This window comes from Cornus florida, unplaced genomic scaffold (assembly GCF_030987335.1).
Source record: "Cornus florida cultivar Cherokee Brave unplaced genomic scaffold, ASM3098733v1 CherokeeBrave_3.0.0_Hap2_Chr04, whole genome shotgun sequence".
NCBI classification, from domain to species: Eukaryota; Viridiplantae; Streptophyta; class Magnoliopsida; order Cornales; family Cornaceae; genus Cornus; species Cornus florida.
The window spans coordinates 69,914,732-70,058,910 of record NW_026775574.1 but is presented as its reverse complement, the minus strand read 5'-3'; the positions used below and the strand labels follow the sequence as shown (position 1 = coordinate 70,058,910).

The 144,179-nt window shown below is 35.3% G+C and overlaps 6 protein-coding genes and 1 pseudogene across 11 annotated transcripts; 2 read left to right on the top strand and 5 right to left on the bottom strand.

Moving 5' to 3' along the window:
• Positions 1-7,138: 7,138 nt before the first annotated feature.
• Positions 7,139-16,416, bottom strand: LOC132305082 (cell division cycle 20.2, cofactor of APC complex-like; annotated as a pseudogene).
• LOC132305081 (cell division cycle 20.2, cofactor of APC complex-like) lies at positions 15,279-18,377 on the bottom strand (the record flags this gene model as incomplete). The annotated part of the gene is made up of 3 exons (XM_059802765.1): positions 15,279-16,655; positions 16,761-17,342; positions 18,261-18,377. Coding segments are annotated over 3 exons (837 nt in total), but the record flags the coding sequence as incomplete, so codon positions are not given.
• An 11,916-nt stretch (positions 18,378-30,293) lies between these two features.
• LOC132303466 (cell division cycle 20.2, cofactor of APC complex-like) lies at positions 30,294-40,245 on the bottom strand. Its single transcript, XM_059800729.1, has 9 exons — positions 39,874-40,245; positions 38,333-38,444; positions 36,816-37,407; positions 36,700-36,710; positions 35,634-36,154; positions 33,483-33,805; positions 32,032-32,583; positions 31,661-31,926; positions 30,294-31,560 (listed from the first exon to the last, which is right to left on the bottom strand). Coding segments are annotated over exons 2-5 (732 nt in total). The 5' UTR covers positions 38,335-38,444; positions 39,874-40,245; the 3' UTR covers positions 30,294-31,560; positions 31,661-31,926; positions 32,032-32,583; positions 33,483-33,805; positions 35,634-36,027.
• Positions 40,246-67,727: 27,482 nt separating this feature from the next.
• LOC132303464 (nuclear intron maturase 2, mitochondrial) lies at positions 67,728-76,571 on the top strand. Of its 4 annotated transcripts, XR_009481230.1 has the most exons (4): positions 67,728-70,332; positions 71,800-71,874; positions 72,101-72,279; positions 74,864-76,571. XR_009481230.1 is itself a non-coding variant. In XM_059800728.1 (2 exons), exon 1 carries the CDS (start codon positions 68,124-68,126, stop codon positions 70,329-70,331), a length of 2,208 nt encoding a protein of 735 aa, XP_059656711.1. In that variant the 5' UTR covers positions 67,728-68,123; the 3' UTR covers position 70,332; positions 71,458-71,753. The 4 variants fall into 4 exon arrangements, 2 of the variants coding, with proteins under 2 accessions (XP_059656711.1, XP_059656710.1); XR_009481231.1 differs by lacking the exons at positions 71,800-71,874; positions 72,101-72,279 and having other exon boundaries at positions 67,729-70,332; positions 74,864-74,973; positions 76,091-76,571; XM_059800728.1 differs by lacking the exons at positions 71,800-71,874; positions 72,101-72,279; positions 74,864-76,571 and adding an exon at positions 71,458-71,753.
• Positions 76,572-78,469: 1,898 nt separating this feature from the next.
• LOC132303463 (vesicle transport protein GOT1-like) lies at positions 78,470-87,224 on the top strand. 3 transcript variants are annotated; one of them, XM_059800726.1, is made up of 8 exons: positions 78,470-78,625; positions 78,994-79,078; positions 84,127-84,218; positions 84,347-84,427; positions 84,509-84,606; positions 84,691-84,772; positions 86,953-87,037; positions 87,155-87,224. In XM_059800726.1, exons 2-7 carry the CDS (start codon positions 79,048-79,050, stop codon positions 86,989-86,991), a joined length of 423 nt encoding a protein of 140 aa, XP_059656709.1. In that variant the 5' UTR covers positions 78,470-78,625; positions 78,994-79,047; the 3' UTR covers positions 86,992-87,037; positions 87,155-87,224. The 3 variants fall into 3 exon arrangements, with proteins under 3 accessions (XP_059656709.1, XP_059656707.1, XP_059656708.1); XM_059800724.1 differs by having other exon boundaries at positions 86,953-87,224; XM_059800725.1 differs by lacking the exon at positions 78,470-78,625 and adding an exon at positions 78,669-78,852 and having other exon boundaries at positions 86,953-87,224.
• Positions 87,225-88,090: 866 nt separating this feature from the next.
• On the bottom strand, positions 88,091-89,057 carry LOC132303462 (putative invertase inhibitor). Its single transcript, XM_059800723.1, has one exon. It carries the CDS (start codon positions 89,013-89,015, stop codon positions 88,425-88,427), a length of 591 nt encoding a protein of 196 aa, XP_059656706.1. The 5' UTR covers positions 89,016-89,057; the 3' UTR covers positions 88,091-88,424.
• A 36,388-nt stretch (positions 89,058-125,445) lies between these two features.
• LOC132303461 (receptor-like protein kinase ANXUR2) lies at positions 125,446-128,773 on the bottom strand. The gene is made up of 2 exons (XM_059800722.1): positions 126,241-128,773; positions 125,446-125,781 (listed from the first exon to the last, which is right to left on the bottom strand). The coding sequence occupies exons 1-2, from the start codon at positions 127,447-127,449 to the stop codon at positions 125,632-125,634; spliced, it is 1,359 nt and encodes a 452-aa protein (XP_059656705.1). The 5' UTR covers positions 127,450-128,773; the 3' UTR covers positions 125,446-125,631.
• Between the last annotated feature and the right edge of the window lie 15,406 nt (positions 128,774-144,179).

Here is a 144,179-nt window from a genome sequence, read left to right as displayed (position 1 = left end):
TGAGGTGGGTTGGTGCTGAAGTGTTGGTTAGGTTTGAAATGGTGTTGGAGAGTGGAGGTGCCGAGGGAGTGAAGGGATGGGAAGGTGAGTGGGGTTGCATGGATGGCTCGGGTTGAAGGGATTTCGAGTGCTCGATTTGAAGACAGAGAGTTCGGTATGTTGGGTTGCAGTGGGATAGCAGCTACGAGCACTCGAAGCTTGGCCTTCGAGTGCTCAAATTGGAGACAGTGGTTGCGGGATGTTGGGCTGAAAATTTAGAGCACTCTAAATGGAAGCTAGAGTGCTCTAAATGAAGGCAGTGATGCATGCAAAATTGGTGGAGAAGTTTGGAGCAATCCAAATGGAAGCTAGAGCGCTCCAAACTTGGGCAGTGAGCATGCAAAATTGGTGTGGTAAGTTGGAGCAATCCAAATGGAAGCTAGAGTGCTCCAAAAATGGGCAGTAGCTCATGGAATTTTGATTAGATCATTCGAGCACTAGAATCTTGGCCCAGTGAGCATTTTGAATGGATGCAATTGCTGAAACAAATGTGTCAAACTTTGCAACATCTTGCTAATGCATGAATCAAATTGGAGAAATTTTCAAAATGCAACACATTTCCAATGCATGGATGAATGTAGGAAAAATTTTAAACCTTCGCAACATCACACAATGCATGAATTAAATTTCAGAAATTTTTTTAAAACTTTGCAAATTCATTCCAATGTAATGCATGGATGGAAAATTTTGAAAACTTTTCAACTTCTTTCTAATGCATGTATAATGTTCAAACTTTTGAACTTCAATCCATTCTAATGCAAGGAGGGAAAATTGTCAAACTCTGCACTTCATTGCAATGCATAGAAAATTTAGAAAATTTTTCAAATTGTGCAAAACAATTTTTTCAATGAGTGCATGGATGATTTCAAGAAGATTTCTCAACTTTTGCAACCTCACACAATGCATGGATGATTTTGAGAAAATTTTTAAACCTTGGAACATCTCTTCAATGCATGGATGGGATTTGGTCTCTTCAAATGCATGGATGAATGTAGGAATTTTTTTTAAACCTTGCACTTCATCTCCAATGTATGGAAAATTTTGGGGAACCATGATCCAACAATGCATTGAAAATGAGAGGTTGTGCACATGAGTTGCATGCCAAAGATCCTATGAAATTGCTAGAAAGCGATGGAAATTTTCGGGAATGAAAATTAGAGCTGAGAAGGTCTAAGAGGCCGGTCTAAAATTGCGGAACACAATTAAAGACCATTTCAGAAAAATCAAATTTTTAGCTTTTCTAAACCATTTCCCAGAAAATTTCAAGGCACGAGCAATTTGAGAAAGTAGGGAAGCTTGGAACATCGAAAGAATTTATTCCCTTGCTTTGCTAAATTTAATGTCGATAGCTAGACGAATCAGGATCGGGATCCATTGGAGAGATGGATCCTTAACGCTCCGTATGCAACTTGCTTCCTTCATATGGTCTCAAACTTGGATCAATGAATGGTGAGGGATATTGATCCTTCCGAAGAGAAACAAGTTTGGCCTTAGAGGATTTGAGCATCGCTTTTAATCTCACTTCTTTTATTTTCAGATTTAAGCAAAGGTGTTGCTTGTTCGAGATTATGGAGGCTCGTTGAATGTCATTGTCTTGACTAACAATGGGAGGATCATGACCTTTCATATTTGCAATCTCCAAGTCATATACCTCATTGTACTCAAATGGTTTGTTCACAGGTTGAGTATCATGGACAATGATTCTAGATTGGACCGGAATGATTGAAAGAATTTCCAGCAACTTGTCAACATTCTCCTTACCTTTGTCCGGTGGTTCACCCTCAAAATGTTGAGGTAACTCCGGTGAAGAAATGGAAGGAGATGGACATTCCCAAGATAGAGATGGGTTTGGTGCTACCCATAAAGGAGAGGAAAATGGTGATGGAATATCAAGTAAGGAGTTGACTTTCCGAATGGATTTTTCCTCATCAAAATCCTCAAAATCAGAGTGGACCAAGCAAGCTTGTAGGGGATCCTCCGTAGAAGGAGGTGGAATTGGATTTTCAATGAGTTCATCAGCAATAGTGATTGCAAAACACTCACTCTTATCCAGAGAAAGATGCACAGCATTGAAAATATCAATCCGGTTCTATAGTTAATAGAAGCATTAGCTGTAGCTAAAAAAGGACGTCCGAGAATTATGGGAATGTGTTTTCTTGGGTCTTGGACTGGTTCCGTATCAAGAACCATGAAGTCTACCGGGAAGTAGAACCTATCCACCTTTATGATAACATCTTCAATGATTCCCCGTGGTTGCTTAATAGATCTATCAGCAAGTTGCAATACTATCGGAGTTGGTTTAAGATCTCCCAAACCAAGTTGTAGGTAAACCGAACATGGAATCAAATTCACACTAGCTCCTAAGTCAAGGAGGGCCCTATCGATTTTGTTGTCACCAATGACACAAGAGATTGTGGGGGCACCCGGATCCTTATACTTCGGAGGAGTGCTGTGCTGAATGATCGCACTAACATTTTTGGTTAACCTCACTTTCTTTGGTAAATGACTTCTGGAAGTGCGCTTTTGAGTGCACAAATCCTTAAGGAATTTTGCATAAGGAGGAAATTGCTTGATAGCATCCAAGAGAGGAAGATTGATCTTTACTTGCCTAAAGACCTCCAACATGTCTTGAATTTTGCAATTCTTATTCCCAAAATGTGTCGACTCTTGAAGACGTTGAGGGAACGGAGCTTTTGGCTCATAAGTAGTTTCCACATTTGGGGTGACATGCGTGGGATTTCCGTGAATGGTATTTGGACAAGAAGAACTTGGATTTGGATTGGAAGAGCTTGAATTTGGATTTTTCAAAGGAGGATTTTGTTCACTTTTGTCTCCATCGACCTTGTTGTCAACCACTTTACCACTCCGAAGGGTGGTGATAGCTTGAACATGCTTAAGACTCGGCCCACTCGGAAGAGGGGTTTCATCAATTGCATGTATCCCTCTAGGATTTTCAAATGGTTGAGCGGGAAGCTTACCCTTGTCTTTTTGAAGAAGTTGGTTCACTTGGTTAGCTATTTGTCCCATTTGATTTTCAAGCCTAGCTATGGATTGAGTATGGGAGTGAACCATTTGGAGAGTAGGTTGCAAGGATGTCAAGAGATGCTTGTTGGAATCCATGATTTGCTTGTTTAATGATTCCATCATTTGCACATTTAATAATTCCATCATTTGCTTGTTTGCAGCCACTATCTCATCAATTGGATTCACAGGAGGTTGAGTAGAGACATTTGGATTGTATGGAGGTTGGTAGCTTGAAGAGGCTTGGAAAGGCCTACCTTGATATTGAGAAGAGGGCTGATTTTGAGGCCCTTGATTTTGAAGTTGGGAATTTTGTGGGGCTTGTTGCCTCCACGAAAAATTCAGATGGTCCCTCCAACCTGGATTATATGTATTGGAATACGGGTTATACCCGGGCCTTGAGAACATGGCATTAGCTTGCTCTTGGTTGGGATTGGGAAATTGCTCCGGTGTGGGGCAATCTTCCGAGAGATGGAATGGACTAGTACATGAAACACAAACCGAACTTGCCGAATTTTGAGACAATGAAGGGGGAAGATGTGGTGCCATCAATTGGTAGAATTTATGAGCAATGGCATCCACTTGAGATGATTCCTCCCTTATTGATTTTTGTTGACAAGGATTGGTGTTCTTTGGAGTGGTTGAGGTCAGAGCCCTACGAGAATTGTGTTGAAGTGAATTTTCACTCAAATTCTCAAGTAAGGTCCAAGCCTCATCCGCATTCTTGGACATGAACATCCCACCACAAGAAGAGTCAACCATGAATCTATGGGTGTTGGTCAAGTCGGCATAGAAAGCTGCACTAATTGCCATTTTGGGATCAAATGATGAGGACACTTCCGAAGAAGATCTTGTAACCTTTCCCAAGTCTTGTGGAGTTGTTCTCCATCAACTTGGGAAAAGCTTAGAATGGAACGCCTCATTTGGTTGGTTTTACTCACCGGATAATACTTCTTAAGAAATTTTTGTTGCAATTGAGCCCAAGAAGTAATAGAGTTGGGAGCGAGGGAGTTCAACCAATATTTTGCCCTATCCTTTAGGGAGAATGGGAAAAGATGTAAGTGGAGTGCATTTTCAGGAAATCCTCTCAACCGGATGGTCGAACAGATTTCAAGGAACTCATCGAGATGCTTATATGGATCTTCATTATCTAAACCATGAAAAGATGGAAGCATTTGGATGGTACTAGATTTGATCTCATATTGAGCTGCATCGATGTTTGGCATCACTATGCAAGATGGAGAAGCATAGGTGGTAGGGATGAAATGATCTCTAAGAGTCATTGGCTCGATATTAGGAATTTCAGCCCTTTCATTCCCCGGATTTCCTATATTATCCCCCATTGTATTAAATTCAGTTTCAAGATCCCGTGTAAGAGTAGGTTCCCTAGGGTTCCGTCTAAGAGTTCTTTCAAGAGAGTTAATATCAATGGGAGAATCGATTGTGGGTAAGGAAAGTGACCTACGACCGAACATCAACAACAAAGCATATACTCAACAAAGCAATTCATCAACCACAACTCCACATACGATGTTCCATTTCTCCTCAATTATCAAGACAGAAAATAAATGGCCACGACAAGGACCGATGCTTGAACACGAAATTAAAACAATAATATAGCCTCAACAATGGCTTGCAAATAAATTAACTACTTCTAAGCTTAACACATGCACTATATATAACAATGCGAAACTAAAAGGTCAAGAAGCTTACCTAGAGTCCTCTAGACTTACACTTTGCTAGCGTTCCCACGGCGAGAGTCGAGTCCCTAGAATCTTACAACATGAAAATGGTTAAACAACACGAAAAATATGCACAAAACACAATATGCACAATCAAACTAAATTTAACCCTAAACTTTGGTTGCTAAACCGTTTGCAATCCCCGGCAACGGCGCCAAAAATTGATCGGTTGGTCAATTAACATCAACCTTCGCAATAGCACGAATCATTGTAAAATAGGGCTATTGGTCGGGTAAGTCGAACCACTGGGACTGCGCTAGTCTATGGCAACCTAAGAGTCTAGAATTGTTCTTAGAATGATAAAGGGTAATAAGGGTTTGTTTGATAGTCACTAAACTAGGAATTCAAAGTGCATAAAACAATAGTGTGCTAGGAAGTAAAGAGATAGAACAATAGAGAAGAGACTAGGGAATTGACTTCACCACAAGCCATATAAACATGCCTAATTGCAATTAACTTGGGGAACAAAGTATACATGCAACCGTGATATGTAGAAATGTAAGACAACTACAATATCTTCAAGAAGTTCACACATTCAAGAATTAAGTATAATCCATCCAAGGTTGGCATAAGTCATCTATCTAAATTAGGGTATAGAATGAAGTATCCTTCCTAAGCTATGAACTATCAAAGTCCTCAATTTGCGTGGTAAGTGCACATGAAGTCAAGAACTAAGCCATAATCCATCAAAGGTTTCCTTAAGCCATGGAATATCAAATTTCTTAAACAACATGCCATTAAAACCATTGTATAATCTCATCTTCATTCTCACTATAAAGATGTAAGTAGCATAATCATGAAGAAACAATTTCTAAGACAAGATAAGAGTCTCTACAAGATTAAATATAGAATGAAACACAAATACATCAAAGTATATCTCTAGATTGGACAACTTGTTACATAAATGCAAAGTTCCCCAAACATAAACACAATTAATACATATTTACTTGACAAGGGTTACATCAACTCCCTAAGAAGAGGTTTAGTTACCCATGGTAGCTCTAGATGAAGGAGGAAGCAAGGCCTCCAACTCTATTTTCGTGCTCCCTTGTGTTGGCTTGAAGAACTCCTCTTTCTTGCTCTCTTCTCTCTCCTCTATCTTCTCAAAATGAAGCTTATCCCATTCTGTGGCTTTGCTTCCCTCTTATCTAGATCAAGACCCCAACCAAGGCTCTCTCTCCTCCCTCCCAAAAACATTTCCAACCACTCCATAAAGAAGGTAAGTAGAAATGAGAAACCCAATGCACAAGTGGCTGAAATGAGCCATTTCCGAAGTGCAATCTGCCTGAATTTCGAGTACTCGAAATAGGGCCTCGAGCACTCGAAAATGGAGCAGATTGCTCCATGCTTGCTTTGCTTCACCCGGACCTACTTTGGTAAAACAGCCATAACTTTGTGCTCCAAACTCCGAATGATGAACCGTTTGAAGATTTGGAAATCTAATTCAGAGCTCTAAAAACTTTATGTTTTGGTAAAGATCTAATTCTCAAGTCTGGTTGGTCGAAATTGAAGATCAAGGCAGAAACTCATTGCTGCCAGGCAGTTCTGAGTACCTCTAATAAGAAGATCATAACTCTCTGCTCCGAACTCCGAATGACGAACCGCTTGAAGATTTGGAAAGCTGATTCAGACCTCTAAATCTTTCATGTTATGATGGAAGTCCAGTTCTTGAGTTTGCTAGGTCAAAAATGGCGACAAAAGTCAGGTTCCACTGTTGCCAAGCTTCAGCATTGAGCACTTTGCATTCAAAATTTCAACAAAAACATCATTCTTGCTTGTTTTAAGCCAATGAACCTGAAAATAAACAAAAATGCACAAATGAAGATAATCTGCATAATAAAATCAAATAATGGACTTAACTAATGCAATTTAGGGCGCTTGAATATGCAATATTCGCCGCTTATCACAAGCACGAAATACAAGAGAATAAATAAAAATAAATAATAAATACGCTAAAAGAAAAACTAATTAACAAATGATAAATACTCTACTGATAAATCCTCCAAATAAATCCAAAATATAAATAAACCTTCAAATGTTTACAACTTGGGAATTCGTAAATCAAGGACCCCTAAACAATCCCATAAACTGAAATAATGAATCACTAAGACTAAATAATAAAGACAATACTTGGGTCCTACCTTAAGATGATGAAGTTCATCCTTCAGCCACATGTGTCCCCATACAATTTAGACACGTGTCTAAGTTTTTAAATTTCTTAATAATGTTCCGTATCCAATTTTTTACGGGTTAAACTGAAAACCAATATTTTTTTTTTCTTTCCCAATTTAAATTTTTTTTAGAATCCCTCTTTTAGGGTCTCTCTTCTCTCTCCCTCATTGCAAATCTCCATATCCAACATCCATCTGAATACAAACCAACCGAAACTCATAAGTGACACAAAATTGTACCAATCAGAATTTGAAGTATTTACAAAATTCTAATCGTTCTTTTCATATTTTCCACCCATGAGAGAGAGGAAAAAAAAAAATTACCGAGGATGGAAAACATGGATCTAACATTGACAAAAAATACAAATTTTCATATAATTTTTTAATATCCTATTCGTTCCAGTAATATGTTAATCTATATGAATATGAGATTTTCTTACATATATGAATAGGTGTTTTTTTATTAGGTACATTTCTAAATGAATTTAGTAATTTTCCAATTTCATATGGAGGTTGGGTATAGAAACAATGGTGATTGTTTTGGAAAGAAATATATATATGTATATGTATATATATATATATTGGGTTTAATTTAATCCGTAAAAAATGGGTAATGACTATTTTTAAAAAATTTAAAATTTTAGACATGTGTTCAAATGGTATTGAATCACGAGTTGGGAGGATGAACTTCATCCTCCTAGGGAGGACCCAAGTATTATTCATCTTCTAATATCTTTTTTAGTTTAACCTTTATTGTGCATAGAATTAAAAATAATGGAATTGAAAATCAAAACAATTTGAAGTACTGCCATGATCAGAATCTTACAATTATTGCATACCATAAAAGAGAGAAAAATGGCAAATAAAATTGTGATAATTGATCATTGAAGACCGTATTAAAATGGTGATGGGTGATCTTCACTCAATTTCTATATGAAATCTTTCGTTTTACTAACTCAATTAAAACGAGACATCTCATATTAAAATTGGGGGTTTCAAACTTTATAATCAAATCAATGTGCTAGGAATTCTTACCTTTATTTTCACCTTCTTTAGTTGTTGTTATTTTCTATATCACAATTTTTGACCAATTTAGTTTTTGTTGTTTCTCCTAGGGTAATCTATTATAGCCTAGTGGTATTTTATCTCCCTTCTGTTTGGTTTAAGTCCTTCAAAAGAAATATAAAAACTGCAGTAGAAAATATATTTAACAAAAAAAAAAAAAATCAGTTTTAACTACCGGATTAAATGGAGTTTGATTTAGAAGTGAGGACTGAAAATATTAAATGAAGGTGGGTCAAAATTTCATAAGCATATGGCTATAAAAATTCACAGTAATGAGAATCAAATGTCATAAACAGAGACATTTTGATCATCAGTTGTACTTTGAAGAGAACTGAATTGACATCCCTGAATCATACAAATACATGGGAATGAGTTTCTTTTCTTGCACAAGTATGATCACTGTTTGGATCCCATGAGATTGTTTTCATTTCCTATATAGTGGCATATATATATATATATATATACATTAAAATTGCATGTAAACAAAATTGAACTATTTCACATATGAACGACTTTGTCTTCTAAAGAAGACTCTATATAGTGCTTTACAAATCACTCGTACAAAACACCCACAATTTTGAAGGACTTCTTCACACAGCTTGTAGAGGGGGCTTCAGATGAGAGTATAATCAAGATGAAACGCTTCTAAACTTTCGGCACAATCACTTGCTTCAACAGAATTTGTAATAGAATGGACGAAGTGAGACTCTCTTGCTGTTTGAGAGCTTGATCGTGAATCTCTCTGTTCAATTCAATCTTTTCCCAGAATTGGAGGTGGAATTTTCAGTTCTATATCTTTAATAAATCAACGCATTAAGCCCTCTGAGATTTCTGCAAAAAGATATGTTTCAAATTGCAGACAAGATATATATATATATATATATATATATATATATATATATATATATATGAATGCACTGCCAGCGATAACATTACAAAATGGTCGTTAGAGACAACTGACAAGGGATAGGAATTGAGAAATGCAGTGCCCTAAGAGGGAAAGAATTTCAACTGCTAGAAAGACTTGGTAAGACCAGAATGCCTCTTTGGCTGAAAATAATTTTCTCAAAAAGATTTGAAATGATGGATTACTAAATATACTCTTCAACAGAAAATGGTACGGACTCGATTCAAAGATAATTTTTACATCAAGTTTGAGATATGGGATCAAACCATTTTTGCCAATAAAAGAACAACTCAGAAAAATGAGGCCTAACGAAGGCACCCGTGAGGAGAGGTAGATTGATTTGCATAGATGGCAAGAGAAAGAGAGGTCGACCAAAACAAACATCGAATGAAGTGATAAGAAATGATTTTGAAAAATTAGGTTTAGTAGGAGACATAGCTTGTGATAGAAAAGAGTGGAAAAAGAGAATCCGTGTGGTTGATCCCGTGTGTAGGATAAAGGCAAGGATGATGATGATAACGACAACTACTTAACAATGAAGGCTTGTAGCTATGGGCATAATATACTGGTTGCTTTTAAATAGGAACCTTAACTTCAAAACAAAAGCAAAAAAAAATAAAGATGGATCCATTTTTTTTTTATTAAAAACTGGTCATCAGTTTGCATAAAACAAAAACATAATAACATTAGTCGTACCTTAAATAAAGCTAATTTTTAGCTAACTTCCTCACAAACCCAATGGAGCATGTACCAAGAAAAATGCCTTTTAATCGCCCATTCCAGGTACAAACTCTTCATCTGAAGCTGGCAAGAATAGGAAATGATTTGGAAGCATGCTTGGCCAATTTAGGAGTTCCAAGCACGTTCCAAAATCTTAGTGTCGCATCTGCTGCTGCGGATGCAACTGTATACCCATCTGGACTCTGAAATGCATCCATCAAGAAAGGGGAATCAAAAAATAGAAATAACTATTATTCACAAAACAAGAACATGACTAAAGAATATTGATTTATTGATGACCAATATTACCTGAGCCATATGAAGAACTCTTGATGTATGACCATAAAGCTCTGTAATCTTGTCCATAGAAGGATAATTCCATAGGGTGAGTTGGTTATCATCGAAGCCATGAGAGCTCAGAAGCTCAGATTCATGTCTGCTCCAAAGCAAGCAACAGACCTGTGAACCTGTATTTACTGAGTTCAGGCATGATCCAGTGTTGGTGTTCCAAAACTTTATGGAATGATCTCCTACACCACCACCGGAGGCAAGCAGATTACTCTGGAAAGGACACCAGGAAAGAGCTTTAACAGCGGCTCTGTGGTCTTCTAGTCAGTGAATCCCTCGGTTGGCAGAATTTGTAGAGGTCATAGAGATATTCCATACGTAGAGGAGATTGTCATTCCCCCCGCTTGCTAGTTGCTGGCCTGATGCAGACCATTTCAGTCCACAAACCTCTCGATAGTGACCCCTATATGTTCCAACATTGTGGGATCTTATTCTTATATCATTGTTTATGATCAAACTGTTCATTCCCCCCGTTGTCAGTATGTGATTGTTCCAATCAAGAGAACCAACCCTTGAACTATGCCCGTCTTGCAAAGTCCTCAGCTGTTCAGAAAAACCAAGCAAATTAGAGTACAGGATGGAGAGGTGGCACCAGAAAAATCAAAGCTAATGCCTAGATCATGAGAAATGTGACAATTTGCAATAAATACATTTCATTTCACTCCAAATAAAGAATATAAAACTCTTAGTTCTAATATTTGTTTTCTAAAATATAGGCCAACTATACAAGCCATAATCCTTCAAACATGTTCACTTTATGCATTATATCACTATAATAAAATCTTCAATGATACATGCCTCATTCAACCTTGCACTTCACCACTAAACTGGACTTTGTTCTCTTCCAAACTAAAAAAAGGTAAAAGAAACTACCAACTTTATCAGAACTTAAATGGGATATAAAAATGCATCTTGTGTTGCATTTAAAGATACTTTTTTCTTTAAGTTTTTCTTTTTCCACACAAAATGCAGTTAGAGAAACTGACAGAAGCCCAATTTCTTCTTAGCACCTACATATCATGGAAAACATGAGTTCATGAAATATCAAAGACCAGAGTTCCTGGAAAGTAAGAGGTTGAAAGTTTTGTTCCTCCAACCACTCGGGGTGTGAGTGCCTCTATTCTTTATTTTTAGGCTTTTTCCTCTCTGATTTAAATTTTCTTTCAGCGCGAATGTGTTTTGAATCTTATTGTTTATCATCTCCTTTTTTGTAATAAAATTTTTCTTTATTGACCAGGGTTTCTTACAACTAGTCAAAAATGCTTGTCATCTTTTTTTAACAGAACAACATTAAAAAAGAATGCCAACTTTTCACCATGCCTCATCTAATTACTTACAATAATATGTTCAAAGAAACAAAAGCATAAATGATCAATAAAATAGAAAAAACGAAAGCATAATTAAAAGAAACTCTTACCATCCGACAAGATGAAGGGTCCAACAGCTGGATGTGGGAATTACTTAAACCAACAGCAAGATGTACTCCATCCGGCGCCCATCTGACACTTGTCACATGCCCAATTTCCTCATCAATCACAACAAGTGCAGAAGTAGCGCCATTAGCAGCATTCCACAAATATACTGAATTCCCAAGAGCGATAGCGACAATGTTACTGCTACTCCAATCCAGTAAATTCAAATAAAACTCATCTAGGAGCTCAGAAGCAACAAGAATCCTTTCCGGAGACTGTTAAATTACCAAACAAACACATGTCAACAAGAAAGCAATCAATCCAAAACACAAATCAGAATGAGAGCTTAGCAACAAGAAGAAGAAAAAGGAAAGAAAGAAAACCCACTTGGGGAATATATGTCCTAGACTTGTTCTTAAAAGCAAGGATCCTCTTCCTGTAAGCTTCTTTGGCTGGAGAGCATGGTGTTGGGCTTTCCTTTCTTACCATCCCACTGTTGAGCATGTAATGTGCAAAATCAAAATCCATTGCAGATCGGTTGGGAATAAACCTATCCAGCTGCCATCCCAAAAGAACAAGATTAGTGTGAATTTGCAAAAAGAGAAGCCTATTGCGATGACAAAAGAAGGCAGGCAAATATAAAAAAAAAAAAAAAAGTATATATATTTTGAAATCTAATATTTTCTTTATGTGGAACACAAAAACAAAACCTGAAACTGTCGTTACTGTCTTCTACAACTATTTTGGTTCCTTTCGAGTAAAAATTCTTTGTAATCCAAGACAATAAGACATATGATAATATTACATTATTATCTCTTTTCCTCACTTAGAAACCTAACAACTGGAGAAATGAAAATGCTTACCGGTTCACCTTATAGCCTGTTGGCTTATGGTTTGAATTATAAACCCACTGGTCAAGGTTCGAGACTGGTATATATAGAAAGGAAGCTATATGAGAAGTCACAGATGTTAGATTGTGAATCTTTTGGTCATTCTACCCAATCTTGCTCTTCTAAGCCCACTAGTAAGCATACACAAAAATGGAGAATGAAGGAGGACGGCTAGACCTAATTCGAATTAGTGGGAGGAAGTTATAAGGGAAAAAGGGAGAAGTGTTGTGGATCCCCCCAATGAGGAATTGTGAAAGGAAAGCCCTAAAATGGCTATACCTATTGCTTCATTATCAAATATATTTGAATTCCCTTCTTCTTTTGAGGTGTCTCTGATCACAATCTCATTGCACCTCTCTCAAGAGATTATGGGACCTATTGATTATTTGAACTTTATTGGGTTTGTTTCTCTGAATAAAGAAAGAACTACGTAAATCCAAATTTATACAAATAGAAACAAAAACATATTGAGTGTGTTTTCCCTGAATCTTCATGTTGAATCCCATGGAAATCCAAACCAAGAAACCTACAGGACCATGACTTAAAAAATTATCTAATGATGTAAAAAATTCTAGTCGTGCAGAATCTATACAAGTTGAACAAATAAACCCTAAATTTCTGAAAACTCATAATCATAGACAATAAATCATCAAATATGCTAAAGAAACCCTCACGTGAAACAAAATCAAAATCCAAGAAATTAATGGGAACATCAACCACAAAAATCTAAAGATATTGCAAACAATACTAGATATCGTCTACAAAAAAAAAAAAAACAAAGAAACATTCAAACATTAGAGGAAGAAACCGTAGTTCACAGTAAATCCAAAAGTCCAAGAAATTCACGAAGACAAACAAAAGAAAGAAAATCAAAAGGAATTCGATACAAAAGCTAAAAGAATTTATACTTTTCTCGTTTTCTTGAATTCATTGCAACGAAACAGAAAGCCGAAAATTTCAATTGGTTGGCGAACATACATAAACACACATAAGCAGATGGAAACACATACTTTTTCGCACAAATTTTACCTTCGAAGTTTCTGATCGGAGAGAGGGAATCGCGACGTTTTTGTGTCCAATTCCTGAATCCAAAATTGATGTTTTAGGAACAGAATATATATATATATATATATATATATATATATATATATATATATATATGGATCGAAATTGTATAAAAATAAAGTAGAAATCCCAGCAAAACGATGAACAAGACCAGAAAGAGAGAGAGAGAGAGAGCAGGAGAGCGCTGATGAATGAGTTGGGTTTAAGAGAAAATTAGCAAATTGTGAGTAGGGTTTTTTTGCGCGAAAATATTTGATTTCAGCAAATATTGCAACGGCCGAAAGCTACTCATAAAGGCGGTTGAACCGCCTTCAATTTATATTATTATTATTACTATTAGAGTAGTGAAAAAAAAATTCTCAACTATGGTTGAATTTATAAATAACCCACTCGAGAAATAAATTAAAGTAAATAATTTAATTAATATTTAGATATGATCATTGAAGAAAAAAATTTATTTAAATAAGAGAAAAGATAATAAAAATTATTTATAAAAAATGACAAGTTTAATGCAAGGGTAAAACAGTCTTTTGAAATGGATTTATCTTTAATGGTAACAAATCATTGAGGGCAATTCTTACTTCAATGGAGTTATTTGCAAAAGGATAATAGTTTGAGAGAGTTATTTGTTATTGTTATTATTTGGATAATGCTACAAAGAGATAAATTATTACATTTTGATAAATAAATAAGAAAAAACATCACACAAACACCGTAGTGGATATTGAAATGATCTTATTGTAAAAAATTTATTCCATGATGTTGCTTTAGTAGGAAAAGATTTAACCTTGTGCCTCATAAACTATCAACTTAGAGGAGGGTGTATTGAGTACCAACCAAAAAAAATTTACCAAAATTGTCAAATGTGATAGTTTAATTTGATCAAATAAATTAAGAGAAAAAATTTGAAAGTTTGATAATCTATCATAAATGATTTTGGTACGAAATTTGGACTGACAATTCTTTTTCACTATATGTTTCAAATTTCTTACATTCTTTGGAATAATAGGAGATGTTAATACGTTATAGCATGATTTTATGTTTTTTCAAGGTAAGAAAACTTTCGTTAGAACAGATTAAAGGTAATTACAATCTCTAATTGCCATCTCAAGTAGGAAAAATATCGAAATAACAAATCGTGACTCTATGCCAAAAAAAAAAAATTCAATTCCTGGTTATATGATGGAAGTTAAATAAACCTTTTTTCTTTTCTTTTCTTTTCTTTTTTTTTTTTTTTTTTTTTTTGGTATTTTAGAAATTTACTTAGCTAAAAATTAATGATATTGTTTTCTGTTTTTTTGCATCATATGATTAAGATTAACCTATCTTCCAATAGCTTTTTTAGTTTAACTTTTATTGTGCGTAGAATTAGAAATAATAGAATTGAAAATCAAAACAATTTGAAGTCCGCCATGATCAGAATCTCACAATTATTGCATACCATAAAAGAGAGAAAAATGGCAAATAAAATTGTGATAGTCGATGGGTGATCTTCACTCAATCAAATCAACGTGTTAGGAATTCTAACTGTGTATAAATTATTATCTATAAGCAGAACCTTGAGATGTTTTTCACTTCTTGCATGTTGCTTGGGATGAATTTCTTTAAATTAACATTGTTTGTTGCTTGGGACATAAGCTATAAGTAAGACGCAAAAAACCGAGCCGAGCTTGAGTGTTTTTGGGCTCAACTCGAGATCGTGACAAACTTGAAAAGTCAAATTTAAACTCTGCTTGTTGAATAACAGAAGTCGTATTATTTCGATTTGAGTCTGTATTCAAGATCATTTTGGCTCGTTCAAAAACTTATAAACATGTTCACAAGATATATTCATAAAATATACAAGTTGAGTTGAACCTAATATTGCTAAAGATTAACTCATTTATTAAACGAGTCTAGATATCAAACTTGGCTTGTTTACTTAAGAAAACAAGCAATAAAAGAATTACACAACTCTTTTCTTCACACAGTCACAGTGTTCTATCTCACAGAGTACAAACTCACACTGTTTTTCCACTAAAACTAAAGGTCAATCGTGCTTTACAAAAACAAAAAAAAAAAAAAAGGATAAAGATCTGCAGCAGATGTGAAATCGCAGAGAAGAGGATTTGAAGTACTTCACAGCTTGTGATGAGAGTATAATAAAGATGAAACGCTTCTAAAATTTCGGCACAATCACTTGCTTCAGCAGACTTTGGAATAGACTGGATATAAGTGAGATTCTCTTGCTGTTAAAGATCAATATCACCCAAAAATAGAGCTTTGAAACTTGAACGAGGGTTTTTCTGTTCAATTCGATCTTTACAGAATTTGAGGGAATGTAATTTTCAGTTCTAGATCTTTTATAAATCAACACATTAAGCTCTTTGACATTTCTGCAAAAACATCTGTTTTAAATTGCAGCTGATATATATATATATACATATATATGTATATGTATGTATGAATGCACAGCCAATGATAACATTTCAAAATCGCTGTTAGAGATAACTGACACGGGATAGGAATAGAGAAATGCAATGCCCTGAGGGGGAAAGAATTTCAACTGCAAGAAAGACTTAAAAAGACCAGAATGCCTCTTTGGCAGAAAATAATTATCCTCTATAACAGAAAATGGACTCTTTCAAAGGTAATTTTTAATTCAAGTTTGAGATATGGGATCAAAAGAACAAATCAGAAAATTGAGGGGCAATCAAAACTAACATGGAATGAAGTGATAAGAAATGATTTTAAAAAATTAAGTTTAGTAGGAGATGTACCTTATGATAGAAAATAGTGGAAAAGGAATCCATGTGGTCGATCCCAATTGTAGGATAAAGGCATGGATGGTGACGATGGCTTAAAAATGAAGGCTTGTAGATATGGGGCTAATGTATTGGTTGGCAGTTGCTCTTAAATGGGAACCTTAACTTCATATCAAAAGCAAAGAATAAAGTATGATCCATATTTTCTTATTAAAAACTGGGCTGATTTTGTGTAAATTAAGAACTGAATAAACTTTCAACATACCTTAAATATGCAAACTTCTTTATTCATTTTTTATCCCCTTGAATAATTTTTAGCCAATTTCGTCACAAATCCAATGGAGCATGTACCAAGAAAAATGCTTTTAATCACCCATTCCAGGTACAGCCTCTTCATCTGACGCGGGCGAGATTAACAAATGGTTCTGGCTTTGTTTTGGCAGCATTCACGGCCAATTTAGGAGTTCCAAGCACGTTCCACAATAGCGTCTCATTCGCTGCTGCAGATGCAACTGTACACCCATCTGGACTCTGAAATGCATCCATCAAGAAAGGGGAGTGAAAAAAATAGAAAACCTATTATTCATAAAACAAGAACAGGACTAAAGCATATGATTTATTGATGACCCAACTCACTTGAGCCATATGAAGAACTCTTGATGTATGACCATAAAGTTCTATAATCTTGACCATAGAAGGATACTTCCATAGGGTAAGTTGGTTATCATTGAAGCCATGAGAGCTCATAAGCTCACGTTCATGTTTGCTCCAAAGCAAGCAACAGACCTGTGAACCTGTATTTACTGAGTTCAGGCGTGATCCAGTGTTGGTGTTCCAAAATTTTATGCACTGGTCTCCTACACCACCACCGGAGGCAAGCAGATTACTCTGGAAAGGACACCAGGAAAGAGCTTTCACAGTGTCTCTGTGGTCTTTTAGGCAGTGAATCCACTGATTGGCAGAATTTGTAGAGGTCATAGAGATATGCCATATGTAGAGGAGACTGTCCTTCCCCCCACTTGCTAGTTGCTGGCCTGATGCAGACCATTTCAGTCCGCAAACCTCTTGACAATGTCCCCTATATGTTCCAACATTGCTGGATCTTATTCTTACATCATTGTTTATGATCAAACTGTCCATTCCCCCAGTTGTAAGGATGTGATTGTTCCAATCGAGTGAACCAACCCTTGAACTATGCCCGTCATGCAAATTCCTCAGCTGTTCAGAAAAACCAAAGCATGTTAGAGTATAGGATGGAGAGGTGGCACCAGAAAAATTACAAAGCTATAATGCCTAGATCATGAGAAATTAATTTGCAATAAATACATTTCATTTCACTCCAAAATAAAAAATATAAAACTCATAATTCTAAGAATACTGTTTTCTAAAATATATAACAACTTTACAAGCCATAATCCTTCAAACATGTCCACTCTATCCATTATACCAATATAATAAAATCTTCAATGATACATTATTCAACCTTGCAGTTCACCACTATACCTGACTTAGTTCCCTTCCAAACTAAATAGAAGGAAAAAGAAATTACCAACTTTATCAAAAGTTAAATTGGATATAAACGACGCATCATGTTGCATGTAAATATACTTTTTTCTTTTAGTTTTTCTTTTTCCACAAAAAATGCAGGTTTTTTTTTTTTAGAGAAACGTTCAAAAGCCCAATCTTTCCTTAGCACCTAAATATCATTGATAACATGAGTTCATGAAATAACAAAGACCTCTTTTCCTGGAATTGAATATTTCGTTCCACTAACCTCTCAAGGTGTGAGTATGCATTTTCTTTATTGTTAGCCTTTTTCCTCTGGTTTAAATTTTCTTTCACTGAGATCGCGTTTTGAATCTTATTATATACGATCTCATTATTAGTAAAATAATGTTACTTGCCAAAAAAAGGGGACACAAAAAAAAAAAAAAACAATAACAACAAAGACCGGAGTTTCTTACATCTATTCAAAAAAATTTGTCATCCTTTTTTTTTTTTCTTTCACAGAACAACATTCAAATAGAATGCCAACTTTTCACCATGCATCATCTAATTACTTACAATAATAAAACAAAGCATAAATGATCGATAAAATGCAAAAAAAAGAAAACACTTTTTAAAGAAAACTCTTACCATCCGACCAGATGAAGAGTCCCACAGCTGGATGTGGGAATTATTTAAACCAACAGCAAGATGTACTCCATCCGGTGCCCATCTGACACTTGTTACAGGTCCAATTTCTTCATCTGTCACAAGAAGTTCAGAAGCAGACGAATTAGCAGCATTCCACAAATATACTGAATTCCCAACAGCGATAGCGACAATGTTACTGCTACTCCAATCCAGTAAATTCAAATTAAAGTCATCTAAGAGCTTAGGAGCATCAAGAGTCCTTTCTGAAGACTGTTAAATTACCAAACAAACACAAGTCAACAAGAAAGCAATCAATCTAAAAGAAGCTATCACTACACAGCAACCAAAAAAAAAGCAGAGAGGAAGATATAAACACCACAAATCAGAATAAGATTTTAGCAACAAGAAGAAGAAAAAAGGAAAGAAAGAAAACCCACTTGGGGAATATATCTCCTAGACTTGGTGGGTTTGGATTGGTGAACAGATGAGAATGACTCTTGATAACTATCTACTAGAGGAGGCGGTTTGTTCTAAAAGCAAGGATCCTTGTTCTGTGAATCTTTTAGATTAGGGTGGAGGAGGAACCAGGAAACCCCAAAGATGTTAAGATTGTGAATCTTTTGGTCATTCTACCGAATCTTGCTCTTCAAAGCCCACTACTAAGCATAAACAAAAATGGAGAATGAAGGAGAATTTGTCTCCTAGACCTAATTTGAATGAGTGCGAGGGAGTTATAAAGGAAAAAGGGAGAAGTGTTGTGGATCCTCCCAATGAGGAATTGATTAAGGAGAGCTCTAAAATGGCTATACCTATTGCTTCATTGTCAAACATATTTGAATCCCCCTATTCTTTCAAGGTATCTTCAATTGCAACCCCTGAAGAGTTAAGAGCTGTGGTTGCACATGTCTCAAGAGATTATGGGGCCTATTGATTATGAGGTCCAAGGGCCATCTCCCGAAAAAGAAGAGCCCAAAGCAGGGTATTATGATATCAATTCTTTAGCCGAGAGTGTGTCCTGTACCTTATTGAGTGTGTTTCTCTGAATAAGGAAAGAACTACTACAATAGATCGTTATAGATCCAAATTTTAACGAATAAAAATATATATATATATATATATATTGTGTGTTTCTCTGAATCTTCATGTTAAATCCCACTATACAGGAAAATCCAAACCAATAAACCCACAGGACTATGAATTAAAAAATCATATAATCAATACAAGTTGAAGAAATAAACAGTAAATTTCTGAGAATTCATAATCATAGAAAATAGATCAGAATCCTAGAAATTAATGGTAACGTCAACCTCAAAATTCTAAAAAGATTGCAAACAACACTCAACCGTCTACACAAATAGAAAATTTCATAAGAAGAAGAAACCCTAGTTCACAATAAATCCAAAAATCCAAGAAATTCACGAACACATATACCAAATAAATGAAATCAAAAGGAATTCCATACAAAATCTTGAAGAATTTAGACTAAAAACACAAAGCTAAATGTTCATGCAAGCAGATGGAAATACATACGTTTTCACGCGACTTTTTCCTTCGAAGTTTTCGATCGGAGAGAGGAAATCGCAACATTTTCGTACCAATTCCTGTATCCGAAAAAAAAAGTTTCAGAAACAGAATATATACAGATAATATATATATATATATATATATATATATATATATATGATATATCAAATTTGTATAGGAAGAGTAGAAATCCAGCAAAACATGAACAAGACTAAAAGTTAGAGAGAGAGAGAGAAGAAGAGCGTTAATGAAGGAGTTGTGCGTTCGAGAGATTTTTCAGAGAAAAATAGCGAATTGTGACTAGGGTTTTTTGGCTAATAGTGAGTAGGGTGTTTAAGGAAATCTGGCAACGGCTATATAAAATTTGTGACGAAGCGGTTGAACAGCAATGAACCGGTTTTTATTTTAGGTCAACAAAAACCCTTTACATTTAAATTATTATTATTATTATAATAAACTGTTGATTTTATTTTTATTATTATTATTATTAAGTAATGCCTACTAATTATTAAATTATTTTTTATTATATTTTCTCTTAATTAAATTTTTATTATATCATTTATCTTAATTTTATAATTAGTATCAAATGATTATAAAAATGTAAAAAAAATAAATAAATAAATTTGTAACTATCATTTCCTAAAATGATTAACTTATTATCCTCACTTTAAAAAAAAAAAAAAAAAAAAAAAAAATTCGTATAAAAAAATTTCTTCTTTTACAAACAATATTCATCAAAAATTAATAAATTATTGAAATAAAAAATATCTTCTTTTTAATGCAATATATTCATGAAAATTAAGAAATTACTTAAATTGTTTCAAATTTTTCTATTTAAGATTTTTATTTAAATAATTAATTTAAAAAATTAAAAGTAAACTTATGCAAATTTAATGGAGAATATTTCATTAAATTAGTATTAATTTTTTTCATAATTTATTTTAACAAGAAAAATATATTCAGTGTAATTCAATAAAAAAGGGTATTATAGTCATTTAATGAAAGTTTAGGATGTTTTATGCCCAAAACATAATTCACGGATTATTTGTAAATTTAGACATAGTTGAGGAAAGTTTTTTACACTTTACCCTTATTATTATTATTATTATTAAGTAATGCTACTGAGGCGTTGATTTTATGACCGTGGTCATCAACTCTGTTGCACATTTTGAAGGAAATTTTTTTTTATTAATTTACAAAGTATAGTCAGGTTGCCAATTTTGAAGTGATTTCATTGCAAAAACAGCTTAAAATATTATAAAATAAAATTGTTTGAGATGGTCAAATGTGATAATTTAATATGTTCAAATAAAATCAAAAGAAGAAATTTAAAATTTTAGTGGTGTTATTTAGTGCAAATGATTTTTTGTACGAATTTTTTTATAACAATTCCTATACAATTTTTTTTGAAATGGTTAAATATGCGTCTTAATATTTGAATATGATTATGACAAAAAAACAGAAAACTCGTAACAATTGTCATGAGCTCAACATTATAATATCATTACCATCTTCTTCTTCTTCTTTTTCCTTTTTTTCTTTTTAAGGATAAATAAATAAAGAGAGTTTATACCAATAAACCCTTTTTTTTTTTTTTCTTTTTTTTTTTTATCTTTTTGTTGAGATTTCCTTATCCGTGTGATTAAGACCTAGTTTGGTGAGGTGGAATGGAATGTAAAGAAAGTGGAATAGAATAGTTTTTATTCCATTCTTGTGTTTGGTGTCCAATTTTAAACTTGGAATCGTCATTTTCCACCATTCTTGGAGAATGGTCATTCCATCAAAATCATTCCACATTTTCACAAAAAGAATGACCATTCCATTCCAACTTTAGAAAAATACAAACTAAAAAAATATTAAAAAATAAAACCTAACAAATTACAAACCCACGCATCACCATCTTCTCCATCAAACAAACCGTCGGCATCATCACATCCTCTGTCAAACCCACTGCCGGCATCATCACCTCTATCAAACCCACAGTCGGCATCATCACATCCTCTATCAAACCCACCGTCGGCATCATCACCTCTATCAAACTCACTGCCGGTATCATCATCTCCTCTATAAAACCCATCGCCGGCATCATCACCTCCTCCATCAAACCGTCGGCGTCATCATCTCCTCCATTAAACCCACCACCTGATCTTAAACTTCAAAGTGATGGACCAAGACACAATAAAAAATCAAAAGTAGATCTGAAGCTTTTTTGTTTTTTGGTAAGTTAATAAAAATAAATAAATAAAATAAAAAAAGAAGATCCGAAGCTTTTTCGTGATACTTTCCAAATCTGTTTACATAAGCTTTTTCATTATTTTGTGAAAGAATTGCTGAAACCATTCTAGATCCGTCTTCACCCGATCGCACCGAAGTTTGTAAATCGGATCACCATTCTTTCCAAATCGGATCACCATTCTTTCTATCGCCTTTTCTCGCCCCAATCTCTAACACCTCACTTGCCCAGTTTCTACTTTCTCTCTTTATCTATTGTAATACCCCTAATTTTAAAAAGGATATTCCTGGTATTTAATGGTATTTAATTTATTATTTAAGTGCATTTTATTTGATTATGTGTCATTATTTTTTTTATTAGGTGCTTAATTGTTTTCTTTTGTGGTGATTTAATTTATTTCTTTTGTGCTGATTTAATTTATTTAAATGATATTTATTTTTAGTTATTTGATTGAAATTACTTGTTAGTGTTTTAATTATTTAAGTGGCATTAATGGTTTAAGTGTAATTGGTTTAGTTATTTGATTGGAATTACTTGTTAGTGTTTTAATTATTTAATTGGTATTAATGGTTTAAGTGTAATTGGTTTAATTATTCTATGTGTGTCTTATTTTATGTGTGTCTTATTTGGTTTAATTGGGTTTACTAATTATTATTTTGTTCAATTAGATTATTTGTTAAGTATTTAATGGTGAATAGGGTAAATAGGTAAATACATCTAACTAGGGTTTTAATTACAGTATAAATTAGGGTTTTATATTATAACCGTCGTAGGTTTCTACGTTAATTGGATGGGCCGGTTAGGATTGTGAATTGGACTTAAATGAACCTAGGGTTTAGGAAAACTCTATAAGTATAAGGTAGACGTCTGTGTAGGGTTTTTTTTTTAAACAAAGCACACGTTTTGTGGAAGTGGAGAAGGAAAAACACAGTTTTTCACATTTTGCCAAGGTTTGATCAAAGCTCCGATCCTGCTTTGTCCGTGGTCCGATCGAGCTGAATTTTGGAGGAGAGGTTCATGACTCAGTGACGCACAATCTGAACGGTGAAGATCAGAGTTTGACCTCGGGAACAGTGATTCGTACTCGTGAACAGTAACCGGGTCGCACATGTTTTTCCATTCTGCCCAGATTTCATCAAACAACCGATTCTGCTTCGTCCGTGGTCCGATCGAGCTGAAATTTGAAGGAGAGGTTCAGGACTCAATGATGCACAATCTGAACGGTGGAGATCAGAGTTTAACCTTGGGAACAGTGATTCGTACTCATGAACAGTAACCGGGTCGCACAGGTTTTTTTCCATTCTGCCCAGATTTCATCAAACATCCGATCCCGCTTCGTCCGTGGTCCGATCGATCTGAAATTTGGAGGATAGGTTCATGACTCAGTGTCGCACAATCTGAACGGTGGAGATCAGATTTTGAGTTCAGGAATAGTGTTTCATACCCATGAACAGTAACCGGGTTTTGGAACTCGCCGGGATTTTTTTAAGAAGACGACGTTGAAACTTTGAACAAAAGTTTCTGAGGCAAGATTCTATCCTTACTCTTTCCCTTAGGCTTCATACTCTTTGCACTCTTATATGATTTCAGGATTAATGAAGATTAAACCAAACTAAAATGATATCTGTTTTGCTATGAAACTGGTAGTTACAGTAGTGTTGTATGCTTGTTCAACCTAGACTAAGCACGTTTGTGGATGCATTGTGGTTCTGTGGTTCACGTTTTTCCTTACCATTGCTAGTATAAATTATTGGAAGGATGGGTCTAGATGATAGCTATCTTAACTTCTGTAATAGCAACTGTTGGAACTTAAATCCTAGGAGGATTTGAGTTTAACACTAGATCGGTCTTGTGGAACACTATAATTTGAGCATGTCTACATACATACTGTGAATATTGTTTTGATGCTTACATTATCACAGTTAGTATCAACTGTGGAGGTTAGGATTTTGTGATACATACCCTACATATCTGTATGTCATTTGTAAGGTGTTAAATGGAAGTTTTAATTAATTCTGTCTTTATATCAGACTAAAGGGAACAACTTAAATTGGGCATGTATATGTTGTTGTTGTGACCCTGTTTATCAATGCTTATTTTATCACTGCTAACATTGAATGTTGGATGTTGGAATTTAGTTGATATATACTTGATTTATTGGTATTATTGACTACTGGAGGATTGGAAAGTAGGCACCGGTATGGGACGGTGGCATACTAAGGATGGGTTTGGTTTTTAAAACAATACCATTACCCACCTACTTGGGATAAGGATGGGATTAACTAAAAGTTAAGTCCCGTGGATTTGTATTGTCATGGCAACTACTTGTTGAGCGGCAATACCAGGGATTTTGAATGGATTTTATATATGTACTGTTATGGTGCCTCGGTATGAGCTTGAGCCTCAGGACCGATGGCTAGGGAGCGTATATGCATCGGGATGTGTAGCTGGCTACGATGGTTGGAGGTGTACCCTATTTAGGTATAGGTACATATGCCCACTTCGTGTGCGTTTTAGCATGTTACCTCTATTCAGGTTGAGACCGGCCTGTAGTCCAGTGAGAGTCCTTTAGTGTGACTATATATATATATTTACGGACTATTAGCTATTGTTGAATTGTTTAGGATGTACATGCGTATCGGGCCTCTGTTTGGATTGTAGTAGTATAGAACTTGCGCGTGGGCCTGACCCACTTCTATTTTTCAAGTACACGACAGTTCCAGGCTTAGACGTGTTCGTGCTGAGCAGATGTCTCTATTCATTCTTCCGACGATGTAGGGCTCTCTCTATAGTTTTATTTCTGGACGTTTATTACAGTTGTTCTATCTTCCGTTTGGATGTTTAATAAGGGTCCACTAGAGATAGATTCCCAAGTTGTAAACTGATGGAGTTTTGGAGTTTGGGTTTGATGGATTTTAATAATTATAATATTTTGCGGATTCTATTTTTAGTTCCTTCCAGCTTTAATTTCATTTCTTAATTTATTTTGTATTCCGTGTTCATTGTAAAATATTAATTGTTTGATATTCACTCGGGTTTGGGCCTGGGCCTGATCAACCCATGTCTCGGATCCGAGGGGTATCTCATCTATTGCCCCAATTTCATTCTTATATACCTATTTCTATCCACTGGATTGGAAAAAATTTGATGTTAATTTTTTAGTTAATTTTTTTTTTATTTTTTATTAATGATAAAGATAATTTGGAGAAAACAATATAAATGATGAAAAAGGTAAAACATTATAAATTTAATCCATTTTTATTTTTAGTCCAACCAAACAAATAAATGGAAATTGTTATTTTACTTTTATAAATTCCATTCTATGTTTGCAATCAAACAAGAGAATGGGAATCATAATTCCCACTCTATTCCATTCCCACCTCTATTCCCATTCCATTCCAATTCCACCACATCAAACTAGCCATAAGGTTAACCTATGTTCCAATAGCTTTTCTAATTTAACCATATTGTTATTCTTTGTGTAGATTTTAATAATAGAATTGAAAATTAAAACAATTTTGAGTAGACACCATAATTCAAAAGAGAAAGAATGCCAATTTTGTGCTCAGCGAGAAAAGTTTTCTCTCCTATCTGCTTCGTGAGGAGAAAAGATTCAGTGCAGCGAGAGCATTTGGACTGTCCGTGTACATGTATTTGTTGGGAAACGTGCAATATTTAAAAACTTTTCGAGGAATTTTAATTCATAGATCTTGATTCATCACATGGAGACAAGTTTTATGTAAAAATAAAACATGATGTATCATTCAATTAAAAGATTGAATACTTACATCAAGGTTTGAGTAAACCTTAGATCTCTCCTCTAAAGTGAATGTTCTCACTTATTGTAGATCCCTTTTACTAGACACCTTTCCCATGGATCTCCATCTTCTTGGTAATGGTCTTGCCTTTAGGAATCACTCATAAGCCTCCATGAATGACCTTGGAAAACTAGGCTTGTGGGAGCCTCCATTAAATGAGAACACTAACCCTAATTTTCTAGAGAGAGAAAATTTATTCCTTTTTCATTCTTTCCAAAAATCACCCCCAAAATATACATAGACCATGTATATTTATAGGCAACATAAAAATAAAGAAAATGAAACAACAAATCATTCTCAATCTCTAATTCATATGTCTCAAATCTAATATGATTCCAATATCAAGTTGGGTTATGAGTGAGAATCAATTGGGCCTATTATTTTATTAGCTACAATGAATTAATAATTGGCCCGGTTCATGAACCCAATTCAATTAATTCATAAATTAATTTCTACTCCACTAAAAGAAATTAATTGAACTCCAATTAAATAATAAATAACCTCTAAGTCAATATTGCACTTTGACCCCTCTATTCTTAATTAGTTATCGGATAAATAAAGCCATCAATCCGACTACTTAATTAATATATTTATTTTGGTACCATTGATTATTTCTGGCTCGATCACAATAAAACATTTGTTTGACAAAAATAATAATTTAAATAAATAAATATATAATAAATCATTTTGTCTAAAAACACACGAAGGCCTTCGAATTTACTTTGTGATCAACCATAATCAATACAAAATAAATACAAGTAGCAATGATGCAAATATTGAAAATATAACCCTCTAACTATTAATTACATAACTACCCAAAGTGTCGGTCTAAGGATCCCGAAGAATCCGCCGAACAAATCAAAGTAATTATTAATTAATAAAAGAGTTTATATTTTTCTCATACTTAAGAGTCAAATGCCATGACGGTGATAGGAAGCAATTGCATACGACGGCTCTCGCAATATATCTTAACCTAACGCGGATCCAGTTCAACTCTTAATTAATTATGAGTCCATCCATAATTACTGACTATGAACAATTTATGATTACTATTTATATATCATGCATTGATTGCCATCACATATATATATATATATATATATATATATATATATATATATATATATATATCTCTTGTAATCAAATGAATACTATCAATTCTATAATGAATCGAAATATAATACATTGAATTCACCAATTGTATAAAACATAAATATTTCAGAAACGTCAGGAACATATGTCACTTTAATCCAAACAGGAATTTGCTATGCCAGGGCATATAAATCCCAATAGTATTACACACGCGGTAATGAACGATTGAATGTACCCGTTGCACCGTGCAACATGCGTAATGAAAATTTTCTCCTTGGTGAGGCTATTCTTCTTGTATTTTATGCAATTAGGTTCATTTGGAAAGGGTCTTAAGAGAATCCTTCATATGTCTAAGCACCTTGAGGGGTTGACATGTACTCTCATGCCCTTTCCATTGTGCTTGGAAGGGCTGCATTTCTTCTGAGTTCCACCTTTTGAAACCCTACTTATAGAGTTTGTTGTTTTGCTAATTGAATCATTAATTTAATTGATGTTGCTATCTTCATCTTTAGGTATAGGATCAATCTTTAGGGCGCTGAAACATAGTTTGTACAGCTAGTGAAGTTGATGCAGTAGGACTGTTAAGGGATGGAGGAGGGTGATGGATGTTTCGAGAGTGATGGAGAGAGGTCAACTGTTTAGTTTGTGATTTTCTAAGTTGACAATGGTACGGAAGGATGGGCGAATGGAGAAAGTATATAATACGTGGTATCTCGTCCAATGCACAATCATGTCTTCCTCTTCTTCTTCTTTTCAAAAACTACACATGTTTCGTATATTAAGACAAATTGAGACTTATTGGGGGTATTGGGTTTACATTACCTCGAGTATTGTATACTTTATTTGGTTATTGCATTAAGGTATCACATGTAAATGCACTGTTGCTACATGAGCACTCAGTTGAAATTAAAGTTTTAATGAAAAATCTTTGTAATGGAAATTTCCAAATATTTTATAAAACATTAAGAGCAATGCATCAAAATTTATTCATTCACAATGAATTAGTTTAATATATAATGAATAATTTATTACTGAATAACTATGAATAACATATAAATATCACTTTGCAAAAAGAATGCTACCTCAATATGAACAAGAGCAAAACACTAATATAATCTCAACCACACAATGTTAACATAATAATAAAATTAAGAAATGAAAACAATAATAGTAAAGTAAGAAAGAAAGAGCTACTTGATAGAGTAAGTTGATAGTCCTCTTCTTCTTCGTGTGGGTGTTGCCAGCACTAGTCAATTTCAAGATTCAACTCAATCAACTTGCAATAATATCTCCTCACCACAAAAAGGCCAGGCCAAGTCTATATATGTCTCATTGCACAAAAACTCATATAATACTTAAATACAGATGTATGTAAGAATGAGTAAAGGAGAGTAGAGTGGGATGAAAATTTTCTTAATCATAATCGGATACATCATATGTAACCATTTTATAATGTAAAAGTTTATAATGATATGACAACATTAAATATAGAATTAATATAGTATTAAAATCATTATATTAAATATAATTCTATATCTTCATCTTATTAATATGTATATCTCCTACTCTTCAATTTTATTATCTTGATATCTATCGATTTGTTCTGCTTCCTATGATATTGTTGCGGCAAGACATATTTGATCAAAACACTAATATAGACACAAGTTAGGGCTATACATCCTAATTATCGATCTTATTTTCGAAGTATTGTAAGTTTAATACCCCATCTGGAATCAGCACATAGCTCTATAAGAAGCTCTTTCAAATTTTCTAAGATTCACCCCTTGCTAGTATTTGTTTCATACTCCAAAAATGCAGTAATTTAAAAGAGACAAGACTTATCTGTTTATCGGGTTGATGTGGTCTTATTTATAATAAAATTCAATTACTCTCACTAATTTCTTTATTTATTAATTTTCTGATTTTGTAATTACATACTATGTACATTTGTGATTGGACTACGTCAACGGTCAATAAGGATGACCTACCCACCGCTGAATGGTCAAGTCTTTTCCCTTTAAATATATATATATATATATATATATAATAATAATAATAAAATTATATATATATTAATAATAATAATAAAATTAGTTTTGTCCTCCATTTATATCGGAGCTTCTCGAGGACTTAGGAATTAGTCCCACTTCGGTTTGGAGGGTTCCTTTTTACAGCCATGGATGTTCTAGATGGAGTTCAAACTTCAGCTCCGGACGGACATACAAAAAATAAAAAATAATAATAATAATTAACTCATGGAGAGGCTGTTAAAATTTACATGCAAATTGAATGGCCTTCGAAGATCAAAGAGCACTTAGAGATTTATTAGTTCCTATGCAAAAAGTTGGTAATTTTGTGTCTTGGCCAAAAACCAACATTTCTTACTTGAGTTAAAATTGGAGAAAATATAATTTAAAATTTAAACTAATTTTTTTTTTTTTTCAATTCCAAAAGCTTTAATTTCACGGAAACGAATATAGTGTTAGATTAATTATTATTTTTCTTACGCTGAAATGTTTATCACACTTGAGAGAAGATTGTGACACCAGTGGTTCCTTTTGATACTGACAACATATAATTAAATTAATCTACTTCTTAACTCTCGAGAGTAATTTTTTTTTAATAAAATATCAAATTAATAAGCAATGTTCTGCTACAACTAATTAGCAATCTACAAACGTCTTTGAAATTGGGCAGACACCCTTGTGCATTTTTCACAATTTCTGGTTTTTTTTCTTGAAATCTATTATTTGTTATTTCATCTCTCAAAATCTCTCAATCTTTTCATCAATCAGGTTTTTGGACCAAACTAGACTCCAACGCCATCACCAGTTTGGAGGGCTGGGCCACAATGGCCTGAGAACTAGCTTGGGATGATAAAAAGCTTGATGGCCCGATAACTACACGCCGAAATTGATTATTTAGGTGTTTCATGAAAAAAAAAAATCAGTTCTTTTATTTTAAAGACTGGATTTTAAATTTTATTTGAATATATAACTTGTTGGTTTGAAGTTTCAATTACCATTTTTTTATTAATTTAAAAACAATACCTTTATGAAAATTAAAAAACAAAATTTATTTAAATAATTGTGATATTAGAGAAAACTAATCTGAAGAATTTTTTTTTCAAATGAATTTTATTATGAAATCAGTGCACCTATCATCATCATTATTGCATTTTGATTCTGATGTATCATCATGTCTAAGGTTACTCTAAATACTTGGATTATTTTTTACAATATGTTGAAAAGATAAATTTAACAAAGTTTACGCTTGTCTTCAACAACAATTTATACATTTTTTAAAAAAGGAAAAGATAATAAATATTTTTTCTTACACAAACAAAAATAAAATTCCAGCCAAGCATAACAAAAAACGAATATATGATAAGCAAAAATTCTTTTAATGATTCACATCAATGCAACTTGTTCCAAATGATAAATATTTTTTTTATTAATTACAATGAAAGCCAATATAATATTCAAAGTCTTAAACTAATCTAAATCAATATCCTATCGAGTGATTCTGGAACTTTCTATGTAATGAAGATGCTTTATGAGCTTCAACATGAGTGGTGCTGTTCATGAAAAGGGAATTAGATAGTTACCAATCAATCTGATATATACAATACACAAGTATATATCTCAATAAATTCTTTAACATTGAGCTCCTCTTGTTTGGATGTAAAATATTTTTCAAAAAATATATATTTTTTATTTTCTAGTGTTTGGTTGTCGTAAAATATTTACGAAGAAAAAAAATATTAAAATTTAACAAAAATAGTTTATCAATCAATTTTCAACAAATTATTTTACATACTCAGCCCAATGAACTCAACCTTAATCTCGACGTAAACTTTTACCAAACACTGAAAAAGTATATGAAAAAGGAAAATATTCTCTAAAAAAAAAATTTATGTCGAAACAAAGGATGGAGAACAAAAATATAATTTCAGTATCAACATAAGTAAGAGTCGTTTAATAAAAAAAATTGAATGCTTATTCTTAGGAACTCATTGGCCTAGCAGCCATACTTAATAAAATCACATGCATTTTCATAATCCCTATGGAAGACTTCATGGCCATCACTTGTCCTCTTCTAGATATCAAACAAAATAAATTTTCATTTAGGCTCCGTTTTATTGGATGTAAAATATATATACTTCATGACCATTTGGTTGTCATCAAATATTTACAAACAAAAAAATATTAAAACCTAACAAAAATAATTGATGGGGCCAATATACTGTTAGAAAGACTTAAAAAGACCAGAATGCCTCTTTGGCTGAAAATAATTATCCTCTATAACAGAAAATGGACTCTTTCAAAGGTAATTTTTACTTCAAGTTTGATATATGGGATCAAACCATTTTTGCCAATAAAAGAACAAATCAGAAAAACAAGGGGCAACCAAAACTAACATGGAATGAAGTGATAAGAAATGATTTTTAAAAATTAAGTTTAGTAGGAGATGTACCTTATGATAGAAAAGAGTGGAAAAGGAATCCATGTGGTCGATCCCGATTGTAGGATAAAGGCATGGATGATGACGATGACGATGACGATGACTTAAAAATGAAGGCTTGTAGATATGGGGCTAATATATTGGTTGGCAGTTGCTCTTAAATGGGAACCTTCATATCAAAAGCAAAGAATAAAGTATGATCCATATTTTTTTATTAAAAACTGGGCTGATTTTGTGTACATTAAGAACTGAATAAACTTTCATCATACCTTAAATATGCAAACTTCTTTATTCGTTTTTTTTCCCCTTGAATAATTTTTAGCCAATTTCGTCACAAATCCAACGGAGCATGTACCAAGAAAAATGCTTTTAATCACCCATTCCAGGTACAGACTCTTCACCTGACGCGTGCGAGATTAACAAATGGTTCTGGCTTCGTTTTGGGAGCATTCACAGCCAATTTAGGAGTTCCAAGCACGTTCCACAATAGTGTCTCATTCGCTGCTGCAGATGCAATTGTACCCCCATCTGGACTCTGAAATGCATCCATCAAGAAAGGGGAGTGAACAAAATAGAAAACCTATTATTCATAAAACAAGAACAGGACTAAAGCATATGATTTATTGATGACCCAACTCACCTGAGCCATATGAAGAACTCTTGATGTATGACCATAAAGATCTATAATCTTGACCATAGAAGGATACTTCCATAGAGTAAGTTGGTTATCATTGAAGCCATGAGAGCTCATTAGCTCACGTTCATGTTTGTTCCAAAGCAAGCAACAGACCTGTGAACCTGTATTTACTGAGTTCAGGCGTGATCCAGTGTTGGTGTTCCAAAACTTTATGCACTGGTCTCCTACACCACCACCAGAGGCAAGCAGAAAATAGTGGAAAAGGAATCCATGTGGTCGCTTCCGATTGTAGGATAAAGACATGGATGATGACAATGACGATGACTCAAAAATGAAGGCTTGGAGATATGGGGCTAATATACTAGTTGACGACAGCCACAATGTTGGAACATATAGGGGACACTGTCAAGAGGTTTCACAGTGTCCCCTATATGTTCCAACATTGTGGGATCGTATTCTTACATAGTTGTTTATGATCAAACCGTTCATTCCCCCGGTTGTCAGGATGTGATTCTTCCAATCAAGTGAACTATGCCCGTCTCACAAAGTCCTCAGCTGTTCAGAAAAACCAAGCAAATTCGAGTATAAGATGGAGAGGGGGGGGACCAGAAAAATCACAAAGCTAATGCCTAGATCACGAGAAATGTGACAATTTGCAATAAATACATTTCATTTCACTCCAAAATAAAGAATATAAAACTCATAGTTCTACAAATACTGTTTTCTAAAATATAGGCCAACTTTACAAGCCGCATAATCCACCAAACAAGTCCACTTTATGCATTATATCAATATAATAAAGTATTCAATGATACATGCCTTATTCAACCGTGCAATTCACCACTATACCTGACTTAGTTCTCTTCCAAACTAAATAGAAGGTAAAAGAAATTACCAACTTTATCAAAAGTTAAATCGGATATAAACGACGCATTGCGTTGCATGTAAATATACTTTTTTCTTTTAGTTTTTCTTTTTCCACAAAAAATGCAGTTTTTTTTTAAGAGAAACGTTCAAAAGCCCAATCTTTCCTTAGCACCTAAATATCATGGATAACATGAGTTCATGAAATAACAAAGACCTCTTTTCCACTAACCTCTCAGGGTGTGAGTATGCATTTTCTTTATTGTTAGCCTTTTTCCTCTGGTTTAAATTTTCTTTCACTTAGATCGTGTTTTGAATCTTATTATATATGATCTCATTATTAGTAATATAATGTTACTTGCCAAAAAAGGGGACACATAAAAAAAAAAACAATAACAACAAACACCGAAGTTTCTTACATCTAGTTAAAAAAATGTGTCATCCTTTTCTTTCTTTTTTTCACAGAACAACATTCAAATAGAATGCCAACTTTTCACCATGCATCATCTAATTACTTACAATAATAAAACAAAGCATAAATGATCGATAAAATGTAAAAAAAGAAAACACTTTTTAAAGAAAACTCTTACCATTCAACGAGATGAAGAGTCCCGCAGCTGGATGTGGGAATTATTTAAACCAACAGCAAGATGTACTCCATCCGGTGCCCATCTGACACTTGTCACAGGTCCAATTTCTTCATCTGTCACAAGAAGTTATATTTGTGGAATGCTGCTAATGGGTCTACTTTTGAACTTTTTTTTAAAGTTTAGAAGTAGACCCATTGACAGCATTCCACAAATATACTGAATTCCCAACAGCGAGTAGCGACAATGTTACTGCTACTCCAATCCAGTAAATTCAAATTAAAGTCATCTAAGAGCTTAGGAGCATCAAGAGTCCTTTCCAAAGGCTGTTAAATTACCAAACACACGCATGTCAACAACAAAGCAATCGATCTAAAAGAAGCTATCACTACATATGCAACCAAAAAAAAAAGCAGATAGGAAGATAAAAACACCACAAATCAGAATGAGAGTCTAGCAACAAGAAGGAAAAAAAAAAAAAAAGGAAAGAAAGAAAACCCACTTGGGGAATATATCTCCTAGACTTAGTGGGTTTGGATTGGTGAACGGATGAGAATGACTCTTGATAACTATCTACTAGAGGAGGCGGTTTGTTCTTAAAAGCAAGGATCCTTGTTCAGTGAATCCAGGATCCAGGAAACCCCAAAGATGTTAGATTGTGAATCTTTTGGTCATTCTACCAAATCTTGCTCTTCTAAGCCCACTACTAAGTATAAACAAAAAAGGAGAATGAAGGAGAATTTGTCTCCTAGATATAATTTGAATGAGTGCGAGGGAGTTATAAAGGAAAAAGGGAGAAGTGTTGTGGATCCTCCCAATGAGGAATTGAGAAAGGAGAGCTCTAAAATGGCTATACCTACTGCTTCATTGTCAAACATATTTGAATCCCCCTCTTCTTTCAAGGTATCTTCAATTGCAACCTGAAGAGTTAAGAGATGTGGTTGCACATGTCTCAAGAGATTATGGGGCCTATTGATTATGATGTCCAAGGGCCATGTCCAGAAAAAGAAGAGCCCAAAGCAGGGTATTATGATATCAATTCTTTAGCCAAGAGTGTGTCCTGAACCTTATTGAGTGTGTTTCTCTGAATAAGGAAAAAACTACTACAATATACCGTTATAGATCTAAATTTTAACAAATAAAAATAAATATATATTGTGTGTTTCTTTGAATCTTCCTGTTGAATCCCACTATACAGGAAAATCCAAACCAAGAAACCCATAGGACCATGAATTAAAAAATCATCTAATCATGTAAAAGATATAGTTGTGCAGAATCAATACCAGTTGAAGAAATAAACAATAAATTTCTGAAAATTCATAATCATAGAAAATAGACCACCTAAAATATGCTAAAGAAACCCTAAAGGTCAATAGTGATTTACAAAACACTTATACAAAAAAAAAAAAAAAAAAAAAAAAAAAAAAAAACACTATTTCAGTCAGAGGATAGAGATCTGCAGCAGATGTGAAATTGCAGAGAAGAGGATTTGAAGTATTTCACAGCTTGTAGAGAGGGCTTCTGATCAGAGTATAATAAAGATGAAATGCTTCTAAACTTTCGGCACAATCACTTGCTTCAGCAGACTTTGGAATAGACTGGATATAAGTGAGATTCTCTTGCTGTTAAAGATCAAAATCACCCAAAAATAGAGTTTTGAAACTTGAATGAGGGTTTTTCAATTCAATTCGATCTTCGCAGAATTTGAGGTGATGTAATTTTCAGTTCTAGATCTTTTATAAATCAACACATTAAGCTCTTTGACATTTCTGCAAAAAATCTGTTTTAAATTGCAGCTGATATATATGTGTGTGTGTGTGTGCGCGCGCATGTGCGTGTGTGCGTATGAAAATCGCTGTTAGAGATAACTGACAAGGGATAGGAATAGAGATATGCAATGCCCGGAGAGGGAAAGAAGTTCAACTGCTAGAAAGACTTAAAAAGACCAGAATGCCTCTTTGGCTGAAAATAATTATCCTCTATTACAGAAAATGGACACTTTCAAAGGTAATTTTTACTTCAAGTTTGAGCTATGGGATCAAACCATTTTTGCCAATAAAAGAACAAATCAGAAAAACGAGGGGCAACCAAAACTAACATGGAATGAAGTGATAAGAAATGATTTTAAAAAATTAAGTTTAGTAGGAGATATACCTTATGATAGAAAAGAGTGGAAAAGGAATCCATGTGGCCGATCCCGATTGTAGAATAAAGGCAACGATGATGACGACAACGACTCCTCAAAAATGAAGGCTTGTAGATATGGGCTAATACACTGGTTGGTAGTTGCTCTTAAATGGGAACCTTAACTTCAAATCAAAAGCAAAGAATAAAGTATGATCCATATTTTTTTATTAAAAACTCAGCAGATTTTGTGTAAATTAAGAACATAATAAGCATTCATCATACCTTAAATATGCTAATTTTTAGCAAATTTCTTTATTAGTTTTATTTCCCCTTGAATAATTTTTAGCCAATTTCATCACAAATCCAATGGAGCATGTACCAAGAAAAATACTTTTAATCACCCATTCCAGATACAAACTCTTCACCTGACGCGGGTGAGATTAACAAATGGTTCTGGCTTCGTTTTGGGAGCATTCACGGCCAATTTAGGAGTTCCAAGCACGTTCCACAATAGTGTCTCATTCGCTGCTGCAGATGCAACCGTACACCTAGGAAGCACGGACACTCCAAAATGGGCGAAGGATCCGTGTCCGACACGTGTCGGACACGCCAAAAAACGTGTCTGGAATTTTTTTAATTTTCGGACACGGCTCAGACAGCTCGGACACGGCTCAAACACACTTTTCTGGATTTTTTTTTTTTTTTTTTTTTTAATTTTAATGCTGATATGTTAATTTTTTTTTTATTTAAAATTTTTAATGCTGATATGTTCTATTTTTTGTTTTGTACTACCCTAAAGATGCTGATATATATATATACTAACCTAAAGATGCCACAATTCGCCGTGTCCGTGTCCTAAAGATGCTGATATATATATATACTAACATATCAGTGATATATATATATATATATTCCAACCTAAACATATAAGTGTTTTTTTTTTTAATTATTAATGCTGATATATATATATATATATATATATATACTATTCGCCGTGTCCGTGTCCTAATTTTTTTGGATTTGCCGTGTCGCCGTGTCCGTGTCGTGTCGTATCCGTGTCCCGTATCCGTATCCGTGCTTCTTAGCCGTACACCCGTCTGGACTCTGAAATGCATCCATCAAGAAAGGGGAGTGAAAAAAATAGAAAACCTATTATTCATAAAACAAGAACAGGACTAAAGCATATGATTTATTGATGACCCAACTCACCTGAGCCATACGAAGAACTCTTGATGTATGACCATAAAGATCTATAATCTTGACCATAGAAGGATACTTCCATAGGGTAAGTTGGTTATCATTGAAGCCATGAGAGCTCATAAGCTCACGTTCATGTTTGTACCAAAGCAAGCAACAGACCTGTGAACCTGTATTTACTGAGTTCAGGCGTGATCCAGTGTTGGTGTTCCAAAACTTTATGCACTGGTCTCCTACACCACCACCGGAGGCAAGCAGATTACTCTGGAAAGGACACCAGGAAAGAGCTTTCACAGCGGCCCTGTGGTCTTCTAGGCAGCGAATCCACTGATTGGCAGAATTTGTAGAGGTCATAGAGAAAAGCCATATGTAGAGGAGACTGTCCTTCCCCCCACTTGCTAGTTGCTGGCCCGATGCAGACCATTTCAGTCCACAAAGTTCACAAACCTCCTGACAGCGTTCCCTATATGTTCCAACATTGCTGGATCTTATTCTTACATCATTGTTTATGATCAAACTGTCCATTCCCCCGGTGGTAAGGATGTGATTGTTCCAATCGAGTGAACCAACCCTTGAACTATGCTCGTCACGCAAATTCCTCACCCGTTCAGAAAAACCAAAGCATATTAGAGTATAGGATGGAGAGGTGGCACCAGAAAAATTACAAAGCTAATGCCTAGATCATGAGAAATTTGCAATAAAGAGATTTCATTTCACTCCAAAATAAAGAATATAGAACTCATAATTCTAAGAATACTGTTTTCTAAAATATAGAACAACTTTACACGCCATAATCCTTCCAACATGTCCACTTTATGCATTATATCAATATAATAAAATCTTCAATGATACATGCCTTATTCAACCTTGCAGTTCACCACTATAGCTGACTTAGTTCTTTTCCAAACTAAATAGAAGGTAAAATAAATTACCAACTTTATCAAAAGTTAAATTGGATATAAAAGACGCATCTTGTGTTGCATGTAAATATACTTTTACTTTATGTTTTTCTTTTGCACACAAAATGCAGTTAGAGAAACCGACAAAAGCCTAATCCTTCCTTAGAACCTAAATATCACGGATAACACGAGTTCATGAAAAAACAAAGACCTCTTTTCCCAGAAAATAAGAGGTCAAATATTTCTTTCCACTAAACTCTCGAGGTGTGAGTAGGCATTTTCTTTATTGTAAGGTTTTTTCCTCTCTGGTTTAAATTTTCTTTCACCGGGATCATGTTTTGAATTTTATTGTATATCTTATTAGTAATATAAAATTACTCACCAAAAAAGGACCCAAAAACAAAAAAAAAAAAAACAACATCAACATATACAAGAGTTTCTTACAAGTTACAACTACCCAAAAATGTTTGTCATCTTTTTTTTCACAGAACAACAGTCAAATAAAACGCCAACTTTTCACCATGCATCATCTAATTACTTACAATAATCTGTTCAAAGAAACAAAAGCATTAATGATAGATAAAAAAAAATATAAAAAATAAAAAAGATACTTCAAAGAAAACTCTTACCATCTGACCAGATGAAGGGTCCCACAGCTGGATGTGGGAATTATTTAAACCTACAGCAAGATGCACTCCATCTGGTGCCCATCTGACACTTGTCACGGGCCCAATTTCCTCATCTGTCACAAGAAGTTCAGAAGTAGACCCATTAGCAGCATTCCACAAATATACTGAATTTCCAATAGCGATAGCAACAATGTTACTGCTACTCCAATCCAGTAAATTCAAATAAAAGCCATCTAGGAGCTTAGGAGCTTCAAGAGTCCTCTTCAAATACTGTTAAATTACCAAACAAACACATGTCAACAAGAAAGTAATCAATCTAAAAGAAGCTATCAGTACATATGCAGAAAAAAAAAAAAAAAGGGAAGAAGAAGAAGAAGAAGAATGAGAGCTTAGCAACAACAAGAAGAAAAAGGAAAGAAAGAAAACCCACTTGGGGAATATATGTCCTACACTTAGAGGATGTGGTTTGTTCTAAAAGCAAGGATCCTTTGTTCTGTGAATCTTTTAGATTAGGGTGGAGGAGGAGGATCCAGGAAACCCCAAAGATGTTAGATTGTGAATGTTTTGGTCATTCTACTAAATCTTGCTCTTCTAAGCCCACTATAAGCATAAACAAAAATGGAGAATGAAGGAGAATTTGTCTCCTAGACCTAATCTGAATGAGTGCGAGGAAGTTATAAAGGAACAAGGGAGAAGCGTTGTGGATCCTCCCCCAATGACGAATTGAGAGAGGAGAGCTCTAAAATGGCTATACCTATTGCTTCATTGTCAAACATATTTGAATCCCCCTCTTCTTTCAAGGTATCTTCAATTGCAACCCCTAAAGAGTTAAGAGCTGTGGTTGCACATGTCTCAAGAGATTATGGGGCCTATTGATTATGAGGTCCAAGGGCCATCTCCCGAAAAAGAAGAGCCCAAAGCAGGGTATTATGATATCAATTCTTTAGCCGAGAGTGTGTCCTAAACATTATTGAGTGTGTTTCTCTGAATAAGGAAAGAACTACTGCAATAGATCATTATATATCCAAATTTTAACAAATAAAATATATATATATATATATTGTGTGTTTCTCTGAATCTTCATGTTGAATCCCACTATACAGGAAAATCCAAACCAATAAACCCACAGGACTATGAATTAAAAAAATCATATAATCATGTAAAAGATATAGTTGTGCAGAATCAATAAAGGTTGAAGAAATAAACAATAAATTTCTGAGAATTCAAAATCATAGAAAATAGACCACCTAAAATATGCTAGAGAAACCCTATATGACAAAATATCAGAATCCTAGAAATTAATGGTAACGTCAACCACAAAATTCTAAAAATATTGCAAACCACACTCTACCGTCTAAACAAATATAAAAATTCAAACATAAGAAGAAGAAACCCTAGTTCACAGTAAATCCAAAAATCCAAGAAATTCACGAACACATAAACCAAAGAAATGAAATCAAAAGGAATTCCATACAAAATTTTGAAGAATTTATACTAAAAACAGAAAGCTAAATGTTGATGCAAGCAGATGGAAATACATACGTTTTCACGCGTCCTTGAAGTTTTTGATCGGAGAGAGGAAATTGCAACATTTTCGTACCAATTCCTGCATCCAAAAAAAAGTTTTATAAACAGAACAGATAATATATATATGTGTGTGTGTGTGTGTGTGTGTGTGATATATCAAAATTGTATAGAAAGAGTAGAAATCCAGCAAAACATGAACAAAACTAAAAATTAGAGAGAGAGAGAGAGAGAGAGAGAGAAAAGAAGAGCGTTAATGAAGGAGTTGTGCGTTCGAGAGATTTTTCAGAGAAAAATAGCGAATTGTGACTAGGATTTTTTTTTGCGAATTGTGAGTAGGGTATTTCAGGAAATCTGGCAACGGCTATATAAACAAACTGTGAATTTGTGACAAAGCGGTTGAACAGCTATGAACCGGTTTTGATTTTACGTCAAACAAACCCGTTTACCTTTAGTATTACTGTATTATTATTAAGGTAAAGTGAAAAAAACCCTCCCTAAATTATTGATTTTTTACAACTAACCCTTGAATTCAAGATTCCCCTAAAATATTGATTTGTTGGAACAAATTCAAAAGACTATTTTACTCTTTGTTATTAAAATTTAGATAAAAGGGCAATAAACCCGTGAACTTTCAGCAAAAAAAAAAACAAAAGCCCCTTAACTAACTAATGCCCCCCCTGAACTATATAAAATGGGAAAATTAAGGACAAATTGAAATATCTATTTATCGGAGCTCACCGAAAAAAGTTAAATTACCAAATTGCCATTAATTAGAACGACGTCGTTTCAATGTGATTGTTGCTAATATTGCTGACTTGGCAAGTGTAATCTCAGCAACCAATGATATGTCCACAACACACACCTTATCACTGACTTGTCAAAGTGTAATCTCAACAACCAATGGGATATTGACAACACAACCTTATCAACAAGCCTCGCATACCCCTTTTATCATTTTAGCGGCAAACATATGTGTATAAGACACATTTTAGCGCCAAACACTGCATAAGCTTCACTTATCCCTTTTTACGTGTTTGACTATGAAACACAATCTCAAAAAACACAACTCCTTCCATTGCTACTGGATGATCAATCCTCAAGATGTCTCGCACGAGGGTAAACCCTGATCACTTAATAATTGTAATATTGGGTATGATATTGGTCTGTAATCAAAGTAATATTTCTGTAAATGATTTCATATTTGATTTTAGTCTATTATCACAACACTGTCTCTCTATAAATGTTTCATACTTTGTTTTGTGCAACAAACATAATGGTGTTTGTCAGCTATTAAATATGTGGGAAGTGCGTTAAAATTTGATTTAATGTGTTAAAATAAATGCAATTAGTAAAGTTGTAACGACCCAAACCCAAGGTCCGAATCGCTAACCGGGTCTTTACCCGAACCCGAGGACACACTAGGGGATAAAATGGCAAAAGTGGACACTGGAAGTCTTGAACTGGTTCAAGGACCCTGGACCAGTTCAAGATGGGCAGTGTGCCCAACCATGAACTAAAAACACCCCTTTAACCAGTTCAATGGGGCTGAACCGGTTTCAGATGACCAGAACTTAAAATTTAACCCAGAAAAAGCCTAAAACTGTGAACATGCACATGGACACCCCATTTGGTCTCTTGGTGACCTTATTCAAAGTCCAAACCTGTCCCAAATTATATATTTTGCAATGAAAATAATACAAGTAGGTATCCTTATAATCAACTAAAACCGTAAAGGAGTCCATTACATCATTTGAAGTTAAACAAGTTCATTTTACATCAAAATATGGCCTTAATGCCTTATATGGATATCGAAATCATAATGAGATCACAAAATAAAAGAGGATGGTCTCAGGACCATTTCCACCCATGAATTAGATACAAATGTCACTAAATATAATTTACGTCAAAAGGTAACATATATATACATTGATCTCAAACAAAAGCTCAAGTCCCTTGCAACCCGACTAAGCTAGAGGTGGATTATCGTCCGCTGTTCCTTTTCCGTATCTTGAAAATGTTGAAGATAAGGGGTGAGTATAAAGCTCAATAGAAGTCGCTTAAAGTGTTAGTTTTGGACTCCCTTGAGCCACGTAACACATAAAGGAATGATAAGGAATCAAGGTCATGCAATGGGAGTCCACACAACATTTACAACTTATAGACAACATACTCAGCACACAACACAATTCTACAACATGATGTGCATGTTATAAAATATGATGCACCCATCCCAAACCTGGTTTATACCGACCCATCTTTCACCTTTCGAAAACCTGCTAACTGACATTACCGAGGCGAGATTGATAACTATCCCCGTTCCAATTCTGGCAAACGTTAAAGGGCCTAGTATTAACTTTTTCACGTTTTACACCGAGCCGCGCTCCCTCTAAGTCAAGCTAGCCCTGAACTCACGAAATCCGGTTCATTTTTTTTAAAAAAAAAAACACTTCCCTTCCTTAAAGAAATTTCACTTTTTAAATAAAACAAAATTTTCCTTTCAAATTATCTCCAAATCCCCTGTTTATGCCATGGTATGCAATGTAATGATTTTCAACCTCAAATCATAAGTTCATCACTATTGCACCAACAATATCATCAATTCATCTTATAAATGTCAAGTAATATCCATGGCATACTTAAAAGATCAACACAATAAGGACATCTTTTTCCTAAGTCAGGCATCTTCAAGAATTATCAAAATTTACACATAACAAAATTAGGTAAGCTATCAACTTAAGATTTAAACAACTCATGATTTACACATATAAAGACATTCATAACTCAACAAGTTTATATCTAATTTCATGATTTACAACATATATCAAAAGTAATAGAAATTTGCTCAAATTGAATCAAAACTTAGACATTAGGAAAACCCCTACCTCAATTAAAGAACAAACCCATAAGAAGCCTCAAATTTCAGCCCAAGAACCCTAGAATTCGAAATCCCCAATGGTGGCCAAATTGAGCTTTGCTCCGATCAAAACATTGGTCGCGCTCGTCAACTTTGCCTTAAGCGGCAATATCAAAATCCTAAGGGTTAAAGCTAAATCAAGCTTGTTTTGGTGAAAGAAAAGAAAAGAAAAGAAAAGAAAAAGAGAAATAGAGAGAGAGAAAAGCTGCGGGAGAGAGGGCTGAAGAAAATGATCACTAAATGACCATACAAGGTCATTTTGTAATGACCACAAAAGGGGCGGGTCCCACCACTTATAAAATCCCACTTTTCTAATAAAAATGTACACACACACACACACACACACACACACACACACAAATTAAACTACAACCACACAACCAATAAATGTGCACAAAATAACAATATATAAAATGAAATGGACCCGTGATACAACCACCATGCACAACAACCCCGAAGCGGGTCCCACCTGGAACCTTCCGATCCGAAAAACAGAAAAATGCCAAAATGGCAATTGATGCATTTCCAAGAGTCCTGAATTCAAGAAAATATCCCAATCAATACCCTGACACACCCGACACATCCTACGGTGTCCTGCACACAGAACGAGAAAAAATAAAAATACCCTCGAAAAAATTAAAAAAAAATTCAGAAAATAGAAAATTACGAAAATTGGAAACATTACAAAAGTTGTTTTTTGTAGTTTTGTTTGTGATTTTGGATGGTAGTAAAATATCTATACCGTTCTAATTGCTTTATTGTATTCCTTTTTCTTTTTATGTTGTAAAAAATAAAAATATGTGGTTAATGGTGGTGCAGGTATTTTATTTTTTATAGTTGTGTTTGTAACCATAAAATGATATTGTCAGTTTGGTAAGATTCACTGATTCTATTTGTTTGTGTTCCCTTCCTGTATTCAAAGATTCGAGCAACAAAGTATGTAGTGTTATCTAATTTTTAATTCCTTTTAAACTGGTGACTGAGTGGTCCCTTTCTGAATTATTATGTTGTGAAAAAGTTCCCTTTTTTATATATGTATATGTAGTGTTGTTTATTTTTCTCTCTCTTACTTTATATTAAAGTATGAAAATAGTGCATTGTTCCTATTATTTATATATGTACATGATTTCTATTGTAGATGGATATATTATACAGTATTGAATTTAAGGGATTAGTTGATAGTTTTGATACAATTCTGTATGGGGTTGAACACGGATTTTGTGTGAGACACCTCTGTGAAAATTTCAAACTAAAATATAGAGGACAAAATATGAAAAATGAGGTTTAGGAAGCAGCTCAATCATACACAGAAGCTGATTTTGAGTTACATATGCACAAGATTAAAGAGATGAATGTTAGAGCATATGAGTGGCTGAGGAGAGTGCCACCAAGTGTATGGACAATGTGACGGTCCAAGTTTTTCAACCAGGTGCGTCAGTGATGAACCGAAAGTTGATCCGATAATGGATCCGAAATGCGGAAGCAAATGAAAAATAAAGGTCTTAAGAGATAGAAGTCACCCTTAAGACACCAATGTGACCATCTATGAGATCACGGATCCTAAAGAGAGCAAAAATGGAATCAAAGGTCAAAGAGAACAAGATTCGTCATCCAAGGGGCAAAATGGTCAATTCACAATTAAAAGAAGAAACTTGACTCTAAACAAGTCAAACAAGGTTAATACAACCTAATCTAGTCATTTTGAAACAATCCAAGAGGTTCCATGTACACTGGCTAAGAATCCCACATAATACCCTATCTCGGTTGAAGTGAAAACGGATACTACATCACTAAAACATGAATAATTTCCATTGTGTTTGGAATCTGAGGATGGTATTGGTATCATTGGAAATCTGACTCAAAATCCTTGAGTTTAGGCTCAAGAATCACCCCATTTGGATTAGAAACCAAGAAGTTATGACCCTTCGAAGTTGGAAGATCAGTGCTGAAACTCAACAGAAGCTAGGCTCGGGTTCTAGCTATTTCGGTCGACCGAAATGAAGTTTTGGACGACCGAAATGAAGATGCTGGGACCTAAAATCATGAAGAAAAGGTTCGTGTTTCTTCGGTAGACCGAAATAAGGGTTCGGTCGACCGGAATGACCCCTGAACAGTGTATTTGGCTACTGGAATGTGATGTTACTGTGCAAACACAAAACCATTTGACATCGATCAATCGAAACACCTCGAAAACCTGCTGCTGAACCTGCTATGAGCCTAAGATGTTAAGGTACTACCTCAACTTTGAATCCCATGATACTTTAATTCAAAATGGATGTATAAAACTGATTTTTCATGAGTTTTGAGAATGTAAACATGTCAACAAGTTTGATATGACTAAATGAATATAAAACAATGGCCCATGGCCTCATACACTTCATTTACAAGATTTTGACTTCTCAACCCTCAAAATTTGATTAAAAGACATTTGAAGCAAAACTTTGTTACCAAAAGTGTCTAAGTACAAAAGTAGACATGCTTGGCCCTTGGCCTCATTACATACATGCTTAAAATGTCAAAAGTGATTACTTAACATCTTTACACATCAAGGAAATTACATAACCTTCAAAAGTACCATACATACATGGTATACAAAATATAACTTCAAAAGTTGAGCATGTTAAACACTTGCATGTTAATCTACAAAAATGTTTCAACAAGCTCAAAAGCTTCTAAGGATGATAAGCAACCATGAACATAGTCTCTTTACCTGAAAAACAACCCAAACCACTAGGGTGAGTAATCAAGTTACTCATAGGAGAAGTATATGCATATACCCTAAAGTTTCAATATCATTGCAAGATCAATATAGACGAATACAATGGAACATTCCACTTAACGTCTATGTTCAAGGTATGCTAAAGGATCATCTTAAGCTAACTTGAATGATTCTTTAGCAATACAAATCAATATCAATGTACTTAATAATATCAATTCGCCAATAACAAGAATTTCAAACTACAATTAAGTATTGGTTGTCAACTTGAAATTTAATGCGAAAACAAGGAATGGAAGACTTGGACATCACGTCTCGGACTTAACCAAGATCAATACGGTTATTCCGGACATTAACCCACTGGGAAAACCACCCTAGTGCGCACTATCTCAATTAGGGAGAACTCATACCTCCCGCACTAAAGCCGAACTTTAGCCATGTCACATGTAACAATGTCCCAAGAGATTCCAAAATATATATCAAGTTCAAAACTTATATATATATAATAAGGCATACAAACTACCTTCCATGCACAAGTATTTTGAAACTATACAAACCATGTCTTAGGGTTCTAAATCTAGAATGGCATGCCAAATGACAAATTCACATCATGATATTATGCACAATACAATATCACAAATTTATCAATTCAAGTCATGCCTCAATAACAAGCTCTATATACTAATTATCAACATTTAGCAATAGGCTCATAAATTAATCACAATTTGTAATTCACAAGAACATAGAATTATTATCATAAAAAATATAACAATTCAAGTCAATAAGAATTGCATATAACACTAATAATTCTACTAGAGTTCTATGTTACTACCACATGTGCATTTACTAGAATTTAACATCTACCAAATTATATAATCCTTCTACACATGGTTTACACATATTATACATGCTTAAATCAATAAACCCTAAGTCAAGAAGTGAGGGTTTCCTATAATATGCAATACTATCATATCAAAAGCATGTATACAATATCTATTAAACCACAAGGACTATAAAACACTTAGAATATAAACATACTATGTAATACCCCTAATTTTAAAAGGATAGTCTCGGCATTTATTTATTATTTTTATTGTATTTTTGCATGATTATTTGGTTTAATTATTTTATTTAATTGTTTACCTATGTGTCATATGTTTTAAATTGATTTAAGTTATTTGTTTTTTTCTTTATTTGGCGTTTATTGTTTAAGTTCTTTAATTGGCGTTTATTGTTTAAGTTTTTAGTTATTTAATTGGGTTATTTAATTGGAAATAATTAGTTAAGTGGATTTAATTATTTAATTATTCTTTTTTTCATTTAATTCTGTTTTAAGTTACAGTTAAATTTAGGGTTGCAATTACATAGGTGGCCGACGTAGGTATTTATCTTAGGTCGGTTTATGGGCCGAGATGGGCTTTGGCTTAAGGTTACATGGATTAGGGTTTAATCACTAAGCCTATAAGTATGTGTGTCACGGTGGTTTAGGGTTTGAGAATAATTAACCGGAATTTCTGTAAAAACAACAGAGACCGTGAGATACAGAGAGAGGGAAACAGAGAGCAGTTGTGGGGAAAACAGAGTGAGGCTTAAGAGGAAGTCTACAGAGAGGACCAAGGAGGTATTAGGAGGCTAGACAGTGTTGCAGTGGTTACCGGACGTTGGGAAGACGGCGACAAGTTTTGAGTCCAAAACTTCAGGCAAGTTCTTTTCTTCCTCCTTCCCGTTGGCCTGTGTTCTGTGCACCTAGATATACTCTAGGGTTCTAATGGATCAATAATTGAATTAAGCATGTTTTTATATGTCAATTTAACCTTATCTTTGCCTTGAATAAATTCGGTGATGGTTCTTTAACGTTCATTACAGTAGTTGTTTTCTTAAGCGTGATTTGTCTGTGGAACTTGTAGTTTTTGTTTTTGATTTCAACTGTTGTAAACACTTTATGGGGATTATACTGGACATAGTTAGGACCCTTGGGAATAGTCTAAAACTAAATTAAACGGATGGGAAGCGACCGGCGTTGAAGAAGAAGGTCGCAGAAGTCACAGAGGGACAGACGGCTCTCAGAGAGGGAGAGAGCCGGCTCCATGGAGGAAGGAGCCGGCTCCCCCCTAGTGTAGAGCCGGCTCTAGGAAGTGTAGAGCCGGCTCTACCCAAGTAGAGCAGGCTCCAATAAAAATTGGAGCCGGCTCCCCATTTGTTCATAACCTGTTCTCGCTCAGTTTGCTTCCGGAAGGTGTTTAATGCACTGTTTGAAGCTGTTGTGTGTTTGAACTTAAAAAAAAAAATATTGGGACTTGCCATAGTGATTAAGAAGTTAATTTTGGGTCTAAATAGAACTTTTAATTGATTAAAGTTTACCTCTAAGTTAACGGAACAAACTGTATAAAATTTATGCACATTGTACACGATTAAGGAATGGAAGAAGACTTAATTGCTCAAGCTTATTTTTGAGCATTCCAGTGGGATCTAATATGTTTATAAATTGTTCTAAATACATTATAGGGTCATTGATGTATTGAAGTTGACCTATGCATGCTTTGGAGGCTAATTGTTGAAATAGTAATACTTTCTGCAATGATATGGATTATCGTTTGGATTTTTAATTGCTAGAACATCAAATATCTTCCTGCAATTATTTGGATAATGTTTTGGAATGTAATTTACTAAATTATGATTTCTATATTGTAATTGGCATTGATATGGAGGGTTATATGCACCGGTATGGGACGGTGGCATACTAGGGATGGTTTAGCTTCAAAACGCTAAGACCTAACCTAATGGATTAATGGAATGGATTGAAAGATATCGAATCCTAATTGTGGCTAAGTCAGATCAACTGTAACCAAGTTGGATGACTTCCTGTATTAACGGATGGTAGTTACGTCATATCAACTGAATAAGTTGAGTGACCAACTCGTTGGTTTATTGTAGGTCAGTTTAATAAATAGTTGAACTGCTTACCCTGGATGTGGATGGATTTTATATATATGTTTATGGTACCACGAGTTGAGCTTGAGTTTCAGACTTGTTGGTTAGGGTGCGTATATGCAGTGGATGCGTAGCTGGTTATAATAGGTTGAGGTGTACCCTGTTAGGTCTAGGTACTCATTCCCACCTTTGGGTGCGTATTCGCATGTTGCCTTCTATTCAGGTTGAGACCCCTATTATAGACTAGTGAATGTCCCTTAGTGTGGATATATTTATACGTATGGACTAGATAGATATTGTGAGGTGTCTACGGTGTATCTGCGTATCGGGTCACTGTATGGATTGCAGTTAGATTAGAACTTGCTCGTGGGTCTGACCCACTCCTTTATTATTCTTTTCAGGTACAGGACGGTTCCAGCCTTAGAGCTTGATCGTGCTTGTCGAGGACAGTCTCACCTTTATCTGATTACGTAGGACTTCTCCCGATATTTCTAGCATTATCTATTTTCAGTTTTCAGTTTCTGTTGAACTTTTGGTTAGGGGTCCATCAGTGGATTCCCGAGTTGTAACCTTGAAGTTTTAGAGGATTAGAGTTTCAATTTTCAGTTATAAATGGAGGGTTTTATAATTAATGTTTCTTTCAGTTATTATTCCATCTTTATTATTTCATTTTGTCATCTGTGTTCGCTTTAAAATACTTTAATTGTTTGATATTCCCTCGGGTTTGGGCCTGGGCCTGATCAACCCGTGTCTCGGATCCGAGGGGTATCACATACTACCACCCCTACCTCAATAGAGAATTGAATCTCTATAATCCAAGCTACCAAGCACAAAATGGAAAACAAGGTTAAGATTCTTGAAGAGGAAAGTGAAATGAATCTTTTATCTCTTAAGGTCAAAAGTCTAGGGTGAGTGGGAGAGTGCCAAAAGTGAAGTCAAAGCTCTTTACTAAGCTTTCTCTAATGGAGTCTTTGCTAGGTTATGAAGAACAAGTGTAAAAGATGAATGAGAAGGTGAAAATGGTGAGTGGAGTGTCTAGAGAACCTCCACTCACTATGTGCTCTTACACTACCTCACACACACACACATGCAAGACTAAATCTTGAGCTTACACTTGTCACCAATCCAATGCCTCTTCCAAGACTTAATCCTAGACTCACACTTGTCAACAATCAATGGTTACATGTGCACCAATCCTAGGCCAACACATGGATGACTCTCCACCTTCCAATTGTCAAGAAACTATGGTATCGAGTCTCTCCACCCAATTGCCAACAAATGGTTCCATGAGAGTGTAACACTTGTCACACTTTCCAAAAATTGCAAAATGGTCCTTTTTCAAAATATCTTCCAAAATAAATTGCAAAAAGGTCCCTAAAATGAAAAATAATTATTTTACATAATTACACTAAAATCCCAAAAGTTAAGAATAATTAGACTAAAGTATGCATTCATGCCCTTTACAAGAAAAAGTACTAATCTAGCATGCTTTTCAAGAAAAGTAATAATACCAATGTCATGGAAATCAAATACCATGAATGCATGCAAAATCGGAATCAAATCCGAGCACAACAAGTGAGGTTATGTAAGAAAAAACGAAAAACGGAAAAAAGACGAAATAGGGAAAATACAAAATAAGAAAAAGACGAAAAAAGAAAATCACCGAAAATGAAAAAGGAGGAAAAAGACCGGGTCATTACAACCTACCCTCCTTAAAAGGATTTCGTTCCTGAAATCAAGTCGTACCTAAAAGAGAGAACAAATGGGGATACTGAGAGCGAACCTCCTGTTCGAGCTCCCAGGTAGCCTCCTCAACGCCGTAATGTCTCCACAAGACCTTAATCAATGGAATGGTCTTGGTCTGTAAAACCTGCTTCCGTGAATCAAGAATCTGGACTGGACCCTCCTCGTAGGTCACGTCCTCATCAACAACAACATCTGTCCACCGTAAAACATGCGATGGATCCGGCTCGTACTTCCTCAACATAGATACATGAAAGACGTCGTGAACCCTATCCAGGTCTGGCGGTAATACCAAATGATAAGCAACTTCACCGACGCGCTCCAAAATCTGAAATGGTCCAATGAACCTAGGAGACAGCTTGCCCGTCTGCCGAAATCTCAGAAGTCCCTTCCGTAGAGAAATCTTGAGAAAGACGTGGTCATCTACCTCAAAAGACAATGATCTCCTCCTCTTATCAGCATAACTCTTCTGCCTGTTCTGAGCTATAGCCAACCGCTGCCGAATCAACTTAATCTTCTCTGTAGTCTTAAAGACAATATCGAGACCTAAGGCGACTGTATCACCTACCTCGGTCCAACAAACTGGAGATCTACAAGGTCTGTCATACAATGCCTCAAAAGGTGCAATACCAATACTGGTCTGGTAACTGTTGTTATAGGCAAACTCAACCAAGTGTAAGCAGTCTTCCCAACTATCCCCAAAATCCAAAATGCAAGCCCGTAGCATATCCTCCAATATCTGAATGGTACACTCCGACTGACCATCAGTGTGAGGATGGAATGACGTACTGAAATGAAGCCCCGTGTCAAGAACCTCTTGAAAACTCTGCTAAAAGTGAGATGTGAACCTGGGATCCCTATCCGAAACAATGGATACTGGAACCCCGTGAAGCCTGACAATCTGCCCCACATACAGTCCACTAAGTCTCTCTGCGTCATCTGTCACTGCCATAGACAAAAAGTGAGCCGTCTTAGTCAATCTGTTAACAATGACCCAAACGGTATCATTCCCTGCCATGGATCTCGGAAGTCCCGTCACGAAATCCATAGTGATGTGCTCCCACTTCTACTCTGGCACTGGTAGTGGTTGCAACAACCTTGCCGGTCTCTGATGCTCTGCCTTCACTTGCTGACAAGTAAGGCATTTAGCCACGAACTGAAAAACATCCCGTTTCATGCCTTTCCACCAAAACTGTATCCACAAATTGTGATACATCTTCGTACCACCAGGATGAACTGCAAGTCGAGAATGGTGAAAATCCTGAAGAATAATGTCACGACAAGACAAGGGAATAAACATACTCCCTCTGTACCTGAGACCACTACATTCACGCCACCTGAAATTCGATCGTGGATGGACTTCATCTCCCCATCCTCCTGCTGTGCCTCAATAACTCTGCTAACAAGAGCCAGTTAAGCCATAAGGCTAAACAAAATAGCCGGTGAAACATCCTCATACAACTGCAAACCAAGATCTGCAAGCTCTTCTAGTATCTTCCATCTATGAATGGAAATGCTAGCAAGAGTACCCCGTGACTTCCTACTCAATGCATCAGCCACCATATTGGCCTTCCCCGGATGATACTGCAACACAAAGTCATAGTCCTCCATGGCTGTGTCAAATTTAAATCCTTCTGAGAGAAGAGATATTTGAGACTCTTGTGATCGGAGAAAACTTCGAACTTCTCCCCATACGAATAATGTCTCCACCCTTTCAGGGCAAAGATAACTGCTGCTAACTCCAAATCATGTGTCGGATAGTTCAACTCGTGAGTCTTCAACTGTCGAGACCCATAAGCAACCACCCCTCTGTCTACATCAAGACGCAACCCAATCCTTCTTGTGAAGCATCACAATAGATCACGTAACCCAAACCACGTTCAGGTATGATCAAAACTGGAGCTGATGTCAACCTGACCTTTAACTCCTGAAAAGCAAAGTCACAAGCCTTATTCCATATGAACTTGACCCCCTTGCGAGTAAGTCGAGTCATAGGTGCCGCTAGATGAGAGAAATCCCGAACAAATCTCCTGTAATAGCCGGTTAGGCCAAGAAAGCTCCGAATCTCAAACACTGTCTTCGGACGCTCCCAATCTATCACAAACTCAATCTTCGTCGGATCTATTGCAACATCGTCCCCTGACACGACGTGTCCAAGGAACTTCACCTCTGGTAGCCAAAATTCGCATTTCTTGAATTTGGCATACAATTGGTTATCCCTAAGGATCTGTAAAACTGCTCTCAAGTGATACTCATGCTCCTCCCTCGAAGCTGAGTACATGAGAATGTCATCAACGAACACCACAACAAACTTATCAAGATAGTCACTGAATACACAGTTCATCAAATCCATAAAAGCTGCTGGAGCATTGGTTAAACCAAATGGCATCACCAGAAACTCATAATGGCCATACCGTGTGCGAAAAGCGGTCTTGGATATATCCTCATCCTTAACCCTTAACTAATAGTAACATGATCTCAAATCAATTTTCGAAAAGCATGTCGCTCCTTTCAATTGATCAAATAAGTCATCAATCCTAGGCAAAGGATATCTGTTCTTGATCGTAGCATGATTCAACTTGCGATAATCAATGCAAAGTCTCAAAGACCCATCCTTCTTCTTTGCAAAAAGAATCGGTGCTCCCCATGGTGAAGCACTAGGACGAATAAAGCCCTTAGCCTTCAAATCATCTAACTGACCTTTCAACTCATCAAGCTCTGCTGGTGCCATACAATACGGTGCCATAGAAATGGGTGTCGTACCGGGAATGACATCAATGGCAAAAACAACTTCCCTTAAAGGAGGTAACTCTGTCAGTTCCTCTGGAAAGACATCAACAAAATCCTCAACAACTGCTGGAAAAGCACGTCCCAAACTGCTATCCTCGTCAACTAGCAAACTAGCCAAGTAGGATCTGTGGCGACTCCAGTCACCAATGCTGAAAACCATAGCCGGGTGGGAATCACTCCGATCTCCCACAAAATGGAAACAATCTCCCTTGGAAGTACAAACGGTCACCCTCCCGCGGAAGCAATCGATCGTAGCCCGAAATAATGACAACCAATCCATACATAGAATGACATCAAAACCTGTCATGTCGAGAACAATGAAATCAAACTCTAAGGTCTGCCCAGCTATCTCAATAGCACAACCCCGACAAACACGATCCAAAACACTGGACCCCAACTGGTGTGTCAACACAAAGAAGACTATCCCGAAGTGTGACCTCCAGACCTAATAAATGTGCAAATGATGCAGAAATGAAAGAATGTGATGCACCAGTGTCAACAAGAACTCGTCCCCAAGAACTGAAAACCGGAAAGATACTTCGAACTGAAAAGGTGCCGGCAGAAGCATCCACTTGTGGAAGAGCATAGGCTCGTCCCTAGGTCCCTAAGCCCTGTTGTGAACTGCCCTGATAGCATGACTGATGTGTAGAAGCAGTAGGTGTAGAACCTCTGGCTGGATCAGTGCCAACTGGCGCCACTGGCTGTGGTGCCTGAGGAACTCTGAAACCAGATTGAACCACTGCAGACTGTACCGGTACCATATGTGAATCTGTGCCACCACGTGACTTATTCAACAACCTTGGACAATCCTTCTTGAGATGACCTGGCCGCTTACAATAGAAGCAAGTTCCCTGCCCTGTTTTTGTAGAAACTGAAGTCTGATTTGTCTGTGCCCGAAGCTGTGGGCAGCGAGGCTTGATGTGCCCCGACTACTGACAATGGTAACAAACCACTCCCTGGGCTGATCCCGAAGATACAGGAACTGTGGGTGCAGAACGATTCTGCTGCGATGCCCCTTGTGAGTGAGTATTGTTCCCTACCCTGGCCTTCTTCCACTGAATCCCAGAAGATGATGGATTATCTCCGCGAGGCTGTTTGTGTGAACCCCTAATCCGTAACTGATCCCATTCCTCTGCTTCAGCTAGTATAGCCCTCTGAACCACTTCTCTGTAAGTCCTCAAATCAAGAATTGAGACCTGTGGCCTGATGTAAAGATGTAGCCCATCCTGAAACTTCATTGCCCTGGCCTCGTCTATTGCTACCATATCCTCGGCATAACGAGAGAGAGAAGTAAATCGTGTCTCATACTCAATGACTCATAGAGCCCTGAAAGAGACCTGTAAACTGTGTCCTCATCTCCCGCCTCATAGCCCTCGGAAAGAAGCGCTCGAAAAATAGATCTCCGAACTCATTCCAAGTCATCAACTCAACATTGTGGACATTGGTCATAGATCTCCACCAGATATGTGCATCACCCATGAACAAAGAAGCAGTCAAAGAAATCCTCAACCTGTCCATGGGTACCGCCATACTGTTTAACTTGCGAACCATAAGGTCCAACCAAGCTTCTGAGACTAGCGGATCTGAACTCCCTGCAAATGGATCAATCTTGACCCTCTGTAGTCGCATGAAGTACTCCAGTGCCTCATTGACTATCGGTATCGGTGCTGGTGCTGGAATCTGCACTCCTGCCACCTGCCTACGTATTAACTCCTGTAGGGATTCAGCGATCCCCTGATTGATTCCCTGAGCCACTCGCTCCTCATAAGTCGGTGCCCGTGGCGGATTAGTATCCACGCCACGAACTAAAATCCTGGGACTTCCCGGACCCCTCATGAACTCGATGGCAACAATAACGTAAGTTATTATGACTAAGTGCAACTCACACTATGAATGCACGGAACACAAAGCAAGACAAGATATGCAACATACTGTCATGCTAAAACAATTAACGAAAACTTCTTAAACAGTTAAGCACTTAAGCAGGTAAACATACATGTCAAGCAAAGGTGCTCTTAACCACATAGACATATAAGCATAAAGACATGTTATACTACTAAGCATGTTATCACGAAACACCTAAACATGTTATAATGCCAAAACATGTAATTAAAAGCATGTGAATGCATCAAAGTATATCAAAAAAAACAAGATATGCACCCAAAACCCATCGTCCTAAGGTATTCAAACCTAGGAGCTCTGATACCACTTGTGACGGCCCAAGTTTTTCAACCCGGTGCTTCAGTGATGAACCAAAAGTTAATCCGGTAACGGATCCGAAATGCGAAAGCAAATGAAAAACAGAGGTCTTAAGAGATAGGAGTCACCCCTAAGACACCAATGTGACCATCCATGAGATCACAGATCCTAAAGAGAGCAAAAATGGAATCAAAGGTCAAAGAGAACAAGAGTCGTCATCCAAGGGGCAAAATGGTCAAATCATAATTAAAAGGAGAAACTTGACTCTAAACAAGTCAAACAAGGTTAATACAACCTAATCTAGTCATTTTGAAACATTTCAAGAGGTTCTATGAACACTGGCTAAGAATCCCACATAATGCCCTATCTCGGTTGAAGTGAAAACGGATACTACTTCACTAAAACATGAATAACTTCCATTGTGTTTTGAATCAAAGGATGGTATTGGTATCATTGGAAATCTGACTCAAAATCATTGATTTTAGGCTCAAGAATCACCCCATTCGGATTAAAAACGAAGAAGTTATGACCCTTCGAAGTTGGAAGATCAGTGCTGAAACTCAACAGAAGCTAAGCTCGGGTTCTAGCTATTTTGGTAGACCGAAATGAAGTTTCGGACGATCAAAGTGAAGATGCTGAGACCTAAAATCATGAAGAAAAGGTTCGTGTTGCTTCGGTAGACCAAAATAAGGGTTCGGTCGACTGAAATGACCCCTGAACAGTGTATTTGGCTACTGGAATGTGATGTTACTGTGCAAACACAAAACCATTTGACATCGGTCGACAGAAACACCTCGAAAACTTGCTGCTGAACCTGCTATGAGCCAAAGATGTTAAGGTACTACCTCAACTTTGAATCCCATGATACTTTAATTCAAAATGGATGTGTAAAACTGATTTTTCATGAGTTTTGAGAATGTAAACATGTCAACAAGTTTGATATGACTAAATGAATATAAAACAATGGCCCATGGCCTCATATACTTCATTTACAAGATTTTGACTTCTCAAACTTCAAAATTTGATTAAAAGACATTTGAACAAAACTTTGTTACCAAAGTGTCTAAGTACAAAAGTAGACATGCTTGGCCCTTGGCCTCATTACATACGTGCTTAAAATGTCAAAAGTGATTACTTAACATCTTTACACATCAAGGAAATTACATAATCTTCAAAAGTACCATACATACATGGTATACAAAATATAACTTCAAAAGTTAAGCATGCTAAACACTTGCATGTTAATATACAAAAATGTTTCAACAAGCTCAAAAGCTTCTAAGGATGATGAGCAACCATGAACATAGTCTCTTTACCTGAAAAATAACCCAAACCACTAGGGTGAGTAATCAAGTTACTCGTAGGAGAAGTATATGCGTATACCCTAAAGTTTCAATATCATTGCAAGATCAATATAGACGAATACAATGGAACATTCCACTTAACGTCTATGTTCAAGGTGTGCTAAGGGATCATCTTAAGCTAACTTGAATGATTCTTTAGCAATACAAATCAATATCAATGTACTTAACAATATCAATTCGCCAATAACAAGAATTTCAAGCTACAATTAAGTATTGGTTGTCAACTTGAAATTTAATGCGAAAACAAGTAATGGAAGACTTGGACATCACGTCTCGGACTTAACCAAGATCAATACGGTTATTCCGGGCATTAACCCACTGGGAAAACCACCCTAGTGCGCACTATCTCAATTGGGGAGAACTCATACCTCCCGCACTAAAGCCGAACTTTAGCCATGTCACATGTAACAATGTCCCAAGAGATTCCAAAATATATATCAAGTTCAAAACTTATATATATATAATAAGGCATACAAACTACCTTCCATGCACAAGTATTTTGAAACTATACAAACCATGTCGTAGGGTTCTAAATCTAGAATGGCATGCCAAATGACAAATTTACATCATGATATTATGCACAATACAATATCACAAATTTATCAATTCAAGTCATGCCTCAATAACAAGCTCTATATACTAATTATCAACATTTAGCAATAGGCTCATAAATTAATCACAATTTGTAATTCACAAGAACATAGAATTATTATCATAAAAAATATAGCAATTCAAGTCAATAAGAATTGCATATAACACTAATAATTCTACTAGAGTTCTATGTTACTACCACATGTGTATTTACTAGAATTTAATATCTACCAAATTATATAATCCTTCTACACATGGTTTACACATATTATACATGCTTAAATCAATAAACCCTAAGTCAAGAAGTGAGGGTTTCCTATAATATGCAATACTATCATATCAAAAGCATGTATACAACATATATTAAAACACAAGGACTATAAAACACTTAGAATATAAACATACTACCACCCCTACCTCAATAGAGAATTGAATCTCTATAATCCAAGCTACCAAGCACAAAATGGAAAACAAGGTTAAGATTCTTGAAGAGGAGAGTGAAATGAATCTTTTCTCTCTTAAGGTCAAAAGTCTAGGGTGAGTGGGAGAGTGCCAAAAGTGAAGTCAAAGCTCTTTACTAAGCTTTCTCTAATGGAGTCTTTGCTAGGTTATGAAGAACAAGTGTAAAAGATGAAGGAGAAGGTGAAAATGGTGAGTAGAGTGTCTAGAGAACCTCCACTCACTATGTGCTCTTACACTACCTCACACACACACACATGCAAGACTAAATCTTGAGCTTACACTTGTTACCAATCCAATGCCTCTTCCAAGACTTAATCCTAGACTCACACTTGTCAACAATCAATGGTTACATGTGCACCAATCCTAGGCCAACACATGGATGACTCTCCACCTTCCAATTGTCAAGAAACTATGGTACCGAGTCTCTCCACCCAATTGCCAACAAATGGTTCCACGAGAGTGTAACACTTGTCACACTTTCCAAAAATTACAAAATGGTCCTTTTTCAAAATATCTTCCAAAATAAATTACAAAAAGGTCCCTAAAACGAAAAATAATTAGTTTACATAATTACACAAAAACCCAAAAGTTAAGAATAATTACACTAAAGTTTGCATTCATGCCCTTTACAAGAAAAGTACTAATCTAGCATGCTTTTCAAGAAAAGTAAAAATACCAATGTCATGAAAATTAAATACCATGAATGCATGCAAAACCGGAATCAAATCCAAGCACAACAAGTGAGGTTATGCAAGGAAAAACAAAAAAGGGGAAAAAGACGAAATAGGGAAACAACAAAATAGGAAAAAGACGAAAAAAGAAAATCACCAAAAATGAAAAAGGAGGAAAAAGACCGGGTCATTACAGACAAGGTCCAGTTTTGGTTATCATTCAAAAACAGCTTTGGTCATAAACAATATGTGTGAGTCTTGGAATGCAGTGACTCTTCCTGCAAGGGATAAGCCTATTCTATACATGTTAGAATGGATTAGAAAGCATCTGATGTTGAAGTTTCAAAAAAAAAAAAAAGGCTTCATGAATTCAAAGTATGCATTGTTATCTCCAGACATTCAAAAAGAAATAAACAAAAGGAAGAGAAATGCAAGAATATGTAAAGTGCATTATGTTGGTAATGATAAATATGAGGTGGAATGTAGAGGAATTAGTGAAGCAGTGGACGTTGGGAAGAACACATGCACTTATAGGATATGGGATGCTAGTGGTATCCCTTGTAATCATGCTATTGCATGCATATTGGCAAGAAGGGAACTACCAGAGATATATGTTGATCCATACTATCACAGAGACACTTATTTGAAGACCTATGGAAACTTGATATATCCCATTCCAATAAAGAGACTATTAAATTCAGAACCTATAGACCTCTTACTTCCACTTACCTATACGAAACCAATTAGTAGACCAAAAAAGGCAAAGAATAAAAAAAATGATGTACCAAGTATGTCAACCACACTGAGCAAATCAAAACAGGTAAAGAATAAAAAAAATGATAAACCAAGTACTTCAACCACACTGAGCAAGTCAAAACCCCAATTGCAGTGTTCAAGATGCAATGATTATTTGCACAACACAAGAACTTGCAAAACATCTGGACTAATTTTGGTTGAGAAACTTCTACCCAAAAAAGGAGGAAAACCACCATTAACTACTAGAGGAAGGGGTGGAAGGGCATCTGGTAGGAGTGTAAGGGGTAGAAGAGCACAATGGGTGTATCAAAATGAATCTCAGTTTATTGATTCACAGGCATCAGTGCAATCAAGAGGTGGTAGTTTAACTATGGGAAGGGGTGGTGGTTCAGTTATGTAGTCAAGGGGTGGTGGTTCAGCTATGGGAAGGGGTGGTGGTTCAGTTATGCAGTCAACGGGTGGTGGTTTAGCTATGGGAAAGGGTGGTGGTTCAGTTATACAGTCAAGGGGTGGTGGCTCAATTATGCAGTTAAGGGGCGGTGGTTCAGCTATGGGAAGGGGTGTGGTTCAGTTATGCAGTCAACGGGTAGTGGCTCAGTTATGTAGTCAAGGGGTGGTAGTTTAGCTATGGGAATGACTGCTGGTTCAATTATGTAGTCAAGGGGTGGTGGTTCAGCTATGCAAAGAATGGGTGTTGGTGTATTGTGGCTAAGGGGTGGTGATGGTGGGCATACAGTGCAACTATGACCCCCTCTTAATTCAAGTAAAACAGTCTCAAGAGGTAAATGTTGAATCTCAGTATGCTTGAAGTTCATTTGTTAAAACATTTAAAATTTTAGCTAAAACTATTATTTGTTTTTGCAGGTTCATAAATATTCCATTATCCCATTTAGTTGAAACACAGGCATCATCATCAAGGCAAGAAGACTATTTTAGTTTCCATTTACTTTTTATAGAGGCATTGACTATATGAGAAAAATAACAAAGATGTGTCAAAATTTGCAGGTCATTGATAAATGAAGAGGGTAGTGCATATGCTGCTTGGTGATGGTGGGAGTTGTTGGTTGGCTCTCATTTTTTTTTTTTACTGTTGTTCTGATGCAGTATATATAGATTGTTATGGGTTGCTATGATGCAGTCATTCTCGCTATGATCTTTTGTGTATTTTCTCTGATGCAGGTCTTCTGGCTATAATCTTTTTGTGTACTTGCTCTGATACAAATCTTCTTTTGTACTTGCTCTAATGCAAGTCTTCTTTTGTGGGTGGCTGTAATGTTAATATGTATGCAAATATATTAATCTTTTGTATTGTAATGTATGTATGGTCATGAAACTTGTCAATGACTTTAAGAAAGTAACCTTTAGATATGCAACCTTTACATATTTGTGATCAGTTTCTATTTTGTGCAGTCTTTGTTGATAAAGTTTGTGTGTACATTGACAATGTAAGTGGCCATTCAACCAAACATTACAGTAATATACTTGCTAAATATAATTGAATTAAAAAAAAAAAAAAAAATTGCACTAATTGACAACAACAAAATCATTCATTTTTTTTCATTAATTGATTATCAATACATGTAATACCCCTAATTTTAAAAGGGCAGTTCTGGAATTTGTTTTAATTTTTATGTGCAATTTATTTTTAATTTTTATGTGCATTGTTACTAATTAAATTTTTAATTGCTTGTGTTATTGGTTACTTGTTTGGTTGTCTTGTTTATTTAAATTGTGTTTTGTTTTAATTGAATTATTTTAATTGGTTATTTAATTTTCTTTTATTGTTTTTGTTTTTATTGAATTATTTTAATTGGTTATTTAACTTGTATTTTGTTTTTCCGTTTAACTTAAATTATTCTAACTTTTTTATTATGTATGTGGCTTTAGGATTTAAATGTAATTTAGCTGTTTAATCATTAGGGTTTTATGTTACATCGTGTCTGGGTTAGAGTCGACTTGCAGTTGGTTTAGGATTTAAATTAGGGTTTCAATTAAAACCTATAAATATATAAGTATAGGTCTGCCAAGGGTTTTGTTAACCCTATTCACGTAACAGAGTCCTACAGAGAGTTGTGAGGGCAGAGAAACAGAGAGGGAGCTTGAGTAATTTACAGAGAGGTTTAAGGTGGAAGGAGTGGAGTGCTTCTGGGTTGAACCAAGAGCACCGGAGGTGGTGAACGGCAGCCTAGGACGTTGACGGAAATTTTAGAGACGACAGTTAGAGATTTTCAATCAAAGTCTCAAAGGCAAGTCTTTGTTCTTCTCTTTCCCGTTAATTCGTGTTCTGTGCATGTCTAGTTGGACTCCAGGGATTTAAATAAAGATTAAAATGGACTTAAATAAAAGTAATAACAAGTCTTTTATGAATATATGATTTTTATTTAGTCTCGTTGATAATCTGGTTTGCCTAATCCTTGATGTTTCTGTTATTTGTTTCTTCTCGGTGTTTATGTTAAGCTTTGATTAAATGGGGATCATGATTATGTATTGAGGACTAGACATTAATCTGGGGTTAAGATTGAACTCTGAAATAAGTATTAAAAACAGCATTCAATTTTCACATAAGAAATCTGTTTTGAATCGCTTAAGTTTATAATTGAGATTCTGTAATCGTCGCTTTAAAAGGTTGTATTCAATACATGTTATGGTTGGATGTTGGCAGTTTAAGATGTATCTAGGACTGAGTTGGAATCTAGAACAAGGATTAAAAACATCACAGAGGGTCTAGGAAAACACCGGAGTTGAAGAAGATGAAGCAGGAACGGACAACGGCATGTAAGGGAGCAAGAACAAGCTCCAAAAAGGGAAAGAGCCAGCTCTAATATTCTTAGAGCCGGCTCTTGGCTGTTTAGAGCTAGCTCTTAGAGCCATAGAGCCATAGAGCCTACTCAATCCATAAAAAAGCAGGCTCAATTTTTCTAGAGACTGTTCTTGCCCAGAAAGTGCATACTGAGTGTGTTTGTGTGCGTAGTTTGAGCTGTGTAGTGAATTCTAAAGCTATTTAAAGGATATTGAGGGGTGTAATTAAATGTTAGGGTCTTATTAAAATAGTGAAAAACATTATTACAATATTGGATTAAGGAAAGGAGTAAAATACAGCTCAAGAAAAATCTATACGTTGCACTATTTTGCTAAGAAATTTAATTACTGGAACTTAACAAATTGTTGGTATATAAATTAATAATATTTAATCATATTTTTCCACCATGTTATGAACGTAGTGAATTATCTGGAAATTCAACTATGATTGGTTTGGATTAAATTGGTACTCAATGGCTGTTAGATGGTATCAGTTTATGGGTTATATGTAGAATTTAAATACTAAGACTTATTTTAGCTATTTAAATTGTTGGAGTATGATATTTGGGTTCCATAGTGAATACCTAATATTGTTAAATATGTAGAAATTTATATTAATACATATTTTGTTGGAGGATGTAAATGGTTGCATCTGTTATTGCAATTTACAACATTGGATATGATTTTAGGCCCTGTATTGAATGCCTAATATTTATGTATATGCATTAAATTTATCTTGTGCATATTCTAGAGTATGGTTGATGACTATTTAATACTGTATTGTCAACTATATTAACTGGAGGATTGTATGTACCGGTATAGGACGGTGACATACTAGGTATGGACTAGTTCAAACACTAAGTTCTACCTAATTTGGATTAAGGTATGGATTAATCATAAAGGTTAAGTCCATCACCTACATGCGTCATATCAATTGTGAATTGAGTGACCTACTTTTGGTTTTAGGATGGATTCGTTACATATATCAATTATAATATATATGGTTGATATTTTGTACTAGGAGTACGGATTTTATATATCTATTATATGTGACATGGTATAAGCCTGAGTCTCAGGACCATGGTTAGGGCGCGTATATCGCCTAGGATGGATAACTGGACATAGGTGTTGTTCCCTGGTAGGTCTAGGTACTCATGCCCACCTTAGGGTGCGTATTCGCATGTTGCCTTCTATTCAGGCTGAGACAGACCTATTGAACTAGCGAGCGTCCTATAGTGTGTACTATATACATATATGGACTACTCTAGATATTGTTGAGTCTTCCTAGGATGTATCTGCGTATCGGATTACTGTTTGGATCGTAGTAGAATAGGACTTGCATGTGGGCCTGACCCACTCCTTTATTTTTTAGGTGTTCGTCAGTTCTAGGGTTAGAGCTTGGACGTGTAGAGCAGATACAGATATTCATTCATCCGACTATGTAGGAATCTTTTCCATGATAGCTTTAGATTTTATTTCTGTCATTTCAGTTTCGGTTTAAGAATTTTAATAAGGGGTCTAATGGATGGATTCCTGAGTTGTAAACTTATGGAGTTTTGGATTATCAGATGTGATTTTAAGAATTATATATTGAGGATTTAATATTTAATTTTTCATTCAGCTTTATACTTTTTATTTCTTAAATCAATTTTGTATTCCGTGTTCACTTTAAAATAATTTAATTTTTTGATATCCCTCGGGTTTGGGCCTGGGCCTGGGCCTGATCAACCCGTGTCTCGGATCCGAGGGGTATCACAATACAACATTAATTCTTCTAAATTAGAATCAAGATCGACTATCCATACATGAGTTAACCCCAATACACATTGCTATATGTACACCATTAACCCATAAACCAACTCCTAAATATCAATGCACCAAAAGAGATAAACATAGTTAGCCTTCCCCAGCGAAAACAAGCAAAAATTCCTCCAAACTTTAACCCAGAAAATTGCAACAACTGAAAACCCACCTAAGCATCAATTCACCAAACACTCCCCAAGTCTTTTGGCATTTTGGTTGTAGACACAACCTCACCTAAGAGTTTATGCAACAACCAACACCAAAACAGATAACCCAAAAAGGAACAAGTTGCTAATGAAATTAACACATTCATAGTGGGTGTTGCCATTGCCGTTGCTGTTGTTGTTGCTACTACTATTGGGGGTAGTGTTTGCATTTGTGGTGGTGGTGATGATGAAGGAGGCTTCCACCATTCCCCGAATGTGCAAACTCCAGCTAAACATTTGTAATAGATTCTCCCCAGATTATTATCGGAATTTGAGATGAATACAGAAGCCTTTTTTCTACATTTACATTTCATATTATAAAGAGGACTCCAACGATTTGCGACATTGACGATTTGGCCATTGTACTCATTTTATTGAAGATGAGGAAAACAAAAGCTGTAATAAAGATCGAAACTCAAATAAAGCACCAGAGTTCATCCTCAACACTTACTTTACTATTGTCAACACTACTTCAACATATCTTTGATTTTTTACCCCTTCGTTTTCTCACTGTAAATCGCAGCAATATGCTTTTGATTGTTAGCGGATTGTGAACAAAAACAAGGGTTTGTGAACGAAATTGATACGTTTGGTCTGTGTGTTGAAGGCTTGCACAAAAAGAGTAATATTTGGGGATTTTGGTAGGAAAAAAAAAGAATTGGAATTAGGGTTAACAAAACAGATTGCAGATTGGGTTTTTATTGGGTTAAAACTCACACGTGGGACAAAACCAAACAGATATATCAGCAACGGTTAAAAGGGTATAAATGGGATTTTGGGAATATATCATTTGTCACATGCATGAATCACCGCAAAAACCAAAAGGGACAGCGTTCACAGTTTTTTTTGCAAAATTTGTGATAATTTAGGGGTTTTTCTTTAAAATTAGAAAATCAGGGGATTATTTGGGAGAGAGTAAAGTACAGGGGGGTTTATTGCCCTTACCCTTAAAATTTTTATTTCTTATTAAATTATTTTTTATTATATTTTTCTCTTATTTAAATATTAATTATACCATTTACCTTAATTTTATAATAAGTATCAATTGATTATAAAAATAGAAAAAAAATGTAGCTATCATATTCTACAATGATTAACATATTTTAATAAAACTTATTATACTCACTTTAAAAAAAATTAGTATAAAAAAAATATCTTCTTTTTCAAACAATATTCATGACAAATTAATAAATTAAGTAAATAAAAAATATCTTATTTTTAATGCAATATATTCATGAAAATTAAGAAATTACTTAAATTGTTTCAAAAATTTTTATTTAAGATTTTTATTTAAATAATTAATTAAAAAAATTAAAGGCAAACTTATGCAAATTTAATGGAGAATATTTCATTAAATTAGTATGAATTTTTTTTCATAAGAAAAATATATCAAGTGTAATTCACTAAGAAATGGTATTATGGTCATTTAATGAAAAATAGGTGAGACAATGGGGCATTTTGCAACTAAATGTTATAGTTTAGGGGGTTTTATGCACAAAACTTAGTTGAGGGGGATTATTTACAAATTTAGACATAGTTGAGAGGTTTTTTGCACTTTACCCTTATTATTATAATAAACTATGTTGATTTTATTATTATTAGGGTAAAGTGTAAAAAAAACTCCTGAATTATTGGCTTTTTGCAACTAACCCCTTAAATTAAAGATTGCTCCCTAAACTATTGATTTGTTACAATTAAGGACAAACCCATCACAAAAAACTATTTTACCCTTTGTTATTAAATTTGTCATTTCTTATTAAATTATTTTTTATTATATTTTCTCTTATTTAAATATTAATTATATCATTTACCTTAATTTTATAATTAGTATTAATTGATTATAAAAATGGAAAAAAAAAATAAATTTTTAGCTATCTTTTTTCTAAAATGATTAACTTAATATAATAAAACTTATTATACTTACTTAAAAAAAATTTAGTATAAAAAAAATCTTCTTTTTCAAACAATATTCATGAAAAATTAATAAATTACATAAATAAAAAATATCTTCTTTTTAATGCAATACATTCATGAAAATTAAGAAATTACTTAAATTGTTTCAAAATTTTTTATTTAAGTAATTAATTTAAAAAATTAAAGGCAAACTTATGCAAATTTAATGGAGAATATTTCATCAAATTAGTATGAATTTTTTTCATAATTTATTGGCAAAAAATGCAAAAATCCCCTGAACTATAAAAAAAACCTGTATTTTACCCCCTTAGACTACAAAAGTGAACATGTCAGTACCACAACTATCCAAATCATGCAAATTAACCCTTGAAAGTCAATTCCGACAGCTTTCCGACCGACTTCATTGTAGATTTACAAAACTACCCATTGTAATTAAGAAATAAAAAATAAAAAAACAAATAATCAACCTGAAATACCCTCAATGCCCCGCATATGATATACACATGTTTTCCCAAATCTGAGCTTCTTTTAGTCATTTGGGTTTTAGACTTCTCACAGAGGCAATCCTCCTGCCAGTGCTCTCTCATAGGGGTCCAACAAAAACAAGCAAAAAGTAATTAATGGCACAGTATTTTTCTCTCTCCTCTCTCTTTTTCTCTCACAATTGCTTTATCTCTCTTATCTTTTCTCTCGTCTCTCTCTTATTCAATCAGCACCACGAAACTATAATCATCCTCATCCTCTTCCAAGAAAACCCAGTACAAGTAAGAAATCAAAAAACCCGATCAAAGTTGTCCTTCGCGGTGGCTGAGGTTTGTACTTCATGCCCGAGGTTTGTCCTCGCCGATCGCCTCTCTAAAACAGAAAGCTTTCTCTCTAAAAAGAATATCTTGCAAAACCTTTTCTTTCTTTCTTTATACGTCCATTTCTAAAGCCAATTTCGGGTTTAAAAAATATGAGGATGGAAAAATTCAATTCAACAAAAAGGTACTCAGAAACCAGAACCAGACAATCGAATCGTCGCCGAAAAATTGCCCGGACGTCAATTCCAGCGAATTTCCTCAGTTGGGATTTCAGCGAGCTTCGCCACAATTTATGGAAACTAGGGACATTACGATTACAACTACGCCAAAGAATCATCGGAGCATAGTTGCATTGCAATCTCCGCGTCCATTGCTTCGATTCGTCCCCACCTCGAGATCGCCATCCTCCCCTACGTCTGCTGTGGTACAAGACCTGCCTTTTCTCTTTCTCTAGGGTCTAGACTCTTACCTATCTTAAATAAAGTAAAGGAAACATAACAACTCCTCCACTTTCATTGCATGCTCTGCTCATCTCCTCCTTGTTGTCCATCCTCACCTCTCTCTCTACACAAATTAATATACATCTATCAATAAAGCAACCCAAAATCATAGAGAATTAAGCAAGAAACAATAAATAAGGAGGAGTAAGGTTTGGGTAATATTCCAGGGCAATTTTGGAATTAAAATAAAAGGATACGTCACGTGCTGCACTTGTGGGCTAGAAAGTTGCCGGAATTGACTTTTAGGGGTTAATTTGCACTATTTGGATAGTTGTGGTACTGACTTGTTTACTTTTGTAGTCTAGGAGGTAAAATGCGGTTTTAGTTTAGGGTTTGTTTTGTTTTTGTTTTGAACTTTCTTTTATTTATTTATTTATTATAATTATCATGGAAGTTCCGCCCTTAAAATTTTTAACACTTAAATTTTTAATTTTATCAAATAACACCCAAGTCAAAGAAAAACACACTCAATACTTACTCCATAGAACTCTAATCATCAATGTTGTATTTGAAAATAACATTTATTTATGGTGGCAAATTAGAAAGAAGTACTCCAACATGGACACACTTACTAAGAAAGCTGAACGCTCTACCAATTACACCAATTAGTATTACCCAAAAAAGAAAAACTAGGCTAAGCTGAAATACTCACAGTACTTTATTTCAATTTTTTTTTCCTCTTATTTTATTTAAATTTTTTGTTGGCCCTATTTTATTTGTCCTTGGGTGTCCGGCTTCGAGCGCAGATCTATTTTTCTAAAAAAAAAAAACTAATATTTTTGATTGAAAAAGAAAAAAAGAAAAAAAACGAAGCTTTATACCGGGTCGGAGGATCCGAAAGCTAAACCCTCCGAGTGTCTAACACAATCCACCCGTTTGCATTTTACAAAGAAGGGTTTTAGAACACACATGCATACACAGATTTGTATATATCTAACAAAACCCTTGCAAACCCTATGCACCTGAACTGGGCATTTCGCTCCAGTACTCCTCGATCCAAATCGCATCCCTCTAGGATTTTTACTGCCTCTACGATCTTTTCTGTTCAATTATTTGCAGTCTACTCCAGAAATGGCACATATCAGTGAGTGCTAGTCTCTCCGATGCATCGACGATTGGCCATTTTCGGTCATCGAGCACTCACAAATTCATCACTTTTCTCCCAAACCACCATCACTGTTTTGCACAATCAATCGAGTATTTTGAGCAGTAGAAATAATGGGTTCGCTTTCTTTCGTGTGTTCATGTTCACGAAGACAGAGAAACGGAGAGTCCCCGACCCCGATGACCCATCCAACTTGATCAAGGAGGATGGAGTCTCAGTGTGCTCGCGTATGTGGATCGAGAATTTCCGAGAACCCAATAAGACAGTGACCAATTTGGCTGATTATCTTCGAAGATTCGAGCTATGGGTATTGGCTTACCAGAAGGTAAGTGCAGATGAGATGGGGGCATATATGCCGCGAAGCGCAGTACAAAGGTCAGCTCTTGAAGACTTGTTAGCTCTTAGAAATGCAGTTCTTGATAATAGGTTCAAATGGGGAGCTAGGTTAGAGTTCTTTATCAAGTCTCCTAAAGATAAGACTGTGTATGAATCTTTGTCGAAGAGGAAAATTAGGGCTATTTTGACAACTACGCAGCCGAGCCCATTTCAAGATAGGATTGTTCAGGAGGTTTTGTTTATGATTTTGGAACCAATTTATGAGGCTAGGTTTTCGCAGAAGTCGTTTGCATTTAGGCCTGGAAGAACTGCCCACACGGTTTTGAGGGTCATACGCCGGAGTTTTGCAGGTTATTTGTGGTATATCAAGGGGGACTTGAGTACAATTTTGGATGGGATGAAAGTAGGAATGGTGATAAGTGCTTTAATGAGGGATGTTAGGGATAAGAAGGTGATTGATTTGGTGAAAGCAGCATTAGTTACTCCGGTGATCACGAGCCGGGTTGATGAAGGGACGAAGAAGAAAAAGACGAAGAGGAAGTATCAGAAGAAAAGGGTTTTAGCAGAAGATGAACCAAAGCCTGACCCGTATTGGTTAGAGACCTTTTTTGGGTTTGCGCCTGAGGAGGCGGAGAAGGTTCCTACTTGGGGTCATTGTGGGATTCTCAGTCCCCTTTTGGCTAACATTTGCCTTGATGAGTTGGATCATTGGATGGAGGGTAAGATCAAGGAGTTCTATCGTCCTTCCAAAAGTGATGTCATATGGAACACTCCAGAAGGGGAAGTTGAACAGGGAAATACATCTTGGCCGGAATTTGTTCCCACAAGTGGGCCGGATAAGACCAGAAAGGTTGATTATGTCCGTTTTGGGGGTCACATTTTAATTGGAGTCAGGGGACCTAGAGCAGATGCAGCTACTCTGAGAAAGCAATTAATTGAGTTCTGTGATGAGAAATATCTCCTGAAGCTTGACAATGAGAGTCTCCCTATCGAACACATAACCAAAGGCATAATGTTTCTTGACCATGTGCTGTGCCGGAGAGTCGTGTATCCAACTCTTCGATACACTGCAAGTGGTGGGAAGATCATCAGTGAAAAGGGCGTGGGCACCCTTCTGTCAGTAACAGCGAGTTTGAAGCAGTGCATTAAACAATTTAGGAAGTTGAGCTTTCTCAAGGGTGATAGGGATCCAGAGCCACAGCCTTGTTTTAGAATGTTCCATGCAACTCAAGCTCACACAAATGCACAGATGAATAAGTTATTGTCCACCATGGTAGAGTGGTATAGGTATGCGGACAACAGGAAGAAGATTGTCAATTTTTGTTCTTACATCATAAGGGGTTCACTTGCAAAGCTTTATGCTGCAAAATACAAGCTACGTTCACGAGCAAAGGTTTACAAAATTGGTGCACGGAATCTTAGTCGCCCTTTAAAGGAAAAAAAGGGGCAGTCACCAGAGTACCATAATTTGCTTAGGATGGGTCTTGCAGAGTCAATTGATGGGCTTCAGTATACCCGAATGTCTCTGGTACCAGAGACGGATTACACTCCTTTCCCCAGTAATTGGAAACCTGATCATGAGAAGGCATTGCTTGAATATGTACAGCTTGATGATCCAAAAACTCTAGAGGACAAACAAAGTTGTCTTAGAGAACAAGGTCTGATTTCACCTCAGGATTACATTTCAATGCTTGTTTGGAACTACAAAAGGAATGCTATCCCGGTGGATCAGTTTCCCTCTACAATCGGTGGTGGGAATAACATAATAAGTGGAAAAAGTTTGTTGCTGGGATCGGACCCTGAAAACTATGATCAAACCACCAAAGATGAGGAAGACAACGAAGAAAGGATTAATGCGGCACAAATTTAAGGTAGTTTTTGTCCTTTATGCTTTTAGAAGTGATTTTTGTAAGCTGGTGTTTTACTGATTAGAGAAATTAAAGCAGAATGCCTTTGCTTCTGCATTTATCTAGTAACCCACTGTAAAAATGTGAAATTACAGAGCATATTGTATAATTTTAAATGTATTTATTGATTCTATTCCATTGTCTTCAACTGCTAATTTTTGGTTAATATATATGTATGTGTGTGTGTGTGTGTGTGTTATATATACAGGTATGGAATATTGGTCTCTGAAGTTTAAGATTAGCTACTACTATGAACTTTTAACAGTATGGAATGTATTGAGCATTGAATATTGGATCATAGCAACTTAGTGTGGACTCTTTTTTCTCCCCTCCCCTTAAGTTTTTGCACTTTGTGTAGTTTCAATATCTAAAATCCTTTAATATTTCTGTAGTTCTTTATCATTATTTTGCAGTTATAGTGGCTGGTTTGCTTGAGACAGCTTAGGTTGATTGCCTAAAACTTATGTGAATTATTGTAACAGGTAGTTACTTGAAAATTGTGTGTTTAGTTTCTTAAAAGGTGGAAGAATGATTTAGGATTTGTAGATGGTAAGGTTTGGAATTTGCTTGGTTTTGATGGTGTTTGTTGCTGCAATTTCTGGACCACAAGAAATATGGAGTTAGGGTGTTGAATTAAGGGCTAAACTGTAGGCAAAATAGTTAGTATTATGCATATAAAAACAAAATTGGTTAGTATTATAAAATTAGAGTTTTGGACAAAAGAAAAATCAAACAAATTAAAGGACATTTTGTTGTTAAATAGAAAGCTTAGCACTGCATAGAAGAAGGATCTTCTAGGAATCTTACCTAAGATTACTGCCACCCTTAACGCCAGGCTGCATCAAACACCATCCAATCTATAATTCTCTAAGCTTTACTCTCTCTTATGAATCGAATACATATGCAGATAATTATAGGTTACTAGACTTGTTTTACTTTCATGAGGACTGGGAAATTGATTCAAAAATTTCAGAACTTTGACTAGTTCTTTAAAGCTAAATTGACTAGTTGCTTTTGACGTGTCGCTTGGCTTTCAAGCTGTTCAAAGTTACCTGATAAAATTTTGTTCTGGTCACCATCCTGTTACAGTTCAATCTGATAATGCTACCGTAATGTATGAGATTGATGAAGATGGCAAAGAAAGTGCAGTGGCATCATAAATTCCATCAACTAGTATCATTGAAGACTTCTGTTTGATCACACCATCATATGGGTCCTCTGTGTTTGTCATCTATATGTAGTGGCTATACAAGTGCATATGATGTTTAGAAGAGTCCAAAAATGTGAATTTCAACACTGTGAAAGAAGGAATAAGAGGACCTTTCAACCGTGATAATATTCCGTGTTATGTAGCTGTCAGCTCAATAGTATGCATTCAGGTGTTTGTTTGAAACCTTCTAATTACTTCTAATCTGCTGTTTTCCATTATAGGATCAAATTTGGGACTTTTACTCCGTGTTGTGTAGCTCTCTACTTAGTGACTATGCACCTTTATGAGGCAAGATAGTAAGGCTCTCTCTCTAGCACACATACTCCAAAAATCTCTTGTGACTTTTCCATTTGGCAGCAAATCACAAGCATGTAATACATGCCTGTGCATCCGCTCTGGTTAGCCACACACACACACATAGCCTGTTCAGAAACAGCCACGTAGGTGACCATCTGGCACTGCAAAATTCTTCCAGTTTTGATGTTTCTATGGTAAGCTCTGAGAAATATGCTATACATGCAGATGTGATGTGCGATCTCTGAAGGATTTTGTTTCCAAGGCCCTTTGGATTCTCTGAAGGATTTTGTTTCCATGGCCCTTTGGAAAACTGTAAATTGACTATTCTTACCCAATCTAATGTTTCACTTATGGTCTATAGCTGAACTGGAGTTGTTCTTGGGACACGGGCTATGACAATGCAGGTATGGAAGCTCTTTGATGTGGAGCTTTGTTTTTTTTTTTTGTTTTCCTTTTTCCTTTCTAAAAGGATCAGCAAAAACAAATCATGGTAAATCAGTGTTGCTAAGGGCGCGCCTAGGCTCGAAGCGCAGGTCTAGCGCCTGTTGCATCCCAGGGGCACTGATATTTACTAGGCGCGCGCCTTGGTTGCGCCTCATCCTATTTGTGAGGTGAGCTTCACCGATTACTTTAAAAAAAAAAAATTTGATTATTCTATTTCTTAAGCCAAAAAGGGAACTTTTGGCAACTTAATAACCAAATAAGGAAGTCCAAGCGTATGAGAGAAGGAACTTTTGTTCAAAAGAATAAACAAATAGGAAAGCCCAAGATACAAAGTGTCAACCGAACATAGAAAGAGTGAGCCTGTGAGACCAACAACAAAGCCCTAGTTGCAATAACGAACAATGAAGTCATGCCAGTTCTTTCTTCTTCTCCTCTTCTACTCTTCCCTTCTCATTTTTGTTTACTTCTCTCTCTCTCCGTCTAGTTCTCTTCCTTTTCTTCTTTATCACTTTCTCTCTCTTCTCATCAACTTATCGCTCTTCACCTACTTCTTTTGTCTCTACATCTTTTTTTTTTTTGGCTCTAATTTTTTTTTTTTTTTAATTAATAGATTTATTTCTTTTTGTGCTCTGTTTTGCCTTTCAAAAAAATAAATTATGTTTTGCCTTTCAAGAAAACAAATTTGTGCTTGATGGATTTACTTTTTTATATTTGATAAGAGAATGCTTTTATGGTAGTTTAAAATTTCAATTGTGCGCCTCACTTCACTCAGGCGCGCGCCTCGGGCCTAGGCTCCAAAGGACCTCTAGCGCCTTGGTGCACTTTGAGCCTTTAATAACACTGGTAAATTTAAATAATTTGATTCATGGATTATGCTCTTAGTTTGAAATGCCATCATAAATTAAGATCGCATTTTAACTAGTGTTTGGACATTTTTGGATTTCCACCATAGGCTGTTCCAGTGGTTGAGTTTTAATCACTTGTGAGGAAAGTGGCTTTTCAGTGATCAATTTTTTTTGAAGAATACTCTCTTTTTTTCCTCCCTCCCTTCCTGAAGATTATGCATCAGTATCGAGTTCACCAGCCCCCCAATTCCCCTCTCATCATCAAGCTCTTGGAATATGATGAAATGCCCCCGTAGCCAAACTTTTGGAGATCAAATCATGAAATCGTTGCTGTCAATAACCAAGACACTGTAGGAGATTTCCTATGAAGTGTTTCATGCAGAGGATAATGTCATTATGCTAGTAACTGTTTAGAGAGTTTTCATAATTAGCAATAGAGGATTTTGAAGTCTTCCCAACTGTGATTCAAGGCACATTATTGGAACTTGTCATTTATGAAATATGGAAATCACTTGCCCTCACTGTTTTGATACACTGATTACGGTATTTCAGAACCAGATGCCTGAATTGGTTTATCGAATTAGACAGACGAGGAGGAAAGCCTTCTCTGCATTTATACTTCAGCTGCTTGGTTATAACAGTATAACAGTGGAAAGTATCATCTTCCAAAGCAGTTTTGATGGCTGAACTACATTAACAATCATGTGAAGGTTACCTCATATTCACACTAAAACGTGCGACTCATTAATGGCGTCTCCTTCATTTGTGTCACGGGCTTCTTCGTTCTCATCTTCTTAAATGGCTTCTTGTATCCCATCATCACCGATTCACCATGGGCAGCATCGGTATGAAAACATCATCTTGTGCACCCTCACCCCACCCTTGCACCCACCAATATTGTTGGCATTTATCATATCCTCATGAAGACTGCAAGTTTAGCAAACTTACCATCAACATTGTCATTATTGTTGCCATCATATTATCATTCCTTTGCATGGTTATTACTCTTGATAAAAAACCAACAAGCTGTCATGTTGCCACAACCTCCATCACTCACATACCCACCTTGAGAGTCACCATCATTAGTGAAGCACTAAGTTGGGCACTACAGATACTGTAACAAAATTTTAGAAAAATGACGAGATAATTCCATGAAGAACTCGTATATAAAAAAAAATATAAAAAGTTTATTTTTCTTGAGAATTGCATTTTAAAACATCTAAACAAATTACATTTAAAAGAAATGGGTTAAACAATTCACTTATTAATGTCAATTGTGTTAGTGTTTGTGCGCAAGTATTCAGCTGGATTAATATTGTCATTATGATACCTCTGGTGTTTTTTTTTATCATCACTCTGAGAGGTTGTGGTATCCTGTTCGTAAACTGCTTCCAAGGGAATATAATGCATATTATTTACTTACAATATATTTATAATGACCTTTTAACATTCATAATACCATATATCTTGCAAAAGGAGAAAGTAATAAAACATTTATGTGAAGTAATGATCTACTAATGTCTTCTAGTGAACTTAGGATGGTGCTGATGAATAATTATCTCATCTTTCTTGGAGTTTGATTGGTTAAACTGATTTCTTCTTCATCCATTTAGACTGATTTATTTTTCCCAGTCTAGTACAAATTTTTTTTATAATTATTATTATCTTAATGAAGCTAAGGGCTTGTTGCTCTTTGCAGAGGTTGTTGTTGAAGGCTATGAAGCATCGCTATAAGGTATCTCCTGATTGGTGGGATTTAAATGGGCATGATGAAAGCCAGTCTCCTAAATGTGTGCAAGTGCTTTCCTGGTAAGCTTTGATTTAAATGTCCTCCCTCATGGGTAGATTCAACTGAATGTTAAGGTAACAATCGGATTAGAGAGGTGCATGAAACTATTATAATTTGGGGTCCAGAAAATTATGTGGCCTATAAATGATAGGTCATCAGATTCATTGCCCTAATCTCTCCCGAGTTGTCCGAAGCTATAGCTGCTAGCAGGCAATCCATCTTGCTCTGTCCTAGCACCGTGTCTTATAATTCCAGAAGATATTGTCTTAGTGGTTCTCTCTCAAAGATTAGATTGTCAGTCCATGCGATTGATAATGCTGGAGATTGGTCAATTTAATCTAAATGAAGTGTTTGCAAATTTCCTTGGGCTGCTGATTTTGCTGTTCCCACTACTGGTAGTGATGCTTCTGGTTCCTAAGCAGAAGGGCAACAGAAAAGTGGTAATTTCATGGTGAAAGAACTGAAAGTATGCCAGTGGCAGATGCACCACTTTCGGTTGTGGTGCAGTACCAAGGATGCTCAATTCTTTATTCCATGACAACTACAGTTAAAATCCTTTGTAGTCTTTTTTTTTTAAACAAGTACGAAAGGATCCCAAGTTAAAATATCATCAATGTTGTGTAACAAATTCCATTTTTTAAATCTAACTAGTTTCTGAGACGATCGTTAATAAGTAATGTTGCATCGCCTTTTTAAATCTCACTAGTTTCTTCGGAGGTGATTTCACTCCTGTCCCTGATTTGAAAGTCAGTACATCGCTTTTGCATCATTCCATTCTAATTATAGATGTTGATCTTGCTTTCTGATTCTGCAAATGAAGTCTTCTCCAATATCTGCATCAACAACGAACCTCCTCAAAACTGTAAATGACAGACTTCAGGGGGGCTGCATGGAGAAAGTGACCAAATGTTTTTCTATTCCCTCATATGAGAATTTTGTAGAAGATTTTGTTTGTGCCATGAGTCGGCTAACTGACTTTCTGTTGAGAAGCATGTTTTCACCAATTTTTGCCTGCCACTTTTTTCAACGCACTCTGAATCTTGGAAAAGAATTGATCGGAGGAGGACAGAAAAGAAAATGGAATGAAAATGAAGTTGGTTGTTTTCTTTTGTTTGATTGAATGGGGAAAAAATGCAGTTGCAGGTTCTACAGGGAGCAAAGTTCATGACGATTTTGGAGGCAGTGGCGAAGGTTGTGAGGTTCGTGGCAATCGTGGCGGTGAGGGCACTGGTGTTCAAGGCAATCATGGTGGCGGTGAGGGCACTGGCGTTCATGGCAATCACAGCTGCTGCTAGCATTGATGAGGTTTGTGCTCCGTGATGGCGCCCGACAGTAGGTCTGAAGAAGGAGATCAGTGTTGAATTGATCTACTAGAAACAGGCATCATCAACAGTATCTAAGAAATGTAAATGTGCTTGATGGTTCATATTCTTGCAAGTGTGTGCCCTAATATTTTTCAGAAAAATGTTTCCTGAAAACAGAGTTACAGGAAGACCCAAAAACCTATTTTGGGTGATTATTTTATCTTATTTTTAAAATTTTCAGAAACATCATTTTTAGCTAACACAACCAAGCAGCTGTAATCTTAGAAGAGGGAACAAAAACTGTTTCCAATGTATGTTAAGGACTTGATGGTCTTTTCATTTTCCTCTTCTTTTTGTTTATTTTCAATCATAATTGCTTGCAAAATGAGCTTAATTTGTTTGGTATGACAATTTGCAAAATTAAAATCAGAGCTGAAAGGCATAGGAGATTTGGTTTTCAAGAAAAGGAGTTATCTGAAGGTACGGAATATTGAATTTTTTTAATATATTTTTTTTATCATGACATTTTGTAACATTTTAGTGTTTCTTTTAGTTATCAATTAAAAAAATAGATAATAGTATTTCTGATTCTTAAATGAAAATCGGAAAAAGAAAAGAGATGCTACAAAGTTTGTATTCACCTAATTAAAAAAGAGGGGCATTATCCGGTGGCTTAATTGGTAAGGTGCCTAGTTTTTTGAGTGGGTATGTTCGAGTCTTCCTTTTTCTTAATTTGTTAGGATTTAAAAATAAAAAAAAAAACTTAAGAAAATTGATTTTATAGTATGTATTTGGTTAAGATGAAAATTTATCGAAGAAAATTGTAGGAAAATATCATGTTATAGTTTAGATACCTAAATTGTCCTTATTTTATAAAAATGGTAAGATAATAAAAAATTAATTAATAGTATGTATATAAAAAAGTGATGGAGTATTCAATTAATTTAGACTTTATAAACTACTATTTATCTCATCCATATATGATGAAAAATAATTTAAAATGAAATTCAAGTTAATTAAAACCCTATCAATGATAAAGTTGTTGTTGGACTGCAATTATTTGAAACCAGTAAAATAATGCAATGATAAAGTTGTTGTGTAAAATAATGCAATGAAGTTGTTGGTTAAAATAGGAACACAAAATAAAAAGACTTTACTTTCACATATAGCAAGAAAAGAAATGAAAAGAAAATAAATGGAAAAAGAATGAAAAGAAAATTGATTTCGAGTATGTATTTGGTTATGATGAATATTTATTTAAGAAAATTGTAGGAAAATATCATATTATAGTTTGGATACCTAAATTACCCTTATTTTATAAAAATAATAAAATAATAAAGAATTAGTAATAGAATATATTTAAAAAATGATAAAGTTTTCAAAATGAATTTAGACCTTCCGAGTTACTATGATTTATATATGATGAAAAACAACTAGAAATGGAAGTCAAGTTAATAAAACTTTATTAGTGATAAAGTTGTTGGTGGATTCTAATTAGTTGAAACCCAATAAAAAATTATTATTGTCTTCAAATATAGATGAAGTTGTTCGGTAAAATAATATCAATGATATTGGGTAAAATAAGAACACTAAATAAAAAGACAATTCTTCCACGGAAACATTTTAGAGAAAATAAAGGATTACAAGAATCCTAATTTTCTATAACTTTTTCTTTTCTATCTAATCAAACTATAAAAAAGTTTTAAATTTTTTTATTTTTTTTTTCTTTTTCGATCGAAGCCGAAACGTTTTGAGGAAATTAGAGGTTGCGAGAATTTTAATTTTCCAGAACTTTTCCTTTTCTTTTTACCAAACTCCTTATAAATTTCAAAACTTTCTTTCTCATTGATTCTATCTAACCAAACAAAGTCGAAAAAAATAAAAAGACCGACCAAGAGTTTAATTAATTAATTTTTTTAAACTACTCCATTGGAGTGATTAAAAATTTTACTCGATCTTTTTCTGTAGTTCTAGAAGTCTTTTATCTTCTTTTTTCTAAAAAAAATTCTTGGGTCAAAAATATATTTAGATGTTTGTTTTTCATAATCTATATTCAAGAAAGTGAGTAAAAAATTTCTTGCCACATCAACATTTGTCGGTGGGCCCATTGAATTTTGTAATAGATTGGCCCATAATCATGTACCGGGTGAGCCCAGCTCCGAGTGGACTCGGTCGTTATCGTAGAGTTCAAAATGTAATAAAACAGCAAAAGAAAAAATTCTTTTTATCAGCAACCTGAATAACAACGTCACTGAGCAAATCAAAATCGATTCCTTCGCATAGAAGACGAAGCTGATATGATTCGCCAACACGCGCCTTCTCTGTGACTTCTCTCTCTATACTCTCTCTTTACCTTCGCATCCCTCAGGTTTTCTCTCTCTATATATACGCACGCATAGTTGAAACATATACACACACATATAATATATATACACACATATAATATATATACATATACTGTGTTCTTGAACTATTGTGCCTATAGGTTTTTCAATTCGGAAACGAGTTTGATTTATTCAATTGACGTTTCGTTCTGTCGTTAGAGGTGTTCATAGGATTGTTGAATCGTTTTTTTGTTTTCTCAGATTAACGGAGGTATTGGATCTAATTTGAATTGTATTTTTTAAATAAAAGCCCTAAATTAGTGGAATGATTCGAACCGTATTACCATTTGTTTTGTTTTATGATTAAATTTTGATTTGCTGTGACCGATTTTGATCTGTTCTTCCTTTGCAGCTGTGTACTTTAGTTGGATTTGCGATTTTTCAGCACTGTTTCTGAATCGACGCGATGGTTTCCTTCGAGATGAACGACCGCAAAAGTGAGTGAACAGAAATTGCTTGTTATTGTTAATTATTATATGTGTACGCAGTTGTTATGGAATATGGATTGAAAACTAGGGCAGTAGGGCTAGCTTTGGTTTTCAGTGTGAGAAAGAGTATCTCTTAATCACCTTTGGTTGGTAATTCGGCTCTAATGCTGATACTAGGTGTGTGAATATGGTAATTCTGTCAGTGGCCAAAAACCACTGAGGGTGTGATCGGTTGTGCGGAATTGGGACCCTGGAATAGGATTTGGAGGTTCCAATTCAAATTCCACTGTTTGGTTGCTCGAAATGAATATATACCAATTCCATGATTTAAATTCCAAAATGGAGGCAGATATTTTATTACAAAATTTACATGGATTTCAAATACAATCACCAAAATAGATGAATATTATAGGTGTAATTATAAGAAAATAAATACGCACATTTTGTCTTGTCTTGTCTGGTCATCCATAGCAAAGGCAAAAAGATATAGGCTTAGAGCCAACCCTTGATAGCACTTGTTTCTGTCACAGTGGTTCCGACAATTGTCTTACGTTCTTTGTACATATATCCTTTGTTGCGTTAATATATCTCTTTATTACTTTTTCTGAAATCCTCTATATTAGGGTTCTAGGTACAATTTTATAAGCTTTCTTTAAATCAATAAAAATCATATGAAGATCTTTCCTCTTCTTCTATATCTTTCCATTAGTCCCCTCAATAAGTAAATATCCTCCATCGTTGGCTTCCCCGGAATGAATCCAAATGGATTTTAGATACTTCAGTTTCTCCCCTTTTTATGTCCCCTTCGGTATTTAAAATCCTTTTGCGCTACTTATCAAGCATTCTCTTATTTGTTGTTATCTTATTAAAAATATTAGTGTTAAGATACACCATTATCCCCTAAACGCTTCTAAACAGAAATGTCATATGGTCCTAGAGCTCTTCATGATTTCATTTTTCATTTTATGTTTTTAACCTAGCAGTCCACGACTTTACAGAAAAACATGTTATCCCTACAGTTTTTATATTTTTCTGAGCCTAAGCTTACTAGATGATTTTGATTTAACAATTTCTCTAGGTATCCTTTCTGCCTGTCTTGAAATACGTCATCTTACACTAAACCATTGAATTTTAATTCTTAATGCATTTAATATGACTAAAATCTTTAGTTTTTCTCTCCCTTTGTTAGCAAGTGCTTCTCTTACTACTTTTTAAACTTCTTTATTGTCATTTTTGTATCTTTGAAAGGTTTTTCTATTTCTTTTGCCAATATTTATTATATTCTCGGTTTGTTTTCACAATGTTTTGGTCTAATCACACATATCAATCAAAGAATGTAATGCACATCTAGTTCCTTAGTAATACCTCTTCCATCCATCCTACTCCCCCTTCCTTCCAATTTTCCTTCCTTTGTACCAAATAGAGCATGAGTTACTTGCTTTGAGTATGTATAAATAATCTTCTTATAAGCCAAAGACCAAATATCAATTTTCGTCCATGTGTCATTTTAATAGGACCCTTTGTTGTTGAACCTTTGAGGGTTCTATGCGGACTCCATTCCTCTAAGTAGTCTTTTGTATCCCCTTGTTTTCGATTTGGTTGTTGTTCAAGGTGAGTGAAGTGAATTTGGTTCTAATTTGTTATCAAAGTGGTCATGTGATCGTGCCTAATAGTTTTTTTGGTTCTAATTTGGTAGTTTCATTTACTTTTTTTTTTGATAAGTAATTTGGTAGTTTCATTTACCTAAGATTATAAAGCTGTCATGCAGGCTTCAATTATAGTTAGTTTAATGAAAACGATATATGAAGGCTTATTATATCTATTTGGAGAGTTGCATATGAATTATGTGTATTTTGATGCATATAACATGTGCACAAACTCTCTGTCTCTCTCTATCGCCTTGTGACACATTTATGGTATGTTCTTCCACTATCTTGCTCTGAGTCACCTCCAACATTTTCTAGATCTTTTTTAGGTTTGCCCACTCCTACTCTTTTTACTTTATTTATTTATTTATTTTTTTCTGTGTGCGGGTTGATTGTTTTTGTTTTGGTTTGGGGGGGGGGAGGGTGGTTTGGGGGGGTTTAAACTGATTTTCAGTTTTTTGATAATGGCTGATTCGCTGATATCTAAGCACACCTTAGTTGAGGTATCTTTTGCACTGAGATTCTGAGAAGGATTGTCTTGTTCGTAACCATAATGGATAACCGCTACTGCCAAACAATGACTGATTTTCAGTTTTTTTATAATGGCTGATTCGCTGATATCTAAGCGCACCTTAGTTGAGGTATCTTGTGCACTGAGATTCTGAGAAGGATTGTATTGTTAGTAACCATAAATGGATAACCGCTACTGCCAGACAATGACTGAACAGTATCACCTAAATTATATGCCAAGGGATAGCAGGTGCTTTGGAAAGCATCACATTTGTAAATCCGGCAAACCCGGCACGGATCTACGTTGGGCCAAGTGGGGCCAGTCAGTATTTTTTAAAAAATTATATTACATACATATACTTGTTTTGTTAAAATCCTTAAAATGTTCCCACTAACTTTTTGGTAAAATCCCAGTATAAATATTATATGCCTAATTGATTTTTTCTTACTTTCTCTGTTCCATGGTCTCTGCCCCCCATACATCCTCTCTCTCTCTCTCTCTCTCGCGTGCGCGCGCGCGCGCACACACATGTGACTGTGGCATCTCAAATTTTTAGTACCTTGTAACTGTGGGTCCCTGATGCTGATTAGGATAATGGAGGATGGGAGTGAAATTCATGGGGAAAGTGGAGCCTAGGCCCTAGGTATTTAAGTGCAAGAGAGACAGGGCCGAAGTCCATAGTTTCTTGAGGTCTTAAGGGAAAATTAGGTTTTTCTGGTTAATGCAATAATGGAGTCCTCAGCCTGGTAGGCATCTTTATATAGTAGTGGGGTTCGTAGGACCTTTAGGTAAAGACCCCCATCTAAGAAGGCTCATTTTTAGGTCATCATGCAACAAAACATTTTGGCAAAGTCCCGGAGCTGTTCCCAAGACTACATAGATTGCACCAATTTCAATTGTGGTGGTTGGGCTCATTAAATGTGATAAGACGGGTTGAGGTTTTTAATTTTCCCTTTCAAGAACCATGGGTCCTCCCTTGCCTCTGTAACCCATCAAGTTACCCTTTTATTCAAGTGGGGCTTGTCAATAAGGCTTACGTTGACAAATTTCGTAGAGCAAAACTATGTAACTTCTGTATCAATTTCTACGATAAAGTAAAAAATTTCAAAAGTTGGTGTTAGTTGCCTCCTAAGGGCATAAAGGTAAGTTCACTTTGATGCATTCACCAAATTAGGGTTCTTGCATGCATATCTAGGATTTCTAAATCTTCGTGTTTCAATCTTATTCAGATTCCATAAATTGTTTTAATCTTGCATGAAAAGAGTTTTCTGAAACCTCCTTTTTGAAATTATTTTGAAGTACAAACCTATAGAAGACTTCAATCTATCGAGGGGTCGATCAAGGGCTGATAAAGTGTTGTTGATCGATGACAGTTTTGATTGATCCAACCTTTCGGAAACTTGGTTTTAAACCTTTTTTTTATTATTATTATTTGTGTGTTTTTACTTTTGATAAGTAAATTTCATTGAAGAGCGCTCAAAGGGGAGTGCAGCCCCTATACAAAGAAGGGCCGAGGAGCCAGCTATACTTTCAACATATCCACAAAATCCACAATATTACTCCAAAATTACAATTCAAAGCCTGTACCAAAAACTCAAAGAACTAAAAATAGAGAATTCAAGCTCCCATAATGGAGTTTTTCTCCATAAAAGGATCTCCTGTTCTGCTTTTGCCACAAGCCCCACCAAACACAAAGGGGCGCCACCCTCCTTGCGTCTTGGGCTTGTCTCCCCACTATACAGCCTCTACATGTGTTGACATCTATTGTTGCGCACTACACCATGCTTATTTTTCCTCCAAAAAAAAAAAAAAAACTTTTAATTCATCGTCTATGATTGAAGCCTGGACAACTAGTGGCTAAGACTGGATCACTAGAGAAGTAGTTTTGTGAGGAGTGGATGCTTTTGACGAGCGGAAGAGCTGCCTGGAGACTTTCAAGGGAAAGTTTGGAGTCTTCTTTGTCAGCCTGTCAGGAGGTAAGTTGGGGATTCTTAGGGTAAAATTCCGTTGATCTAGGGTGTAAACTTTTTCTCTTATGGTGGATCTGGTTTGAATGGAACAATGCAATTGGTACATTCTTGTAATAAAGGTTATTTTAACATGCCTAAGAATGTTTTTAAGCTTTATGCAGCAGATATAGGTTCACCAATCTCCTGGGAGGTCTGTTTCTTCATTGGGGGTTCTTTTATTTTAAATCATGCGAAAGATGAAATTTTTTGTTGGTGTTATTTGTTCCATTCAGGGACGGACCCAGTTATTGTCCTGAATTATTATTATTTCTTTTCACTATTTTTTTCGTTCTAATATATGTACTTATGAAATATTACCTTTGTCCCCCTGAAATTATTAAACAAATTCAGTATTTCCCCCCTCACTTGAGTTTCTGGGTCCATCCCTGGTTCCATTCATATATATAATAGATGAAAGTTGTGAAGACAACAGTTTAGGTCTTTGTTTGGGAGCTTTTTCGCGAGTCATAGGGACAATAGAGATGGCATACAGTAGGACTATAGTTATGTCATCCACCTTACTTTCTTGTAGTGTTAAAAATTTGTTAGACCAGTTCAACTAAATGAAAAAGAGTTACTAATTAATTGCACATCTTGTTAAAATAATGGTTGAGGTCAAGCAAAAATTATACTCATGTATTTGCTTTACATCTAAGGATATATATATATATATATATATATATATATGCGTGTGTGTAAGTTTTTGCTTTCTGTTGCCTGTGTTTTCTGGTTTTTAATTATTGTGTTCTTCTCCTTAAGCTTTCTTTGCATTTAATTATCTTTTTTATAGATACATATAAATATAAATCTACTTTCCAGTTGGTCTTGAAATAATTGGATCCATCTCAAATTCTGATATACTAATGGATTTGTAACTCTATTATGTAACAGAGATTGGGCTAGGACTGACTGGATTTGGCATATTTTTCTCTTTCTTGGGAATCGTTTTCTTCTTTGACAAGGGACTACTTGCCATGGGAAATGTGAGTTAAAAGTGCTTCATTATCATCCTTCTATCAGTTGGGTTTCTCCATCATTCTGTTTTTCCCTTTTTTACTTATTTGTTGACATGGTACCTGATGTGTTGTTCCTGTTTGTGATTCTGAATCAGATCCTCTTCTTATCAGGGGTGATGTTAACTATTGGACTGAAATCCTCCATGCAATTTTTCATGAAACGCAGCAATTTTAAGGTGTTTGTTTTGTGATTCTCTCTGTGCGCGTGCAAGTGCGTTTCTTTATCTTTAACTTAACGGGTCATGGTTATTTTACAGGGAACAATTTCTTTTGGTGTCGGCTTCTTCTTTGTTGTCATAGGGTGGCCTGTGATTGGAATGATTTTGGAGGCATATGGGTTTATCGTGCTCTTCAGGTTTCTTGGATTTTTATTTCTATATTTCTTTTACTCTGCTGGTATTACTTTACTTTTGGGTTGCTGATCGCATATTTTGTGCAGTGGCTTCTGGCCGACACTGGCAGTTTTTCTGCAGAAGATACCCGTTCTTGGTTGGGTGATCCAACAGCCATTTATTAGATCGGTATGTATATTGTGGAATTCACTAAATCTTCTTTTTGGTAACTAGGAATTTAGGTTAACTATTTATTGAAATGATTTTTTTACTGATTTTTTACTTGACATTTTAGTGATAGAGGCCTCCTTTTGTTTATTTATTTGTTAGTAACCTATATATTTTGACTCAGACTAGTTTTGGTGATCATGAGGGGATTTTTTGTGTAATCAAGACCTTTTCTTTTTCTTCAGTCATGGACATTAAAATCAAAACAATTGAAGTCAGCCCATTTAGGCTAGCCTTTCGTGTTTTGACCATGTCCATTAAAGTTCCTTGAATATCATCTGGTTGAAAATGGCAGTTTCTAATAACAAACTTTAAATAACTTGTGATACAGCAAAGCTTGTAAAGTCGAATAGAAAATCTATAATATCGCAAATTCATAATTTGGAAAGCATAGAGTTTTTCTAAATTTAAGCCAATTATTACTATTATAAGAATGATATAATTGCCATCGTCCTTGTAGTCCATGACATCCATGTTTCCTTTTGGTCTGGTCGTGGATTCTGTTCATGCAAAGATGTACCATCTAAAGTATATTTGATCGGTAATACACTTACCAATGAGCTCCATCTCAGCAGATTTCAACAGCTTCTGCAAAGTATATCTTGGGTTCGACTCCTTTAGAAGGTACACGTGGTGTTGCTTGGGATGTCTTTAGTCAACCTGTGGACTAAGCTAAGATTAATAATAAAAAGGGAAAAGGAAAAAAATAAATAAATAATAAACATTATTACTAAAGATGGAAGCTTTTCTTTACATGAGAACAATAATTGGAGTGTAGATATTTATGAAAAGAAAAGAAGAAGAAATAATTGAAGTGAGTCATGATGAATTCTTTCTTTAGTTATATGTTGGTTTATTTATTTATTTATTTTAAATTTTCTTTTTAGAGGGTTGGCTGTTTAGTCTTCCGGTGAGAGTTGGTGACTAATCCCCCATTGCTAGAAAGCCCAACCGGTTTTAAGTAGTTACATATTTTCTAATTGCTGTTATGAGCATCTTGGAAAGAATGGACCATGCTTTCATTCAAATAATCTATTTATATTTCTGTCGGAGATGGTGGGAGCTGGATAGATCCTGTACGATGCATAAAAACATTGATAAACGAGTTTTAGTGAATTAGACTAATATGAAGATGAGGGGAATATTTCCAGGGGTCTTTTAACCAAAGACCATGTTGGGAGGCAATGACTTCCCATCCATATGTGAACTAATGTATGATAAACCATAGAGGAAACAGAGAATAAGCTTGTGGTTTGAAAATTTGTGGGACACTGCAGAGAGATCTAGACTACCTACTAAGACAATGAGCTCTACTTCGGCGTTTAAATGGTTGTTAGAAGCAGATTTTTTTTCATAATTGTTAGGAGCAGATTGAGGCTTGACCACTCTAGAACTGAATCTTAAGTCGATCAATTAGCTCAACTTTCCTATCCTCGGGAAATGGTTGTAGAGAATGTCTTCCAGCCAAGTTAGACACTGCTGCATTTTAATCTCAACAAGTGTAGCACCAATCTTTTCTGAAGTAAGCGAGAGAAAAATTTGGTGGGCCCTTGATATTTTTTATTAGCCCCACAAACCCAAGACGAAACACCTCAATTGCTTTTTCATGTAGAATTGGGCACTGCTCGTATTTCTGAACCCTATAAAGCACATCAGTCATTTTCTCTCATCATAGAGAGAGAATTCTATCTCGTGCTTCCCTCATGAGGTGTATTTGGAGTAGAAAGCAAGCCGTATGAATGATGAACCATTCTGTGATGCTTGAAATTTTATGCAACCCTCAAGACATTGATGCTATCATGAATATAGCAGACTCATACATTTCGACCGTTGTTGAACACAATGGAAGTACTGTATTACATTTCTATACGAGATGTCTATATTGTTATATCCTTGTTGCACGTTTTACAATTTTCTTCCGTGCTCCTTTAACTAGAACTCATTTGACAATTTGGTTTAATACTTCATTTTCAATAAATAAAAAAATAAATAAAAATGAACCGACGGTACATTTCTGACTGTTGAACACAATGGAAGCATTACATTTCTGTATGATGTCTATATCATTATAATTGTTGCACGTTTTATTCGCATGAACTAATATCTACATGTTAATGAAGTTTGCTTAATTATTTTTACAGTTCTTTGACCGATACCGCGGCAAACGAGTGCCCGTATAACTTCAAACTAGGAAAGTACATGGAAGTTGCATGGGTTGGCCTACTTGTAAGTGTTTGTAAAGTACTGTCCAATCAATGATTGCTTTCACTAGGTGACTGTGACTATAAAATGTTGTAGTTTGACGGTTTTTTTTTTTTTTTCCTCTTTTGGGTACGGTTGCAGTTGTTTGCTTCTTCTCCATCATTTGGTGAACCAAAATTTAGTTTATCAAATTGGAAATTTACCACTCGCAGCAATTTCTTTTTTCGATTTATTGTTGATTAGACCGTGACATAGATATTGAATGATTTTTCATCGTTGATTTGATTAATTTGATTGGTTTAGTTAAATCCAATCCATTTAGCTCTCATTCCCTCCACTTGATTGTGATTTGTGATTTGTGACCCTACTAGATGTTTTGTAATTCATACTGTTAACGTGGCTTTATTGAAATTGAACGATCCGACTAATCAGAATTTTAAAGGCTAAAGTGATCACTTGGGGTTTTCTAGAATTTGAATAATTTTCAAAGCATAACAAATTAAAAGTGGGGCAGTGTATTATGGGTTTGTTTGCTCAATTGCGTCCCTTGGATATCTGTAGCTGGACTTGTCCTTTGCGGATCTTAGACTCATGGATTGTGGTTGACGGATCAGATCGGATAATTAGACTCATGGATCGTGGTTGATTCAATAATATGGAATGGATAAAATTTCATCCTTGATATTTATATATATTATATTCTAAAATGTATTAGTTAATTATCTTTTAAATTAAAATTAGTTAATGATCATTTAAATATATGAATTAATGTTGATAAATTGAAATTTTATCTATTGGGCCATGGTTTTAAAAATAACGATATTGGATTATTTGGAAAAATCTTAATCCGTGGATCTAATCCAATCTGATCTGAGCTGTTATCTCATGAATCGATTTTCTTAATCCGTTGGGATCAAATTAGAATTGCCCCCACAACATTTTTTTTATTAAAAGTCGTCGCCACTCACATATTTCTAGGTCCATTCTTGTTTAAGTCTATAAATTAATGTATAAATTGAAATTTTATCTATTGAGCCAAGATTAACAAAATAACAATATTGGGCTATTTGGAAAAATCTCAATCCTTGAATTCAATTCAATCCGATTCGTTATTACACCTAGTAGAAATTATTTAAAGCAATTCATTCTTATTTATTTACATATGTGCGCACACATAATATACAGTGGATTAATATAAATAGAGAAACATGCCATTCACGTAGCCGACCAGAAATAATTGGGAAAAGCTTAGTTGTTGCTGTTGCTGTAGTTGTTTAATAAAACGAGCTCATAACTCATGGCTTGAGAGGGCTCTCGATCTTGATAGCTCTAGGAGGTCGAGTTAGAAGTTTCGTAAGGGTTTTGTTTGAAATTTGGGAAGTATCTGAGCCAACTGTACCAAAATTCAAGATTACAGAGATGGTAAGTGGAAAGAAAGCAAGTTGAGGATGCACAGAGCAATGTCGCTCAACTCCAAAAGATTGTAATTCTCCTCCGTCAACGGAGTCGCTTCCCTCTCTTTCTTTGCCGCGAACCCTTGCTCACACGCCTCTGTTGCCTCCATGGCCGTTCTCACCAACAGAGTAGCCGCGCTGTACTCCTCCGAGATGAAGGCACCGATGGAGTTCACCAGCATTGCGACGGCATTGACGTATAGGTCCAAGCAATCCTTCAAGCACTCAATGTCGAAAGCATCAAAGGCTCCGCTGCTCAGCATCTCCTCTATGCGCGACACCGTGTTCGTGGCGTTCTGAGTGGCGAGCTCCATTGCGATGATCGCCAGTCCTTGCTGATTCGTGAAGTGGCTGATGGGTATCGCCTGGAGAGAGGTTGAGCAGAAGTTGTAGCTCAGGACGGTGGATCTCTCCGTGCATTGCCTGCAAGTCGAGTTGATCAGGTCGGCTGACAATGCTCCGGTGGAGGAGCCGTTCTGGTTTGGGAGGAGGAGGAGGAAGAGGAAGAGGAAGGAAAAGGAGATGGAGGAAACAGAGGAGTGAAACATTTTCTTATTTCCTCTGCCTTTCCTTCCTTAGATGTCTTATTTATTTGTATACATCCTTTGGTGTGTTTGAAACTTTGGAGGAGGAAGCTTCCTAGAAAGGTCATTGATGCATATAATTCCAGCATAACTGCCCATATGTGTCATTTTTGGGATTTGAATGGGAGGGTGCATGCTTGAATATGGTATTTCGGGAAACAACTCAATTATTAGGGCAACATGGCACTTGCGCCCTACTCAACTTGAGAATGTAATTTTGGACAAATTTTAATATAATGGATTTATTTATTTATTTTGTATTAACTTTTTAATTACTTTGAAAATAAATATACGGAAAAGAAGTATTTTTTAATCTCTTTTCTTAAAAACAAGCATTTCGTTAATTGGTTGACTAATTGAGTCAAGTCTTTTTTCTAATCAAGTTCGAGTCGAACTCATACATTCAATTAAGTTTGAGCTTGTTGCGTCTGATTAATTTTAATCCACTTGAACTTGAGATCAATATTGATAGGAACAAAGTTATTTATAAAATTTAAATAATTTAGCTTTCAAAATCAAATTTTGTTCATAATTTTTTTGAACATGATAGTTGGTCCAATCATAAATAGTTGAAGATCAAATAATTTATTAATTGAACGTAATTGAAAAAAAAATAAACTCTAACTAAATTGTTTGATGAGCAAACAAATCTGAACCGTTGATGCACAGTTTAGAGATTTATTTACATCCTAAAATAAAATATTTATCATGTGACTTGAAGGATTTGAAGAAACACGATATCTAAATTCATCATCTTTTAATGTCACACGAGGTGCACAAGAATAGCAACAGAGTCACACCAGATAATTCCCCAAAGAATGCAAAGCCCTTCAACTGATGGCTCACATGACACGTGTCTATTCAATTGCCACCTGGTTTTGCAGTGAAAAAAGACCATCTTAATCGTATCATCCATTCGGGAAGGAAGGAGCTGCAACTTTGTTTGGACGAGGAATTTATTAATTTCTATATTTTGAAAGAGAAGGAGAAAGAAGATTAGAAATTTAGAAGAGGTGTTAAATCTGAGTTTTAATAGATATAATTTCGTATATGTGTGTATATATAATTTCGTATATGTGTGTATATTTTTCGTATATGTCTGTGTGTATATATATATATATTTATCCAAAGTTTTGTTTGGCCATTTTTACCACCGCTACAGCGCGTGAAACGTAAAAACCGGGGGAACAGATTCTCCTGTTCCACTGGAGACGATTTTGGTCCATGTTATGACGGCCAAAAGTCACGACCAACCCAAAAAGATTAAAATTATACATAACACAATCATGTCATGAATTCTTCCAATTAAGGTGGTATCGGTGTTTTTGGAAAATGTTTGCAGTCTTTCTATGACAGAAAGCTTGGTGTTGAGAGAATATATAGTTCTCCTGTGTAGGTGGGGTTGCTGTAATGTGGTGGTGGAAGGGGATTGTCTTCTGATTATGAGGTTGCAGGCTTCTTCAGATATTATGTTGGTGGTACTCAAGGACATCACTTCTTTGCTTCCCAAGTGCATGGGCTCTTCTCTTGTGTGGGTTCGGCGTGACGGAAACTTGGTTGCTCACTAGTTGAGTAAAACGGCTTTAAAGGTCGAATGTGGTGATTTGATGTGAGCATCTGGCCCTGTGATTGGTAAATGTTCTACACATTGATTGTGTTATTTCTTCTCTGGTTGAATGCTAGTTTTCTCGTTGTCGTTTAAAAAAAAAAAAAAAAAATCATAACTATGCAATGCTAGATTAAAATTATCAAAGAACGATAAAAAAATAAAAAAGACAAAAGGATCATCAATCCAAAAGATTACTGCTAATGTTGTGTACATCAATAGAGATTCATTATGAAAAATTATTAAAACTAACAATAGTATTGCATCTCATTATTTTTTTTTTGTAGAGGAATGACTAATTTCTATTCATACCGAAAAACCCATTCGTACGGTTGGTCAACCACTTCTAATGTGTGCAGGAAAAATGGTGACTGAATTGAATTCAATATAAAATTATGTCATCCCAATTGTAGACCTGTAATTATGTGGCTTGAGCACAAATAGCGAAAATGAAAACCTCCCAAAAAATGGCAAGAAACAAATGCACAAATTTCTATCAAAATAGTTACAGCTCAAACGATCTAATCACCTTCGCCTAATTTTCAACATATAATAAGTAACACAGATTTTCAACATTACCATTCAGCGAGAAAAAAAAAAATTGTCAAATGAGTCGTTGAATAAAATTTTCAATTCATTAATTAAATAAGGAGAGCTCACACCATGAGAGAGCTCGCATTACTCAAAAGGAAATCAGCACACTATGAATATCTGCACATAATGTCTAACGCACTCTGTTTTTTCTTTCCATATATGACATCCACGATTCAACTACCATCCATTGCCCAAGAAGGAAGAACCACACAACATAAATCAGCCGCAACATAAATCAGCATCACTGCTTTTTCTTTTTTTCTTTTTTTCATATAAATAGGGTCGGCCACAGAATGTTGGGGCTACTCGTCATTCCCATCCATGCAGTTGGGTGAAACCAGACTCTACACATACAAATCAGCTTTAGAAAAATATAGGGACCGTAATAAATTTTGGTAAATGTATTTCCTTTAGCATTGCAAGATACTAAATTTATTTCAGATCCTGATCCTAAATTTACTTGAAAATACGATTTTAATTGATCAGAGCAAATATATTTGATTTGACGAATGCAATTACCACGGAGTAGTCATTCGTTTCGGTATCACAAGCCTCAACCCACTTGAAACATAGTCAATAGCAACGAGGATGTATTGGAAACCATAAGACATTAGGAATGGTCCCATCAAATCTATGCCCCATACATCGAAGATTTCAACCACGAAGACTGAAGTTAAGGGCATCATGTCTCTCTTTGACATTGATCCCATCTTTTGGCACCGAACACACACCTTGCAAAAATTATAGGCATCTCGGTGAATAGTGGACCAGAAGAGCCCACTTTAAAAAAACCTTCAAAATGGTCTTTTTTCCACTAAAATGCCCACAACAAGCAAGTGTGTGACAAAACACAAGGACGCTCGGAACTTCATTTTCCGGTACACATCTCCTTATGATTTAATCCGGGCAATAACGAAACAGAATGAGATCTTCCCAATAGTATTTCCGGATGTTAGTAAAGAATCGGTCATTTTCTTGTTTTGACCAATTAATGGGAAGTTTGCTGGTTGCAAGATAGTTAACAATGTCAGCAAACCAAGGCAACGTCTCATTTGAGATTTGAAAGAGTTGTTCATCCGGAAATGATTCATGAATTTCAAGATTTGGAGAAGATTCAACCATTAATCTAGATAGATGATCGGTAACGACATTATCGGAGCCCTTTTTGTCTTTGATTTCAAAGTCAAATTCTTGAAGAAGTAGGATCCATCTTATTAAGAGAGGTTTGGTTTCCTTTTTCATTAAAAGATGCCTAAGAGCGGCATGATCGGAAAACATAATTACCTTGGATCATAAGAGATATGACCGAAATTTATCAAGGGCATATACTACGGCAAATAATTCTTTCTCGGTAGTGGAGTAGTTCAATTGGGCACCTGAGAAAGTCTTACACGCATAGTATATAACACATGGTAGCTTACCTACCCTTTGCCCTAAAACCGCACCCATTGCGAAGTCGGAAGCATCACACATAATCTCAAATGGTAAAGACCAATTTGGAGGTTGCATAATGGGAGCGGATGATAGAAGAGTGTGAAGTTGATGAAAAGCATTTAGGCATGCTTCATCAAAGACAAATGGAGTCTCCTTAGAAAGAAGGTTACACAAGGGTCTAGCAATTTTGCTAAAATCTGTGATGAATCGGTGATAAAAACTGGCATGTCCTAAAAAGGAGCGGATTTACTCACCGTAGTAGGTGGAGACAATTCCGAAATCAGCTCAACTTTTGTTTTATCTACTTCTATTCCTCTTTTAGAAATGACATGTCCAAGCAAGATTCCTTCTTGAACCATGAAATGGCTCTTTTCCCAACTTAACACAAGATTGGTCTCACGACATCTTTGAAGCACTTTTTTGAGATTTTGGAGACATGAATCAAATGAGGACCCAAAAACCGAGAAGTCATCCATGAAGACTTCTAAATACTTCTCCACCATGTCCGAAAAATTTGACATCATACACTTTTGGAAAGTGGCAGGAGCATTGTACAATCCAAAAGGCATCCGTCGATAAGCAAATGTACCAAAAGGACATGTGAAAGTAGTCTTTGCTTGATCCAATGGATCTAGGGCCACTTGATTATACCCCGAATAACCATTTAGGAAGTAATAGTATTGTTACCCGGCCAATCTTTCCAAGATTTGGTCAATGAAAGGCAATGGAAAATGGTCCTTCCTAGTAGCAGAATTCAGCTTTCAGTAGTCTATGCAAACACGCCACGAAGTAGCAGTGCATTTCGAGATGAGATCACCCTTAGCATTTTCAACAACTGTGATTCCCGACTTTTTGGGAACCACTTGAGTTGGACTAACCCACTTGGAATCAGATATAGGATAAATGATTTCCGCATCTAGAAGTTTCATAACCTCTTTCATGACAACTTCCTTCATATTTGGGTTCAATCTCGTTTGAGCATCCCTAAATGGCCTTTCATCCTCTTCCATGTGTATGCGATGCATACAAATAGAAGGGTCAATGCCTTTTAGGTCAGCCACACTCCATCCAATAACTTCTTTGTTAGCTTTAAGCACTTCTAAAAGATCATTCTCTTGGTCATTTTCAAGATTTGAAGCAATAATGACCGGAAGAGTCTCTTTTGGGCCTAAGAAGACGTATTTGAGATTGGATGGAAGAGGCTTAAGCTCAAGAGTAGGAGGAGAGATGAGAGAGGGAACTAGTGGAGTACTAGAGAGGGAAGGAAGAGGTTATTTCTTACTTTTCCAAGGTGGAAAATCTAAAGTGGCCACAGAGTCCATCAAAGCATTGACCTCACTTATAGATCCTTCTGTGTCAAAACCACAACTTTCAAACATTTCACAAGGCACGCCTCAAAAGGGTCCTTAGAGAGAATAGAGGGAAGAGTCTCCTCTATGATTTCATCCAAAACATTCACTAGGAAACACTCGTCTTCATCTTTGGGATGTTGACTCGCATTGAATACATTAAGCTTAACCATCATGTTGCCAAAAGAGATGTTTATAATGCCGGATCTACAATTAATGGTGGCATTGGCGGTGGCAAGGAATGGTTTTCCTAGGATGACTGGAATGTGATTAGTGAGATTAGGGACTGGCTCAATATCTAGTACCATAAAATCAACCAAGAAATAAAATTTATCAACCTTAATTAGAATGTCCTCAACAATTACCCTCGGTTTCTTAATTGATCTATCTGCTAGTTGGATTACTACCGATGTTGGCTTCAAGTCCCCTAATCCTAATTACAAGTAAACAGAGTATGGAATGAGATTAATACTTGCACCTAAATCAAGTAGAACTCTACGTACCTTTTGGTTTCCAATAACATAAGAAATGGTCGGAGCACCCGGATCCTTGAACTTAGGAAGAGTGTTAGACAGAATGATGGAACTCACTTGTTCCATTAAAAGCACTTTCTTAAGGTCCTTTGCTTTGCTTTTCCTCTTTTGAGTGCACAAGTCCTTCAAGAACTTTGCATATAGTGGAATTTGCCTAATTACATCTAGAAGAGGAAGATTAATTTTCACTTGTTTGAACACTTCCATCATGTCATGAATTTTTTCTTCTTGTCTCCCAAATGATGAAGACTCTCTCAAAGCTTGAGGAAATGGAGCTTTTGGTTCATAAGACTTCTCTAATTAGGGAGATGATGGAATGTCCTTTTTGGAACCATTAGCATCCAAGGAAGTAGGAATATGATTTTGAATGGGACGGATGCAACCACTCAGTTGTTTTAATTCACTATCCTCCTTAGGTACCTCTACCTTATTGTCCACTCTCTTACCACTCCTCAAAATAGTAATTGCTTGAACTTGTTCATTTCCAGAAAATTCCAATGAAGGATTTGCTTGCGCCATAAATTGGCCCTTAAGATTGGTCTCAGTTTGACTAGGCAATTTACCTTTCTCTATCACATTTAAAGAATTAGCTAATTGCCCAATTTGAGGTTCAAGCTTTGCAATTGATTGAGAATAAAAGTGAAATAATTGATTATCTTTCCTAAAATCACCCAAGGCTTCTAAGACCTTGTCTTCAAAAGCGGGACTCTTAGAAGGCGCTTGATTTGGATTAAAGTAAGATTGAGAATTTGATGCTTGAGGATAAGAGTATGATTAAGAATTTGATGCTTGAGGATGAGAATATTGATTCACATTTTGAGGATAGAATGAAGGATGGTAACCTTGAGAATTCTGATTTTGACTCTGGAGATGTGAGGGAACATACTTTGCTTGGTAACCTTGAGTTTGAGGAGGGTTTGCACCATCTCTTTGATTTTCCATGCAAAGTTTGGATGATTTTTTCACCCCGGATTGTAAGTATTGGAATAAGGGTTATTCCCTTAATGAATGAAAACGACATTTGCCTGTTCTTGAGACTCACTTGGTATGATTTTTCCAAGAGGACAATTTGAAGTATGATGAGTATAACTAGAACAAGTCATGCACATTTCATTGGAATGATGAGGATAAGATTGAATTGTCGATCCTTGATTCAAAAGGAATGTATCAAACCTTTAAGTAAGATTTTTGACCTCGGCGGCAATTTCCATGGAAGTGTCTATTTGACATAGAGCTTTATTTCCTCCCATATTTGCTAGGCGACCCCCCTAGAAGATAAAGACCTATGCATTGAGTTTTCATTCATTTTTTCAAAGAGATTCCAAATTTCATCTTCATTTCTTTTTATGTAGCTTCCACCACAGGAAGCATCAACAATGCCCTTATTAGTATCGGATAATAATAATGCCCTTCTTCTTGTTTAAATTCACGAATGGAAGTTATCATGGCATCTGTTCGACTCGCGGGGTAATACTTCTTTAGGAACTCTTGTTGCAATTGTGCCCAAGAGGTGACTGTATTTGGCTCCAAGTTGTTAAACCAATATTTAGCTTTATCCCGAAGAATGAAAGGGAAAAGCTTCATTTAAGGACTTCTTCCGGAACATCCGTGATTTTCATGGTGGAACAAACTTCCAAGAACTTATCTAAATGTTTATAAGGCTCTTCATTGCTTAACCCATAGAAAGGGGGGCACTTATTAATGGTGGAAGCCCTTATCTCATAATGATGAGCACGGAAATTTGGCAACTGAATGCAAGTGGGTGCATTATATTGATTTGGAGTGTAACGATCCTTAAGGACCATTGGAGGATTGAGAGGAGGATATGCCATTTGACCTTGATGAGGGTATGCCATTTGACCTTGTTGAGGGTATGCCATTTGAACATATTGATATTGTTGCTCACCAATTGGGATAACAACATTTGGCCTTCGCATCCCTAGATTAGGTTGTTGCACAATAGGATTGATTGGTCATGGCATTTCTAAGGATGGATACACACCTTGAGAATCCACAATATGAACTTGTGGTGGGTGGTGCACATCGTTATGATCCACATGACCAAGATCTTCAATGGGATCTTTAAGTGGTTCTTCAAGTGGATCTATTGGGTCTTCCATTAAAGGTGATGGAAGATCAAAATTTAGAAGAGTAGGATGACTATCCCTAGTACTACCTCTTAAATGCCGAAGGGGAACTTCGAGATTTTGATTTATAGGAGCAAGAGGACGACTAAGTGATCTACGACCATGCATGCACTAGAATAAGTCAACACACCAACACTTCAATTTTTCAACCTCCACATACGATTTTCACAAACTCCTCAAAAATATCAATGCACTAAAACAAATAAAAGCCTCCACATGGGCCAATGCCTTCTTCAAGAAGGTATGCTTGGACTTAAAAATAAAACAATTCAATAAGCCTCCACTTGGGCTATCCAAAGCATGCAAGATAGTAAACAATTAAAGTGCAAGAATCAAATAAAAACTTACAAATAGTCTTTAAACAACTTCAAAATAAATTTTTTTTTTAATTGCTTCAAGGTCTAGCGTTTGCTCCACTTTGCTTCAAGTACCTAATTGACACATATCATATGAGAAAATAAAAATTAAAATTAAAATGAATTTAAAGTAAACAATCAACAAAAAACTAATGCCTAATTCAATTCTTTAAAACCGTTAGATCCCCGTCAACGGCGCCAAAACTATGATGCGACCAAGCGTGTGTACAAAATAATGCACAACACCTTAGGTTTAGAAATAATATCAAGTGGGCATCATATTTTATAATTTATAAACCACTAAACACTTATACTATGGAGTATGAAGTGAACAGGGATCGTCCCAAGAGATCTAAACAATTATAGGTTTTTAGAATTGAATTCTACTTTAGTGCTTTTGTGATTGCTGAAAAGGGTTTTGTTTTGTGATTAGAACTAATTTAACTTAAGTGGCTGCAATATAATAATGGAGTTTAAAAGATAGGAAAGAGATTTAGGGTGTAGGATTTAGCACTAAGCACGTTCCCTAACTCACTAACTTTCACTAATTGGGAAAATAATTAAATGTAATTCCAATGTAGCTAACATTTGCAAAGAAAAATATGAATCATCAATTTCAAGCTTGAATTACCTACTTAATGACAATTAAACTAGGTGTAGTATAATTCATCAATCAAAAGCATGACTCATCAATTCAAGTTACAATTTTAACATACATCAATCAAGAAGGTAATGCAATTGTGACAAAGAGTATGGAATTCAAACACAAGTATGGATGGTCTACTTACCTAATAATTAAACTGTAATTAAACTAATTAAACTTAAATTAAACTAATTAAACATGAACTTAAACAATTAATCAGACAATGAATTAACCTAATTGTGTAGTACCATCCATCAAGTAAAAGCAATTTCTATCAAATTGAAGCACAACTACAACTAATTATCACCATGTATAAACATCACAAGATTCAATTCACAGAGAAATCAAGTGTAAAGGTTGATTAACAAGCAAAAACACATAAGACAACATGAATTTAAAATTGATAACCAATTGGAAGAATTTATTCAATAACATTCAAAGTCTATACAAAAATTACACAATTTACATCCCCAAAATAGTAAAAGAGAGAGAAGTTAGGTTACATGCTCAGGGTTTATCCAACCCTAAGTAGAATAATTTAGCCGCTCATGATTGATGGACTCAAAGTGTCAATAAGTTCCATCATCTGTTTCATCATCTCTGAGCTTCTTCTACAAAACCTTAGCCTGTTCTTGTTTTTCTTTCTTTTTTTCGCCTTTTTCAGCCAGGATCTCGATATCTCTCCCTCAACTCCTAATAATATCTTTTACAATCATCACCTTTTCTTTAGGTAGACAAAATGTCTACCAAACCTCCTTAATTTCAAGGTCATTGTCCCCTAAAAGCACTTTACCAACAACCTCAATTAAGGAGGGAATCAAATTGAAAGGTTCAAAATGCCAGTTGGATTTGCATTGTCTGGACGAGGGCTCGTCCAGTGAAGGGACGAGTGTTCGTAATTAGCCTTCTACTCAATGGCCTTTGGAAAAGCGCTTGGTTTGCCTTGGAAGAGCGCTCGGTTGGCTTTGGAAGAACGCTTGGTTGGCGTTTGGAAGAGCGCTTGGTTGGCCTTTGGAAGAGTGCTTGTTTTGCCTTTGGAAGAGCGCTTGGTTGGCCTTTGGAAGAGCGTTTGGTTTGCCTTGGAAGAACGTTTGGCTCTCTAAATCAAGCGTTCAACAATTGCCAAAGGAAGAACGTTTAGCTCTTTGATTGCCGAAGGAAGAGCGTTCGGCTAATGGACAAGGGAAGAGCGTTTTGCTCTCTGAAGAGAAGAGCGCCGTCTATGGGAAACGTTGAAGATTGATTCATGTTTGATCAACATCATGTTGATTCAGACTGATTCGTGAAGACGAAGCTTGATTTCTGGAAGTTGAATCCAGATCTGAGAGATTGCGGTTTGCTCTTGAGAAGTTCTTGATTCCTGATTGATTTTAAGAAATTGGCGTCAAATTTACGCAGTGGTGATTCATTCTATTGTGGCTAGATCTAATAAGTTCAAAGCCAGGAAAGCTCAGATCTAGCAAACGGTGAACGTAATTCTTTAAATTTGAGTCCAGATTTGACGTGATTCGCGTTAGTGAAACTCATATCTGATCTAGAATTTGTAATTCATGCATTTGCTCCATTCCGGATGATGACTGGGGGTGAGAACTCCAATTCGGTAGAGAATGTCTAGCAGATGAAACTTGATGAGTTGATGAACATGATCGAAGTTCTCAGGAAAGAGAATGCAGAGCTAAGGATTGAAATGCAGCGTCAAGAAACTCCAGTGATTCCGTGACCGCTTCCGGGAGGAGAAGAAGTTCTACGTCCCGGTGCTGCACAGCACAGTGAGGAGGTAGGGAACAACCAGACAAATCTTCACCACGAGGAGGTCCGGCCAAATGATTTGCCACCAAATCCTCATCGTGTTAATGATCGTGAAGGATCAACTCACGTGGATCCACGGCGTGAACAGATCAGGCGAAACGAAGCCATGACTTTCGATCCATATCAAGAAATGATCAGCCTAGAAGAAGCAATGGAGTTTAATCGCCACAAAGCTATACCGCTGAGGCACAAGCAGTTTGTGGACGAAAGATCATTCGATCCGTCTTATCGGCCTTCCATGGCTACGTTCGATTATCGAAGCTCAGAAAGGAAATCTATAGATCAGAGAGCTACCGCAGGGTTTCAGAGGGAGAATGAAGCCCTCCGCTCAGCGGCTCGAACGGTTGACTTGCCGTTTACCGATGAAATTCTAAATGCTCCGAGTCCGAGGAAATTCTCCATGCCCGCTTTTATTCTGTTTGACGGGACGGCTGATCCGATTGATCATGTATATCACATCCAGTTGAAAATGGCCTTAAACACTGAGAATGACTCATTAATGTGCAAATGCTTTCCTACAAGTCTGGCTGAACCAGTGCTCAAATTGGTTCAAGAACCTGCCGAGGGGCTCAGTAGATAGCTTCCGAAGCTTATGCGATCGGTTCATAAGCCAGTATTGTGGGAATAAACATCCAGCAAAGGACATTTTGAGCCTATTCACAATGAAGTAGCATGAGGACGAGCGTCTCCAAGCTTTTCTTACCAAGTTTAACCTTACTAAAAGCATGGTGATTGAATGTCATCCTTCTACAGTGGTTCAAGTGTTTAAATTGGCCATGACTCATGGCACTCCATTCCACACAAGCTTGGTAGTGAATACTCCGAAGACTATGGATGAACTCAATGAAAGAGCTGATGGTTTTGTGCGCTTAGAAGAAGAAGAGGCAGGTAACGCTCGGAAGACATCCATCATATAAACAAAAGAGAAAACCAAAGCCAAGATCAGCCAAAAGCAGGTTCGGCCACAAAGTCAGACCTCCTAGAAATCTGAGAAGAGGCCCAGAGAGGAAGAACTGGTTACTCCATTGAAAGTCACTTTAGCACGGCTGTACCAAGAAAATAAAGATAAGTTCCGACCTCCTTTACCAATCAGACAACCCCTCGAACAGAGTGACCAAACTAAGCATTGCGCATTCCATTCTGACTTTGGCCATCAGACTAACGAATACAGGAACTTAAGGATACAGGTAGAAATGCTGATAGCCAGAGGGGAGTTCACAAGTTATATTCAAGGCCCAGCAGTAGAACAGAACCGACCGATAGAGCAAGTGAAGAGGAATTAGAAGCCGAGCTCCCACAACTCACAGCTAGTTCGTATAATCAATGCAATTCATGGTCAGCCTGAACCTAGCGATGAGTCAGATAAGCTACTCCGAACGTGCCTTCATCAAGCACAAATGAAGAAGAGGATCGGCAGTGTAAATGCCCTACACCAGCAGAGCGCATCAACACAGATAAAGTTCGATAGGACGGATCTGCTGCATGTTCAAATTCCTCATGAAGATTTATTGGTTGTCAGTCTGATAGTGGCAAAGTGCCTGGTGCGAAGAGTTATGATTGATCCCGGAAGCAGTGCGAATGTCATGCCGAGGGACACATTTGATCGGCTTGAGATCAAGCCGGAAAAGCTCAAGCCCACTAGAAACCCCTTGTTAGGATTTGATGGCAAGAAGGTTGAACCCATCGGTATGGTGGAAGTGGAAGTACAAGCTGCGAAAAGAGTTTTGACGGAAAATTTTGTTGTTGTTGAGATCCACCCCTCTTACAACCTCTTGATGGGAAGGGGTGGATTCACAGAGTACAAGGTGTTCCCTCCACTCTGCATCAGGTCATGCGATGTCTGGGGCCAGATGGAACCAAAGTGATCGATATTCATGGCGATCAGGTTGCAGCAAAAGAATGATATTCCGTAACATTGAAATCTGCTACAAAGGGAAAAGCTCCCATCCATTCTGCACACCCCAGATAGCAATTACAGGAGCCTCCACCCAGCCAAAATGGGGAGGAGGAGGTGGGGAACTTGACCAAAGAACCCCTTATTGATGTGCAGATCGATCATAACAAACCGGAACGAACGACCAGAGCGGGGATAAGACTCGACGAAGGAGAGAAACATGAGTTAATTGATTTCTTGTCTTGAAATACTGATGTGTTCGCTTAGAGCCACTTGGACATGCCCGGAATAAGCCCTTCAGCATCCTGCCACTCCCTCAACGTCAATCCGAACACGAAGCCTGTAAGGCAGAAACAGAGAAGATTTGCTCCAGACCGTAATCGGATCATAGCCGAGAAGGTTAATAGGTTACTTGATGCAGGATTCCTTAAAGAAGTATATTACCCAGACTGGCTTTCGAATGTTGTAGTTGTGCAAAAGAAGAATGGGAAGTGGCGAGTATGCATTGATTTCACTAATTTAAACAAAACTTGTCCAAAGGATAGTTTCCCGTTGCCAAAGATTGATCAAATGGTGGATGCCACTACTGGATACGAATGTTTAACTTTCTTGGATGCTTATTCTGGATACAATCAAATCCCCATGGACTCGGCTGATGAGGAGAAAACTTCTTTTATAACCGAATGAGGGACCTATTGCTACAAGGTTATGCCGTTCGGATTAAAGAATGCTGGGGCAACTTATCAGAGGCTGATCAGCAAGATTTTTAAGGATTAGATGGGGAAGACTATAGAGGCTTACATTGACGACATGGTGGTGAAGAACAAAAGAAGAGTTGACCATCTGAAGCATCTGCAGGACGTGTTTGAGAAGATTTGGAATGAAGCTTAATCCAACCAAATGCTCATTCGGCGTAAGCTCTGGTCAATTCCTGGGATATGTGGTTAATCATAGAGGAATCGAGGCTAGCCCAACCCAAACAGAAACTCTGACCAAGAATGCCAAACCAAAGACAATTAAAGAAGTACAAGCCCTCACAGGTCGGATAGCTGCATTGAGCCGGTTTATTTCTAAGCTGTCAGATCGCTGCAAGCCATTCTTTGATGCCAACCAAATGACCATGGGAGACAGGCCTGGGGGGACGAACAGCGACAAACGCTAACTAGTTTGAAAGAATATATAAAGAGCCTTCCAATCCTATCTGCTCCCGAACCAGGAGAAAAGTTATTTTTGTATCTCGGGGTATCTAGTATTGCGACTAGTGCTGTTCTGATCCACTGCAAGGAAGGAGCTCAGTACCCAGTGTTCTATGTCAGCAAAACAATGACTGAAGCTGAACGGAGGTATTCAAAGGCCGAACGGGTGATACTTTCGCTCGTAAGTGCAAAAAAGAAGCTAAGGCATTATTTTGAATCCCATCCAATCGTCATTATGACCGCTTTTCTAATCAGAGTGATCCTGCACAAGCCAAACCTCTCGGGGAGAATAACGAAGTGGGCTATAGAGTTAAGTTCGTTTGACATAACGTATGAACCCAGAACGGCTGTGAAAGGGCAAGTAGTGGCCTATTTCTTGCTGGAATGTGATTCAGAAGATGTGGAAGAAGACCTTCGCAGTTGCTCATGGAAACTCTTTATGGATGGATCCTCAAATCAGATGGGGGCAGGCATTGGGATCAAACTGCAGACACCAGAAGGCACATTCCTAAGTCAAACGCTCAGACTTGAATTCCGAGCCACTAATAATGAAGCAGTATATGAAGCGTTGCTGATGGGACTCAAGTTAGCCAACGAGCTGAAGTCAGGAACTTAACCGCTTTTAGTGACTCACAGTTGGTTATTCGACAAGTGAATGGCGAATATGAAACTAAGGACGAAACAATGGAGGCATACCGTTCTGCCGTCATACGTGAGGCTAAGAACTTTGATAATGTCAAGTTTGTCCAGTTACCGAGGGAGCAAAATGAAGACGCTGATCGGTTGGCATGCAGTGCTTCGAGTTCTAGGGAGACATTGGCGAGGGTGATCCCAGTAGGTGTACTAAGCCAGCCATCCATCTTCGAAGAACCTTCAGGCTCAGATCCTTGGCAGGTGAATGTCATTCCATATGAACCGAACTGGATAGATCCGATCATAACTTATATACGGGATGGCATTCTCCCTGAACAAAGGGATGAAGCTCGGAAAATCAAGTCCAATGCAGCGAAATATGCCATAGTGCATAACCAGTTGTACAGAAGATCTTTTTCTGGGCTATACCTAAAATGCATCACCCCCATAGAGGCTCTGCAGATATTGCGAACTATTCATGAAGGTGTATGTGGAAATCATTCAGGGGGGAGGTCTTTAGCGCACAAAGCAATGACATAGGTGTACTTCTAGCCGAACATGTCAATAGATGCAGAAGAGTTCTCTAGAAGATGTGACAAATGGCATAGGTACGGACCATTGATCCACCAACCACCTGAGGAATTGCACATAATGGCCAGACCATAGCATTTCGCACAATGGGGGATGGACATGGTTGGTCCTCTGCCAACTGCAAGAGCTCAGAATAAGTATATACTGCAGGCAACAGATTACTTTACCAAGTGGGTGGAAGCAGAACCATATCCGAGCGTGACTCAGACTCATGTGAGATGCTTTATCTGGAGTAATATTATTTGCCGTTTTGGTTTTCCGAGGTCAATCGTCATGGATAATTGGACTAACCTTGACAGCAAGCAAGTAAGGGAGTTGCTGGAAGAGTATGGAATTAATCAAAAGTTGGCAGCAGTAAGTCACCCCCAAGCTAATGAACAAGCAGAAATTACAAATAGAATAATTTTCGCTTGCATCAAGAAAAAGCTAGAGGACCATAAAGGGAAGTGGTTGGACGAACTCCCGAACGTCCTATGGGCTTACAGAACCACTCATAGGCGGCCGACCGGGGAGAGTCCATTTGCAATGGCGTATGGTGCCGAGGAAGTTATACCGATTGAACATTTGGTTCCAACTATCAGAAGCCTAACATGGAGTCAAAGTCAGAATGACAGTATGTTAAGGTTGAACCTTGATATGGTAGAGGAAAAAAGGGACGCTACAGCAATAAGGCTTGCGTCCTACCAGCAGACACTGGCGAATAGTCACAACAAAAGAGTGAAACATAGAGACTTTGCCCTTGGTGATATAATTCTGAAAAAGAAGGTGGGGATAGTCAAAAAGATGATTGATACGACCCGAGCATGTGCACAAAATAATGCACAACACTTTGAGTTTGGAAATTAATGTCAAGTGGGCATCACACTTTAAATTTATAAACCGTTTAACACCTATACTATGTAGTATGAGTGAGAAGGGATCGTCCCAATGGATTGTGGGGGCAAATAAGGTTGTGCAATTGCAATTAGGGTGAGTAGGTCGAATGATCAAACAATGTTGGTTGGTTGATTAAACTAGAGAATAACTAAATTAAACTAAGTATGAATGCAATGAAGAGTAAGTAAAAGAAAGAGAAGAGTTCTTGGGGTTTAGAGATCGCCACCAAGTAATGCATTTCTATACCCTTGACAAGTGATTAATAAGGGAAATTGTGTGTTGCAATATTGGTATGTGTGTGTGTTTGGTGTAATATTCCTAATTTTAAAAGGATATTTCTGGTATTTTATTTTTTGTTTTAATTGTTTTTATTTGATTAATTGTTTTCCTTGTTTGTTGTGTGGTATTTTATTTTTGTTTTAATTGTTTTTATTTGATTAACTGTTTTCCTTGTTTGTTGTGTGGCTTAAATTGCGGGTATTTTGTTAATTGTTAATTATTTAGTTGTTTTAATTATTTAATTGGTTGTTAATGGTTGTTTTTTTAATTTCTTTATTTAAGTCATTGTTATTATATTTCTTGTACGTAAATTTACGTAAGTTCATGTAACCGGCACTATTTAAACCTAGGTTGTTCAATGGGCCGAGTGGTATAAGGATTAGGGTTTAGAATTTAAAAGTCTATATATATGCATATTCTACGTTGGTTTAGGGTTAGAAACAAAACCCTAGTTCTCATAGTCACACTGTGAAACAGAGAGATACGTTCTCATAGTCACATTGTGAAACAGAGAGATACACAGAAAGCAACAGAGAAAGAGTTCTGAGAGTTTAAAAGGGAGCTTTAAGGAGAAAGGAACGGGGTTGCTTCTGGGTTGAACCAAGAGCACCGGAGGAGTGGGACGGCCATATAGGACGTTGTCGGAAACTTTAGAGACAGTGGATTTCAGTTTCAAAATCTGAAACTACAGGCAAGTCACTATTCTTCTCCTTCCCTTTAGTTCGTGTTCTATACATGCTTAGGTAGGCTCCAGGAATTTAAACTAATGTTAAAACACATTTTTATACATGATTTTATGATAACTAAGTTCTCTGATTTACTCTGTTTGCAATTGCTTAAAGTTTTCAATTAAGTTTCTGCTACCGTTATTTTCTAGAATCTGTTCAATGCCTACTAGGGTTTTGGGTTATGATTTAGAATTAATTTAGGGACTAAAACTTGATCCGAGAATAAGCAATAGAAGAGGAAAAAAATAGTTCAGGGGTTCTGAACTTCGCCGGAGGCGAAGAAGATGAACCAGACGGAGGATACGGCTCTCAACAGAAGAGAGCCGGCTCACCAAAGGGTGGAGCCGGCTCTAGGGATGGGAGAGCCGGCTCCACAAGGGGGTGGAGCCGGCTCCACAAAGGTAGAGCCGGCTCCAATAAAGGGTGGAGCCAGCTCCACCAAGAGGAGAGGCGGCTCCACCCATGGTGGAGGCGGCTCCCTCTTCTTTTTGTTGTTTTTCGTGCGTCTGGGTTGGTTTGAGCAGAAGGGTTTTGTTTTAAATGAATTTTAAACTACTATGAATGTTGTGGACCTCTATTATAGACATTTAAACTACTTGGGAAGCATGTTAATAATAATCTGTTAAAGTAAGAGAACAACATAAGATTAAACATTAAGTTTGCATATGGAAGGTTGGTCAATGAGCTTAAGTTGCTTACTGGAATTAGTAGAAATTCCTATTTACATGGTTTATTATTGATAATCCTGTGTAGCATTACAGTGAGCATATCTAATTGTCTGAAGTATTTATGCTTAAATTTGTGCATAGATATATGAACAGATTAGAGGAGTTAAATGCTATGTTTTACTCTAACAATTTTAAAGGACTGGAATTTGACTGCTAGATCATATACTGGTTACATAAATTGATCATTCACATATTAAATTGGTTTGTATGTTAGTTCTGGAGTATAGTTAATAAGTGTATGTTATGCTATTTTGTTAACTATGTTGGACGGAGGATTGTATGCAGCGGTATGGGACGGTGGCATACTAGGTATGAACTAGTTCAAACACTGTGTTCTACCTAATCTGGATTTAATGATGGATTAACCAAAAAGGTTAAGTCCATCTCATATTTGTGTCATATTAACAAAACGATTGAATGATCTGTGGTGATTTTAGGATGGACTGATTATACATATATCAAACCACAATACAGATGGTTGATATTTTGTATCAGGAGTATAAGGATTTTATATACATATTATATGATGTCATAGTATGAGTTTGAATCTCAGGACCATGATTAGGGCGCGTATATTGCCTAGGATGGATAACTGGACATAGGTGTTGTTCCCTGGTAGGTCTAGGTACACATGACCACATTATAGTGCGATTTGCATAATATCTCTACTCAGGCTGAGACAGATCTACTGGACTAGTGAGCGTCCTATAGTGTGTACTATACATATACATATGGACTACTTTAGATATTGTTGAGTCTTCCTAGGATGTATCTGCGTATCGGATTACTGTTTGGATCGTAGTAGAATAGGACTTACATGTGGGCCTGACCCACTCTTTTATTTTTCAGGTGTTCGTCAGTTCCAGGGTTAGAGCTTGGACGTGCAGAGCAGATACAAACACTCATTTCTCCGATTACGTAGGAATCTTTGCTATGTTTACCTTTAGTTTCTGTTTCAGATGTTTTAGTTTCTTTTGGGATTTTAATAAGGGGTCCACTGGATGGATTCCCGAGTTGTTAATATTTATATCTTAAGGATTTTCAGTTAGCACTCTTCCAGCTTATTATTTTTTATTTCTTATTTTATCTTGTATTCTGTGTTCAATTATATATTAATTGTTTGATATCCCTCGGGTTTGGGTCTGGGCCTAATCAACCTGTGTCTCGGATCTGAGGGGTATCAGAGTTGGTATCAGAGCACTCCAGGTTCAAGTGTCTCTAGGATTCTATCGTATAAGACTTCCGCGTAGCGTTCTCTATTGTTTAGAGCTTAAGTTTAGGATTCATGGTATTCTTTACGGTTCGGTTTAATCGTGCTGATGTCTGTCTTTCTGTGTTGACAGAATGGCTAACGCAAGAACTAGACGGAACAATCGGCAACGAAGGGAAGCGGCCCGTAGGCAGCGTCAGGAGGATGAAGGTCAGTTTTATGAGGAACAGGAGGAAGTTCAGTAGACTGGGGATCAGGGAGAAAATCCAGAGTTTCCTCCTCACCTTAATGACCTTATTGCTCGGGCTATAGAGGCAGGGGCAACAGCTGCACTTCGGAATCAACCTCAGGTACAGCCGATACCACTACCAGCACCAGTGGTTCAAATGGATTCTTGGGAAAAGGCTAGGAGCTCTTTCACAAAGGGGAGTCCACCTGTATTCTCAGGCTCAACCGATGCGAGAGCAGCTCACCAGTGGAAACAGGACATTGAGCGTCATCTTCGTTTGGTTCAGTGCACGGAGGTGCAGAAGCAGATGCTTGCTACTTTCAAGTTAGTTGGGGATGCACTACAGTGGTGGGAGTCAGTTACCACCTCAGAGGAAAGGATGACATTGTCTTATGATGAGTTCAGTGCTCGCTTTGATGAGAAATATTTTCCCTATGCAGTCAGGGCAGCTATGAAGACCGAGTTTCTAAGTCTGCAGTAGGGAAACATGACAGTGGCGGAGTATGAGCAGCAGTTCACACGCTTGTCTCTCTTTGCACCGGAGGAAGTGGATACAGAGGAGAAGAAGCGTAACAGTTTCGTCAAGGGACTGATGTGGTCTATCAAGAGAGCTATTATAGGTAGTCAAGCCTATACTACCTATGCTCAGGTGGTAGACACCGCTCTACAACAGTATCAGTTGACTGTGGACATCAGACAAGCTCGTGGTGAGAAGCGGGGTGATAGAGACTCTACTAATCAGTCAGCTCAAAAGGGGAACGGCAATGGTCACCGGCAGAATGACAAAGGCAAGTTCCAGGGACAACAGCCTTGGAAGAAGCACAAGGGACGGTTAGTGGTACCTTCTGCTGATGGTTTGAGGAAGGATGTGATGACTGAGACTCACCACTCTGAGTTCTCTGTTCATCCAGGAGGCGATAAGATGTATCAAAATATGAAGCGGCAGTTTTGGTGGGCAGGTATGAAGAGGGACATTGCTCTTTTTGTTTCTCAGTATAGTACTTGTCAGATGGTTAAGATTGATCATCAGAGGCTGCCAGGAGCTTTACAGCCACTACCAATTCCGGAGTGGAAATGGGAGAGCATATCTATGGATTTTGTGGAAGGGTTGCCAAATTCTTTCAAGGGGCATAATTCCATATGGGTCATTATGGATCGGTTGACCAAGTCAGCTCATTTCTTGCCTATTTGCACTGACTACACTTCGGAGCAGTTGGCGAGGCTTTACATTTTAGAGATTGTGAAGCTACATTGCATTCCATTGTCTATTATATCGGACAGGGATTCGAGCTTTGTATCTAGATTTTGGAAGAGTTTTCAGCAGGCTTTAGGTACAGAGTTACACCTTAGTACTGCTTATCATCCTCAGACTGACGGACAGACTGAGAGGGTGAATCAGATTATAGAAGATATGCTTCGGTCGTGTGTTCTGGATTTCAAGGGCCACTGAGAGGAATATTTGCCACTTGTGGAGTTTGCGTATAACAATAGTTTCCAGAAGACTATTGGTATGGCACCATTTGAGGCATTGTACGGTCGACCGTGTCGATCACCTGTTTGTTGGATGGAGGTTGGAGAGAATCGATTCTTGGGTCCTGAGTTCATCAAGGATACCTCTGAAAAGATTGCTCTTATTTGAGATCGCATGCGTACTGCCCAAAGTAGGCAGAAGAGCTATGCTGATCGTCGTACTCGGGCATTGGAGTTTTAGGTTGGGGATCAGGTTCTACTTAAAATGTCTCCTATGAAGGGGGTTATGCGCTTTGGGAAGAAAGGGAAGTTGTCACCGCGATTTGTCGGTCCATTCATGGTTACGGATCGCATTGGAACTGTTGCTTATCGGTTAGCACTTCCGGATACTTTGGATCGCGTGCACAACGTGTTTCATGTTTCCATGTTGCGGAAATTTCTACGAGATGAGGATCGGTATCAGCATATCGGTGTTGGGGAGATTGAGTTGCAGCCCGATGCAACTTATTTAGAGCCGCCGTGTCGTATTGTCGACCGACGGGATCAGATTCTTCGTAACAAGGTTATTCCTTTGGTACGTGTTCAGTGGAGTCACCACAATAAGGCTGAGTCTACTTGGGAATGGGAGGATGTCATTCGCTCGCAGTTTCTTGAAATATTGGAAGAAGGTAAGAGCGAATTCCGAGGACGGAATTCCTTTTGTTAGGGGGGAAGAATGTAATATCCCTAATTTTAAAGGATATTTCTGGTATTTTATTTTTTGTTTTAATTGTTTTTATTTGATTAATTGTTTTCCTTGTTTGTTGTGTGGTATTTTATTTTTGTTTTAATTGTATTTATTTGATTAATTGTTTTCCTTATTTGTTGTGTGGCTTAAATTGCGGGTATTTTGTTAATTGTTAATTATTTAGTTGTTTTAATTATTTAATTGGTTGTTAATGGTTGTTTTTTTAATTTCTTTATTTAAGTCATTGTTATTATATTTCTTGTGCGTAAATTTACGTAAGTTCATGTAGCCGGCACTGTTTAAACCTAGGTTGTTCAATGGGCCGAGTGGTATAAGGATTAGGGTTTAGAATTTAAAAGTCTATATATATGCATATTCTACGTTGGTTTAGGGTTAGAAACAAAACCCTAGTTCTCATAGTCACACTGTGAAACAGAGAGATACGTTCTCATAGTCACACTGTAAAACAGAGAGATACACAGAAAGCAACAGAGAGAGAGTTCTGAGAGTTTAAAAGGGAGCTTTAAGGAGAAAGGAATGGGGTTGCTTCTGGGTTGAACCAAGAGCACCGGAGGAGTGGGACAGCCATCTAGGACATTGTCGGAAAATTTAGAGACAGTGGATTTCAGTTTCAAAATCTGAAACTACAGGCAAGTCACTATTCTTCTCCTTCCTTTTAGTTCGTGTTCTGTACATGCTTAGGTAGGCTCCAGGAATTTAAACTAATGTTAAAACACATTTTTATACATGATTATATGATAACTAAGTTCTCTGATTTACTCTGTTTGCAATTGCTTAAAGTTTTCAATTAAGTTTCTGCTGCCATTATTTTCTAGAATCTGTTCAATGCCTACTAGGGTTTTGGGTTATGATTTAGAATTAATTTAGGGACTGAAACTTGATCCGAGAATAAGCAATAGAAGAGGAAAAAAACAGTTCAGGGGTTATGAACTTCGCCGGAGGCGAAGAAGATGAATGTGATACCCCTCGATTCTAGAGCCACGGGTGATCAAGTCCGAGCACAGAATACAAGGGATATCAAACAATTAATATTTAAACAAGCATTGGAATACAAGATGAATTAAAAATAAACAGATAAGCTGAAAGGAAAACTAAATAATAAATTCTTATTTAAAAATCCTCAAATAAATAGTGATTAAAATTCCATAATAAAATCCTCCAATCTTCTGATACCAGTAATTAATTAAACTACAACTTGGGAATCCATACTGTGGACCCCTAATAATATCCTAACTGACATAACTGAATCGAAAAAAAAATAATAAGTTACTAATGAAGAAGAGTCCTACGTAGAGTCGGAAGAATGAATGGCTGTCTCTGCTCGGCACGAACAATCTCTAAGACTGGAACTGACGAACACCTGAAAAATAATGGTGGGTCAGGCCCACATACAAGTTCTAATCTACTACATCCCAAACAGAGACCCGATACACGTACACATCCTAATTAATTCAACAATAACTAAATAGTCCATATATAGATATATACACACACTAAAGGAACCTCACTAGACTATAGAGTTGTCTCAACCTGAATAGTAGGCAACATGCAAAACGCACATATAGTGGGCATGAGTACCTAGACCTACCAGGGTACACAACTACGCTATATCTAGCTACACATCCCTGGCAATATACGCACCCTAACCACTGATCCTGAGACTCAAGCTCATATCATGGTGTATAATTATATATTTAAAATCCGTCCTATCCAACCATCAAAAATAAACTATCCAATTATTATTTCAATACTATGTCATCCAACTATTCCGTTGACCTGACACGAATAAGTAGGACTTAACACTATGGTTAATCCGTTCCCTTATTAAAAATAGGTAGGACTTAACTCGTAAGTTAATCCGTCCCTAATATGCCCCCATCCCATAATGGTGCATTAATCTATACCATAATCAAATAAAAGTTTCAAATCCAATGACAATGTAAATAATATTTACATCTAAGAATTCAAATAAATATGATGTAATCATATGTACATCACTTACGTTTAATTGAGCAAAAATAACAATTCTAAGTATCATGCAATTAATTTACCTCATAAAAATTAACATGTTTTTCAATTAATTGCACTCCTCCACAATTTGATTAAACTCATTTAAACCCAAATAATTTATTTAAATAATTTAATCCAACCCTATTTAATTAATTTAACCTTTAAATTAAATTTCACACTTGGCATGAGTACTCTAAATCATGCAACCCAATCCTTAATAAATCATAATAACAATTATTCTTTCAATCATTACTTTACTTTATAATAATCATTGTTTCAATCATTAAAACAAAATCATGACTCCAATCATTAAAACACAATCATGACATCCATCATTATTTTAATCATTATTTAACTAAAAACCCCAAAATAATGAAACTGATTTCACGCCAAACTCAATCTCGCCTCGTTCGGCGTGCTATCTCTATGAAAAGAAAAAAAACAAATAACAAACCAATAAAATTTAAATTTAAATTACACAAACTGGTGCCTTATTCCTTCCTCGTTCGGCGTGCTAAATGTGTGAAGAATCAATTCCGTACATGTACACAATTTGGTTTATGTTGATTTATATAAAATACTTTCCTCGTTCGGCGTGTACATCATGAACCTATTTTATTATATATATATATTTTTTTCATCCATTAAATATTAAACTATCCGTACTAGCAACAATTCATGTAAAAATAGAATAAAATAATTCTAATTTAATTTATTCAAAGAACTTATAATTAATCTAGCATGCATAGAGTACGAATCAAAGGAGAAGAGAAGAATTAAAACTTGCCTTTAGGGATTAGATAAAAAACCCTAACCTCCTTCTTCCTTTTCTCTTCCTTCCTCTTCCTTCTTTCTCTCTCTAAAATATAGTACGTAATATATTTTCTAACCTCTTTCACAACCCTATAATTATATATTCCTATAATTATATATTTATAGTCAAATAAAATAACACTAATCCTTTTCCCAATCCAAGCCAAACTAATAATAAAAATAAAATAAAATCTAAATACTAAAAAGGTAACTAAAATATATGGTACGTATAATCTATGTGTTATCCTTTTTATATGTAATATATAAATATATATGACTTTCCTTATATATATATATATATTTATTAAATATACATATACATGGGTAATTATCCGTACCCATTAAACCCCTTATCCAAGTAGTCCATGGAGCCCAATTAGTTGGTCCATTACTACTATCCATATCCAATTCCCTAAAAATATTAAAATAAAAATAAAATAAAACAATTAAATTCCTAAATAAATACACATCATCACACACAATTTCATTTAAACAATTAAATCAATTAACACATTTAACAAATAATTAAATCAATTAAACAAGTAAACAATTAGCCAAGAAATCAACTAAATAATTAAATGTAATTAAAATAATTTTTTAAAAAAATACCGAGACTATCATTTTAAAATCAGGGGTATTACATTCTTCCCCCCTAACAAAAGGAATTCCGTCCTCGGAATTCGCCCTTACCTTCTTCCATTATATCTGGAAACTGTGAGCGAATGACATCCTCTTGCTCCCAAGTAGACTCAGCCTCATTATGGTGACTCCACTGGACACGCACTAACGATATGACTTTATTGCGAAGAACATGATCCTTACGGTCTATAATGCGACACGGTGGCTCCACATAAGTTGCATCCGGTTGCAACTCAATCTCACCCACATCTATGTGCTGATACATATCCTCATCGCGCAGAAATTTCCGCAACATGGAAACATGAAACACGTTGTGGATGCGATCCAAATGATCCGGAAGTGCCAACCGATAAGCTACAGCTCCCACGCGATCGGTAATCATGAATGGACCCACAAACCGTGGTGATAACTTCCCTTTCTTTCCAAAGCGCATTAAACCTTTCATAGGAGACACTTTGAGTAGAACCTGATCCCCAACCTGAAACTCCAAAACACGAGTACGACGATCCGCATAACTCTTCTGCCTACTCTGGGCAGTGCGCATGCGATCCCTAATAAGAGCAATCTTCTCAGAAGTATCCTTAATGAACTCAGGACCCAAAAAACGACTCTCGCCAACCTCCATCCAACAAACAGGAGATCTACATGGTCGTCCATATAATGCCTCAAACGGTGCCATACCAAGAGTCTTCTGAAAACTATTGTTATATGCGAACTCCACAAGTGACAAATACTCCTCCCAATGGCCCTTAAAGTCAAGGACACAAGAACGAAGCATATCCTCCATTATCTGATTAACCCTCTCGGTCTGTCCATCAGTTTGAGGATGATAAGCAGTGCTAAGATGCAACTCTGTACCCAAAGCCTGCTGAAAACTCTTCCAAAACCCTGATACAAAGCTCGAATCCCTATCCGATATAATAGATAACGGAATGCCATGCAACTTCACAATCTCTGTAATGTAAAGTTTCGCCAACTGTTCCGAAGTGTAATCAGTGCGAATAGGCAAGAAATGAGCAGATTTAGTCAACCTATCAACGATGACCCAAATGGAATTGTGATTCTTAAACGAGTTAGGTAATCCCTCTACAAAATCCATAGAAATGCTCTCCCATTTCCACTCCGGTATCGGCAGTGGCTGTAGAGCTCCTGGCGGCCTCTGATGATCAATCTTGACCATCTGACAAGTACTACATCGTGAGACAAATAGAGCAATGTCCCTCTTCATACCTGCCCACCAAAACTGCCGCTTCATATCCTGATACATTTTGTCACCTCCAGGATGAACTGAAAACTCAGAGTGGTGAGTCTCAGTCATCACATCCTTCCTCAACTCATCAGCAGAAGGTACCACTAACCGTCCCTTGTACCTCAAACCTCCATCAGCCCCAACATAGTAGAATGGAACCTCTCCGGAAGTTATCTCTGTAACTTTATCAATGCACTGCTGATCCGTGAGTTGTGCCTTCAAAACTTTGTGAATGATAGAAGGTGTAACTACCATGCAAGCCAAGAAAGTATCCGACAATTCATCCACCTTCTTCAACGCATTCCACTCAGTAATGAACAGAGTGGAAAGACTACCAACAGGTCGACGACTGAGTGCATCTGCCACCACATTCGCTTTCCCTGGATGATACTGGATAGAGAAATGATAGTCTTTCACAAACTCCAACCATCGGCGCTGTCTCATATTCAGCTCTCGCTGAGTGAACAAGTACTGCAGACTCTTGTGATCACTAAATAATCTGAAGGATTCACCCAACAGATAATGCCTCCAAATACGTAAGGCAAAGACCACCGCTGCCAACTCCAAATCATGTGTTGGATAATTAAGCTCATGAGGCTTAAGTTTCCGAGATCCATACGAAATTGGTCGCTCCTCCTGCATCAAGACACATCCCAGACCCTGCAAAGAAGCATCTGTGTAGACAAGATACTCAATCCCGCTCTGTGGGGTAGACAAAACCGGTGCAGAAGTCAACTTAGTCTTCAGTTCATCAAAAGCTTTTTGACAATGTTCATCCCACACGAACCGTACACCCTTCTTAGTCAGATGAGTGAGTGGTCCCGCTATCTTTGAGAACCCCTGGATGAACCTTCTATAATAACCTGCCAAACCGAGAAAACTCCGAATCTCGGTAGGTGATGTAGGCTGTCCCCACTCAACCACCGCTGAAACCTTGGCTGGATCCACCGCTATTCCCCTTTCTGACACCACGTGACCCAGAAATTTCACTTCCCGCTGCCAAAATTCACACTTCTCAAACTTGGCATACAACTGATGCTCACGAAGCGTCTGTAAGACTATCCGAAGATATCTAGCATGATCGTCCTCTGACCTCGAGTAAATCAAAATGTCATCTATGAAGACAATGACAAATTGATCCAAGTAAGCTCTGAAGACTCTATTCATTAAATCCATAAAAACCGCTGGTGCATTAGTCAACCCGAATGGCATCACCCGAAACTCATAAGATCCATATCTAGTGAGAAACGCTGTCCTCGGGACATCCTGCTCCCGAACCCGAAGTTGATGATATCCAGACCGCAGATCAATCTTAGAGAAATAAGTAGCTCCCTTCAACTGATCAAACAAGTCATCAATCCTGGGCAAAGGATACTTGTTAAGAATAGTAACCTTGTTCAACTCCCTGTAATCTATACACAAGCGGAGCGAACCATCCTTCTTCTTCACAAATAAAACCGGTGCTCCCCAGGGTGAAGTACTCCTGCGAATGAAACCCTGGCTGAGTAGCTGCTGAATCTGATCCCTCAGCTCGCGCATCTCCACTGGTGCCATCCTATATGGTGCCCTAGCAATAGGCGTAGTGCCTGGAGCTAAGTCTATCACAAAGTCGATCTCGCGACTAGGCGGCAACCCTGGAATCTCCTGAAATACATCCGGGTTATCCTGTACAATTGGTATGCTATCCAATAATACAGTAGTCCCCTCATCCGTTTCCTCCTCCATATGAAACAAATAGGTGCTAGTGATCCCCTTAGAACGCGGCATAGCGACGACATACATGTCCTGACCAGGTATAGTGAAAATAACTGATCTATCATAACAATTAACTTGGGCATGGTAATGCGATAACCAATCCATCCCAAGTATCACGTCATAAGTGTGCATGTCCAGGACCAATAGATTGGCTAGAAATCTGAGTCTACCAATATCTAGTGTCACAGGCCCATCACTCTCATGTAAAATGGCTGTATCGCCCAATGGTGTAGAAATACCTTGAGGTTTAGTGCATACCCTCATCCTCACCCCAGATAAAGCAACAAAAGTCCTAGCTACAAATGAGTGTGTAGCACCAGTATCAAATAAAACATGTCCATGTAAACCATGAATAGGAAACTTACCCTCAATAGCCTGAGGTGCCCGAACATCCTGTGGCATGAGGTTGTACACCCTGCCATAATGTAACTGCTGCGATGCCTGTCCCTGAGGCTGCGGCGGCGCTGGTAAAGCTGGATATGTCTGTCCCTGAATCCGTGGAACCTGTGGAGCTGGTAAAGGCACTGGTGCCCTCTGCCCCTGCTGCACATGTTGTCCCTGTCTCTGTCCCTGTCTTACTGTAGGACACTGCCTGGAAGTGTGACCATACTCTCCACAAGTATAGCAACTACCCTGGAAAGTACCAAATGGCCTCCTCTGTCGGTTAGCCTGTGGCTGACCCTGTCCTGCCTGTGGTCCCCCATTCTGCTGCCTCTGAATAGGTGCCCCATTCTGCTGAGCATCTGAACCACCCTTGTGCTTCTTCCAAGGCTGATGTCCCTGGAATTTGCCCTTGTCATTCTGTCGGTGTCCGTTCCCATTCCCTTTCTCAGCTGACTGATTAGCAGAGTCTCGATCACCCCGCTTCTCACCCTTGGCCTGTCTAAAATCCACGGTCAACTGATACTGCTGTAGAGCGGCGTCTACCACCTGAGCATAAGTAGTATAGGCTGGACTACCCGTAATAGCTCTCTTGATAGACCACATCAGTCCCTTGACGAAACTGTTGCGCTTCTTCTCCTCTGTATCCACCTCCTCCGGTGCAAAGAGAGACAAGCGTGTGAACTGCTGCTCATACTCCGCTACTGTCATGTTCCCCTGCTGCAGATTAAGAAACTCAGTCTTCATGGCTGCCCTGATCACATAAGGGAAATACTTTTCATCAAAGCGTGCACTGAACTGATCGTAAGTCAATGTCATCCTCTCCGCTGCGGTGGTAACTGACTCCCACCACTGTAGTGCATCCCCAACTAGCTTGAAAGTAGCAAGCATCTGCTTCTGAACCTCCGTGCACTGAACCAAGCGAAGATGTCGCTCGATGTCCTGTTTCCACTGATGAGCTGCTCTCGCATCGGTGGAGCCTGTGAACTCAGGTGGGCTCCCTTTTGTGAAAGAACTCCTAGCCTTCTCCCAAGTATCAATCCGAACAACCGGTGCCGGTAACGGTGCCGGCTGTACTTGAGGCTGATTCCGAAGTGCAGCGGTTACCCCTGCTTCTATAGCCCGAGCAATAAGGTCATTGATGTGAGGAGGAAACTCTGGATCTCCTCCCTGATCCCGAATCTGCTGAACTTCCTCATGCTCCTCATAGAACTGACCCTCATCCTCCTGACGCTGCCTATGAGCCGCCTCCCTTCGTTGCCTGTTTCTCTGATTGTCCCGTCTTCTTCTAGCGTTAACCATTCTGTTAACATAGAAAGACAGACATTAGTACGATTTAACCGAACCGTAAAGAATACAACGAATCCTAATCTTAGGCTCTAAATAAAAGAATACGCTACGCGGAAGTCTTAAAACGATAGATCCCTAGAGACACTTGAACCTGGAGTGCTCTGATACCAACTGTGATACCCCTCGATTCTAGAGCCACGGGTGATCAAGTCCGAGCACAGAATACAAGGGATATCAAACAATTAATATTTAAACAATCATTGGAATACAAGATGAATTAAAAATAAACAGATAAGCTGAAAGGAAAACTAAATAATAAATTCTTATTTAAAAATCCTCAAATAAATAGTGATTAAAATTCCATAATAAAATCCTCCAATCTTCTGATACCAGTAATTAATTAAACTACAACTCGGGAATCCATACTGTGGACCCCTAATAATATCCTAACTGACATAACTGAATCGAAAAAAAAATAATAAGTTACTAATGAAGAAGAGTCCTACGTACAGTCGGAAGAATGAATGGCTGTCTCTGCTCGGCACGAACAATCTCTAAGACTGGAACTGACGAACACCTGAAAAATAATGGTGGGTCAGGCCCACATACAAGTTCTAATCTACTACATCCCAAACAGAGACCCGATACACGTACACATCCTAATTAATTCAACAATAACTAAATAGTCCATATATAGATATATACACACACTAAAGGAACCTCACTAGACTATAGAGTTGTCTCAACCTGAATAGTAGGCAACATGCAAAACGCACATATAGTGGGCATGAGTACCTAGACCTACCAGGGTACACAACTACGCTATATCTAGCTACACATCCCTGGCAATATACGCACCCTAACCACTGATCCTGAGACTCAAGCTCATATCATGGTGTATAATTATATATTTAAAATCCGTCCTATCCAACCATCAAAAATAAACTATCCAATTATTATTTCAATACTATGTCATCCAACTATTCCGTTGACCTGACACGAATAAGTAGGACTTAACACTATGGTTAATCCGTTCCCTTATTAAAAATAGGTAGGACTTAACTCGTAAGTTAATCCGTCCCTAATATGCCCCCATCCCATAATGGTGCATTAATCTATACCATAATCAAATAAAAGTTTCAAATCCAATGACAATGTAAATAATATTTACATCTAAGAATTCAAATAAATATGATGTAATCATATGTACATCACTTACGTTTAATTGAGCAAAAATAACAATTCTAAGTATCATGCAATTAATTTACCTCATAAAAATTAACATGTTTTTCAATTAATTGCACTCCTCCACAATTTGATTAAACTCATTTAAACCCAAATAATTTATTTAAATAATTTAATCCAACCCTATTTAATTAATTTAACCTTTAAATTAAATTTCACACTTGGCATGAGTACTCTAAATCATGCAACCCAATCCTTAATAAATCATAATAACAATTATTCTTTCAATCATTACTTTACTTTATAATAATCATTGTTTCAATCATTAAAACAAAATCATGACTCCAATCATTAAAACACAATCATGACATCCATCATTATTTTAATCATTATTTAACTAAAAACCCCAAAATAATGAAACTGATTTCACGCCAAACTCAATCTCGCCTCGTTCGGCGTGCTATCTCTATGAAAAGAAAAAAAACAAATAACAAACCAATAAAATTTAAATTTAAATTACACAAACTGGTGCCTTATTCCTTCCTCGTTCGGCGTGCTAAATGTGTGAAGAATCAATTCCGTACATGTACACAATTTGGTTTATGTTGATTTATATAAAATACTTTCCTCGTTCGGCGTGTACATCATGAACCTATTTTATTATATATATATTTTTTTCATCCATTAAATATTAAACTATCCGTACTAGCAACAATTCATGTAAAAATAGAATAAAATAATTCTAATTTAATTTATTCAAAGAACTTATAATTAATCTAGCATGCATAGAGTACGAATCAAAGGAGAAGAGAAGAATTAAAACTTGCCTTTAGGGATTAGATAAAAAACCCTAACCTCCTTCTTCCTTTTCTCTTCCTTCCTCTTCCTTCTTTCTCTCTCTAAAATATAGTACGTAATATATTTTCTAACCTCTTTCACAACCCTATAATTATATATTCCTATAATTATATATTTATAGTCAAATAAAATAACACTAATCCTTTTCCCAATCCAAGCCAAACTAATAATAAAAATAAAATAAAATCTAAATACTAAAAAGGTAACTAAAATATATGGTACGTATAATCTATGTGTAATCCTTTTTATATGTAATATATAAATATATATGACTTTCCTTATATATATATATATATATTTATTAAATATACATATACATGGGTAATTATCCGTACCCATTAAACCCCTTATCCAAGTAGTCCATGGAGCCCAATTAGTTGGTCCATTACTACTATCCATATCCAATTCCCTAAAAATATTAAAATAAAAATAAAATAAAACAATTAAATTCCTAAATAAATACACATCATCACACACAATTTCATTTAAACAATTAAATCAATTAACACATTTAACAAATAATTAAATCAATTAAACAAGTAAACAATTAGCCAAGAAATCAACTAAATAATTAAATGTAATTAAAATAATTTTTTTAAAAAATACCGAGACTATCCTTTTAAAATCAGGGGTATTACAATGAACCAGAAGGAGGATACGGCTCTCAACGGAAGAGAGCCGACTCACCAAAGGGTGGAGCCGGCTCTAGGGATGGGAAAGCCGGCTCCACAAGGGGGTGGAACCGGCTCCACAAGGGTAGAGCCGGCTCCACCAAGAGGAGAGGCGGCTCCACCCATGGTGGAGGCGGCTCCCTCTTCTTTTTGTTGTTTTTCGTGCGTCTGGGTTGGTTTGAGCAGAAGGGTTTTGTTTTAAATGAATTTTAAACTACTATGAATGTTGTGGACCTCTATTATAGACATTTAAACTACTTGGGAAGCATGTTAATAATAATCTGTTAAAGCAAGAGAACAACATAAGATTAAACATTAAGTTTGCATGTGGAAGGTTGGTCAATGAGCTTAAGTTGCTTACTGGAATTAGTAGAAATTCCTATTTACATGGTTTATTATTGATAATCCTGTGTAGCACTACAGTGAGCATATCTGATTGTCTGAAGTATTTATGCTTAAATTTGTGCATAGATATATGAACAGATTAGAGGAGTTAAATGCTATGTTTTACTCTAACAATTTTAAAGGACTGGAATTTGACTGCTAGATCATATACTGGTTACATAAATTGATCATTCACATATTAGATTGGTTTGTATGTTAGTTCTGGAGTATAGTTAATAAGTGTATGTTATGCTATTTTGTTAACTATGTTGGACGAAGGATTGTATGCACCGGTATGGGACGGTGGCATACTAGGTATGAACTAGTTCAAACACTGTGTTCTACCTAATCTGGATTTAATGATGGATTAACCAAAAAGGTTAAGTCCATCTCATATTTGTGTCATATTAACAAAACGATTGAATGATCTGTGGTGATTTTAGGATGGACTGATTATACATATATCAAACCACAATACAGATGGTTGATATTTTGTATCAGGAGTATAAGGATTTTATATACATATTATATGATGTCATAGTATGATTTTGAATCTCAGGACCATGATTAGGGCGCATATATTGCCTAGGATGGATAACTGGACATAGGTGTTGTTCCCTGGTAGGTCTAGGTACACATGACCACATTATTGTGCGATTTGCATGGTATCTCTACTCAGGCTGAGACAGACCTACTGGACTAGTGAGCGTCCTATAGTGTGTACTATACATATACATATAGACTACTTTAGATATTGTTGAGTCTTCCTAAGATGTATCTGCGTATCGGATTACTGTTTGGATCGTAGTAGAACAGGACTTGCATGTGGGCCTGACCCACTCTTTTATTTTTCAGGTGTTCGTCAGTTCCAGGGTTAGAGCTTGGACGTGCAGAGCAGATACAAACACTCATTCCTCCGATTACGTATGAATCTTTGCTACGTTTACCTTTAGTTTCTATTTCAGATGTTTTAGTTTCTTTTGGGATTTTAATAAGGGGTCCACTGGATGGATTCCCGAGTTGTTAATATTTATATCTTAAGGATTTTCAGTTAGCACTCTTCCAGCTTATTATTTTTTATTTCTTATTTTATCTTGTATTCTGTGTTCGATTATATATTAATTGTTTGATATCCCTCGAGTTTGGGCCTGGGCCTGATCAACCCGTGTCTCGGATCCGAGGGGTATCACATTTGGTTAGTTCAATTAGCAAGGATGACCGATTAAGCATGTATTGTCTAAACATCATGTGAAAGGCACAATATATCAAGCAATGAAGCATATATTGTCTAAACAACATGTGAAAGGCACAATAGATCAAAACAAGTCATTAATCCTTTTATTAGGCTCACAATCTAAATACACCACAAGGTTAGAGACATATGCTACTTGCATTCAAAAGCATGGAACATCAAACAACAAGCATGAATTGTCCTCCCAATTAACACTAAACTACAACTACACTACATTTACACTACTAGCATGAAAATAAACTAAGGGAGAGGCACAATCCATCAAAAAATAAGTATGGAGCATCTAGTAAATCACAAGAGCATTCATTAAGCACTGTGTTTTGACAATCTCTAGATTCCTAGCATCAATACACATAGACATGCATCAACAACCACAAGAATCTAAAGACAAGCACATGAACATCTATTCTAGCATACATAGACATATGGATAGAATGAAATAATCAATTGGAAGCATTAAAACATATAAATCATTGAATAAACAAGATCTATATATAACAAAGAATCAAAACATTAATTACAACATTAATCCCTCAATAATACACAAGATTAAGGTAAAGAAAGCATGCTTGGAGCTAACTCTAGCCCCAAGAGGATGTCTAGCCACTCATAGTGATGTTCCTCCAACCCTCAAGGGTAAGCTCCATGGATGAAATCTGCTCCTTGGAAGATGAAAAGCCTCCAATGGTGTCTCTAGCCTCTTCTTTCTTTTCTTCCTCCCTAAGAATAGCCTCTAAAATTGTATCTACCAAAATGCTCTCCCCTCTCAAAAAGTGTATCATATTCTATATATAGGTAGGTTAAATGACACACAAAATAAGCTAGGGTCGTGCAAAGCATATTCCCCAATGATTGGATAGAGGACGAAATGAATGAGCTGGCTTTTTAACTTTTTCGCATTGGAGGAAGTTCGATCGATCGAACCTTGGATTTGGATCGATCGAACTTGGCTGAGATCTATCAAACTAACACTGGATCGATCCAACTGGTTGAGCTTTTTGGGAAAAGACAAGTCCAAGATATTTTTAGAGATATTTTGGAGAATAGGACAAAAGTGGTTGGTAAGGTGGTACAACTGGATAAAATCATTCATTTGGATAAGGACAAGGTGTTCGATCGATCGAAGATGGAAGTTGGATCAATCGAACTTTGAACTTTCTGCATAGGGTCAAGGCTTGGATCTATCTTGAAGTGCTGAGATCGATCAATGTTGGATTGATCGAACCTTGAAGCTGGATCGATCGAAAATCTTGAATGTCACCCTTTTGTTCCTTTTGCTTCTTTCTTTCTTCACTTTGCTCCTTTCTTTGTTTTATCTCAGAATTGCTTCATTTTTGCTCTAGATTTGTAAAAGTCAATGGCAGATTTTCCACCAAAAAGAACAAGGTAGTTCACAAAAGAGTCTTCTTTGGTGTAGCTATGAAAAAGAAGGTACTCTGCACCTTCTCGACGGAGGTGTATTTCTGAACTTCATTGTGAATGACAGACAGTCTAGTTTGGGCAGAAGTTTTTATTTTTTTATATATATTTTAGAAAGATAAGAAAGAAGTTTTCCTAGTTATTAGTTGGAAAAATTAGAAAGAAATGTTTGTAAGAAATGAAATTGGGACATGATATATGCACTACTACTGTACTTTTTGTATTTTAGAATAAACGTAGTGTTGAATACTTCTAATTATGTCATTTCATTTACAAAAGAGCAAGTGGAATACCAATATCATTTCTAGATGAAATCTTATAGAATATCTATTCTTTTCAATATTGATTGAAGTGAACTAACAGTATGTGTCAACAAACAATGTTGAACAACCCAATTTATATGTACATCTCCCTTTAGAAATAATGTTGGTAAGCCATTAAACAATGTAGGTCCTTGCTTGGGCCAATGGAACGAAGACTCGGACGACTTGTAAAAATAACAAGATTATCATCCATACTAGTCTTTTGGCAGCATTGTGGAACTTTAGTCCAAATAATATATAGACCACTTGCTTTGAAAATTAGGACCACTTGGATTGTCTTTTCCGTAGAAGTAGTTTGATATTAAGCCATTGACCGACAAGCTGAACTCTCCATTCTTTGAAATGGGATGCCATACGTACCACTAGCTAAGTCACATATATAGATAACTAAATTATATTTTTTTGGATATATTCATGTGATATTCATTTATTCATGTGATTTTATTTTTTTTTTAATCCTATTTAGTTGGTTGCTCCATGAGAGTCGCGTATAAAATCATTTCCGAATCCAAATTAACCTGTTTAAACATGCATCAATGTTTCCACCGACCATAAGACACCAGAAGGCTTGCATCAAATCATTAATTTGTCAAGTTAATGGATTTGAAAAGAAAGATTTAAATTGAAATAAAAGATTGTCTATTGAAACAGAAGTGAAAAGTAGAAGGATATTAGATAAAGTATGGGGCACAAATTATATTATAATATTTGGTTCAAACATAATCCTTGCTAGCATGGATTTCAATTAACTCTTTGCGCCTTCTTATTATAATTCCACATAGACAAGGTTCTAAAATCAATATATGCATATTCCTGAATACCTAAACGTAATTTTATCCATTTCTTTTTTCAATTTAACACTTTTTTATTATTTTTTATTTTTTTAACCTTTGTAACAAACTCACGCACCTTCTACCTCAACCTTCTACTTTGGAAGATAAGGAAGATCCCTCCAGCTCGTGATGTAATGCTTTCAACAATCAATTTCTAATAGGGAGTGTTTGCAGTTTCTAAATTTGGAGCACGCACAGAAGGGGATAGGGATTAACCCTCCCAGGAGCATTCCCTTTCCGACCGATTGCCCGATCAGGCAAGGAGAACAAAATGAATACTTATGGCGTAAGCGAACTATATTGCAGAAGAAAAGTAAGATTTTTGCAATTCATAGGACGGCTTTGTTTGAAGAAGCCTGTACAAGATATGTCTATATATATTTATAAACATGTCTTTAAATGAATAATTGAGAAAGAACTATTGCAACTCTTTTGAGTTTGAAATTTTTGCTTCATTATAATCTTTCATTTATTTTTCAGCTTCCGCTTTGTCACATCCCTCTTGTTTTGCTTCCTTATTTCTCTTATTTTTGAGAAGACTAGAGAGTAGTCGGGCAATGCTCCCTCTTGGTCCCAATCCCCAAATTGGGGCACTGATGGCCATGCCGCATTTTTCTGCACAAAATAGAAATTTATAGTTGGTCACAGAAATGAATGGTACTTTCAATTATTAATGAACTTTGGTATTGAAGGAAGTAGTAATTATCGTCATTCCCGAAAAAGCATTTTCGAATAATGAAGCTTACAAAGGAAGTGCACTCTTCTTAATATAAATTTAGCCCAAAACTCTCCAAAAAAGATTTCTTCAGGAATTGAAGAAGTAAATTTTCATTTTTTCGATTTTTACTTCTTGATTGATGACCCAACCTGAGAAATTACAAGTCTTTTCCTCTTCTAAAACTTATTAACTCAATCTAACATGGCTGTTGAGTGCCTACAAGTCGTTGAAATGAAATGAAAACTGAAAAGCTTTCTCAAACTATATATATATATATATATATATATATACACACACACACTCCCTTACTTAAAAATTTATTTATTTTCAACCTAAAAAGAGTAGTAGTTGATTACCTGATTCTCCAATGCAGCATCAGCAGATTCCTGCAGTTCCAGAGCGTGCTCGAGTGTGCGTACAACATGAGTCATTGGAGGGCGCTTGGTGGCACTAAGTAACAAGCATATCCTAGCAATCTCCACAAACACGTTGAGAGAAAGTGGAGATATCTTTCCGATCAGATATGGATCAATGATCTGTTCAACTGTCCCTATTTCTATGCACTCCACGGCCCAAGTGCATAGAAAGCTACACTCGTTGACTTCCATTGATGATGCTTCCCTCGCACTCAACACTTCAAGTAACACCACGCCAAAAGAGTAAACATCAGATTTTTCCGCAAATCCACCAGCATGATGCATATACTCTGGGTAGACATAACCCGCAACTGTTGTGGGGATGATCTTTGCTACCCAATTTTGATCCAAGAGAATGTTGGACGGTCTCACGTCACGATGGACAATTGTCTTCTGCTTCACACCTGTATGAAGGTAATTCAGTCCTCGGGCTGCACCTATGAGTATTTGGAGCCTCTGCTTCCATGAGAGACGTTGATTATCAATATTACAATTGTGGAGACGACCGAATAGGCTCCCATTAGACATATATTCGTGCACTAGGATCATCTCGTTCCGATCAAGGCAGTACCCAACCAAGGACACGATGTTCGTGCACAGTAACTGAGACTGCAACCCCAATTGAATGAAAAATATATCATAGAATTCATTTCCACTCCACCGACTGATAGCAACCTTCCTTGTTTCATTGATGAAACCCGCATAAATTGTCCTATAACCATCCTTCCCAATTACGAGGCCATCATTGAAATTATCCGTGGCTGCCTGAATCTCTGCCAGTGAATAAGCTTTCGTTGTTGTTGATGACGATGGTCTCTTTCTTTGCCAAAGCGAGTCCCATAACCGCCACCCCGATAACAATGGTCCTCCCTGATTAGAACCATAATCCACTCTCTTTTTCCCATGTGTTCCAGCTGGTAAAATACCCTCCACCACCACCACCGACCGTTCATTTATTTCCTTGATAGGAAGAATACTGAATTGCCCGGACGTTGAGGTAGAATCCCCTGACGTAATACTCATCAAATCAATGTTGTTCTCATTGCTTGTCCCACCAAAATCGATAACCTCTTGCTCTGCATAAGACTCGGTCTTCCCCTGCTGCGATTCTAATGCAATTGATTCTAGTCTTGCCACTATTTCAGCCATTGTAGGACGTTCATTCGGACGATCATGCAAGCATTTGTTGGCAATTTCCGCAAATCCTCTTAAACTAGCTGATCAACTAGCTGATCAAGTGTTCCTCTTCTGATGCACTTTTTAGCCCACGGGACTAGACTATGCTGCTCTTCCTCAACTGTTAAATCCACAGCCCGCCTCCCACACAACACTTCGAACAATACCACACCAAATGCGTACACATCTGATTTCTTAGTCAGTCTTTGAGTCTTGAAATACTCTGGATCCAAATACCCGAACGTGCCTTTAACATTGTACTAATGTGGCTGCACGACGGGCTTGTGAATCTGGACAAACCAAAATCTGAAATCTTGGCTAACCAATTTTCATCCAACAAAATGTTAGAGCTCTTCACGTCGCGGCGAATGATTTCATGTTGTGCACCGCTACCCGTATGTAAGAAGTCCAACCCACGCGCAGTATCAATACAGATCTTGAGTCGTTGCATCCACGAAAGAGGAGAGTTACCATTACCATTTCTACTAGTTTTGTGGAGATGATCATCGAGGGTCCATGGGCCATGTACTCGTACACCAGAATCATCTCCCGAGATTTGTCGCAGTAGCCGATAAGAGAAACTAAATGATTATGTCGGAGCTTGGAAAGCACTGAAATTGGAAAGCACTGCTTTAACAGTGAAAAATGCCTTGGATCTTTGAAAACCAGGGTATGAAGCTGGAAAGAAGTGTAGGCGAATGAATTTTTGACCAGGTGTGAGTTGAAATGTATAGGTGAATTGAGCACGAGAGGTCCGAGCGGTCATGTAGGGAACGTGATCGGCAAAAAGTGATTGGTGAACAGTTGTTGATGAGCTTATTGCTTCCTTTAGAGAAGTGAATTTTGAAACCCCCATATCTCCGATCCATTCCCGGCCATCTAAAGCAGGTGACATACCAGGGAGCCACAATTAACGGTGATGTCATCTACCGGGTAATAATGAACCGGCAATTCACCTGCTCTGATAAATAAAAGATGGTGGACGAGATAGAGGAGGATGATGCCGATGATTTTAAGATGAGAAAGGTACATGATGTTTTTTTGGTTGATCTGTACAAGATCAAAGAGATTGTGTTTTTCAAAGCTAAGGGTGGGAGAGAAAGAGCAGCCAAACGAGTGGGTTATTAAAGTCGACCCCAAAAAATAGAAGATTAAGAAGACTTGTAAAAGTCTCTGGCAGATTTTCCACCAAAAAGAAGATGCTAGCTCAGGAGAAAAGAAATCGCTGTGAAACTTGGTTGCAAATTTTTACTAGAATGATGAAATGTGATTGGCTATGCTCACTTGGCTGCATATGTGATTGGGCTAGCTAACAAGTTCTTCTTGAAAATGGGACTTGAGAAAGTTTTGATGGGTTTGGACCACCTTCGCTCTTGATTCTCTCCATTTTTACTTTTTTTTTATTATTATTATTATTTTTTCGATAAGTGAGATATTATTTGAAGATAAAATACAACTAGCTACAAGGAGCATTCCCAAACACAATACTCCTCAAATAATAATCAGGATTATCTCATTTTTCCATTTCCACATGCAGCTAACTCAATTCCTTCAAGCAACTTGTTCACTGAATGCACTTTAAAAAAAACACTTGTTCACCGAATGCACCACTAAAAAAAAAAAAAACAAAACAAAACTTGTTTCGATAAATAAATAAAAATTGCGACACCAATACTAGGAGGTCCTTATATATTTATATATATTAGGAAAAGGCACGTGCGATGCACATGATAAATGTTTTGTAACTTATTTTATTATTTGATAAATTATTTTACTAAACAATTACATATTTTACTTATTTTTTAGTTGTTTTAATAATAATTTGAAACTTTTTTATTTTAATTCATTTTATTTATAGAAACTCCTTTATTTTAATTCATTTTATATCAATTAATAAATATTTTTTATATTAATAAATAAATACTAAAATACTAAAAGAAAATAAAATAGCTAAAAAAGTCATATTAATAATTCTTGTCTAATTAGATTTTAAAAAGTCATATTAATAATATTAATAATTCTTGTCTAATTAGATTTCTTTTTATTAAAAAAAGTCATAATAAAAGGTAATTTGTGGTAGAGTTTTAGAAAAATTAGTTAATTTTTTATATCAATTAATAAATATTTCTTATATTAATAATACTTATCTAATTAGATTTCCTTTTATTAAAAACTCATAATATAAAGATAAATAGGTAATTTGTGTTCGAGTTTTATAAAAAATCTTTTTAAAATTATTTTTATATCAATTAATAAATATTTTCTATATTAATAATACTTATCTAATTAGATTTTCTTTTATTAAAAACTCATAATAAAAAGATAAATATGTAATTTGTGTTAGAGTTTTACAGAAAATCTTTTAAAAACTATTTTTATACCAATTAATAAATCTTTTTTTATATTAATAATTTTTGTCTAATTAGATTTTTTTCTTAAAAAACTCATAATAAATAGATAAACAGGTAATTTGTGTTAGAGTTTTATATAAACTCTTTAAACATATCCTTGTCTAATATGATAGAGTTTATTCAAAATAAAATAACTAATTTGTGTTAGAGTTTTGTAGAAATTATTTTATTTTCTTTAAATATATCATTGTCTAATTAGATTTTTTTTATTAAAAAACTCATAATAATAGGTAATTTGAGGTACAATTTTAGAGAAATTATTTTATTTTTTTATCAATTAATAAATATTTTTTATATAAATAATTATTGTCTAATTAGATTTTCTTTTATTAAAAAAACTTATAATAAATAGATAAATTGATAATTTGTGTTATAGTTTTATAGAAACTCATTTAAAAAATTATTTTATTTTTTTTAAATATATCCTTGTCTAATTATATTTTCTTTTATTAAAAAAACTCATAATAACTAAATAAATACATGTTATATGTGATAAAGTTTTAAAGAAAATAAAATAGATAATTTGTGTTAGAGTTTTATATAAATTATTTTATTTTCTTTAAATATATTCATAATAAATAGGTTATATGTAATAAAGTTTTAGAAAAATTATTTTATTTTTTATATCAATTAATAAATATTTTTTATATTAATAATTATTGTCTAATTATATTTTCATTTATTAAAAAACTCATAATAAATTGATAAATAGGTAATTTATGTTAGAGTTTTACAGAAACTCTTTTAAAATCTCTTTTTATATCAATTAATAAATATTTTTTATATTAATAATTATCGTCTAATTATATTTCCTTTCATTAAAAAACTCAAAATAAATAGGTAATTTGCGTTAGATTTTTTTGAAACTCTTTAAATATATCATTGTCTAATATATTAGAGTTTTATTGAAAATAAAACATGTAATTTGTGGTAAAGTTTTATAAAAAATATTTATTTTCTTTAAATATATCATTCTCTAATTAGATTTTTTTATTATTAAAAACACATAATAAAAGGTAATTTGTGGTAGAGTTTTAGAGAAATTGTTTAATTTTTTATACCAATTCATAAATATTTTTTATATTTACGATGCTTGTCTAATTAGATTTTCTTTTATTAAAAAATTCATAATAAATGAATAAATAGGGAATTTGTGTTAGAGTTTTACAGAATCTCTGTTAAAAATTATTTTATTTTCTTTAAATATATCCTGTTTAATTAGATTTTCTTTTATTAAAAAAACTCTTAAAAAATAGATAAACACGGGTTACATGTGACAGAGTTTTAAAGAAACTAAAATAGGTAATTTGATGTGGACTTTTGTAAAAATTATTTTATTTTCTTTAAATATATCCATAATAAATATGTAAATACATGTTATATGCGATAAAGTTTTATAAAAAATAAAATAGCTAATTTATAGTAGAATTTTATAGAAATTATTTTATTTTTTAAAATATGTTCTTGTTTAATTAGATTTTATTTTATTAAAAAACTCATAATAAATAGATAATATCATAAAGTTTTATAGAAAATAATTTGTCCAAAATTTTATATAAATTTTTTAATTGTAATTAAATATATTTTTGTCTAATTAGATTTTCTTTTATTAAAAAAACACATAATAAATAGATAAATTGGTAAAATGTGTTAGAGTTTTATAGAAACTCTTTTAAAAACTATTTTTATATCAATTAATAAATATTTTTTTATATTAATAATTATTTTCTAATTAGATTTTCTTTTATTAAAAAAACTCATAATAAAGTATAATGTGATAGAGTTTATTGAAAATAAAATAGCTAATTTGTGGTAGAATTTTATACAAATTATTTTATTTGTTGAAATATATCCTAGTCTATTTAGATTTCATTTTATTAAAAAACTCATATGAAAAGTAATTTGTGGTAGAGTATTAGAGAAATTATATTATTTTTTAAATGAATTAATAATTATTTTTTATATTAGTAATTTTTTCTAATTAGATTTCATTTTATTAAAAAACTCATAATAAATAGATAATTTGTGTTAGAGTTTTTTTGACACTCTTTTAAAAACTCCTTTTATATCAATTAATTAATATTTTGAAATAAAATTTTAGATAATTTGAATTTTATTAGGTAATTTTTTATTTGAATTTTATTATGTAATTTGAAATAAATTTTTAGGTTATTTGAATTTTTTTTAGGTAATTTGGAATTTGAATTTTATGAAAACTCTTTTATAAAAGTATTAGGTAATTTGTAACTTGAATTTTATTAGGTAATTTGAAATATTATTTTAGGTAATATGAATTTTATTAGGTAATATTTTTTTTTTCAATTAATAAATATTTTTTATATTATTAACTAAATTTTGAAACACATATTTGAATTTTATTAGGTAATAATTTGTGATAGGGTGTTAGAGAAATTAATTTATTTTTAATATCAATTAAAAAATATTTTTTATGTTAATAATTCTTGTCTAATTAGATTTTCTTTTATTAAAACACTCCTAATAAATAGATAAATAGGTAATTTTTTTTAGAAATTTACAGAAACTCTTTTAAAAATTTATTTTATTTTCTTTAAATATATCCTTGTCTAATTAGATTTTCTTTTATTGAAAAAATCATAATAAATAGATAAATACAGGTTATATGTGATAAAGTTTTAAAAAAAATAAAATAGGTAATTTGTGGTAGAGTTTTATATAAATTATCTTATTTTCTTTAAATATATTCATAATAAATAAGTAAATACAGGTCAAATTTGATCGAGTTTTATAGATTATAAAATAGTTAATTTGTGGTAAAGTTTTATAGAAATTATTTTATTTTTTTAAAATATACTTATGTCTAATTAGATTTTATTTCATTATAAAACTCAAAATAATTTTTTTTCCTGAATAAACTAATAATTAATAGATAATATGATAGAGTTTTATAGAAAATAAAATTGCTAATTTGTGGTAAATTTTATAGTAATTATTTTATTTTCTTTAAATATATTCTTTTCTAATTAGATTTCCTTTTATTTTAGATATGTGTTAGAGTTTTATAGAAACTCTTTTAAAAACTCAGTTTATATCAATTGATAACTACTTTTTTATATATATAATTCGTGTCTAATTAGATTTCTTTTTATTAAAAACTCATAAATTTATAAATAGGTAATTTGTGTTAGAGTTTTATAGAAACTCTTTTAAAATCTCTTTTTATATCAATTAATAAATATTTATATATATATATAATATTTGTTTAAATAATTTTTCTTTCATTAAAAAACTAATAATAAATATATAAATAGGTAATTTGTGTTAGAATTTTAAATAAACTCTTTAAATATATCATTGTTTAATGTGTTTTATGTGATAGAGTTTTATTGAAAATAAAATAGGTAATTTGTGATAGAATTTTATAGAAATTATTTTATTTTCTTTAAATATATCCTTGTTTAATTAGATTTTCTTTTATTAAAAAACTCATAATAAATAGATAATGTGATAGAGTTTTATAGAAAATAAAATTGCTAATTTGTGGTAAATTTTAAAGAAATTATTTTATTTTCATTATAGAAATTTGTATTAAAAAATAAAAAATAATAATTAGTTATCATTATCGTAAAATTTTAAATACCTCCAAATTGATAGACCATTAGTTCCCTGTTGTACACAATTTGTAAAATGTGAGTGAGATACTTATGTAAGATTATTTATTAATTGTGTGGCCCACATGTTTTGGACACGTGATATATTTCATTAATTAGTGGTTAAGTAAATAAGTATCAGATTAATATTATATTATTCGGTCAACTTATAAATTACCTTTATGGTAATTAATTATTGGAGAAATTTTTTCATATTTATTATTTACTTTGATGAAAAGTGGAATAAAAGTTACTAAAAAGGAAAACCGGTCCTCTCTCTGCCTTTATAAAAGTACATATATCCCATCAATTATGTACGCTAATGATACAACACGTAAAAGTTTTATGCGTGCAAAAGGCCAAAAGAGATAAACCAATTTTCACGCTTTGCTTATTGATCAGAGCTGCAGTTTAGTTCGTGGTAGAAAGGATCTCGATATTGGACTTGATCTCTACGATATTTACAATCACAGATCGAGATATTTATATCTAACTATATTTATTTATACATTATAGGTAGTGAGAATAATGAAGTTCTAAAATTTGGGATTCATGTTTATTTGTGATGAATAGTTTGCACGAATAAATTATAGTTTACATGTGGTATCAGAGCTTATGGTTTAGGAACTCGTTATTTTTCACTAAAGTTTGCATAAATAATATATATATAAATTAAAATTAAAATTAAATAATTAAATTTTTTTTGGAATCGTGGGTGCATAATGGATTAGTATGATGGATCAGTTGATCAATTTATTTTGGTCTGCATGATCGATTTTTGAGCCTGTAAATTGATTTTCATAAATTGATTTCTTATACATACGTGAATTATTTGATAGTTGAAGTATATGTATAAGTTTGGTTTTTTATTCCATGCATGATTAGAATAGTAATTGGAATTAAAATAGTTAGTTTTGCTTTTTACGTAAATCGAGGTGATGAATTTTAATGCTAATTACTGATTTTTTATACAAACTTATATATATACTTGTTATCATATATCATTAATTACATATATGATAAATTAATGAAGAATGATTTATTTTATTGTAGAAAATTAAATTTCTGGAATAATGTGTGAGTTTAGAAATTTAATTTAATTTTGTTAGACATACAAATAAATTATTGTATTTGTGCCCATCCATACATACATGATGAAAAATTAATTTTAAATTCATTCAATTATGATCTTCAAGTTCAAAAATAAAAATATATATTTTATTATATATATAAAGTAAAACGGTATTTTTATTGAATTAGACTATTAAGTTTCTGGAATTGAACTTACCTAAATTTGGATCAATTAGTATGAGTATGTGTGTATAATGTTAAATGGGTAACTTAATGATGAATTAATCACTATCTAATTTAATATTCATATTATGTGAAAATTGGTAACTACCAAAGTGGCCCAATCATAATGATTGATGAATATTAATTTTTGTAGTAAACATAATCAATCATAAATTAGTTACTATCTAATTTAATATTCATATTATGTAAAGGTTGATAGCAACCAAAGTTGCCTAATCATAATGGTTGATGAATATTAATTTTAGTGGCAAACATAATTGCAATATTTCATAAATTATTGATGCTTATAATTTCTTATGATATTCATGAATATTTAGTTTATTTAGTCATGAGAAATAATTTCCCAAAGGGAATTGATCTTCAAGTGATTAAATGGACATGAAGGGATTGTATTTATTTTTTAATTGGGTAGATATAGGATATCCAAAAGTAACTCGTCTGTTTAATTAAAAAATGCATCACAAGGTATACATATAAGCATCATTATTAGTATTTTATAATTGCCACCCAAAGGGGTACTATAGTTATACATTGTATTTATATTTTTAAGTTATACATACGTGTTGTTAACTCAAAGCATTATTATTGTGAGTATTTTATCTTATTATGTTTGTTTTATTCTATCCCTTAATTCGCATGCTACATCTGCTATGATTCTCAATAGGACTAACTTCTCATAATGGAATGAGTAAGTTGGGTTCAAAATTTAGATGTGTTAAATCTTGATTTAACATTTTAAATTGAGATACCTACTGTTATTACTGATAAAAATAGTAAGGAAGAAAGGATTCTCCATAAAGCCTGGGAGAGATCGAATAGATTAAGCATTATGATTATGTGAATAATTATTCCCCATAGTGATAGTGCTAAGGAATATTTAATTATAAGAATGTTTTCGTATTGTAGATAATTATCTAAAATGAAAATTATTAATTGATATAACTGTTATGCATTTTTTGTTGGTACTCGTACCATGTATGAACGTATTTTTAGATGACTAATGTTGCTGCAAAATTGAGAACCTTATGGATGATTGTGAATGCGAATTTTCTTATTCAATTTTTTCTCAATTTCTTGTTTATTCAATATGGGTCATTTCGAATTAACACTATTAAGACAAGTGGAAAATGATTTAATTGACCATTATGTTAATTTAGGAAAAGACAAGACTTAAGTAGCAAGGTAATCACTATGTTCATCTGATGACTCAAGAAGTTATAAATAAATTTTGGGAATAAGCCTGAAAAGACATTAAGTGAGTAACACCCAAAATTAAAATATTTAGGTCAATCTACTAAAAGAAATGAATGTAATAATGAAAAAGTGTTATTAATGTATTGAACACTTTTAGAAAAATTACATGAAATATAAAAAATGATTCGAAAAAGAATGGTAAGCTTTTAGCTTTTGTATATTTCGAATTACTTATTGAAATTCTTTCTAATACATGATAGATTAACTTAAGTACTAATGTTTATATTTCTAATAGATGCAAGAATTTCTTGTGGCCTAAACCACAAATTCAAATAAAAATTTCTTATTTATGATAATTGGGAAAAAGTTTTGTTGAAACCATTGTGACATTATGTTTAATGTTAGACAGTGGATTTTATTTAAATTATTTTAAACTTTTATGTTTATTCAATTTTTTATAATTTGATTTTATTTCAAAACTTTATGTTAATGATTTTTTATTTAAATTTGATAATGATGTTTATTCAAGAAATTTTAATTTGTGAGTTATGGTATTATTGTTGATGGTTTTTTGTAAATTCAAACTTCATAATTTATTTATTAAAAACCTTTTGATCTTGCATCATAATGTTAGAATTACACGTAGCTCGATTAATAAAAAAATTATCTTTCTTGTGACATAAAAGACTAGGTCAATAGGACAATACTTGCCTACTCACCGGTGAGTAGGAAACTTATACTCACCACGTATGTAGCGCAATGTTAAACTGACAAGTGTTTTTATATTTAAAATAACATAAAATAATAATAGTTTGATAAGCCTATTTTAACGCAAATAAGCTTATTTTAACGCAAATACTTTGCAAGGAGTGGTTAGGTTTACAGTTGAACTCTTAAAGTCTCACCCTCATTAAAAACCTTAATCCAATTCATTCTACATAATTTTTTTTTTATTTGATTCAAATTTTACGAGAAAGTGAAATAATCAAATTAGGATTTGGGTTTAACCCAAATAACTTTTCAAATCTTTTAATTTTTATTTTATATTAGATGAACACTTATCACTTTATTGTTGTGCCATATGGGTGGTAAGTATGAAGTTTCTACTCACTGGTGAGTAGGCAAATATTGTCCAGGTCAATATCTTGTGAAAGGTTAGAAAAATTAGTAAAGAATGTGATTCTTCTGAATCTAAACTTTACTGATTTTGGTGTGTGTGTAGATTATATTAAGAGTAAACAAACCAAACATACAAAGAAATGAGCCACAATAAGTATAGGGCTTCTTGAAATTATTCATACAGACATTTGTAGACCTTCTGATGTTCTATCTTTTGGTGTAGAAAAGTATTTTATTGTCCTTATAGTTAATTTTTCACGTTATGGATATATCTATTTGTCGCATGAAAATCTCAAACAGTAGTACTCTTGAAGTATACATAAATGAGGTTGAAAAACAACTAGATAAAAAAGTGACAATCATAAGGTCATATAGAGGTAGTGAATATTATGGAAAGTATGATGAAACGGATTAATAATCTAACCGTTCGCTAAACTCCTTCAAATATATGGCATTTGTGCTCAATACACTTTACCATACATGCCACAGCAGAAGCGTGTAGCTGTAAGGTGTAATCGTACTCTTATGGAATTGGTTAGGAGTATGTTAAGTAATTCCTTGTTACCCATAATGTTGTGGATGTTAAGTAATCTAAAGGGTATAAGTTTTACTATCCTAAATATAGTACGATAATTATTGAAACCGGTAATGTTATATTCATTGAGAATGGTTAAATCAGTGGAAATGATAAAAATAAGAATGTGATCATTCAAAATATTATGGTATAAATTTATTTATCCATAACTTCTAAGGAAATAATTGTTCCTTCAGTTGTTGAACCGTATAATAACGAAAAAATAATTGAATGATCAACAACTCCATGATGAGATTGTCACCAATGAAAAGATTGTAGAAGAATTACAGAGAAATAACATTAAGAAGATCTCAAAAAGAAAAAAGATCAGCTATTCCAGATGACTATATGATATATTTGCAAGAATCTGATTTTGATATATAGTGAGATATATACGGATCCGGTTACATATTCACAAGCCATTAACAGTAATGATTTTACTAAATGGATTAGTGTCATGAATGAAGAGATTATAAAGAAACCTTTTCTCCAGTATCTAAGAAGGAATCTTTTAAAATATCATGGCATTAGTAGCTTATTATGATTTAGAGTTACATCAAATGGATGTGAATACAACTTTTATAAATAAGAGTTTAGAAAAGGAAGTCAATATAGAACAACCTGAAGGTTTCACATTAGAGGGTAAAGAATATATAGTCTATAAACTTAAGATGTCAATATATGAACTTAAACAAGCTTCTTGACGGTGGTATTTTAAGTTCAATGATACCATTATTTCTTTTAGTTTTAAGAAAAATACTGTTGATCATTGTATATACTAAAAGGTTAGTGGGAGTAAGTTTATATTTCTGATTCTATATATTAATGATATTTTATTTGGTAGTAGTGATCTTAGTTTATTATATGAAACTAAAAGTTATCTCTAAGAACTTTGAAATGAAAGATATGGATGAGACATCCTATGTGATATGAATAGAAATATTTCATGATAAATCACGTGAATTTTTTAAGATTATCTCAGAAATCATATATTGAAAGAGTTCTAGAAAGATTTGGTATGTAACATTATTCAACCAGTATTGTTCTATACATAAAAGGGGATAAATTCAACCTAATGCAATCCCAAAGAATGAGTTAGTTAGAAAGTAAAGAACCGAAAAATATTCCTTATGTATATATTGTGGAGTTTGATGTATATATAAGTTGGTATATGACAAAAGATTATATGCTCACACTTATGAAGGCATTTTTATGAATATGTGGATAATAATTAATTCATAATTGATTATTTGTTCCTTTTTGGCTGGAGAAACAATATTATGAAAAAGTGCAAAGTAATTTATTATTACTTTGACTATTATGAAATTTTAATTTGTAGCATGCTTTGAGATTACAATTTATGGTTGCAGAATTTATTTCAGGACTTGGAGTTACATGTACCATTTTCAGATTGCTGAAAATTTATGCTGCAATTGTTGATCTTTTTGTAAGAAAAATTATAGGTATTCTAAAGTTGAAATACTTTATCATTAAAGAAGATGTTTAGAAACAACAAATGTCTTTTAAACATATAAGCACACAACTTATGATTGCAATTCATTAACGAATGGACTACCACCCAAGACATTTATGAACATGTTGAAAGAATAGGTCTTGAATGTAGTCAATGTTGATTATTTTCTAATTATGGATTGCTTAACAGTGCTTATATATATTTGACATTTTGCGCTTATTAAATGTATTTATGATATTTCCTATTAATTAATGCACATGTACGTATTGCTTTAATATGTGGTAATAGGAATAGTCTTGTAAAAAACATTACTGTTAGATCTTTATTGATACTTCTCATTTATAGACTATATTGAATAGATTACTAGTGTTGTGGTACATGGAAGGGACTATATTATTTAGTGATATATAACCGCCATGACTCGCATTGGTAATTTATTTACTATGGTATTTATGATGACCAACTTAAGGACTCAATTTGATTTATGGTGCATACTAATGACTATTTTACTAAACCACTACAGAAGTTATTATATGGGCCAAGTAGGATAATGTAAGATTATTTATTAATTGTGTGGCCCACATGTTTTGGACATATGATATATTTCATTAATTAGTGGTTAAGTAAATAAGTATCAGATTAATATTATATTATTTGGTCAACTTATAAATTACCTTTATGGTAATTAATTATTAGAGAAGTGTTTTCATATTTATTCTTTACTTTGATGGAATGTGGAATGAAAGTTACTAAAAAGGAAAACTGGTCCTCTCTCTGCCTTTATAAAAGTGCATATATCCCATCAATTATGTACGCTAATAATACAACACGTAAAAGTTTTATGTGTTCAAAAGGCCAAGAGAGAGAAGCCAGTTTCCACGCTTTGCCTATTGATCAGAGTTGCAGTTTAGTTCATGGCAGAAAGGATCTCGATATTGGACTTGATCTCTACGATATTTGCAATCACAGATCGAGGTATTTATATCTAACTATATTTATTTATGCATTATAGGTATGTGAGAATAATGAAGTTCTAAGATTTGGGATTCATGTTTATTTGTGATGAATAGTTTGCACGAATAAATTATAGTTTACAACTTACCAAACCAAAAAAATTAATAGGTGTTCTTAATGTGTAAAGTAATTAATAGGTGTTCTTAATGTATAAAGTAATTAAATGTAAAAAAAGAATAATGATACTTCTGAAAAATAAAAAGTAAAGAAAAAAAAATAACAATAATGACTCAAAATAATAATAAATTATGAATGAACCAAATATAAAAAATAAAAAACTAAAAGAAAAAAAATCACAATCCAAAGTAAACTTACCAAATCAACCACTTCTAAACATCAATTAGAAAGAGAAAAATAAAATAAAACAATTCATCTACTTCTAAACATCAATTAGAAAGAGGAAAATAAAAATAAAACAAAGGAAAAAAGTAATAATAATCCTTCTATAAAGAAAAAGAAAAGAAAAAAAATTAACAATCCAACCTTCTCAATACAACAAATTAAAAATAACAAATTTTGAACCATCCAAAGTATAATTACAAAGAGTAAAATAAAAATAAAAACTAAAGAAAAAAGAAGAATGATACTTCTGAAAAGAAAAAAAAAAAAACAATAATGACTCAAAATAATAATAAATTAAGAAAGAACCAAAAATAATAAAATAAAAAAAATGAAGAAAAAAATTCAACCACTTCTAAACATCAATTAGAAAGAGAAAATAAAAATAAAACAAATCAACTACTTCTAAACATAAATATTAATTAGAAAGAGAAAAAAATAATAATAACACAATCATAATGCTTATAAAAAGAAAAAGTAAAGAAAAAACTTACGAGACCGATAAAGAGAAAAGAAAAAATATGCACACCACAAGCCTGGCCTAATATATATATATATAGATTATATGTGATAGAGTTTTATAGAAAATAAAATAGGTAACTAAAATTTTATTAGGTAAAAACACTTTTTATATCAATTAATAAATATTTTTTATATTAATAAATAAATACTGAACTAATGAAGCAATTAATAAATATTTTTTTATATTACGGATGGCTTTAGAAGAGCGTTTGGCTTTGTGAATCAAGCATTCGGCAATTGCCGAAGGAAGAGCATTCGGCTCTACTGGCCTTGGAAGAGCGTTTGGCTCATGGTTTAGAAGAGCGCTCGGCGTTTTGCTTTAGAAGAGCGCTCGGCGCTTTGTTTTTGGAAGAGTGCTCGGCGCTTTGGCTTTGGATCATTGATGCTATGATGCTAAGGCCTGAAATGACTTGATCTTCAAAAAGTCTTTAAGACTTCCATTTTATTTCTTTTTGGGAAACAAATATGAAAATAAACAAAAACACGAAACTGAAAAAAATCTATATAAATTGATTAAATAATGGACTTAACTAATACAAATAAGGGCGCTTGAATATGCAATATTCGGCGCTTATCACCTACTTAACCCGTAGCATGTTCATGTCGTATTAGCGTGTCGTTTCAATTATTGCCACCCCTATGTAAGCTCAAGGTCCACACAATAATGTCCTATAGTCCACCAAATTATAATGACTACAATTCATGTTACAAAAGGTCAACAATCTCTAATTCAATTTATCAAGTCATAAATATCATTATACCAACTTAAATGTGAACCTTAACCAATTAATGCCATCACCATAAAACCTTCTCAAGTTCACAAATACAACAATTAATTTACTACATTATTCATTTATATCATGCATTTTCTTCACATTAAATACATATATCAAAACCCGTCAATAATATCACATAAATATAATTCATGTATATAATGACCACAATTAACAAAATCAAATTTAACAATACCTACATGCTATCAATTCATCAATATAAAATACATTAATTACGTACAAGAATATGGATAGATCTAGGGTTTCAAAATTTAAAATCAAAATTCTTCAAAATCTCACACAAATCATATATATCATAAATAATACTTCAAAATCAAGAAAGTTGTACTTTAAAACCATATTACACCCCTAGCTCAAGCTAGGAGCAAACCCTAGCACTCCTAAGGTCCAAAATGCTCCAAAGATGAAATTGAAAGATGGTTAATGATCCTTATAAGCTCCTTAGCAACTTCTTCTCCTATGGCTTGGCTTGAAACACCATTCTTGAAGGCCAAGGAAAAAGAAAGAAAGGAAGAGGAGGAAGGGTTTGGCCGAATCCAAGGAGAGAAGAGAGAGATTTAGGTTATCATTGCATACAACTCACTCAAAACAAGCAATTATAATACTCAGAGAAAAACGTATATTGCTCGATGGATTTTATTGGAGGTCTAGGCCTCTATTTATACACAAAAATGTGGTAGAATTATGGTAGGACTCGCATTGCTTGTCCTCCAATTCTTCCCATATACAACATTATTTACAAATAAAGTTCTTTCCTTTTTATAATTCTTTCCATGCCAGACTTTCCTTGCACAGAACTTGCCTTCTTTGTTGAATCCTTTGCTTAGCAGGACTGGTCCGGTCTTTAAATGTACTTGGGCCGAATGTATCCTGGTCCAAATGTCTTTGTTGATGGGCCAAGAACTCAATCTTAGCAACTTTGGGTTGCTGGTGTCTTTATTCGGGTCTGAACAGGGCTAGGCTCTTGCAACCCGTCAAGATAAAAAAATAAAGCTTCAACTATAGCCACGTGGATGACTTTTATTGGAGGGGGATTTTTTCCTCCACACTTTGCCCCCAAATCCTTCTTTAATTGGACTACTCCTAATTAGAAGGGAATTGAAGTTGCATGGTTGCCACTTTTGTAAGAGGTGTTTCAAGGAGTGTCTATTGTTATTCTGACTCAAGAACTTCCTCAAGATTTATTTTTGCCTTCACTGCGCTCATTTCGTTCACTGCGCTCTTCACTTCGTCGCATCACCAGGTTAGTTCTTCATCTTCTTTTCGATCTTGCATCATGAGCACTTCAACTACTCACGACCACGTAGAGATTGTAGATTCTGAATCCACGCCTTCGTCTTCCCCAATTCTTATTAGGGTTCCTCCCTTTAGGGTTTCTAAACCTCTCGAACCTGTAAATGATTCGACCAATCAGTTTGATGATTCCCTAATTCAGGCTGAGACATCCACCTCTGGGTCGAATAATACCTTCACTGAAGAAGAGAGAGATGCAATTTTGTCTATTCGATGTATCAAGTTCTCCATTGACTCGGTAATGGAAGAATTTGACATCCCTGAGAGGGTAGAGATCGCTGAATATCCTGATTTTAGTTCAGGAGAGGGCGTCGGAAAGAATGAGTTGCTTCTCTTTGTTGGTCATCTTAACGCTCTTCGGTTCCCTCTTCACCCCTTCTACCATCTGGTCTTTAATAAGTTAGGTCTTGCCCACCTTCAAGTGAACCCTAACTTTCTTTGAATAGTCTCGGCACTCTTGGTCCACCGAAGGCTAGAGAGTCTTGATTTGACTCTTGCTGACCTGCTGATCACTTATACCATCTCTAAGCACGGGACTGAGCCTGGTTATTTTTATTTTACCTCTTCTCTGTAGCAGAGGATATGTACGGACCTTCCTTCCTCTGAGAAGAAGTGGAAGGAGAGGATAATAATTGTTAGAGGGAACTGGTTTGTATCCCAGTCAAGTAAACTCCCTATTCCTCGCAAATTCGAGAAGCTAGGTATAGAGTATTCTCCCTCTCTTCACAAGAAGTGCTCTGGTTGTCTTCCATGTCAAGTTTAACTTTTCGTTATACTTATGAATTTCTTGGCATTGTTTCAGCGACCTTCCCTTCCTCTGTAGCTAAGAACAGTCTCTCATTTCTAGAAGGGTAAGTTTAGAGTGAACTCCCATCTGTTGAGGAATTGTTCACCCTGTCCAACCTCAAAGAAATTACTTCTAGTGCCACAGCTGCAGACTTTATGGGCCTGTCACTCCCAACTTTTGACAGGTTTCCAATGACCGAGGAAGAAAAACAGAGGGCTGAAGCTCTAAAGAAGAGAGCT

Coding starts and splice junctions, on each gene's coding strand:
- LOC132303464 (XM_059800727.1), top strand. CDS start 68,124: ATGCATCGACGATTGGCCATTTTCGGTCATCGAGCACTCACAAATTCA.
- LOC132303463 (XM_059800726.1), top strand. CDS start 79,048: ATGGTTTCCTTCGAGATGAACGACCGCAAAA. Junction 84,428..84,508: donor TGAAACGCAGCAATTTTAAG/GTGTTTGTTTTG, acceptor GTTATTTTACAG/GGAACAATTTCTTTTGGTGT. Junction 84,773..86,952: donor AACAGCCATTTATTAGATCG/GTATGTATATTG, acceptor TTATTTTTACAG/TTCTTTGACCGATACCGCGG.
- LOC132303462 (XM_059800723.1), bottom strand. CDS start 89,015: ATGTTTCACTCCTCTGTTTCCTCCATCTCCTTTTCCTTCCTCTTCCTC.
- LOC132303461 (XM_059800722.1), bottom strand. CDS start 127,449: ATGGCTGAAATAGTGGCAAGACTAGAATCAATTGCATTAGAATCGCAG. Junction 125,782..126,240: donor ATGCTGCATTGGAGAATCAG/GTAATCAACTAC, acceptor TATTTTGTGCAG/AAAAATGCGGCATGGCCATC.